The sequence below is a fragment of the Saimiri boliviensis genome, chromosome 12 (assembly GCF_048565385.1).
Source record: "Saimiri boliviensis isolate mSaiBol1 chromosome 12, mSaiBol1.pri, whole genome shotgun sequence".
NCBI lineage: Eukaryota > Metazoa > Chordata > Mammalia > Primates > Cebidae > Saimiri > Saimiri boliviensis.
The window spans coordinates 85,676,018-85,817,438 of record NC_133460.1 but is presented as its reverse complement, the minus strand read 5'-3'; the positions used below and the strand labels follow the sequence as shown (position 1 = coordinate 85,817,438).

General features: G+C 51.6%; 2 protein-coding genes and 2 long non-coding RNA genes across 5 annotated transcripts; 2 read left to right on the top strand and 2 right to left on the bottom strand.

Moving 5' to 3' along the window:
- Positions 1-8,422: 8,422 nt before the first annotated feature.
- LOC120362532 (uncharacterized) lies at positions 8,423-11,658 on the bottom strand. Its single transcript, XR_012512922.1, has 3 exons — positions 11,192-11,658; positions 10,088-10,987; positions 8,423-9,369 (listed from the first exon to the last, which is right to left on the bottom strand). It is a non-coding gene; the product is annotated as an uncharacterized LOC120362532 (long non-coding RNA).
- Positions 11,659-17,516: 5,858 nt separating this feature from the next.
- LBX1 (ladybird homeobox 1) lies at positions 17,517-20,959 on the top strand. Its single transcript, XM_003945140.4, has 2 exons — positions 17,517-18,674; positions 19,376-20,959. The coding sequence occupies exons 1-2, from the start codon at positions 18,350-18,352 to the stop codon at positions 19,894-19,896; spliced, it is 846 nt and encodes a 281-aa protein (XP_003945189.3). The 5' UTR covers positions 17,517-18,349; the 3' UTR covers positions 19,897-20,959.
- Positions 20,960-84,080: 63,121 nt separating this feature from the next.
- On the top strand, positions 84,081-138,357 carry LOC120362535 (uncharacterized). 2 transcript variants are annotated; one of them, XR_005578408.2, is made up of 4 exons: positions 84,081-84,657; positions 98,129-98,269; positions 111,104-111,520; positions 111,814-111,949. It is a non-coding gene; the product is annotated as an uncharacterized LOC120362535 (long non-coding RNA). The 2 variants fall into 2 exon arrangements; XR_012512921.1 differs by lacking the exons at positions 84,081-84,657; positions 111,104-111,520; positions 111,814-111,949 and adding exons at positions 94,113-94,501; positions 136,935-138,357.
- On the bottom strand, positions 86,799-94,147 carry TLX1 (T cell leukemia homeobox 1). The gene is made up of 3 exons (XM_039465261.2): positions 93,132-94,147; positions 90,863-91,064; positions 86,799-88,601 (listed from the first exon to the last, which is right to left on the bottom strand). The coding sequence occupies exons 1-3, from the start codon at positions 93,715-93,717 to the stop codon at positions 88,379-88,381; spliced, it is 1,011 nt and encodes a 336-aa protein (XP_039321195.1). The 5' UTR covers positions 93,718-94,147; the 3' UTR covers positions 86,799-88,378.
- Positions 138,358-141,421: the final 3,064 nt, after the last annotated feature.

Below are 141,421 nucleotides of genomic sequence, written 5' to 3'. Positions count from 1 at the left end.
AAGCTCTCTACTTCCTGGGTTTCGATGAGCTGTCTGCTTGGAAGAATCTCTAACTGACAGCTTCTGACTTCCAATCTGGAATATCCAGCTTCCTGCTGGGCATGTGTGAGTGAATGTCCCAGGAGCACCTCAGACTCACCACAAACACAATCATGATCTCTATTCCCTATCCCCAACAAGCCCCGCCTTCAGACTTCACCATTCTTTCAAACAATCAAGCCTGGCCAGCCATGGTGGCACATGCCTGTAATCCCAGCACTTTGGGAGGCCAAGGGAAGAGGATTGCTTAAGCCCAGGAGTTTGAGATCAGCCTGGGCAACATAGTAAGACCCTGTCTCTATTTAAAATAAACAAAGAACAATCAAGTTTGTTTGTCTGTGTGTTTATGAGACAGTTTCACTCTTATTGCCCAGGCTGGAGTGCAATGGCGTGATCTCAGCTCACCACAATCTCTGCCTCTTGGGTTAAAGCGGTTCTCCTGTCTCAGACTCCGGAGTAGCTGGGTTTATAGGCATGTACCACCACACCCAGATAATTTTGTATATTTTAATAGAGGTGGGGTTTCTCATGTTGGTCAGGCTGGTCTTGAACTCCCAACCTCAGGTGATCTGCCTGCCTCAGCTTCCCAAAGTACTGGGATTACAGATGTGAGCTACTGAGCCCAACCAGAATAATCAAGTTTAACACCTAGGAATCACTGGACTTCACCCTTCTCCTTCCTTATTTCCCAAGTCCATTCAACCACCAGGTCTGGCCACCTCTCCACTAGCCTCAGCTCTGGCCCACATCCCTTGGTGTTCTGTTCTCTCTGCCCACTCTGGTTCTACCTTTCCTTACCTGAACTATGGCAATATCCTCATCCATGACCGTCCTGCCTCCCATCTTGCCCGACTCACGTTATTACCATAGCAACAGTTCACAGCCCCTAAAGCTAGGGTTACCGTATACTTTAGATTCAAACCAGGAGGGTTTTATGAGTGAGAAAAGGATCTGTAAAATGATAATAATAATTTTAAAATTTAAAAAAATGTTAGAGGGCCAGGTGCAGTGGCTCACACCTGTAATCCCAGCACTTTGGGAGGCTGAGGAAGGTGGATCATGAGGTCAGGAGTTTGAGACCAGCCTGGCCAACATGGTGAAACCCCGTCTCTACTAAAAGTACAAAAAAAATTAGCTGGGCCTGGTGGCAGGCACCTGTGATCCCAGCTGCTTGGGAGGCTGAGGCAGGAGAATCGCTCAAACCTGGGAGGCAGAGACTGAAGTGAGCTGAGACCACACCGCTGCACTCCAGCCTGGGCAACAGAGCAACACTCCGTCTCAAAAAAAAAAAAAAAAAAAAAAAAAAAAAAGAAAAAAAAGTCAGAGGAACAACAGGCATAAACTGGAACTGTCTTAGGTATATAGTTATCTGAACTGAAGCACGTGCCTGATTACATCCCTCTCCCCTTCAAAGACCTTCCATGAGCCCTACTGACTTCAGTTGAGCTCCTTGTGCTGGCATTCCAGTCGTACTTCCCAGCTCTGTTCTACTGCTCTCTCCTAGTTCATATAGAACTCCTCATTGGCCCTTGAACGTGACTCATATGATCCTACTCCAGTGCCTGTGTTCATGCTGCTTCTTCCTTCAGGAACTCCTTGTCTCCAGCTCTGCCTCTCAAATCCTATTTTTATTTCCAGACCCAAACCACAAACTATCCTCCACGAAGCCTCCCGTCATCCTGTTTCTAAACCTCACATTTCTTCCTGTCACAATTCACATTTCCTCCTTCCTCTATTATTTCTGTGCTTTGCTCTCTCGAAGATGCTGATTGGTGACTGCACACAGCTCCACTCCCAGCCAGCTCTTTGGCTGGGCAGCTGTTTACAATGTGGCCTGGCGTTAAAAGATGAGCTGGGCCAATCCGATTTCTTCTCCTGGGAATTTGAACTATGAAATACTGAGAGACTAGAGCAGTTAGCAGAGGTGATGCAGAGAGAGACTCAGAGAGGCCGGCTGGTCAAATGCAAGTCACAGTTATGAGAAATTATGAGGAAACCCAGGAAGCTCTCGGTGCTGCACAGGGGTCAGAAGCAGTTATGAGCTGGAGCTTGGGAGGCTGCCCTGAGTGAGAATCCTTACTCTGCCATTTCCTGGCTTGAACCTGGAGCAGGTTGCCAAAACTCCTTGAACCTCGGATGTAAAATGGGGGTAACGATATTAACTAACTGCACAGTGTTCTGAAGACAATTAACAGAAATAAGCATGGGAACCAATAGATCTGGTTCAGAACCTGTTAACAATTATTCTTCCTCCAATTACTCTAATAATAATTATTAATGTCATTGATAATAATGAAGAAAGAGATAAAGAAGAGAGAGACCCTGTGGGGCCCACTTCCACCTTACCAGGAGAGAGAAGTCGGTCGCCAGAGCTTCCTCGGTCCCTGTGTGCTTTCTGGGCCCAGTTCCAAAGACAAGCCATGTGCTTCAGTACAAAAAAACCTTCGTTTTTTCTTGTGATTATTCAAGTGAATCTCTGTTTCTTGCAAACAGAAGGACCCCTGCCCAGACCCCTGTCTTCCTCATGTCTGGACTTGAGCTCCTCGAAGTCCAGAATAATGGTCTGTCTACCTCAGTATCCTGCCTGGGCGTTGAACACAGCTGATGCCCAATAACTGGTGATTGAGAAGGCAAGGTGGGTGGATCATTTGAGATCAGGAGTTCCAGATCAGCCTGGCCAATACGGTGAAACCCCATCTCTCCTTAAAAAAAAAAAAAAAAAGTCATGTGCGGTGGCACATGTCTGTAATCCCAGCTACTTGGGAGGCAGAGGGAGGAGAATGGCTTGAACCGAGGAGGTGGAGGTTTCAGTGAGCTGAGATCATGCCAATGCATTCCAGCCTGGGCAATAGAGTGAGACTCTGAAAAGAAAGAGAGAGAGAGAGAGAGAGAGAGAGAGAGAGAGAGAGAGAGAGAGAAAGGAAGGAAGGTTCCAAACCCTTTTGGAACCTACAGAAAGGTTGTTTTTAGGAGACTCAGAAATCCATTGGGTAGATGGTTAGGGGAGAGTTCAAAGCCCTGTCCCTCAACACAGAGCAAAAGGCAGGCCAGGACTGGAGCACTCTGGACCACTTGCCTACACGCTGCTGGGCCTTGTCTTCCCTGTGACACCAGATAGAGGGCAGAAGGTGACAGAAGGGACAACTGAGGACACCTGCCCCTTCCCCTGCCCAGCCTCATCCCCTCCACTCCTTCTCCCAACTCCCAGACCCCAGTTCTACTCACATCTTTTCAGACCCTTACCTTCACCATGTTTTCTTACCATGACTTTGCTCATGCCATCCCTTCCTGCTCCAATGCCCTCCTCCACCCTCACCTCCCACGAAAACTCCTACCTACCTTTTCAGACCCAGCTCAGAACCAGCCCCCTACTGGAATCTTCCCTGGATCTCTCAGGCAGTTAAATGCTGTTGTTCTGTGCTTCCACAGCCTTTTTTGAGATTTTATGAGCCCTGGTTCATTGCCCCAATTACCAGTGTATTTGCCTGTTTTCCCTCCAAAAAGGTCTCAAGGACAGGAATTGTGTCTTATTCATCACCATGTCCTCAGTGCTTAATAAAGGACTTAGCTCACAGTAGGCTTTCACTAAGTGTTTGTTGACTGATTATATGAATGTAAGACTAGATTAATTCACAGTCTCTCCCAGCTCTGGGATCCCTGGCTCCTGCTGTTTTCTCTTCCTCTCTGGCTGTCTTGGGCACTTCTTGAAGCCTTTCACAGTACTGTGACTATTTCTCCCAATGGCACCACTACTCACCCCGAGTCCTGAGAATGTCTGTTGTCCGTAACACAGGATGCTACAGGGCTATAGATCCAAAGCTTCCTGAAGCTAGAGATCTGGTAGTTACGTCCTGAGCAAGGACCACAGGAGAATGAGGACACAGTGGGATGGGTTGGCACCTTGATTGTCCTCACTGGCCATGTGGGCCCTGGTGAGTGGTTCCAGGCTCTCCCTCCCAGGCAGGCCTCTGACCAGGCTCCAGGCATGGCTGCCACTTGCCTGCCCTCCTACCTCCCCAGGCCTGTGGCTGAGCGGCTGGCGGAGGCTGCGCTGGGCCAGCCTGAGCAGACAGCCTTGCGCAATTGCTGGCTCCAGGCCTCCCAGCCCAGCTTGCAGCTCCCCCCAGAGTGGCGGGATTGATTGGCTGCAGCCGGAATGGGCACCAGTCTCCCTGGCTTGGACAGAAACGGGGCCATCTGTTACACCTCTAGTTAAAAGTACATAAAGTTGAGCATTTGTGCGCTGACAATACCACCCCTGACACCCTCCACGCGGCACAGCACTCCGGCTCCTTGGCAGGCTTGCGCCCCACGACGGGCCGGCACAGCAACGCCTACATGCTGGCTCATTTGGCACTGCTGCAGGCACCATGGCTCCACCCTCTAGTGGCCTGCCCCAGCTGGGTCTAGCCTAAAATCTCAGATCCCACCTGTATCAGAGAACAGAAGGGAGGCTCGAAGGGTGTGAAGGTATATATTGGTGGCGACACCTGCCCCAGCTCAGGGTGCCTGCTGGGCTGCAGATAATGCCAGACTTCAGCCTGTGATTTGGAGGGACCCAAGACAGCTGCTCATGCCAGTCCTGGGGGGCAAGTCTCAGGTAGACCCAAGTTGGTCCTGTGCTTGAGTCAGGCCTTTGGTTTCCTGGACTAAGCCAATTAGAAAAATCCACTGTTTCCCAATAAGGTCGTGCACCTTGAGTTTGGAGTCCCCAAGGCATCCTGTTACAGCAGCTAACGGGACAGCCCTAGACAAGACGGGGTCCTGAACTTTGCCCTTGCTTCCTGAGTTCTAGGCTCTGGTTTCTGGGCTCTAGGATACGGATTCTGATTTCCAAACCCTATTTTCTGTTCTCTGGCTCTGGGCCTGGACATTCAAGGCATTCTACCAATGTCTTTCCCATTTGTCTTCCTCTGGTACTCTAGCCAGGCTAGGCTGCGTTTTCCCCAAAATGATTGTGGGCATTCCTGCCTCTGTCCCTTTGCTCTTGCTCCCCATCACTCCAACCTAGAATGGTCTATTTCTTTTTTGATGGAGTCTCACTCTATCACCTAGGCTGGAGTGCAGTGACGCAGTCTCAGCTCACTGCAACCTCCGCCTCCCGGGTTCAAGTGATTCTCCTGCCTCAGCCTCCCAAGAAGTTGGGATTACAGGCATGTGCCATCACATACGGCTAATTTTTGTATTTTTAGAAGAGGCGGGGTTTCACCATGTTGGCCAGACTGGTCTCAAACTCCTGGCCTTAAGTAAATCTTGGCCTCCCAAAGTGCTAGGATTATAGGTGAGTCACCGCACCCAGCTAGGATGGTCAATTTCTTCCCTTCAGCCACTCAATTCTTCTCTCATTGCAAGGACTAGCTGTAGTCTTAGCTCTGCCAGACAGGCTTCACTGGCTGCAGGGCCCTTCCCTGCTCTGATCTCCAGAGGCTTCCCTCACCATCTGAATGGTTTCTCATGAGGTTTGTCCAGTATGAGTCTTGAGATCCTTCTGCGAAGAACCTGGACTGGCCCTCATCTTATCCACAAACTAGCAAAGGGCCAGGCACATGATGTCAGGGGAGGCTCTAGACGTGCCTACTTGAACTCAGCTCAGCCATACAAAGGGGGATGATCGCAGAGGTGGTTCTGGCTCCCCTAGTGGCTCTGTCAGTCACAGCCCGGAAAGCAAATGGCCAGGTAAGCCGATAGCTTTTAGACATTGGTTTACTCATGTGTTTGTTTGATACACATTTATTGAACACCTTCTATTCTTTGTGCCCAGGCCTCTGGTCAGCATGGAACAGGAGAGGGGAATCATTTGAAAAAATGAGATTAGGGGCCGGGCGCGGTGGCTCAAGCCTGTAATCCCAGCACTTTGGGAGGCCGAGGCGGGTGGATCACGAGGTCGAGAGATCGAGACCATCCTGGTCAACATGGTGAAACCCTGTCTCTACTAAAGGTGCAAAAAAATTAGCTGGGCATGGTGGCGCGTGCCTGTAATCCCAGCTACTCAGGAGGCTGAGGCAGGAGAATTGCCTGAGCCCAGGAGGCGGAGGTTGCGGTGAGCCGAGATCGCGCCATTGCACTCCAGCCTGGGTAACAAGAGCGAAACTCCGTCTCAAAAAAAAAAAAAAAAAAAAAAAAAAAAATGAGATTAGACACAGTCTCTGCCCTCTAGGAGCTTGTCCATTAGTATAAGACTGTAAGTCCACAAATACTAACAACAATGCATTGAACCAACCAAAATCAACAGAAGTACTCTTTGTCTTATGCAACAGTAGACACTTGGAGCTGGTAAGGACACCAACGTTCAGAGACTCTGATAGCCCATCTTCAGCAAAAATACATTTATGTACATTAAATGAAACCACATTGACTAAAGCTTTTGCTTGACACAAAGGGATGGTCAATGGTGACAGTGTTGGTGGTGACAATAATATGGTGATTATTCTTCTTCTTAGCAGGCGCTGAGCCCTGCTTGCATACTCCATGTGTTGGGGGAAGCTCATTCCATTGTTTCCATTTTGATGCTTCAGAAAGTCATTCTCAAGGATGAGCTGAAATCAGCCTCCCTGTTCCCTCTCAGCAATTCACTGGCCTTGATTCTACCTCCCAGACCACACAGCAGAGCCGGGACTAGGGTAAGGCCAGTGAGATGCCCAAGACACAAAACCTAAGAGATCACACACAGTGCTGAGAGCAGATGCCCTCCTTAAATATGGCACCTCATCTGCCTCACCCTAGTCCTAGCCCTGCCACATAGTCTGTGCCTCCTCCTCAGCCAGCCTCGGGGGGAACTGTCAGATTTCTCAAGTAACTTAAGTCTCCAAAGGAGCTCTGACCAGCAGTCTACAGGATGTAAGTTGACCTGGTGCAGCGCCCACTTCCATGGATGGAGTGATGGGGACGGGACGGGGGAAGACTGAGATTTCCGGGAGGGCATGAATTCTAGCCAGGGAGACCCACCTGCCCACTTCAAGCCTCTCCTGCACAATCCTTTCTGCCTGGCTTGGCCTGGTTACTGCCAGCTCCCTCTCTCCTATAGCACTGGTACAAGCAGCCTAAGTAAGACTGGTGTGCCCAGATCTGAGCCCTATAAGAAGCCAGGTGGTAGGCTCTGAAGGACATTGAGCAGTGGGCCTGGATATAGAAAGTCATGAGGCTGTTTCTCCTTCCCATGGTCATCTCCAGGTAGGGGTGTGTGTGTATGTGTGCGTGTGTGTGTGCACACGCGCACACAGAGGGCAGAATGTAAGGTTTACAGAAAAACTCTGGAGAATGGGGGCTGGGAGGGTCATGGAGTCTGGTGACCTGCTATACTACATCCTAGTTTGGTCATCTCAAGCCACGTGATCTTTGTGAGCCTGTTTGCTAGCTGTAAAACTGGAGTTAAAAAGACTATTTTCCGTTGGGCATGGTGGCTCACACCTGTGATTCCAGCACTTTGGGAGGCCAAGGTGGGCGGTTCACTTGTGGTCAGGAGTTCAAGACCAGCCTGACCAACATGGTGAAACTTCCATCTCTACTAAAAAATAGAAAAATTAGCCAGGCATGTGGTGTGCACCTGTAATCCCAGCTACCCAGGAGGCTGAGGCAGGAGAATCGCTGGAACCTGGGAACTCGGGAGGCAGAGGCTGCAGTGAGCCAAGATTGCAAGATCGCCCCACCGCACTCTAGTGTGGGCCACAGAGCAAGACTCTGTCTCAAAAAAACAACACAACACAAAACAAAACAAACACTATTTTCCTACCTGGAGGGAGGATTATGTGAGGACCAACAGGCCGAGATCGCTCCTGACTAGGATCAGCTGTTTTCGTGGGGGGGGGGGGGGTGGTGACGCCCAGGCATGCCGAGACCTCCTGGGCTCTGCCCACATTACAGCTGCACCCTGCCTGCTCTCCTGGGGTCCAGCTTGATCTGTGTTGCCTGAAGCCACCTCTGCAGCCTCTCTGCTTCTCTCTGGCCCTCATTGATCCTGACCTTACAAAGTCTCCATTTTTTTCTTTCCTTTTTAAAAAAATCCTGTCAACCCTCAGGGCGTCTTTGGCCTCCCGAAAGCCCTGAGAGGGAGGCAGTGATGGAATTCTTCCCATTTTCATAGATACAAACCAAGGCCCACAGTAGGTTCGAAAAGCAGCCAGGCTGGCAGGGGGGAGGAAGGGTGGTGCTTGAATTCGGCTCTTCCGAGCCCCTCCTCCCAGGCTGGAGGCCGAGGGGTCACAGACAGACGCGGTAGAATGGGCACGGGGGCTTCGACGAGCAGGCCAGAAGGCCACCGGAGCGCTGGACCTGCGCGGGCAGCTCGGCGGCCAGGGCCTGCGCTTCCCGAGACCCGCCGGCAGCAGGCGCTGTGGCAACGGCGCCCTCCGTCCAGGAGCATTAAGTTAAGAATAGCTCACGCTAATATCCCTGGCTGTGGGGAAACAGCGTTTTATTAAATGCTTCACACAGATTTGGTATAATAAAGATGAATATATTATATCCTTTGCCTCCTCCAGAGTGAGACAATAATAAGGGAGGAGGAAAAAAAAACAATAAAGTGAAACATAAATACAACTAATGGGACTTGTGGCAAGGGACCCGTGGCCTGTCTGGGCCACCACCTGCGACCCCACGGCTGGGACTGGGAACTGGGTCACTGGGAGCCGGACTCCAGCCCCTCCTTACCCAACCAGAGGGTCCCAGGCCCTGGCTTCCACTCTGCTGCCCTATAGCCAGCTCCCTACCCTCTGCAGCTAGGAGGACTCGACCTCACAGAGAGGCCCCTGGAGAGGGAGAGAGCGGGACTGGCTAGGGCTGCCGTCGGTCCTGGGTTTGGGGATGCGCCCTCCTCCCCGAGCCCCTTCTCCCGCTGGGTCCAAGATTGCGGCTGGGGACTGGGCCCCGGGCCCCACAGGACAGACTCTTGAGGAAAAATAGATCCGAGATCGATGGCTGCTCCCTTGGCCGGGGGAAGGCTGCCCGCGCCTCCTCGCCCCAGGGGGTCTCCCGTAGCATGCAGGAAGTTCCTCCTTGGGTCTTACTTCTATCCTTCTCCGGGCACTGCCAAAATCGTTTACCTAAAAATAAGAATTCCAAAGCTTTCTTAGGGCAGAAAGAAAGGAACACCTGGAGATTCAGCCCAACTCCTTTCGCCTTAGGTCACTCCAGGCCCTGCGAGGGCTCAATTCACCCGTCCAATGTCATACTATGTGGCTTAAACACTAGAGCCGCTCCAAACGCGATCTGTGTTCAAATCCCACCTTTGGTGCTGGCCAGGGCATCGCGACCTTAACCTCAGTTTCTTCTTTGGCAAAATGGAGACATGGTGAGGATTGGAGGGAAGGGTTCTAACGCCCGGCACCCCATCGGCTATAAAAAAGAAAAATAAAAAGCAGCTATCAGCTGCTCCCAAAATATTCGTTAAAACAAATGGCTATTTCAGATCTAGAATTCTCGAGAAACTCACTTCCTCCTTAGGCCGCAACACAGGCGACTCCCTTTCTCAAACGAATGAAAAGGTTTAGTCTCCCAACACCTTCTCTAAATCTCCTGCCTTTTACCACCGTCAAGGCTTAGAGAGGTGGAAAGACTTACCCAGGACCACACAGCCAGCCGGTGGCAGAGCCATCTGAGGCCGGGGAATCGCCAGCCCCCCTCACCCGTCTCTGTAGAAGACACCCGAGCTGCCCTGGCTGCCGCCTTCCAGAAACCCCTCGAGACTCAGTCCGGGCTAAGGCCACGAGGGTGGCAGAGTTAGTCCAGGCCTCCCTAGGGGACAGGGCTGCGGTGGGTGGCACCTCACCAAACTTTGAAAAGAAACGAATGAGAAAGAAATACATAGAGGCGGAGGGAAGCGGAAAGGAGAAAGAGGAGGAGGAGGAAGATGGGTGGGGGGAGGGCTGGTGGCCTAATTAATGGAAGTGAAAGGGGCTGGGGTGAAACTGGAGGGATTGAGCGTTGGTGGGTGTGGGACGCGATGAATGCAATTCCTCAGGATCGGGAAGCCAGGGATCGTGGGAATTAGGAAGAGACAAAGGGGCTGGGTTCCGCCCAAACGAAATTAGGCTTCAGGTGCTACGGACTGTACCTAGAGGGCTCCAGGAGACAGGGGAGTCTGGTGCGGCGAGAATTGCATCCACAGGCCCAAGAAAGACGGGGAGAGGCTCAAGTACGTGGGAGCTCAGAGAGGGCGGAGGGTCCTGCAACTTCCCTGGAGCCTCACTTCAGGGCAAGGAAAATCCCGGCCATGACGAGGCACCTCCGAGGGATCCCGGCTCTGATCTCAGATCCGAGCCTGAGCCTGGCGTCTTCACTGTGCTTGGAGCCACGCTGCCCACGTTCCCTGAGCGGCTGGGCACTGCAGATGCTGAGTTTTCCGCAGGTCAGACATCCGCATTCTTTATTCTGACTCCGTCTCACCGCCTGTCTTCTCTTGCCCGAGATCTTGGGACACAGGAGCGGCTTAGTTAGGGTAGACTGCCCAGCAGGCGGCCCCCTGATCCACTGAGGCCGAGGGAGTTGGGAACGGGGAGGCTCTCCCATTCGACCTGGGTAGAATCCAGGATACTGTTGGGCAGGGGATCTTCTACACGACTCCCTCTTCAAGGGCCTTGAGGAGTGGCCTGCTCCCCTCCGCGGGGTCTGGGACGCCACGCAGCGGCGGCGCTAATGCAACGGGCCCCCGCGCGACTGCTGAATTATTCACGTGCAGTTCATTTATTAGGAGAAGCCTGACTCAGGCCTTTCCTATGTCCGTTTACCGGGTGGGCGGCTCCTTGGTCTCCTCGTCTGTCCCAACTCGGCCTTCCGCCTTTCCACCTGGCCTAGCCCAGGCCCCATGCCTGGCCTGAGCCCAGCGCCCCGCCACAGCAGTGAGACAGACCTCTGTGAAAGGGAGGGAGCTGACCACCATTCATGGTTTTTGCTCGGACTGCGACGTTTCTGGGCCGTCTGGGTTAGTAACATAGAGGGTCAGCTCTTGGAGTTTCTGGGGATGAAAAGGAGAAGGAAACCCCAATTGTAGGCTCAGGAAAGCAGCCTCTCTCATCCCATTCCCACCCCTCACTCCACCCCACCCCACCCCACCCCACCCCATAAATAAATAAATAGCCATCCCTGGAGCCCGGCAGCCCCGGGTTCCAGGCTGCAGACCTGCTGGGGGAAAACAAGGGACTAAGGGTTTCACCCTTACCCAGCAGCGCACCGCCAGGACAACAGAGGGAGGAGATACGGGGGACTCTGGATCCTCTCTTAGGGTGGCATCTTTGGCTTTGTGCTTGGTAGTTCCCTTTGCCTCCAGGATGGTCCCTCCTTCTGCACCTATTCACATGCTCCTGGGTTTACAAAGTTCAACTCAAATGCCACCTCCATTGGGAACAGAACCAGATTCTTCCCCACCCCACCCCCACACACTTACTTAGGTTCCTTAATCCTCTTCATAGACCTCTGGACTACTGGGGTGGTGGGTGGGTGTCTGTTTCCTGCCATCCTGCCTGCCCGTCACCTCCCATCTTCTGTCCATTCTTCCTCTCTGCTTCTGGATGCAATGAATGATGGGGGTTCAATCCTATTTTCTTTTTTCTTTCTTTCTTTCTCTCTCTCTTTCTTTCTTTCTCTCTTTCTTTATTTTTATTTTTTTATTTTTAGACAGAATCTCACTCTGTCACCCAGGCTAGAGTATAGTAGTGCGATCTCGACTTACTGCAACCTCAAACTCCCGGGTTCAAGTGATTCTCCTGCCTCAACCTCTGAGTAGCTGGGACTACAGGTGCACACCATAACACCCAACTAATTTTTGTATTTTTAGTGGAGATGGTGTTTCGCCATGTTAGGAAGGCTATTCTCGAGCTGCCGACCTCAAGTGATCCATTCGCCTTGGCCTCCCAAACTGCTGGGATTACAGGCTTAGCCACTGTGCCTGGCCTCAATCCTATTTAAAAAAAAAAAAAAATCCAGCCTGGGCAACATTGCAAAACCCCATCTCTACAAAAAATACAAAAAGTAGCCACTCATGGTGGCCCACGCCTGTAGTCTCAGCTACTTGGGAGGCTAAAGTGGGAGGATCACTTGAGCCCAGGAGGCCGAGGTTGCAGTAAGCCCAGATTGTGCCACTGCACGCTCCATCCTGGGTGACATAGTAAGACTCATCTCAAACACACAAAAAGTGAATGAAGTTCATTATTAAGTCAGACCATGCCACTGCAGCTGAGTCCACAACTCAGGAAACTCACTCCGTAGCCAAAAAGCATTAGAGGATGTCTCTGGGCCCCTCTGTGTGTATTGGTGTGAGCAGCAGGAGTGCCGCACACATCTGCAGGCAGCTGGCCAAACCAACGCACCTATCCTTCCCCTGTACCCCTTGTCCTCTCTCTGAGGCACAGGCTAACTTCCATGTCTGGCTCTCTTTTTGTCCCTTGATTATTTATTTAGCTGCTCAACAAATGCTTGGAGACCTTGGTGTAGGCTGGGCTGGCATGGGGGCATGGAGAGGTGATTCAGGTTCTTCCTTCCCAAGTTCACAACAGACAGAGAGAGGCAGGACAAACAAAGCAGCACATTCCTGGCAATGTGACACTGACACCCAGGGGAATGTGCTAAGGAGCACAGAGGAGCTGAACCGGGCAGAGGAGGTTTCCCCCTGGAGACGAGTTGGGCATTACAGACAAACTAGGAGGGGCCAGGAAAGGAAGGGACACAACGCATCCCAACCCCTGGATGAGGGGAGCAAAAGCTTCGAACCAAAAAAGAAGGCTGTTCCAGAGGCTGCAGAGTATGGGCTTGAGCTTCGTTGGGAACTTGTCTCTTCTCCCTGCTGGTCTCTGTCACTCAGTGGTCTGTCTATGCCCCCCAACATTTCCAGAGGAGAAGCACTCTCCTCTGCTTCCATGCAGGACTGCCATGCCTGGAGGAGGCTGGCCCCTGTGGTATGGCCACCACATCACAGTGCCCTGAAGGAATTCAGCTCACAAAAGAAGTAAGGGGAGAATCAGGGAGGGGACCAAAGGAGTGTCCTGCCCTCAGACCTTGCCTCCACCTCTTCCTGCTAACTGAGGTCCTCAGAGCTGGGTGTGGCCAGAGAAAGCAGGGCAGGTCCAAGAGCAGGCTTGGAGCCCAGCCTGAATTTTGAAGCAGCTGCCTCCCTGCTCCCCACGCCTGGGAGAAGGCCACTTCCCTCCCCCTTCCCCAGTGGCCTGATTCCAGCCTTTACCTTTTCTGGATCCCCACCCGCTTTGAGAGTCCTGGGTGTTATGTAATATTGCTCCCAGAAAAATGTGACCCTCTGGGTACACACACAATTTCTGGGGTTTACAGAGCCCCTGAAGCCCATTCAAAGAGCCCTTGGGGGAACTCTGGTTAAGAAACCCCTGGTTCAGGGATTTAGGGAACAGACTGAAATCAGGAAAAGAAACAGTGTTCCAATCTTGATTACTCCAAAACAGGCTGTGCGACTCTGGATGGGTTACTTAACTTCTCTGGGCCTCATTTTCCTATTACGTAAAATTGGGGTAAGAGCGGTAGCTACCTAGAAGGATTGTGAGTAATAAATGAAATGAATAAACTCTTAGCCTGGAGCCAGGCACAAGGTAAGGGCTTATGGTATTTATTGTCATGGTTATTGTTGCTGTTACTGCAGACAGTGGCCCAGGGCAAAATGTAAAAACCAAGTGGGCAGTCCTGGCTCAGCCTGGGTGGCAGGAGGCCGTCTATCATAGTCCACTTCTATAGCAGAAGAAACACTCTGAATTCAGCGTAGCAGGTCACCATGGGACAAAAACAACAATAACAACAACAACAGTAAAGGATCTGCACTGCTGGTCAAGTTAACTTGTTTCAAGCGCTGTCAGACGCTTTTCTCTAAAGGAACTCTGGCCTGAGAGGCAACGCTGGTGCTTACACAAATAATCTGGAAATGAATGGGGCTACCAAAACAATCCAGATTGAATCCAATGGAGCCTTTGGGGGTTTAAGTGAATTATTCTCCTGTGTTAAGGATTAACTTGTTTTGTTGGGGTCTGCAGGGTCCCCTTATTGTGGCAATTCATGAAATGCTCTTTCCCTCCTCTTTGTCTGGAATATTCCCTAAACTGAGGGCAAGCAGATTTTTGGCAGAATCATCTCTTCCGTATCCACTGAGATAGAATAAACCTGGACCCTGACTGTTTAAACAGCAAACAGGAATTCAGGATCCGGGTGGCGTGCAGATTAGGCTCTGAAGACAGGTATTTCCTCTGTGGAGGAAAATATCAGCTACTTTCAGCTCCAAGTGAGAGGATGCTGGCCCAGCTGACTGGAGGTGGGGAGACCCCCAGAGTGTCTGCCTTGCCCCGGCACAGGGCCTCAGGGGGAGATCGAGTGGAAAGATTGGAGCCTGATCTGTCAGCGCAGACTCTCCCCCACCGACCCTGTGCTCCTCATTTCTGGAATCCTTTTAATTTCTAAACTCCTCTGAGGGGCCCAAACTATCCCCCTCCACATTGCACAATCATGTATAGCCCATTTGCTCTATGGGAAGTCATTCAACCAATATTCAGTGAAAGCCCCCGGTGTCTCCCAGGACTTCAAAGGTCCGAGATGAATCGGAGTACCCAGGTGAAGGTTCCTGCCCTCAGGTCTGGCAGGGGAGGCAGGTAGGGGTCAGTACACAAACCTGAAATATACTTCATTGCTCTGCAAGATGGATACAAGAGGCAAGGAAGTTTGGGCTCCCAGGAGTTCAGAAGATTCCAGCCCCACCCCTATGGGGTTTTCCAGCAGTGGAGGCAGGGGTGGGACCACTGGGCTGGGAAAAGGTTGGCGGGGCAGTTGGGCTGGTTTCCAAAGGTGGCCTGGATAAGGGGATCTGGGTGAATCGAACTAAAACAACAAAAGGCAGGGTGGTCCCACAGGCTTCCCCACACCCTGCACCTCATACTACACCCCACGCCCCCAGCCATATGGTGTGCCCAAGTGTGTTTAGCCAAGAGGCCAATCGATTAGGCCAAAAGAGCCAAGCCATAGGAATGGGCAGCAGGTACAGGCCAGCCAGGGAAGATCTGGTGACAGTGGTGGAAGTAATTTAGCAGATGATTGCAAAATGTCCTGTTCCTTTTGACATGGTGTGGCTGAAGACTAAAGGTCTCAATACCAGCAGGATAAGACACAAAGAACAAGCCAAGTAGAGGGACCCCTCTTCTCCCCAGTTCACATTCCTCCCCTTCCTGTCAGCTTCTCAGTAACCCAGAACTCTGCTGCTCTTGAGAGTCTGGGAGATGGGCAACAGCAGGGGCTTGGCTTGTCCTTAAAGTCTTATCCTGTGGGCTCTAGTACCAGATGCAATGCAGAGACTGAAGAGGACAGAAAGAGTGTGGAAATATGGGAGGAACTCTCTCCCTCCTCTCTCTCTCTCTCTCTCTCTCTCTCCCTCCTCTCTCTCTCTCTCTCTCTCTCTCTCTCTCTCTCTCTCTTTCTCTCTCTCTCTCTCTCTCTTTCTCTCTCTCTCTCTCTTTCACTGGATTGGGATCCAAAGGTCCTGGCTCCTGGATCTAAAGGGGTCTCCCTGCCTCCCTGCTAGCACTGGGGGTGTCACTTGCCTGAAGCTCTGGGTCAGGGGTTTGGGGTAATGGCAGGAAAAGGCCGAGGTGGGATCCTGAGGGTAGGAAGTGAGAGGAGACAGACCCCTCTTGGCCCCAGAGCTTCCAAGCCACCCAGGTTCAGCTCCTTGGTGCCCTCTCCCTCTGGTCCTTCTCTGACTGCCAGTCTCCAGGCTCTGACTCCACGTTTGCTAGGTCAGCATCACCTAGTGGCTCCCAGGGCAGCAGGGAAGCAGTAGAGACAGGTCTGCCCTGGGGTGGGTCTGCAGCTCTGAGGAACTGTGATTCCCATTCTCACCAGTCCTGCCTCTGAGGACTCGTCATCTCCCCACTCGCTTACCCTTCGCCCTGAAAAATACAGGACAAAGATGGATTCCAGGGTAGGGAGTTCTTCTCAACACTCACGGCACTAGGGCACCACACAGGAACCCTTTCTCCCGACACTGTCCCTTTTACTCCAAAGAGCTGCCAGCCATGATTCCGAACAAACAAGTGAATGCCAGATCATGAAACCTATCTCTGCTCTGCAGAGGCATCCAGAGAGAAAACCTGCTTCCTGCCCCACAGCCCTGCTTGGCTCACTCCCTCTCTGGGGTTAGAGATGAAGGGTGACGGGCAAGAAATTCTAGTCTTGCCATCCCAACCCCTGTCCCAACGTGAGGGTCACAAGTCCTCACACTGGCCTCTCTGGGCTCTTTTCTAGTCCAAGCGGTGCTTCCCAACCCACAGCCCACCCACCCAGGAGTTTACAAACAAAGCCAGGGCCGGGGCTGTGTGGGGGGCTGTGCGTGTGGGAGGGAACAGCTTTTCCTCCCTGGACCCCAACCCCCTCTAGGTCCTCCCCTCCTTTCTCCAAGGGCAGAAACGGAAAATTCGTAAGGGGGCCAGTGGCCCCACAGAAACCGAATGGGGTAGCAAGAGAGGAGGGCCTGAGGGCACAGCCCTGCTGGAGTGCCTCAGGGAAATGAAAGAAATAGCTGAGTTCAAACCACCTATATACCCGCGGGTTCACATGCATTTACACAAATATACCACCCACAAACACATTCAAAAATACAAACACCATCAAGTAACAATGCACACAACAGGCTCTCGATATTCACAGATCCCAGGCCCAAAGGTCCCTAGTCCCAGCCTAACTAGAAGCCCGGCCTCCCTGCGAGTTCCTGAGAGCAAAGCCCCAACCACGGCCTGGCCCCCGCCCCGCATCCGGAACAGCTGGAGTCGGCCTGGCCGTACACTCTAGCCGGGCACTGAGCTAGGCGGGGCCGGCAGCAGGGCCCCGGTCGGGGCCCGGGCGGAGCGCAGCGGGGAGGAACCGAGCCGGCCCCGTTAGCTCCGGCACCTGGCCCGGCTACCCGTCAGACGCCCATCATCAGGCCAACGGTGGCCCCAGCCAGCCTGGGGAGCGGATGCTGGTGGAAAGAGTGCAAGATTGCCAGAGGAGGTAGGGCAGCCGCTTCGGGAATCAGGACGGGGGAGAGGCTCCCAGAGCCACCAACAATTCTCTCCTCTGCCTCTCCGCGTGGAGAAGGCTGAGCTGCCCAACTAGCCCCCTCCCCCAACCCCTGGGGTCCTCCACCCCCTTCCCGCGTCGCACATCCAGGGCTGCCGAGCCGACTCTGACCTCCTGAGGGCCAGCCCAGGAGGGCTTCAGATTCCCTCTCCCCAGGCGTGTCGCCCAGGCAGTGGGGTGAGGGGCAAGAGGGTCACGGGCAGAGGCGCTGGGCTCTTGATGTCAGCTCTGCAAAGTCCACTCTAGGCGGCATCGGGGCCCACCCCAGTTCCTGCTCTTACCTGGCCCGCGCGGCTGCCGTGTACCTCCCAGGCTGGGGTTCCCGCCACCCTTTCGGGCTCCATATCCCGGGTCGGAGAGATCGAGACCTCCGGGCAGGTGCTGTTTTTGCAGCCAGGCCGGCGGGAGGCGGGTGCGCCAGGAGCGCGGCTCGCAGTTTGGGGTGGGGGCGGTGGCTTTTCCGTTGCCCGAGGTTCGGGTGCAATAAAGGGGCTGCTAATGTAATTTACAAACAGCTCGGGCCGAGCGCTGCGCGGCGCCGGGACTGACAGGCGCATTAGGCAGGCTAATTCCAGCCGGCTCCTCCTACCCCCGGCCCGCTAATTAATGAGCTTCCCAACTTAGAGCCGCCTGCATTGGACAGACAGAGAGTGAAAGAGAGGGCGAGGGAGAGGGAGAGAAGGAGAGAGACGGGGGGAGCAGAGAAGAGAGAGGGAGGGAGGGAGAGAGAACAGGAGAGAACAGAGAGAAAGAAGAGAGGAGAAAGGGAGAAAGGAGAAAGAGAGAGTAGTGCCGCTGGAGATAATTGATTACACCTCGATCAAGGCTAACTTGTTAGCAATAGTCAATTGCCCAGTCTCTCCGCCTCCCTCGCAGTCCGGGATCGGCGCCCTCGCCTCGGCTCTTCCAACTGCGGCCGCCAGGACCCGGGGCCAGGAGCCACTGCCGAGCCACCTGACACCTTTAAATAGCACCGGGGCTGGCGAAACTGGAGCCCCGCGCAGCGCGCCCCGGCTCCGGCCCCGGATTGCTGGAAGCCCGGGCAGCGGCGGCGCCCGCGTCAGCACCCTCCTCCCGGGGCCCTGCGCTGTTCTGCCCGCCTCAGCTGCCGCGCTAATCTGCCCCGCGCCCGGCCCGCGTCCTGCCCAGTGCGGCCTCCTTCCCACCAGCCGCCTCCCGCCCGCGCCGTCCGGCGCCCGAGCTGCCCGAGGGCTGGGTCCCCTCGGCCCGAGCCGCCCAGACCGGGCCCCCGAACAAGGCCGAGATGACTTCCAAGGAAGACGGCAAGGCGGCGCCGGGGGAGGAGCGGCGGCGAAGCCCGCTGGACCACCTGCCTCCGCCCGCCAACTCCAACAAGCCACTGACGCCGTTCAGCATCGAGGACATCCTCAACAAGCCGTCTGTGCGGAGAAGTTACTCGCTGTGCGGGGCGGCGCACCTGCTGGCCGCCGCGGACAAGCACGCGCCGGGCGGCTTGCCCCTGGCGGGCCGCGCGCTGCTCTCGCAGACCTCGCCGCTGTGCGCGCTGGAGGAGCTCGCCAGCAAGACGTTTAAGGGGCTGGAGGTCAGCGTTCTGCAGGCAGCCGAAGGTAGGCGCAGCTGCTGGGTTCCCCTGCACCCAGCGCCTGGCGCCCTGTGCCCTGAGCGCTTCGTGCCCTATGCCTCTGCTCGCCTCTGCCCGCTCCGGCCACCAGGGCCTTCTAGCCTGAGCAGCTGCTTATGGGAGTGAAGATAGGTGGGACGGAACCCAGTTCTTAATTCCTAGGGGCCTCTGGGTAGGCCAGAGTTGGGGGGTGGCCGGAGAGGGGTGGTGGGAACCCAACCTCTCTCCACAGTCTGCGTGCTTTGCCGGGCTCCCTTGCATTCCCTGTGTCCTGGGAGCTCTTAGCCCAGTTACTCGGCGTGGGGAATCGAGTCTTTTGCTGGGACCTTCTGGGTAGGGCAGGTTTAAATGATTGGGAAGGGATGGAGAACCAACATTCACATCGCAATTAAGGTGTCCCTGTCTGGCTTTCTCATACTCTCAGAGACTTTAGGTCTTTCCGACCAACTCTTAGGTAGTGGACAGAGACCAAAACAATTTTTCCTAGGGACTTCTGGGAGACCAAAGACAGAAGGTTTGCCGTAGCCAAGGCTTGCCCTGGTCCTGGAGGCCGAATTAAATCTGAGAAGGGAACATTGGTAGACTGCAGGCCAGACAGGCCTGGGTGGGGTACGGAGTTATGGGGGGAAGAGCCAGGGTGGGGCTTCCTCTCTCCCGACGCGAGCCTACACTGTCCTTTCCTCCCAGGCCGCGACGGGATGACCATCTTTGGGCAGCGGCAGACCCCTAAGAAGCGGCGAAAGTCGCGCACGGCCTTCACCAATCACCAGATCTATGAATTGGAAAAACGCTTTCTGTACCAGAAATACCTGTCCCCCGCCGATCGCGACCAAATCGCGCAACAGCTGGGCCTCACCAATGCGCAAGTTATCACCTGGTTCCAGAATCGGCGCGCTAAGCTCAAGCGGGACCTGGAGGAGATGAAGGCCGACGTAGAGTCCGCCAAGAAACTGGGCCCCAGCGGGCAGATGGACATCGTGGCGCTGGCCGAACTCGAGCAGAACTCGGAGGCCACAGCCGGCGGTGGCGGCGGCTGCGGCAGGGCCAAATCGAGGCCGGGCTCTCCGGTCCTCCCCCCAGGCGCCCCGCAGGCCCCGGGCGCTGGCCCCCTGCAGCTCTCGCCTGCCTCTCCGCTCACGGACCAGCCGGCCAGCAGCCAGGACTGCTCGGAGGACGAGGAAGACGAAGAGATCGACGTGGACGATTGAGCGGCACTCCAGGTCTTCCGCTGCCCTGGGTTCCTAGCGCCCGAAAGCCCACCACCTCCCGGACCGGACCGCCAAGGGGAGCTGGGACCTCCTCTGCCAACTCCCGCCTCCTCCCCTGTCCCCGGCCCCGGACTCAGTTCCTGGCAGCCGCCTCTGCCCTCACGAAGCAATAAACCTGGGCTGGCCGGCCGGGCCGGCTGCAGCCAGCGGCCTTCGCCGCCCCGGAAGCCCTCGCCGTGCAATTCTGTATGGCTTCTGTATAAATATTTAAACCTATATAGCGGGTTCTTCCCACCGCAGCCTGATTTTTTTTCTTTTATTTTTATTTTTTAAATCTCGGAGATTTCGATGTTTTCAAAGCTCTCGGGCTGCCGGGATTGCTGAAGGCGAGGCAGAACCCAGGGCTGCGAACACTGACCCTGCAGTCTAGAGGACGGGCAGCTCCGGCTGTTTCGATTTTTCTCTGCATGTGGCGAATGCACCGGCCCACTCTCTCCTCGCCTCCCTCGGCCTATTGCAGTTGACTTCTGTTTCCTCCTGCCTTTTTTCCTTGAGTGGGAAGGGGATGAGGGGGGCAGCCGGGTCCTGACTTGCAAGTTTCAAAATCGATCTTTCCTCCCCACCCTCTGAGAGAGAAGTCTGTTTTCAATGCCATTTCTGCCTCCTAATGCCCACTAATTCTATTTTTAAGATTCTTCCCTCCCTCTGCATTTCCTCGGACTGACTGTTGGAGTCCGGCTCTTAGGGACAATGCAGGGGGAAATCCAACCAACCAACCACCGAAAACAGAACCCAAAGCCCTATAATTATTTTGTACTCTTTATAGAATTTTTTTGCATGTGACAGAGACAGAGAGGGAGGCCGACCCAAGCCCTCACCCCATCTCCTCCGCAGCTCTGGGTGTCTCTTGACACCTTGAACACCCCACTCCTAGCTCGACTTGGCCCGAGGAGGGTGGCCAGATGAGGGTGGGTTTCGAGCGCCCCTTCCCTGTTCCTTCCTTGCCCTCTCCTCCCCAGACTGTACCCAAGGCCTCTTTCTCCAATAAATAAAGTCTTTGCCATTTTACTAGAACCGGCGGCGACCGTGTTTGAGTGAGCGGCCCTTTTCCGAGGAGCAGCGGCAGGCTGGGCTTCTTGCCGCTGCTTCTCGCCGGTCGCCCCAGCCTTGGAGGTTTGGGGGGATTTTCAGGGCAGGCTTTAGAGTGAGGGGAGGGGGGAGCAGCAGGAGGAGGCGCTTCTGCCCTTAAACCCGAGGCAGCTACTAAATCGGGAGAGATGCGGGCTTCGCCAGGTCGGGGTAAAAAGCGAGCCGTGAAATGCTGGGAGAAAATGCCTGTGTGTGGGAAGGCACACCATAGTACAACGTTAATTTGCGTTGAACAAAGGGTGAGAGGGGTGAACTTGCCCTACAGTTCTTGCATCCCACCCCAGACGCACAGGCATTTTCCCTGCGCTCCCTGATAAACAGGCTGAGCCGCGGGAGCACTGCAGGTATCACTCAGTTAGACAAGGGGTGGAGCCTTCGGGCTCCCAAGTTTCGGTTCCAGCCCCGAGGGCCTCCTCCTTGGGGAGTAGGGGGCGAGAGGCCAAAGGCATCAAGGCCAAGCTGAATTGCGAATGTGGGCACCTGGAAATGTAAGCCCAAGCGTCTGGGAGCTGGGGTGAATTTCTGGCAACATTAACAAATTCTGCTCCCACCCCCCCCCCCCCCCCCCGCATTCTGCTGGGGGCAGAGGATTGGATCTTGCAAGCACTCTCTCGGGTCTGCGGCGCCCCAAGGCCGCTTTCACTTTCCCGGACAGAGCAGGATTCTCTCCGGGCTTTTGTTGTCGCTGGGTTGGCGAGTGGCCGCTGTCACCGGAGTGGGGTCCCGCCTCCGGGCCGCTGGGCTCTCTTTCTCCGCAAAATTGATGTGAGAAATGCGCATCTGGTCTCGGGCGGGCAATGGGGCCCCCAGGCCCGAGCCAGGAACGTGCGTGTCCAGGAGGAAACGAAGAGACAGAGAGAAACAGAAAAAAAAAAAAAAAAATAGGAGCGCAGAAAGACACTCCAAAAGCAGAGAGAGAAAGCGAAGAGCCACAGAGTCAGGACAGAGAGAAAGAAACAGAGAAACGGAGAAAGGGAGACAGTGACAGAGGGAGAAAAAATAATGGGAAGAGAGGAGAAGAGAGAGAAGGAGCAGAAAAGGAAGGAGGCGGCAGGGCAGCGGGGCGGGCGTGCGGCCGGTTCCTCCCGGGCGACAAAAATCGCCCTCTCTTAGGATGGATGGGTCTGTAATTCGCAGCGCGGACCATGAAGGCCGGGACGAATGGGCCCGGGCGGCCGCTGACAGGCGACAATAGCCGGGCCCAGCCCCCCGCGGCTCCCGGTGCGGGCACGGCCGCGGCCCTCCGCAGCCCAGAGCGCGCCGGCGCTGGCGACCATATGGTTTTTGAATTTTCTTCACAATTTGTAGACAATTTGATGGATTAGGTCCCCGCGCGCGCCTCCTCGGCACAAAGGCGGCGCAGGGACCGCGGCGGGGCGGTCACCCGGGCATCTGCGCCCGCCGTGCGCCCCCCCCCCACCCGGCCCCCGCCCAGCGCCCGGAGCCCGGGGCCGCCCGCCCAACACGCTCATGAATCCCAATGAAGCGGCCCTGGCACCTCCGGCCGCTCCCTGCTTCGCGGCCCTGGGCCGGGCCCCACTGGGTCCCTTCGGGCTGGGGAGGGGGGCGGCCCCAGGGCTGAGCCCACCCGAACTGCGGCGCCCGCGGGGCGCGCAGCTAAGCAGGCGCAACGGGGCTGAGGAGAAACGGGGCCATTTATCCGCCCGTCTAGTTAAAGCGGGTTATTTGTTTGCTTCTCTGGCCTCCCCCCTCTCCTCCCCTCCCCCTCTTTCCTCCCCCGCCCTTCCCCTTCTGCCTTTTATTCTTTTGTCTCTAAATGGATTTAATGAGCCTGAAAAACATGACAATTGAATATAACCAAGAAATAAAAAATAACGAGGGAGGAAGGAAGGAGGAAAAGAAAGAATGAAAGAAGGAAGGGGAAGGATTAATAAAATAAGGAGAAAACGCAATTCAGTTCAGCAAATGTTTATTGCGAGTGTTTTCTGCGCCAGGCCGCGCAGGGGGCTGGGAAAATTGAAACAAATCAGATCCGCTTCCTGCCCTCAAGGAGCTCCTAGTCTAGTGGGCAAGACCCGAAGCACCCCCAGCGCTAGCAGGAGAAGCGGACCGAGGGATAACGCCGTGCCAGTTGCAAAACACTGAGAGGTGGCTACCAGGGTGTTGGGGGCTTCACGGAGGAGGTGGCTTGGGACCCGGGCCTCGAAAGGCTAGATGTAATTCGTTGTTTCCATAGGCCAGAAAAGAGGGCCAGCGGAAGGAAGGACCAGAGCTGCGGCGGAGGGAAGGGGGAACGAAGTGTACGTGGGAGCCTCGGCTGAACCCGAGCTAAAGAGGCCACGCGAGAGCGCCCTGCGGGCTCCGTCCCGCACGATGTGGGAAGTGGATTTGAGCCACTCCGCAGTGTTCTCTGTTCTGAGGGATTCGCTGCCTCCATCAGGTTCCCGGTGGGCTTCCGCTCTGTTAAGGCCCGACTCTGCCTGGAATAGCACCTGGGCTTGGGACTTATCTCTGGGCCCTATTGCGCAGAGAGGCTGCGAGGAAGACAGCAGCCCTAGGGAATGGCGGAGGGGCTTGGCTGTAGGCGGAGGCGAGGGTCTGGAATCCAAGGAGGCCAGGGCTCTAAGCCCACTCTCTACTTAGCTCCCCCAGTTCTGAAGAAGTCTGCTACCTGCGCGTCCTCGGACGGCCTTGGCTGTGCCTCCGGCGCTGCCGCTGGGACCCGCGATGCCAGAGGGTCTCAAAACCCACGTGCGAGCCCAAGGACTCTTAGCCCGCCCCTGTCAGGCCTGTCTCGGAATACGGCTGTTGGTGGTGTGTTCGCCCACGTGTGAGCTCCAAAGGAGCCGGGTTTGTGCATTGCGTGTCTGTTTCTTCTCTTGATCTGAGTGTGCGAGTGAGCGTGGCGTGGGTTGTGTGAGGGGCTGTGGGCCCTACGCCCAGTCTATGGGCATAGCTCGTTAAGGCTTGGGATCCTCTAGGCGCCTGCTCTTTGGGCCCGAGTTCCATCACCGCCTAGAGCCATTTGCCGATCTGTTCCCCCAAAACTCTGGGATCTCTGCGGACCCACTGTTGGTTCCCGGCTGACCAGGAGAGGCGGCTTGACTTTGTCTCTCTTTTCCCGGTTGTGTCCCGGGGCTAGGCGGGGCTTGCCAAGTCCCGGGACTCGGGCGGTTTCTGCTCTCCAGTCTGGGGACCCCTCGGCGCGCGCGGACTGCCGATCCCGCTAGTTCGGCTTCCCCTCGCTCCTCCTTTCCCGGCTCGGTGGCCTAGCGGGCGGCGCGGGGTGAGGCCGGGAGGCGCAGTTCCTTATTTTACGAGGTGTCGGACCGGTGTCAGACGCAGCTCTGATAAGTAATACTCCAGTCTGAGGGACCAGAACGTGGTAATTAATCCCAAAGACTTAAGTGTATTTTAGATCAGGAGAAAAAAAATCACTAATTCAATCGTCCGGAAAATTGAAGTTTGATGCATGAGTCCCCCCTGAAAGGGACGGGCTGGGGCCGCGCGCCTCCCCTCCGCCCCTGCCCGTCGCCGCGGGGACCCTCCTCCCCATCCCTCTGAGCCGCCAAGTCCAGGGAAGTCCACTCACCCCACCCTGGCTTTTCCAGTCACCTGAACCCAGAGGCACCTAAGCTTGGCTTCCCATCCGCAACAGCTAGCCCCTCTTGGAGCCCAGAAAGTGATTTGTGGGGCCAATACATATGCTCCCCAAACGCATTCATCTGAGAGGGCGCCATAGAAAGCCTGGGAGACATAGAGAGGGCAGCCAGATAAGGGGGCAAGGTAGGTAAGGTCAGGGGTTACAAGACATGTGGAAGGAACAGAGAACCTGAATAGGCTGGGGTCAGGAAGGTTAGCTAGCAGGAGGCTGCTGATGTGAAATGAAGTACATGTGGCTTTGAGGTGGGTGGGAATGAAGGAGAGTAGAACTGGGTGTACTGGGTAGTGGTGGGTAGGTTGTAGGTATGTGAAGAGGTGTATGGGAAATGGCTGCATCACTGTACTGGACTGCGTGGAGTGGAGGTCCCTGGCAGACACTGACAGGTCTTGAGGAGCTTGGAATCTGACCCCTGGGTGTGTCCACAGGCTGAATCCCCTAGAGGACAGGCTCAGGGACTGGAGCAAAGGAAGGTGGGAGTTCCTGGGGGCCAGCACCCCGGAGGGAGGAGAATTCCCACCTTGAGTTTTCCTGGGGCACCACATCTGCACTTCCAAGTCCAGGGCTGCTGTCTGCAAATCACCCTGTCTTCTCTTAACAGCTGCCAGTTCTGGGATTTGGGGCTGCGGGTGTGTGTGTGGTAGGCTGCATGGAGACTAGCAAGGGCACGTTCCTGAGTGTGGCATCGAGTATGTGCAACTGAGAAACTGAGCATGTGCAGCTGATTGATGGAAACAGAGCGTGGGACTGGGTGTGTGCCGCTGCATTCCTGCAACCGATTGTTGCAAACTAGCGTGTGCAGCTAGGTGTGACTAAATTTGTACAATGGAGAGGAAAAGAGTAAAGCTGTCACTGAGTGGGTGTGACCAGCAGGTAAATGATGCCCATAGTGGGTGAGGTGTGCAGGGAGCTGGTGTGAGCAGATAGCCGGGAGAATGAATATTCATGTGGAATTGAAGCTACAGACAGACAACCAGAATCCTAGCTCCAAACATTTTGACCAAGCTGGCTACTGAAATTTACATTTATAATGCTGGGGGCAGGGAGCACATGGCCTGACAGGGAAGAGGACTCAGGAGAGAACTAAGCAGAAGATGGGATGGAGAACTTTCAGCCTGGGTTGAAGTGTATTCTGAGGGCAGCTGAGGCTAGTGAGTAAGCACCATAGAGGCATGGACTCTGCTTCTTTGAAAACAGGTTGTGGGGGTGGGGGACATCCTCTGCTGTGTAGTTGGGTAATGGCCAGGCTGCCCTGCCTGCCTGGTCCCATTCAAGCTGGTCACCGGGCTGAACCTTTGTCTTTGGAGTTACCTGCAGATCTGCCCGTGGCTGTACCAGTCCCGGGTAGCGCTGGAAGGCCTCGCTTCGCCCAGCTCACTCAAAGGAAGTTCCTCCTCTCTGTGGGGACTCAGCCCTGCCCAAACTGGGGAGGGTACAAATGGCAATATGTACATGGCTGCAAGCAGAGTTGGGAGTGAATGAGTCCTGCCCACTTTGGAATCTGGTTTGTACGTGTGCAAGTGTGTTCAGGGACTGCTGTGCATTGGTGTGTGCCTGCGGGCCTGTGCAGGCTTCCCCATGGAGAGCTGGATGTGGCTATTTGTCTGTTAAAGGGGACAGATACAGTGGGGAAGGGAGATTGGTTACCTGAAGGTATCCCGGTAACCAGTGGATCTGAGTGTAGAGGCAACATCTGAACACATGGGAAGGAGGGATCCCCAAGTGTCTGCACCCCAACCCTTCCCAAATTCAGGGGCCCAAGACTCTTAAGAAAGGGAGATCCAGGTTGGGAGCCTCCTCCGACAAGAAAAGTGAGCCTTCTTCTCCCCTTTCTCACATACCTCTGCCAACCCAAAGGCTGGGAGAGGCACCAAGGTAGGAAAGAGGTAATATCTTCCCCTTCCGTCTCCCAGAGGCTCTTCAAGGTGAAGTGTCTGGGTCTTCATAGGGACTGTCTCCTCTCTCCTGATGTCTATGATGGGGCCGATTGATCCATCTGCCTGTGGTCTCCTGGGACCGCAGGTCCACATGCAGACGAAGGGTAAGCCCAGACAGGCCCACAGGCTCACAGCCAACAGAGGCACACCCCAGAAACAATGTAATCACACACAAGGCAGGCACCCAGTTAGATAGACAAACACTGCAGAAACCCAGTACACACCCACAGTGACCCACAGACACACAGGATGCCTGGAAACATAGCACAGTCACATATGACACAGCAAACTTGCCCAAATATGGGCAGCTAGCAGCACACGTAAGAATTAACAGATAAACCTTTGCCGTTAAACATACACACCATCCCCACTTTAGACATACAATACAAGCAAGTGACAGAGACTCAGCTCACAGTTGCCACAAACACACAAGGCACCAGCTTCCTGGCAGTTTATGCAAACATGGGAGTGGGGCAGGGGCTAGCTGGTTTAGGTGACTTCGGTGGAAAGGCTGCTGGTGTTCTGATGTTCTGGGAAGAATCCATTTGCAGAGAAGGCAGCCAGCAGCAGACAAGAGTTGGTGGGGCAGGGAGGCTTCGACTGCCCGGGGAAGCTCCAAACCTGTGGCCCAGTGAAAAACCAAGTCCCCAACCACCCCGAAATGTAATCAAAGCCGCTGCCGCCCACTCGCCCTGCACAATGGCTCTGGCTGGAGTCGTTATCATTTTTGTTAACTTTTTATCGACTGTTTGCTAGATGGCGTGTCAGTAAAGTGTATGATTTGAGATGAAAAATTAGGCAGATTAACCTGAGGGGAGAGCCTGATTGATTACTAAATAGGATCAATTTGAAAGTTTTAGTCCTGGCGTTTCTGCAGAGCCTCTTAATACTTCAAACTTCAATTTTACGGGCGATTGAACTAAGCATGTTTCTGACAAAATTGATATATGTATTAATTTGCTTTAACTGGTGATTAATTACTCTCCACTGAAAGAATTATATGGAGCTGTTTGCCTGCGATTTGCATATTAATCAAATTCTAGTTGATAATTCCACCGGTGGGGGGGACCAGGGGCGGGGCGTGGGGCCCAAGGGTGTGAAGGGGTGTTTGCGCCTGTGCCGGTGTGTGCGCCCGCCCGTGTATGGGGGGCTCCCCGCCCCCCACTTTGCTCGCTCCCTGCTTAGCTGCCAGTTTAGTGCATTAAAACCAAAGATGCAGAACGAGTTTGCCCGGCTATTTGGCGGGAGCAGAAATTGCCTGTCCGGTTTTATGATCTGCTCAGCCTGAGCAGCCGGGTCCTTAATGTCCCCTGTCAAAGTGTCCGCGATTTAAAGGGAAAACGGCCCCCGCTTTAGCGCCGCACAGGGCCTGACAAGGGACCAGGCAGGGACAAGCACCCCCCTCAAATAACTCTCTCCCCTCCAGGACCATGGTTTACCCCGTGGCCTCTTAGCTCTGGGGACCCTCGAAACCGAGCCATGTCCTTGGAGCAGTCCAGCCCCTGGGATGCCTCAGTTATGGACCCTCACCCTGCCCCGCAACATTAAACTACACAGGGATATAGGCACACACAGCAGAGACCCAGAGATGAGGTCAGACACTGTCACTTGAACTGACAGGCAGGAAGCCACCGACTTAGACACCGCAGACACAGTTACCCAGTCACGTTACTGTTCACCTAGACCCCTGCTCAGAATTGTCTGTAGACACACTCAGCTACCCATGTGTACACCCAGACACACAGCTACACGCAGGCGGGGAGCACACATAGACACCCAGGTCACGTCCACATGTCCTCTCAGCTGCACGTGGTCACACACACTCAGACACACTTAGGTCCATGCACACACACCCAGGCATGGCGACACGTTGCAAAGGGATTCTTGGCCGGATATACCCCAGACGCCTGCCCATACCCTCCTGGGCGCAAGCAGTCCCCAAGCAGCCCCTTCCCGTCCCCTAGCCCCGCCGAACCGTTAAGCTAAAGGGGGCGGCGCCAACAAATCAACTTTTCCTATCTCTGAATTCAAAGGGTAGGAGTGTAATTAAAACCAGATAATTAATGAGACAATATTCCTCCAGCTACATCTTTAATGAACAAACCCCTTTAGGGCAGCCTCTTCTTCTAGGCTCATTAAAGAGAAGAAAGTTGGGCGGCTCGCGGACTTCCCAGCGCGTTAATAACCAACCCGTGGTGGGTGCCTCGGCCCGAAGAGCAGGAGCCACAACGGCCCTCCCTGGCCCTGGCTCGTCCGCCACCACGTTGTCCCTTTGTCCGCCCCCACCACCACTCCTCACCCCCACAGCCCTTCAGCCGCTTGTCCTCCTCGTCTCCGGCCGCGCCGCAGCGGCCCTGAAAGTCTATTCGGTGACCCCCGGCTCCGCCTGCGCTTTCTCTGGCGGCCTCTCGCCCGTACCAGGCCAGCCGTGCGCTTGGCTGCGGCCGGGCGTTGGGCCTCCCAGTTCCCCCGGCTGGGCGCTGAGTGCTCCAGGCCGTCTGGCTGGATGGAACTGGCTCTGTAGAAGGGAATTCGAGGCAAGGTAGGGGCCCGAGTCTCCCTCGGAAACTCAGTGACCTGGCTGGGTGGCCTAGGACTGACATTTGAGCGTCGTCCTGGGAACCGGTGGGCTGCAGGGAAGGGGAGGATGGAGATCTGCTCGTTTTCCACGCGCGCCCTCGCTCTCAGGAACGCGCACTAGCAACCATATTCATGTGCACTCGCGCGCACGTGAGCGTGCACACACAGAAGCGCTCACTCGGTGGTGCACACACGTGAGTGGTCGCGATGCCTGGGGTCCAGACGGCGCGGCCCCAGCCTGGAGAGCCTGGTCTGGGCCTTCCCCAGCCGCCCGAGGTCGCTCTGGCGTCATTCGTCTCCAGGTCTCCAGGATGGAAGCCTTTTCGTTCCGTGTACAGCCTCTGGGGCCTGGAGAGGACAACTCGGGCCTTGGAGACTGGGAGCCGGCAGCGTAGCAGGGGAGCCGGGCCCGGGCGGGTAGCGGCGGTAGCTGTGGCGTTGGCTCCGGCGGCGGCGGCGGAGCCGCCTGCATTCGCCTGCGCCGGCTTTTAGGAATGAGTTATGTGGCAATGAGCGAAGTAAATCTGCATGCGCAAAAGATGCTAATTACTCTTAATAGCCTACCCAGACGCCCCGAGACTGGAAACCCAGAAACGTAAATCTGCTCCCGATAAATATTTTTAATTGTGAAATTTCCTGGAAAGAAGGCTTTTGGTTCGCGGGCCCAAGGCATCTGGATTTGGAGGGAGGAAATCGGCTCCTACCCGGGAAGCAAGGTCCGGAGTCAGGGGCAGGAGGGTGCCCGGCGCTGGCCCAGCGACCTGAGCCGGGCCGGCCTGCACTGGGTAAAGTTAGTGATGTATCGCATTAATTACCAGTGTGAGCTGCAAATGGTTCGAGGCCCAAAGAAAATTAATGGGAATCCAAATTCTAATTATGTAGCTGTTGTTAAAGAGTTTAACTAGATAGTCACGGAGAAAATTGGATTATGCATAGAAATATGAAGCCAGCGCACGCGGGCCGGGCGGGCAGTCAGGGGACTCGCAGCCAGGCCGCCTCTTGTCTTAGAGGACGCTCCTCCTCTGCGAGGAAAGAAAAGACCCACCCCCCACCCCGGCGCATAAAAATCCCGCGTGTCGGGATGGCAGCGGCAGGGCGGGTCTCTGGCTGGCAGGAGAGGCCGAAGGTTGCAGAGGTGTGCGCTTGGATGCCGGGCTGGTGTGGAAGTCCGGGGCTTCCGGGTCGCTGGTCTGGGTAAGCGTTTGTGCCCATTTCTCAGACTGTAGGTCGTTGCCCTGCTAATCCATCCTGCACTCTTTTTGATAATCATACAATTACATCTGAGCGCCGTGAGTTTACATTTTTTTTTTCCCCACTGTCAGTTTAAGGAAATAGCCACCAAACGGAAGCCCAATTACACCGAAGCCTCGTCATTCACTTTATTAAGGACCCTGGATATGTTTCCATTTTCGCAGGAAATGAGGTCTGATGAAGCAGCACTAATACCTCCGGCCTCGGGGAGGGGGCGGGGACTCTCAGGGGCCGGCTGCATTCCGCGCTAGGCCTGGCCGCCTGCAGAGCCAAAAGCTCGAAGCGGGTGGCCCACCCTGGGGCGGCAGATACCCAACCCTTCACGTCTCCCAGTTCCTCCCAGGACCTCGGAATCGTTCTGTCGGGGCCACCCACTCGGCAAACCCACACTTTCCCACATCTCAGCGTGCTTGCTAGGCTCGGGGCTACCCTACGCTGGCACGTGTGGGGGGTCGGTGGGAGGGCCAGGAGAGTTGAGGGGACTTTGCAGTCCCAAAGAGAGACCCAGAGTCCTTTCAAGCTCCACCTACCCCGCTCCCAGGTGCTTGGCAACCACCGAGGATGCTGCTAAGACCTCCGGAGCTGGGCAAGCAGGCCTGAAACGTCAGGGAGACATCTTCCGGGGTCCCATGCCCCGCAGTCTCTGACTCCAGTTTTCCATCGCTCCTGCAATGGGAACGCAGTCTTTCCCGGCTGCCACCCTCTGCTTTTGAGAGAGAAGCCTATGGGTCCAGGTCTCACCGACGAGCTCGGGTCCACCAGGCCTGACCCCGGCGCTGGCGGCTTTGGCCCCTCCTCAGATCTCCAGTTCCTAGACGGCGGCCAGGCAGGATCCATGCCTGCGCGGTGGCAGTGAGGCCACTCAGTCCCTCCAGGTCTTCCTTTCCCTCCACGCAGGCCCCCGACTAAATTCGGAGGGTGAAGAGGAGTCGGGGGGATAGGGCCTTCAGGCCAAGCCTCGGGAGAGGGGGATGGGCTGGAGGCAGGACCCCACCAGTTTGAGGCATCAGAGTCTCTAATTTGCAGGCGCCGTCGAAGCCAGGCTGGGTCCTAGGGATCCGTCCGGAGAGGCCCCCGGCAGAGAATGGCCTGCGGCGTGGGGGTGTCTGCGAGAAACTAATTCTGATCTGGGGAACGGGACTGGGTTAGAAACGTTTAGAGCCCTATTCCCCTTTCCTCCTGGGCGCTGGCGCGGGGTGGGGGGGTGGGGGGGCGGTGGTCGCAGTTCCTCGAAGCTTGGAGGCAGATTCTCCAGCATCAGGAGAAGCTGCTGTGGGTGTCCGAAGGAAGATCGAGGAAAGGAGCCCGAAGGCCTGGGGGCCCACACCCTCTGCCCTCCCAGGCACAAGCCCAGAGCAGCTGCTCACACACTGACCCGCAGATCCTGGGAGAAAAACAGACGGGCGTGCCCTTGTATGTTTGACTCCAGGGCCAAATCTGGCCTCTACGACCCCGAATTCTTCTCCTAGAAGCCTTAGAACGGAATCCATAAATCCAGAGACGCACGTGTGCGGACTACAGGCTCCCACCCCTCCAAGGTCCTAGGGAAGGCTGAGGGATGCCTCCTCTCTCCCTCTCAGCGGCTGCCACGCTTTTGTCCTCCTCTTCACCTCGCCCCCTTTTAAGCCTCCGGGGAACGTTGGCTGCCGCCATGGCCCCGTGTATCCGGGCCATCCCGCTGTTTCGGGGAGGATCCTAGGGTCCGGGCTCTTTTCTTCCTGCAGCCCTCTCGGGTCACCAAGCCGGTCCCCTCTAGTGCACGGGTCTTCGAAAGGCCGCGCCACTCCGTGACGCGGGCTTCGAGCGCCACCTAGCGGCACTTACGGAGACGCTCAGCAGAAGCGCACGCCCTTCAGCCACCCCTTTCCCCACCCACCGGGAGCCCGGCTATCCACATGGACGCCGTCCCACTCCCAAATCACACGCTCATGCGTGAGCACGCTTCACCTCATTTTATTATTATTATTATTATTATTATTATTATTATTATTATTATTTATTACTCTATCGCCCAGGCTGGAATGGGCAGTGGCGCTATTTTGGGTCACTGCAGTCTCCACTTCCCGGGCTCAAGCGATCCTCCCACGTCAATCTCCTGTGTAGCTGGGACTACAGACGCGCGCCACTACGCTTGGCTTATTTTTTTAAATTATTATATATTTATTTAGACAGGGTCTTACTTTGTCACCCAGGCTAGAGTACAGTGACACGATCTTGGCTCACTGCAGCCTCCGCTATTTTTTTTTTTTTTTTTAACTTTTAGTAGAGACGAAGTCTCAACTGTATTGCCCAGGCGGTCTTGAAATTCTGGGCTCAAGAGATCCTCCCTCTTCCGCCTTCCAAAATGCTGGGATTACGAGCATGAGCCACAGTGCCCGGACTTCTTTTTAAAAATAGACACCATGGTCTCTGTCACTCTGACAGGCTGGAGTCCAGTGATATGATCATAACTCACGGCCACCCAAGGCTTCGGGATTACCGGCGTGAACCATCGCGCCCGGCCTCTCACCTTCACTTCTTGGAACGCAGCCTTTAGTAGAGGTCCGCAAGGAATTGCAGGGGTGTGGCTGGGGGACTCTCACCTGGACCCGGCAGACGTGCGGGACGGCTTCAGGGATTGGGTTTGGGGTGGGATTGAGGAAGGGACCACCCCATGTCTCTGCTGGTGGGGAGCTTGAAAAAAAAAAAAAAAAAGGTTATCCTTGGGTCCAGTTGTGAGCCCCTCTCACCCCTATTCCTACCCGAGCCCGGCCCCCAGCTCGGTTCCTGGTACCCTGCGGGCAAAGATCAGAACTCTCCCGGCTCGCAAAGTTCCGGTCCTCGCACCCTGCTCTGCCTGGGAAAGGTTAGGCAGGAGCGCCCTCTGCTGTCTATTGTTGGGCACTGCGGCAGGCTGCCGAGGGGGAAGCTGAGAAATTCCTCTAGTTAGTTCACAGTCTTCTCAGCTATCCTGCTGCCTTCAGGGAGGAGGTCCCTTTCCCAAAGGCGCACGAGGGCTCCTCCGATCTTCATGGGTTTGCACAGGGAAGGGATGACTCAGTGTTTCTGAATTCCACCTGCACTGCTAGTTCTGCACTAATCTTATCTCTTTCCCTTCTGCGGTGGGGTCAGCTGCCTCTCAGCTGATAGGATACCTGGGAGGGTAGAAATTTCTTGCCCTGCACCAGAGTATATACATCATAGTGCACAGCCTAAATATATACAATGTTTACTTGTCAATTAAAAGTAACAATGCATAAATTGCTGGGCACAGTGGCTCACACTTGTAATCCCAGCACAAGGAGGGCAGATCACCTGAGGTCAGGAGTTTGAGACCAGCCTGGCCAACATGGTGAAACCTCGTCTCTACTAAAAATACAAAAATTAGGTGGATGTGGAGGTGGGCGCCTGTAATCCCAGCTACTCAGGAGGCTTGAACCAGGAAGGCAGAGGTTGCAGCGAGCTGAGATAGCGCCATTGCACTCCAGCCCGGGTGACAAGTGCGAAACTCCATCTCAAATTAATTAATTAATTAAAATAAAAGTAACAATGCATACATAAAAAGAAATTTCTTTGCCTAGTGTGATCATCAGGCCTGACTTGGACGGACCACGTTTCCCAGCTAGCACACTACAGAGGGAAAGGTCAGGGGAAGAGTGAGTGCCAACCCAGGCTCAGTCCAGGGGTCTTGGGCAAGTTGTTCAGAGTAGATACAAAGTGGTGAGAGGTGGTGACAGCTCTTCCTGGCACTTCTAGAACAGCCCTATATCCCTGAGCTTCTGGTGACATCCTGGCAGAAAACTTAATAGGTAGGGAGTGCAGCAGGAAGTTTTGTGCCCCATGACGCCCTCATGGAGCCCTCACATGCCTGACACACACAAGCAATGACACCCCAGGGCACCGAACACTCCCTCACACCAGCCCAGGCTGCCACCATCTCTTGACACTGAACCCCTGACCCTGCAGAGCCACACCCACCCAAGACCCACTCCTGAGACCTGTTCCCACCCCACTGCAGGAACTTCTCCAACCCTGAACATTTAGGAGAAGCAAGGATCAGGGTGGGCAGGTGTGGGAGGACGCAGTCTGTTAAGGTCACTCCAGGTCTTTGTCTTCAATTTTGAGACTGTCCTTAGAGAAGGGGGAGCAGTGTGTCTGAATGTGTGACAGGAGGGATACTGGGCTTCAAAAGTCCCTTGTGACCTGAGATCTGGTGACAGCATTTCATTTGAGGTGATGCTCTGTGATTGTTTATAAGTCCCCCAGAACTCTGTCCCAGATCCCCTCTTGCCCACCTGCCATGTCCAGAGAGCAGAACTCCCCCCAGACAGTGATCAGACTGGCCCCAAGTATTGGGAATTTCTACTTACTCTAAGTAGCCAGAGAAAATGAGTCCTGAACCCCCCGTCTTAGATGGGAAAGAGGTGAGGGGGACCCTCTGTCTTCCTTCCATCCATTTCCATTCTTTTTCTCTTGGGGTCTTAAGTAGCTTTCCCTGGCAAGGTGTCCTCCCAGAGTGGACATCTTGGGGTCCCTGGAGTCACTGCACTACAGCCAGGATACCTTGTATCCTTCCCTTCCCCCAGGATGGGAGGGCAGCATGGGAGAGCTGCTGATGGGCCTGGCTGTGTGCTAGTCTGAGCTTAAAAACATGCAGATTTCAGGGCTCCACTTTAGAGCCACTGAAATAGAATCAGGGAGGGGGGGCTGAGAATTTTCCCTTTCATGAAGCAGCCTGCTCCTTCTTTGTCCTTCTTTCCCTTTCTCAGATTCTTCTGGGAAAACTGCAGAATCTCTCGCCTTCCCATCTGCTCCTCCCCAGCATGACTTCGAAATGTGGAAATCCACCCGCCATTTAGGATCAGACATCCTGGGTTTAAGTCTGTAACTTTCTAACTGTGGGACTCTGGCAAGTCACTTCATCTCTCTAAGCCTCAATTCCATCATCTGTGAGCTGGGCATAATAATCCCTGCCTCAGATGAGCTGATGTCTCCACAGGGAGCGTTGCAAAAGGCACATTGCAGTCCAAATGCTGGTGGTTATTCAGGAACTTCAGTGCTGGATGTAGAGGTGTCGGTAAGCCCAGGAAAACCTTCTCCTGGCCTGGCCAGTGAGCTCTGGAGACAGGAGGAGGATGATCCCAAGATTAGAGTCCATTCAGGGCAGCCCCCTCTTTCAGAGAGCTCCATCCTTGTGGGCATGTGAGGGTCTCTTATTTGCGGCTCCCCAGGGGATCCACACTGTGTGGCCTTTTCTTCCCAGCCCACCTTTCCCACCAAAGATATATAGCTGGTCTCTGAGGGGGGAAGAAAGAAGGAAAATATCCATGGCAATTACCTTCTTCAAAAAGAAATTGGGGCTGGGCAAGGTGGCTCATGCCTGTAATCCCAGCACTTTGGGGGGCCAAGGTGGGTGGATCACCTGAGGTCAGGAGATCTAGACCAGCCTGACGAACACGATAAAACCTCATCTCTACTAAAAAGACAAACAGGGTGGGTGTGGTAGCAGGTGCCTGTAATCCCAGCTACTCGGGAGGCTGAGAATCACTTGACTCTGAGAGTGGAGGGCAAAGTGAGCTGAGATTGTGTCACTGCACTCTAGCCTGAGTGACAAGAGTGAAACTTCATCTCAAAAAAAAAAAAAAAAGAAAGAAAGAAATTGGACTTACTTAATGTTGGTTTCAGACACTGAGAAACTGCACACCAAGTTCTGGGGAAGCTGTTAGAAACATACAGGCTGAGCTGTGGTACATTTCTGTCACAGTCTCCAGCTATTGGGACTCCTTTGTCCCTGCGGGGGAGACTCACTGCCTTGGAATACCTAGTGTTACGAATCATAAGCAGCCAGTGAGGTCTCCCAGAAAAGTCCTCCTAGAGACCACCCAGCTCCACATCTCTGGTTTTCTTCCAAAGATGGGGCAGGGAGCAGGGAGCTGGGCAGACTATGGGGACAATAAGCTAGAGTGACATGGACTTGGAATGACAGGATAGGTCTAGGAGCTTGAGGCTGCAGTGAGCTATGGTTGTGTCACTGCACTCCAGCCTGGGTGACAGAGTGAGACCCTGTTTCTTAAAAATAAATAAACAATAATTTAAAAAGCAAAATACAATCCTTGCAAAGCATTTGAAACTATTTAGGGAGGCGCCTTGGTAATTTCAACAGGCAGCTGTACTGTGGGCAGAACCCCTTGCTTCCGATTCCCTCCTTCAGTCCCCGGGGAACCTGGAGATGTAGGTACTGGGAGTTCCGATGCCCATTGTACAGACGGAGGCAAGAGACTGGGGTGTGGGGTCAGGTGGCTGCCTGAGTGCAGGTCTGTGGACCTCTGTGCAGAGACGAAATGAGCGCTGTGTTTTTTGTCCTGGTCTGACTGAGCCCAAGAGGAGGAAGACTGAGAGTAACCCTATAGGGCCCTTGGGGAGCCCCAGGCAGTGAGTGTGGACCAAGGCTTGGAGTAGATCAGGGTACCTGAGGCTGACCCCAGATGGCTGTTGTCAGTGGCTGTTCTCTGAGGCTGTGGAGCCCACGCTCTGCTCTCCTCCTGGCTGCGAGCCAGGAGTCAGGCAAGGTAGGGAATGTGTGACCTCAGGGTGGCAGCCTTTCCTTTCAGCATCTCTTCCCTTCCGCAGGGGAGTGGAGATCTAACTCTCCAGATTCTTCCACTCAGAGTGTGGTCCTGGGACTGGCAGTATCAGCAGCACCTGGGAGCCGGTTAAAAATGTGGAATTGCTGGGCCCACCCAGGCCTGCTGAATCAGAATCTGGATGTTAATGAGATTTCCCTGAGAGCTGCTTTCCTACGTTGAAGTCGGAGAAGTTCAGCACTAGACCTCTCTTCTCCATCCACAGGTATGAGCCTCATTCACAGCAAGAGGCTTCCTCAGAAATGCAGGGAGGTGGGGGGCGGTGCGGCGCAGGATGCCTGTTTTGTTTAAGAACTGCAGCCTTGAGCAGGGCTCAGTGGTTCCCCGAGCCTGTAATCCCAGATACTTGGGAGGCTGAAGCAGGAGGATCACTTTAGCCAGTCGTTGGAAACCAGCCTGAGCAACATAGCAAGACCCCATCTCTAAAAAAAGAAAAAGACAGTGGGTGCAGTGGCTTCAGCCTTTGGGAGGCCAGTGCAGGTTGATCACCTAAGGTCAGGAGTTTGAGACCAGCCTGCCCAACATGGTGAAACCCCCTCTCTACTAAAATTACAAAAAATTAGCTGGGCATAACGGTGGGTGTCTGTAATCCCAGCTACTCAGGAAACTGAGGGAGGGGAATTGCTTGAACCCAGGAGGTGAAGGTTGCAGGGAGCTGAGGTTGAGCCATTGCACTCCAGCCTGGGCAACAAGAGCGAGACTCAAAAAAGAAAAAGCCTGCAGTCTGTCTGCTCCTAGTGCAGATTTCCCAGGGCTTCTGCCTTCCAAACTTTCCTTCCCCTTCCACCCTAAAGCCAGATCCTCCTGCCTTCCCCCATGCACCTGCCTTACCTTTTTTATTTTTTATCTTTTTATTTTATTTTATTTTGAGACACGGTCTTGCTCTGTCGCCCAGGCTGGAGTGCAGTGACACAATCTCATGGCAACCTCTGCCTCCTGGGTTCAAGTGATTCTCCTGCCTCAGCCTCTCAAGTAACTGGGACTACAGGCACCCACCACCATGCCCGGCTAATTTTTGTATTTTTGGTAGAGACAGGGGTTTGCCATGTTGGCCAGGCTGGTTTCGAACTCCTGAGCTCAAGTGATCTGCCTACCTCGGCTTCCCAAAGTGCTGGGATTACAGGTGTGAGCCACTGCATCTGGCCTACCTTTTTATTTTAAATAACCCTTTTCTGTTAGAATAGTTTAAAGCTTATAGAAAAGTTACACGTAGTACAGAGAGCACTCATGTGCCCTCACCCAGGGGCCTCTGTTGTTAACATCTACGTCTCCTCACCATGGTACATTTGTCACAACAAACAAACAACATCAGTACATTGCTACTAACTGAACTCGCCACTTTAGTTAACCAGATTTCACTAACATCCCTTTTCTGTTTCTGGATTCTATCCAGGATTTCATGTTACATTTGGTCATCACGTCTCAGTCTCTGCGACAGTTCCTCAGGCTTTCCCTGTTTTTTTTTTTATTCTCTTCACAGTTTAGAGTACAGGTCAGGGATTCTGTAGAATGTCTCCCAATCTGAATTTTTCTGGTGGTTTTCTCATGACCCCAAGAGAGGGTTCTTGTATCTTGCACAAGAAAGAATTAGAGGTGAACCCATAAAGTGAAAGCAAGTTTATTAGGAAAATAAAGGAATAAGAGAATGGTTATTCCCTAAGGGCTTCTGTTTTTTATGGTTATTTCTCAATTATATGCTAAACAAGGGGTGGATTATTCAGGAGTCTTCCTGGAAAGGGGTGGGCAATTCCTGGAACTGAGAGTTACTTCCCTTTTTAGACCACACAGGCTAACTTCCAGACATTGCCATGGCATTTGTAAACTGTCATGGTGGTGGTGGGAGTGTCTTTTAGCATGCTGATGTATTATAATTAGCATGTAATGAGCCGTGAGGACGACCAGAGGTCACTCAGGATGATTCAGGAAATTGTGTTTTACTCAAGTTGAAGGAGAACATTAGTGTTAGATAGAGAGTGATGGGGAGCCAGGTGTGATAGCTCACACCTGCAATCACAGCACTTTGTGAGGCAGAGGTGGGAAGATGGTTTGAGTCCAAGAGTTGGCGACCAGACTGGGCAACATGGTGAGACCTCTTCCTATAAAAAATAAAAAAATTAGCTTGTCACGATGGCACACACCTGTAGTCCCAGCTACCTGGGAGGCTGAGGTGGGAGGATCATTTGAGCCCAGGAAGTCGAGGCTGCAATGAGCTGTGATGGTGCCACTGCACTCCAGCCTGGGTAACAAAGTGAGATTCTGTCTCAGAACAACAACAACAGAAAGTGTCCCGGCGAGGTGGCTCACGCCTGTAATCCCAGCACTTTAGGAGGCTGAGGTGGGTGGATCACAATGTCAAGAGATCAAGACCATCATGGCCAACATGGTGAAACCCCATCTCCACTAAAAATACAAAAATTAGCCCAGTGTGGTGACGTGTGCCTGTAGTCCCAGCTACTTGGGAGGCTAAGACAGGAGAATTGCTTGAATCCAGGAGGCAGAGGTTGTAGTGAGTCGAGATCACACCACTGCACTCCAGCCTGGGCAACAAGAGCGAAACTCTGTCTTAAAAAAAAAAAAAAAAATTAGCTGGGCATGGTGATGTGTGCCTGTAGTCCCAGCTACTTGGGAGGCTGAGGCATGAGAATCACTTGAACCTGGGAGGTGGAGGTTGCAGTGAGCTGAGATCGCACCATTGTACTCCAGCCTGGCGACAGAGTGAGACTCCATCTCAAAAAAAAAAAAAAAAAAAGTGATAGGAACTAGACTGTGCTAAATGTGTGAGGGAGATACTCAGGTATGAAGAATCCTTATTGTTTGTATTTTTTTGGTGTTTATTTTAAATTCTGAATTATCCCTTTGTGTTAGTTCGTTCATGCATTGATATGAAGAAATACCTTAGGCTGGGTAATTGATAAAGAAAGAGGTTTAATTGGCTTATGATTCTGGAGGCTGTGCAAGAAGCATGTCACCAGCATCTGCTCAGCTTCTGGTGAGGCCTCAGAAAGCTTCTAATCATGGCTGAAGGAGAAGGGGAGCGTGGCTTATCACATCGTGAGAAAGTGAGGCGGGGACAGAGAGGGTGCCATACACTCCCTGTTTTTTTTTTTTTTTTTTTTTTTTTTTTTTTTTTCTGAGACAGGGCTGCCACCCAGGCTGGAGTACAATGGCACAATCATACCTCACTACAGCCTTCACCTTCCAGATTCAAGTGATCCTCCCCCCTCAGCCTCCTGAGTAGCTGGGACCACGGGCTAACACCACCATGACTGGTAATTTTTTTTCATTTTTTGTTGAAACCAAGTCTTGCCATGTTGCCCAGGCTGTCTCAAACTCCTAGGTTCAAGTGATCCTCCTGCCTTGGCCTCCCAAAGTGCTGGGATTACAAATGTGAGCCACCGGTGGTGCCTGGCCACCATACCCTTTTCAACAACCAGATCTCATGTGAACTCAGAGTGAAAACTCACTCATTACTGTGAGGACAGCACCAAGCTATTCATGAAGGATCCTCCCCCATGACCCAAGTGTGGGACACCTCTCACCAGGCCCCACCTCCAACACTGGGAGTTACATTTACTTATTTACTTTTATTTATTTATTTTTTGAGACTGAGTCTAGCTCTGTCACCCAGGCTGGAGTGCAGTGGCGCAATCTCGGCTCACTCCAACCTCCGCCTCCTGGGTTCAAGCAATTCTCCTCCCTCAGCCTCCCAAGTAACTGGGACTACAGGCGTGTGCCACCACGCCCAGCTAATTTTTGTATTTTTAGTAAAAATGGGGGAGTTTCACCATGTTGGCCAGACTGGTCTTGGACTCCTGAGCTCAAGTGATCTGCCTGCCTCGGCCTCCCAAAGTGCTGGGATTACAGGCATGAGCCACCATGCCCGGCCTGGGGATTACACTGAAACATGAGATTTGAAGGGGACAAACACCCAAACTCTATCACGTTTTCAATACCAGCTGTGTATATTCGTGCCTCTGCTTTAACACAAGCCAGATATCCTTTCATTTTATCGTAGCAACATTGAATGAGAAACATCCCGTATTTCTCACTTCGAGCCTTCAAGCTGCTTATGCTCTGTGAGGAAGCCCCTGTCCCACCCCAGATCTGGGGTTGCCTGTTGCCAAGTCATTGTGGAAGAATGAGAAGTTAGAGAGATTCCACAGGGGCTCTGCCAAGCAGACGAGATGCTCAAGAAAGAAAACTCTGGCCTCTGGGTGACCTCGATGTCTTTTGAGTCCTAAGTGCAGAAGCTGAAGAGGTACCTGGGACTCTCACCGGCCCGCCCACCTCTGCAGCACAGCCTCCCAGTCCTGGTGAAATCTGCAGCATGATGTTCAACTTCCAGAAGTCTGCCCTCAGTGTCAGGCGTGTAGGGTTCCAGGATTGCCCAGACCTGGTGAAATCTTGGTATTTGTCCTTCCTGAAAGGGTAAGTTATGCTCAACAGTCATACACGTGTCAGATAGGAGTCGGCCCTTGGAACGTTCCATAGGATTCCTTTCGACTCTCTACAGGATGCGTGATGGGTCAGATACTATGTCACTGGCCAATTCTCTCTCAGGAATGGTGGCGGGAGGTGGGTGAAAAGAGGAACAGTCGGCCAGCATCATGGTGAATTCTAGTTGTTTGCAGGAGATACATTGTGGAAGAATGCTCTCAGCCTCTGGGAAGAACTGGCCTTTCTGTCCATACTCCAAGAGTATTGGACATACTCGAGGCACACACTTCAAACAGAGAGGGGGTAACAGGTACCCCAAAGCTATTGGCAATTGCTTTAGTCAGCTCTGTTCAGTGGCAGGAAATGGGATCCTACCCAAAGTAGCTTGATATAACAGCTGCAGAGGATTCCTTATTTTAGAAAAACATTTTTATTTTCAATTTTTGTGGGTGCATAGTAGGTGTATATATTTACGGGGAACATGAGGTATTTTGATACAGGCATACAATGGGTAATAATCACATTAGGGTAAATGGGATATCCATCACATCAAACATTTATCCTTTCTTTGTCTTATAAATAATCCACTTATATTCTTTTAGTTATTTTTAAGTGTACCACAAATTATTGTTGACTGTGGTCACGTGGTTGTGCATCAAATACTAGGTCTTATCATTCCATTATAACGAATATGTTTTGTACCCATTAATCAACACCTCCCACCACCACTACTCTTCTCATTGTTCTACTGTTTCTTTCCATCAGTTCAGTTGTTTTAATTTTTAATTCCCACAAATAAGTGAGAATATGAGAAGTGAGAAGTTTTGTTTTTGTTTTTTTTTTTTTTTTTTGAGACAGAGTCTTGCTCTGTTGCCTAGGCTGGAGTGGAGTGGCGCGATCTCAGCTCTCTGTAACCTCTGCCTCCCAGGTTCAAGTGATTTTCCTGCCTCTGCCTCCCAAGTAGCTGGGACTACAGGCACACACCACCACGCCTGGCTAATTTTTTGTATTTTTAATAGAGATGTATTTTGTATTTTTAATAGAGATTTTGTATTTTTAATAGGTTTCACCCTGTTGGCCAGGCTGGTCTCGAACTTTTGACCTAAAATGATCTGCTGCCTTGGCCTTCTGAAGTGCTGGGATTACAGGCGTGAGCCACCATGCCTGGCCAGAAGTTCATCAAGTTTGTCTTTCTGTGCCTGGCTTATTTCACCTAACATAATGATCACGAGTTTCATCCATGTCATGCTGTTGCAAATGACAGGATCTTTTATTTATTTATTTATTGAGATGGAGTGTTGCTCCATTGCCAGGCTGAATTGCAGTGGCGTGATCTCAGCTCACTGCAACCTCTGCCTCCCAGGTTCAAGTGATTCTCCTGCCTCAGCCTCCCAAGTAGCTGGGATCACAAGCACATACCACCCTCCATGGCTAATTTTTGTATTTGTAGTAGAGACAGGGTTTCACCATATTGACCAGGCTGGCCTCTGACTTCTGAGCTCAGGTGATCTGGCCGCTTTGGCCTCCCAAAGTGCTGGGATTACAGGCGTGAGCCACCACGCCCGGCCAGTACCACGTTTTCTTTATCCATTTGTCTGTTGATGGACACTTCGGTTGTTTCCAGATCCTGGCTATTGTGAATAGTGCTGCAATAGACATGACAGTGCAGATACCTCTTTGATAAGCTGCTTTCCTTTCTTTTGGGTATATACCCAGCAGGGGGATTGCTGGATCATATGGTAGCTCTATTTTTAGTTTTTTGAGGAACTTCCAAACTGTTCTCCATAGCGGTTGTACTAATTTACATTCTGACCAACAGCGTACAAGGGTTCCCTTTTCTCTACATCCTCGTCAGCATTCGTTATTGCCTGTCTTTTGGATAAAAGCCATTTTAACTGGGGTGAGATGATATCTTGTAGTTTTGATTTGTGTTTCTCTGATGCTCAGTGACTGAGGACCTTTTCATATGCCTGTTTGCCATGTGTATGTCTTCCTTTAGGATTCCTCCTTGACCCTTCCCTGAGGTGGGCTGTAGCAGACAGTGGGACCCCCACTTCACCAGACGTGGCTGGCTGGAGCAAGTAGGTACAGACCCAGACCGGGCCTGCTAGAGCCTTTCTCCTGGGCATCTGGACAAGGGCCAGAGAGAGAGCAGGACATCTCTGTGGCCACTTGAACGTGTATAGTCTGAGGCTATTGACAGCCATGTTTAGCCTCATGAACGTGGAGAATTGAAGGAAATTGGTCTCAAATAAGATGCTTGAGACCACAGGCCCATTTAGAAAAGGGCTGCCTGGCCTTTAGGTCATCCTGAGGCCCAGGTGTGCCACCTGTCCCAGGGTTCCAGGAGACACCTGCGATCCTTGTAATGACTACCCTTTCAAAGCCGGGCAGGGTGGCTCACGCCAGTAATCCCAGCACTTTGAGAGGCTGAGGCAGGCGGCTCGCCTAAGGTCAGGAGTACAAGATCAGCCTAGACAACATGGTGAAACCCCAGCTCTACTAAAAATACAAAAACTAGCCAGGTGTGGCGGGAGGTACTTGTAATCCCAGCTACTCAGGAAGGTGAGGCAGGAGAATCTCTTGAACTTGCAGAGCTTGCAGTGAGCTGAGATCGTGCCACTGTACCCCAGCCTGGATAACAAGAGCAAAATTCTGTCTAAAAAAAAAAAAAAAAAAAAAAAAACTACCCTTTTTTTAAGTTAGCCTGGGTAGGTTTCTGTCAGTTAAACCTCCAGAAAAGCCTAAGCCAGGGTATATTGTATGGGTTCAGAGGATGACACAGAAAGAAGGGCAGGAAGCACACTGGGGCTCAGGAATTGGGAAAATTCTGTCTCTCTCTCTCTCTCTCAATTTGCTCATATGATTCTCTTCTCTCCTATCTATCTCAGCAGGCTAGCTTTCTTCTCTTTTCCATCAGTGAGCCCCCAATCAAATTGTTGTCCTGGTCCTGAGTCTATACAACCTTCAGCCAGTCATCAGACTGTAATCTCTACTTCTCAGTTTAAATATGAGGGGGAGGCTGGGTGTGGTGGCTCATACATGTAATCCTAGCACTTTGGGAGGCTGAGGTGGGTGGATCACCTGAGGTCAGGAGTTCGAGAGCAGCCTGGCCAACATGGCGAAACCCCATCTCTACTAAAAATACAAAAAGTAGCATGCGCGGTGGTGGGCACCTGTAATCCCAGCTACTTGGGAGGCTGAGGCAGGAAAACCACTTGAACCCAGGAGGTGGAGTTTGCAGTGAGCCAAGATCGCACCACTGTACTCCAGCCTGGGTGATAGAACAAGACTCTGTCTCAAAAAAATAATAAAAATAAACATGAAGGGAAGAGGGAGGGAGAGAGGTTGTTTCTGCTGGACCCAGTCTAGCCTATGTCTTGGTTTCCTTCAGGTCAAGTATGCACTCCTGCTCACACCAGCTGTGACTGGAGGAAGAGGAGGCTCACACGGCACATTAATCAGTGCCCTCCCCCTGCCTTTAAAGAAGCAGCAGAGCCGGGTGTGGTGGCCTATGCCTGTAATCCCAGCACTTTGGGAGGCTGAGGTGGGTGGATCATGAGGTCAGAAGATCGAGACCATCCTGGCTATGGTGAAACCCTGTCTCTACTAAAATACAAAAAATTAGCTGGGCATGGTGGCTCACACCTGTAGTCCCAGCTGCTTAGGAGGCTGATGCAGGGGAATCACTTGAATCCAGGAGATGGAGGTTGCAGTGAGCTAAGATCATGCCACTGCACTCCAGCCTGGCGAAAGAACGAGACTCCATCTCAAAAATAAATAAATAAATAAATAAATAAATAAATAAATAAAGTTTAACTCAAAGTAGCCCAAGGGGAATGGCAGAAATGGCTTAGCTCCTATCAGTGATACAAACAGACCAGGGAGGGCTTCTGGAACAACTGGGTCCAGAAACACCAACAATATCGCTGAAGCTCAGCTCCTTTCTCTGTGCGGGCCTCACTTCCTCATGTTGGACCTTCATGTGGGACATGGGAAGACTGACAACTCTAGAATTCTGTCACCTCAACTGTTAACCTCAGGGTCAAGAAAGACCCTCCATCTCCTATGGCCTATACGTTAAATCCCAGTTAAGGAGCTGGTGTGTGTCGAGTGCCCTTCCCTGGGCCAGGGGTGCAAGGATATGGTGACCAGCAGCCCCTCCACGCCCACGTTGTGTTTGGGGGACTTTCTCAAAGAACAGAGCTGGTTGGGCAGGTCCTGGCCTCTGCGCTCGGTCTGTAGGGTGACACCCCCGTCAGGGGCTATGGCTGTGGCAGAGAAACTAGCAGGGAAGCCAGGGGAGGAAGGTGGCGGTTAATGGCTCTGGACACTCCTCTTCTGTGGTCCTGAGCAGCTCTTACTCCCAGGCCTGGCTGTGCAGACTCAAATCATTCTTCTGACAGGCTTTTGGCTTCCTTTATGTTCTTGTTGTCCCTGGAAGTTTATTGTCCTGCCAGGACTCATTCTGCCTGGCCTCAGCCAATGGGTTCTGGAGCTTGCTTCCACTCTGCGGGAGGATTCCCGAAGCAGGTCTCTGAGCCAGAGCTGGCCATTCCCCCGGCCATTCCCCAGGTGGCACTGCCCACTGGGACTGGAGGCCTTGGCTTCCAGGGGAGCCAGCAGAGGTCAGTGTATGGAGTTGGAATGGTGTGCACCTGGCGTGGCATTCCCAGCCCAGGCATTTGGCCTGGAGGATCCCAAACAGAACTGGCTTCTGTCCCATGGAGGGAGGGTCTTAAGAGTAGCCCTTCTCAGTGATGAGCTCCTTTCTGTGTTGACTTCTGTCATCCCCACGTCTTAAGCAAAGTTTTGTCAATTGCTAACAAAAATAGAAGGACGTTAGAGGTCAGAGGCCTGCAGGCAAAGCCTGCCTTCAAAATCGAGACATGGGGAGACGCCGGGATTACTTCACAACTCCAGCTGTCTCTCAAACAAGTCTGTTCAGACATCTTCAAATAAGCATCTAGCACTTCTCTCTGCCAGACTGTTGACACTCGGGCTGGCTTTCCCAGGGCTGAGTGATGCCTTCATGGCACTCGGAAGAACACCCTCCTGGGCTCGGAGGCACAGCCATCACCAAGAGGCAGGAGAATGAAACGGGCATTCCTCTTTCTCAATCAGTACCTCTTCTGTCCACAGAATCCCTCAGCACAAACCCGCTGATACATTGGACAAGTCTGTCTGGCCTCTTCAACGATCTCATTCTTGGGAGTGAGGAAAGAGGAAGGGCGTTTTCCCTTCCCCCACCATCTCTTCCTATTCCCCACCTCTCAGCTCTGGCCACGAGACTCCAAGAGTGGCTACAAGGGAGGCTGAAGCTTGGAGATCTCAGTAGAGGCTGAGGATGGGGAAGAACCTTGATCCCTGTCTCACGGGGCAGCCTGGGGTGTACTGCCCTCGGGACTTACGGTCCTGCCGAGGCAGGAACTGGCCTCAGCTAAGGTCTGATGAGCGCCAGGATGGATGTACCACTTGTGTGAATTCAGAAACTCCCTTTCAACAACCTTCTTATTTTGAAAAAATTTTAACCCACTGAAAAGCTAAAAGAATAGTATAAAAAACTCTCAAATACCTTTTCACTGATGAGGAATATTTTACTACATTTTATTCTCTCTTTTTTTTTATAAAAACTCATGCATGTTCATGCATTGATGTAATTATTTTAGTTTTTTTTGTTGTGTGTGATCCATCATTTGAATGTAGGTTTCAGACATCATAACCCTTTATCTGTAATATCTGTAAATACTTTTTTTGCATATATTTGTGGGGTTTTGTTTGTTTGTTTTTTTAAGACAGGGTCTTGCTCTGGAATGCAGTGGTGCAATCATGGCTCACTGCAGCCTTGACTTCCTGGGCTCAAGCGATCCTCCTATCCTTAGCCTGCTGTGTAGCTGAGACCACAGGCACATGCTACCACACCTAGCTAATTTTTTATTTTTTATGTTGCAGATACGGGGTCTTACTTTGTTGCCCAGGCTAGTCTCCAACTCCTGAGCCTTAACTTCCTGGGCTCAGGCAATCCTCCCACCTCAACTTCCCTAAATGTTGGGATTACAGGCATGAGCCACCTTGCCTGGCCGGCACATATCTCTTTTTTATTTTTTATTTATTTATTTTATAAAGACAGGATTTCACCATGTTGGTCAGGCTGGTCTTGAACTCCCGACCTCAGGTGGTCTGCCTGCCTTGGCCTCCAAAGTGCTTGGATTACAGGCGTGAGCCACTATGCCTGGCCCACATATCTCTTAAGAATAAATATATTCTCTTATATATCCTCAGGATAATTACCAAGTCAAGGACATATCAATGATACAACACACTATTCATCTATTACATGGTCCATATTCAAATTTTACCCTTTGTCCCAATACTGTCTTTTAAAGCATTTTCTTTTGAGCAGATACACGGTCTGGTCCAGGATTCTGTGTTGCAGGCAGTTGTCATATCTTTCATTTTCTTTCTTATATATTTTTTTGAGGTGGAGTCTTGCTCTGTCGCCAGGCTGGAGTGCAGTGGCACGATCTTGGCTCACTGAAACCTCCGACTTTCTGATTCAAGCTATTCTCCTGCCTTAGCCTCCCGAGTAGCTGGGATTACAGGCACCTGCCACTGCGTCCAGCCCATTTTCTTTAACCTGGTAAAGTTCTCGATCTTTGCTGCCTTGCATTATATTGATATTTCTGAAGAGTTTGGCTGTCTGGCAGTTTCCTCATGATTGGATTCTGTTTACGCGTTTTTGACAGGGATGCCTCATGAGCAATGCTGCCGTGTCCTCCTTGGTGCATCAGAGAGGAAGCACAGGATGTCGGTTTGCCCCATGATCGGTGACGCTACCTTTGATCATTTGGTTAACATGGTTCCTGCCAGATCTATCCATTGTAAAGGTTCCTATTTTCTCCTTTTGAAATTAGTCAGTACTCTGTGGAAAAAATACTTTGAGACAATCTCTTTCTCCAGCAAATTTTTGCCCAATAGTTTTAGCATCCATTGATGATTTTTTTCAGAATCAATCACTGCTGTAGTGGTTGCAAAATGGAGTTGACTCAACATCTAGAATTAGCTGCTGTTTATTATCTCATTTTCTACCTTAAGTCACCGAGGCTCAGAAAGGTCAAGAACTTGCCCAAGGCCACAAAGCAGTGAAATTCAGACCCAGGCCTATCTGACTCCAGAGCCTGCGGCCACATTGACTCTCCAGCTATGGGGCCTAGGATGTGATGAGCTGTTCACCTACGAACATCTCCCCTACTACACACCCCACCGACTTGGGCACCTCCCTAAATGTGAGGCTGAGGCTCTGGTCACAGTGGATGGAGACAAATGGGCTGCAGAGTCAGCTTTGCAACTGCCCATCCTCCAGCCTTCCCTCTAGTTCCTGGATGAATCTTCCAAAAACTGATATGCAGAGCAGAGGTCTCACCAAGAAGTCACCTTGATTATCTTGCCCCCTCCGCCAACACACACACACACACACACACACACACACGCACACACACACAGAGCTGGGAGGCTCTCTCTTCTCCTGACCTTGGAGAAGGAGTATAGGGAGAATGTGTGCTTGTTATGGGTTGAGCTTTGACAAGCAAGTAAGATGTGTATATGATTGGAGCAGTCAGGAGGCAACTGCACTTGGAAGAGATGCTGAGGATGCGGTTTGCACAGGTTTGTGTGTGTGTGTGTGTGTGTGTGTGTGTGTGCGTGTGTGTGTACAGTTGAGAAATCTAGAAGGGAAAAAGAGGAGAGAGGGAGGGCATATAGATAGTGCTTAAAAGTATGGACTTTTGGCTGGGCACGGTGGCTCATGCCTGTAATTCCAGCACTTTGGGAGGCTGAGGCAGGCGGATCACAAGGTTAGGAGTTCAAGACCAGCCTGGCTAACATGGTGAAACCCCGTCTCTACTAAAAATTCAAAAAATTAGCCGGGCGTGGCGGCACGCGCCTGTAATCCCAGCTACTCTGGGGGCTGAGGTGGGAGAATTGCTTGAATGCAGGAGGCAGAGGTTGTGGTGAGCAGAGATTATGCTATTGCACTCCAGCCTGGGCAACAGAGTAAGACTGTCTCAAAAAAAAAAAAAAAAAAAAAGGTACGGACTTTTGCAGGGCGCGGTGGCTCATGCCTGTAAATCCCAACACTTTGGGAGGCCGAGGTGGGCGGATCACGAGGTCAAGAGATAGAGACCATTCTGGCCAACATGGTGAAACCCCCTCTCTACAAAAATACAAAAACTAGCTGGGTGTGGTGGTGGGTGCCTGTAGTCCCAGCTACTTGGGAGGCTGAGGCAGGAGAATGGCTTGAACCCAGGAGGCAGAGGTTGCCGTGAGCTGAGATCGCACAACTGCACTCCAGCCTGGTGACAGAGCAAGACTCTGTCTAAAAAAAAAAAAGGTGCAGACTTTTACCAGGTACCGTGGTTTACACCTGTAATCCCAGCGCTTTGGGAGGCTGATGTGGGCCGATCACCTGAGGACAGGAGTTTGAGACCAGCCTGGCCACGAGTTTAAGACCAGCCTGGCCAACATGGTGAAACCCTGTCTCTACTAAAAATCAAAAATTAGCCGAGTGTCGTTGCACACTCCTGCACTCCCAGCTACTCGGCCAGCCAAGACAGGAGAATATCTTGAACCCAGGAGGTGGAGGTTGCAGTCAGCAGAGATTGTGCCACCGCATGCCAGCCTGGGTGACAGAGCAAGACTCTGTCTCAAAAAAAAAAAAAAAAAAGACTGGGCATGGTGGCTCATGCCTGTAATCCCAGCACTTTGGGAGGTTGAGGCCAATATTGTGAAATCCTGTCTCTACTAAAAATACAAAAATTAGTCAGTCGTGGTGTTAGACGCCTGTATCCCAGCTACTCAGAGGGCTGAGGCAGGAGAATTGCTTGAACCTGGGAGGTGGAGGTTGTGGTGAGCCAAGATGGTGCCACTGCACTCCAGCCTGGTGACAGAGACTGTTTCAAAGAAAAAAGAAAAAATGTACGGAATCTTGGCCAGGCGAGGTGGCTCACACCTGAAATCACAGCACCTTGCAAGGTCAAGGAAGGCAGATCACTTGAGCCCAGGTCGCTAAGACCTTCCTGGGTAACATAGTGAGACCACATCTCTGAATGATAAAAGTAAGTACAAATATTTTTAAAAAGCACTGACCCAGGGTGGAAGCAGGGGCTCATGCCTTGTAATCCCAGCATTTTGGGAAGCCAAGGTGGGAGAATTGCTTGAGCCCAGGAGGTCAAGGCTGCAGTGAGCCATGATTGGACCACTGCATCCAGCCTGGGCAACAGAGCAAGACCCTGTCTCAAGAAGAGAAAAGAAAAAAGGAAAGGAAAGGGAAGGGGAAGAGGAGGGGAGGGGAGGGGAGGGGAGGGGAGGGGAAGGCAAGAGAGGGAGAGGGCAGGGGAGGGAAGGGAAGAGAAGGGGAGAGAACTGATTCTGGAGTCAGACTGCTGGAATTTGTTTTGTGGATTTTTGTTGTTTTTTTGAGACGGAGTCTTGCTCTGCCGCCCAGGCTGGAGTGCAGTGGCATGATCTCAGCTTACTACAACCTCCGCCTTCTGGGTTCAAGCAATTCTCCTGTTTCAGCCTCCTGAGTAGCAGGGAACACAGATGCCTGCCACCATGGCCGGCTAATTTTTGTATTTTTAGTAGAGACAGGGTTTTGCCATATTGGTCAGGCTGGTCTCGAACTCCTGGTCTCAGATAATCCACCCATCTCAGCCTCCCAAAGTGCTGGTATTACAGGCATGAGCCACCGCGCCCAGTCTGACTGTTGGAATTTGAACGTTGGGCCCACCACTAACCTGTGTAACCATAGGCAGGCAAGTTACTTCACCTCTCTAGGCCTTGCTTTTGTCACCTGTAAAATGGACATAATAGTACCTACGTCATCAGGTTGTGAGGAGTAAATGAATGAATCTGTGTCAAGTGCTTTGCTCAGGTCAGTTACCGCTTAGACAATGCTGGGGGTGTGCTGAAGAGGAAGATGAGGTAGGTGATGATGGGGGTGGAGGAGCCCCGGAAGGCCTCGGCTCCAGGACAATCCCCAAATTAGGAGAGAACCCAGGTTGGTTATTGCAGAGACTGAGAGAGAGGCAGGATGGATGACAGGAATATCCGGGCAGGGAGGGCCGGATGACTCACTCATTCACTTGTTTACACTTTATCTCTCACCTGCTTCCAGGAAGGCTTTGAAGTGGTTCGTAATTAAAATGAAAGCCTCAGGTGCTTCAGCCTGCTGAGTCTGGAAAAAACCATGTCCCAGCGGGAGGGTGACTTGGGCAAGGCTGGCACAGTGTGGCAGGTCCTGGGCTCACCCGGAGGGATCAGGGAGTGCGGAGTGACTTGCGGAAGATGTCAGGGAAGAGGCTGGGAAAAGAATGCAGACTAAAGCCCCCACTCTGTGACCACCTGGCCCTGGGCCCGGCATGGTAGCTCATGTCGGTAAGCCCAGCACTTTAGGAGGCCAAGGCAGGTAGATCACCTGAGGTCAGGAGTTCGAGACCAGCGTGGCCAACCTGGTCAAACCCGGTCTCTACTAAAAATACAAAAATCAGCTGGGTGTGGTGGCATGCGCCTGTAATCCCAGCTATTTGGGAGGCTGAGGCAGGAGAATCACTTGAACCCGGGAGGTGGAGGTTACATTGAGCCGAGATCGAATCATTGCACTCCAGCCTGGGCAACAGACTGAGACTTAGTCTGAAAAAAAAAGAAAAGAAAAGAAAGATTGGGCATCTGTAGATCAAACCAGGGCATGTGGGAGAAGGGGCCAGGAAAGGTCTATGGACTCCGGCGGGCCATTGCCAGTATTCACTCCATTGGCTACCTTTGGGCACAGTGGATGCTGTTGAATACCGTCGGTGGCCAGGCCTGGGCCGTCCAGCTGCCAAGGCGCTGGTTTTCTCCTCCAGGAACCAACTTCTGTCCTCCGAGGGAGAGCCTTTCCTCCCAGGTCCCGGCGCCTCTGGCCTTAGGCTGACACACTTGTTGGAGGAAATCCTGCCCAACCTCCTCCTCGAATCCACCTTCTACCCCGACTCCTGTTGCAACAAGAGCTGGACCCGACCTGCCCCACCCTAATGCAGTCTGGGCATCCTGGTGGCCCATCTGCCTTTGTCTGGCAGCACAACAACGAGGAAGTCCCAGGCCCCCACCCACCGGGAGCCCTTCTTCTCAGGCTACCCCGGGGGGGGTGGGGGGGGGTCCAGTGCCTTGCCCGCCCCTCCCCCACACCACTTCCTGCCTCTTACCTTGAACATCCTGCCAGCTCCAGCCTGGGCTCAGCTCAGGTTTCCAGGAGCACATTGACAGAGTCCCCACATCATACCAAGTTTTGGCAAGTCCAGCCCCACTCTGACAGACTTTCTGTCACACTTCCTTACAGCTACTTAAACTTCACTTTAGCATGTAATGGAATACCTTCCATTTAGGGAGGTGGAGGGGTCTCCCTCAGGCAGGATTAAACATGATGACAGTTCCTAAAAGGAGGGGCTGGGATTTAGGCTAAAAACGTAAGGCAGCCAGACCGGAGGAAGACGATCCGGAGCTGCAGAGCCAGCCTCTGCCAGCCTCGGGGGTGGGGCCGCCCAGGCAGGAGAGGAGGAATTCGAGGCTTCTCTGCTGGGAGGACCCCTGCCTCCATCCCTGCTCTGCAGAAGGGAAACCCCACCTGAGGTCAAGGAAGACGAGGTGGGAGGTAGCTGGACCAGAAGAGAAGGGAGGATCAGGGGGCTAGGAAGGCACTGGCCTGGGAGTCTAAGCCCGGAGGTGTCAGGCTCGGGGTGGAGGGGGAAGGGGAAAGGCAGGAGGTGCCTGGACAGATAACCATTGGGCCACAGGCTGGAAAAAGACATTCTTGCAGTTTGAGATGCATCTGTGTGGGTTCAAGGTTCCCTGTTATAAGGAGGAATCATGGGCTGCAAGGAACAAAAACAGACTTGCTTAACCGAAAGCGGTGTGCTTTCTGGAAAGAAACAGGGTCTTGTCACAAACTTGAAGTTGCAGAGTTAGTAGTGGACCTTTACCAGGCGTTGTGGCTCATGCCTGTAATCCCAGCACTCTGGGAGGCTGAGGCAGGCAGATCATGAGGTCAGGAGATCAGGACCATCCTGGCCAACGTGGTGAAACTCCATCTACTAAAATGTAAAAAAATCAGCTGGGTGTGGTGGTGCGCACCTGTAGCCTCAGCTACTCAGGAGGCTGAGGCAGGGGAATGGTTTGAACTCAGGAGGCGCAGGTTACAGTGAGCCAAAATCGCGCTACTGCACTCTAGCCTGGTGACAGAGCGAGACTCCATCTCAAAAAAAAAAAAAGAAGTGGACCTTCTAAGGGCCTAGATCCAGGAGTGTGACAGTGATAAACTGGAGTTCCTCTCCTCAACTCTCTTTCAAGCTTTCCCAGCTGTCTGCCATTCTCCTATCTACCCTACTCCTCCATACTCCTGACTGGCTTCATTTGCTTCTGTCTGCATTATATAGTAGATATTTGTCATTTTGAAGTGACTCAGCATCTATATCCCTTCTAACCAACACCCAGTTTCCCATGGAAGATTGTTTTTTGTTTTTGTTTTTTTCTTTTGAGACGGAGTTTCGCTCTTGTTACCCAGGCTGGAGTGCAATGGTGCGATCTTGGCTCACCGCAACCTCTGCCTCCTGGGTTCAGGCAATTCTCCTCCCTCAGCCTCCTGAGTAGCTGGGATTACAGGCACGCGCCACCACGCCCAGCTAATGTTTTGTATTTTTAGTAGAGACGGGGTTTCACCATGTTGACCAGGATGGTCTTGATCTCTTGACCTCGTGATCCACCTGCCTCGGCCTCCCAAAGTGCTGGGATTACAGGCTTGAGCCACTGCGCCCGGCCGGAAGACTATTTTTACCTATACCCGGGATTCCGTTTTTATTCAGGTATAGTGAGGCTAACAGATCAGGAGAAGACTGCTATTGAAAAGATAATTTGTTAGGCACAGTTCCCAAGAGGAGGGTTACACTGTGCCATGCAGGGCCCTGTGGGGAAGCACACGGGTCAGTCTGGAGGCAGGAGGCAGGGCAAAGAACAGGCCAGAGTCTTTTTGGTGATTTCCACAGGAAAGCCAAGGAAAGTCAGTGTTGCAAGGTTCTTTGAACTGACTGCACCATGGACTACACCATAGTCAAGCCATGGTGACTGCTGTGACCCACATGTACGCCTCCAGATGGCCTCCTGGAGCCAGAAAGTCTGAGATAACAAGAAAACCACAAAAGGAGAAGAATAGCTAGCTCCTGCAGCGCCTGATTAACTGACCTTGCGACATTCCACCATTGTTCTGCCTCAACTAATAAGTCGACCTTGTGACCCTAGACCCTATGGCCTGATTAACCAAACTTGTGACATTCCACCATTGTTCCTACTTCAACTGATAAGTCAATCTTGTGACATTGGACCCTGTGCACCCCCCCTGCCCCCACGGCTTGCAAAAATCTGCCCTAAACTGTAAGTTTCCGTGACCTACCCCCAACCTATAAAACCAGCTCCTATCCCACCATCCTCTGCTGACTCTCTTTTTGGACTCAACCCACTCAAACCTGGGTAAATAAACAGCCTTGTTGCTCATACAAAGCCTATTTAGGTGGTCTCTTCATTCAGACTGCACTTAACAAGGGTGAGCACATTTAGATTCAGCACTGGCTAGTTTGAATAATTCTGGTGGGTTCTGGGCTACAGAGGATGTCTTTAGTTGCATTACGGGAAAGGAGTCCCCATCTAGACCCCAAGAGAGGGTTCTTGGATCTCGAGCAAGAAAGAATTCAGGGCAAGTCCATAAAATAAAGTGAAAACAAGTTTATTAAGAAAGTAACCTTTACTTGGCTGGGCATGGTAGCTCATGCCTGTAATCCCAGCACTTTTGGAGGCCAAAGTGGGTGGATCACTTGAGGCCAGGAATTCAAGACCAATCTGGCTAACATAGTGAGACCCTGTCTCTACTAAAAAAATACAAAATGAGCCAGGCGTGGTGGCACATGCCTGTAATCCCAGCCACTCAGGAGGCTGAGGCAGGAGAATCACATGAACCTGGGAGGTGGAGGTTGAAATGAGCTAATATTGCACTACTGCAGTCTAGCCTGGGTGACAGAGTGAGACTCCGTCTCAAAAAAAAAAAAATAATAATAACCTTTACTTAAATGAAAGAATGGCCACCCCTTAGGCAGAACAGCAGCATGGGATGCTCATTGGCTATTTTTCTGGTTATTTCTTGATTATATGCTAAACAAGGGGTGGATTATTCATGAATTTTCTGGGAAAGGGGTAGGCAATTTCCAGAAATGAGGTTTCTTCTCCCCTTTAGACCATATAGGGTAACTTCATATGGTGCCACGGCGTTTGTAAACTGTCATGGTGCTGATGGAAATGTCTTTTAGCATGCTAATGCATTATAATTCGTGTATAATGAGCAGTGAGGATGACCAGAGGTCACTTTCATGGCCATTTTGGTTTTGGTGGGATGTGGCCAGCTTCTTTATCACATGCTGTTTTATCAGCAAGGTCTTTGTGATATGCACCTTGTGCTGACCTCGTGTCTCATCCTGTGACTCAGAATCCTACTGAGAATGCAGCCCAATAGGTCTCAGCCTTATTTTACCCAGCCCCTATTCAAGATGGAGTTTCTCCGGTTCAAATGCCTCTGACAGTTATCTGGTACCTGGCCTTGGGATGATAAAGGGAGAGGAATATCGCCTGATAGATTCTAAGAGTCAGACAGAGGAGGTGGTGAACAGTATGGGCTCTGGACTGGTTCATTTGCGTATGAAAGGCACACACCCCAGTGAGGTGAGTCCCTAACTAGCTCTCAGAATCAGCTAGGCTAGGAGGGGCAGTCCATCTCCAGTCAGCTAGGCCTCAGATGCCAGAGTATCAAGAATACAGAAAGGAAGACAGTATATTAATATGAGGAGACTTGACTCTCTCAAACTAGGTGTGACTTTAGTGAGATAGTAAATCCAGGCATTTTCCTCCCTCTACAGAACCAGAGGAATGGGAGCATAGCTGAAGCTGTGGATGCTCTTTCCATGATGTTTTAGATTTGATCTTTTTTTTTTTCCTTTTTTTGACAGGGTTTTGCTCTGTCACCCAGGCTGGATTGCAGGGGTGCAATCATGGCTCACTACAGCCTTGACCTCCTGGGCTCAGGTGATCCTCCCACCTCAGCCTCCTGAATAACTGGAACTACAGGTGTGCTACTGATACAGAACAGCTGGGCTCCCACCTAAACCCCAGACTCAAGCCTGGAACCTCTGTCCTAAGTGAAGACAGCTGACCCTGCCTTTTCACCCAAATGATTGCCTTTTTGGCCTCCCACACCGCTATCCTGTGCCCATAAAGACCAGACCGACTGGCAGAAGAAAAGAGCAATGCAAGTGGCTGATACAAGATGTTGGGGACATAAGCAGCTGAGTGGCAAGCGGAGGAGTAAGCAACTTAGCGTCGGAGACTGTGGACAGACCGGCTCGCTTCAGACAGTGCAGCCTCAAGGAAAGACCACCTTCTTTTCCAGCTCCTCTTCCCTCAGGAGCTACTTCCACTGCTCAGTAAAGCCTGCATTCATCACCTTTCAAACAGTTTGTGTGACCTGATTCTTTCTGGACACTGAGCAAGAACTTGGCTGTCAAAAAGGGCAGGTGCAGGAGGCTGTCACCCTGACCCCTCACTGAGCTGTTAACACTTAGCCATCCACGGACTGCAGGCTAAGTGAAATGAGCCACACCAGTTCCTGCCCATGAAGGGGATCAAGGTCAAGGGAACTAATCCCATCTCACTACCATGCCCGGCTAATTTTTGTATTTTTTGTAGAGCTGGCGTGTCACCATGTTACCCAGGCTCATCTCGAACTCCTGGGCTCAAGTGATCTGCCAACCTCCCTAATCAGATTCGTTCTTAAGGAAATGAAAATTGAATTTTTCAAAATGTGAAAAAGACCATCTTGTACCCTAACCACCACACCCCGCCACGGGCAGCTTCTGCAGCACAAATGCCCAGCACACCACTGTTTGTGGGATGCACTCCACACAGGCAACTTACCTACAGCTACAGGCCAGGAGAGAACTCCTGTACCAACAGCCTGGATCATGGCATTCTCTGGTATTACTATTCCAAAACACTCAAAGATAAGCCACTCTTACCCTACATGAGGTATAGCAGAAATGTCTGGGCAGGGGTCACGGCTTACAATACTGACCTGAAATTGATGGAAATTGGCAAGATTATTGGTGGGATGTGGGGAGATGTCACTGATGAAGAAAAACAAAAATATTTAAATGAATATGAGGCAACAAAGATAGAGTAGAATGATTCTTTGAAGGTCTATCATAATTTCCCCATACACTTTGCTTACATAAATGCAAAAAATTAATGCAGAAGATGCTTTATTTTTTTAGACAGTCTCATTCTGTCATTTCAGGCTGGAGTCCAGTGTGGGGATCACGGCTCACTGCAACCTCTGCCTCCTGAATTCAAGCTATTCTCCTGCCTCAGCCTCCTGAGTAGCTGGGATTACAGGCATGCACCACCATGCCCAGATAATCTTTTGCATTTTTAGTAGAGACTGGGTTTTGTCATGTTGGCCAGACTGGTCTTGAACTCCTGGCCTCAAGTGATCCACCCACCCTGGCCTTCCAAAGCACTGGGATAATAGGTCTGAGCCACTGTGTCCAGGCATAGAAGCTGCTTTAGAGGAAAGAATTTGACAGAAGTCATCTCACATAGAGAAAGGAGAACCTCTCTCTTTTATTGATAATGCCAAATGCTGGCGAGGATATGGAGCAACAGGAACTCTCAGTCATTGCTAGGGGGAATGCAAAATGGTTCAGCTACTTTGGAAGGCAGTTTGACAGCTTCTTGCAAAATTAAGCATACTCTTACCATGGAATGCAGCAATTGTACTCCTTGGTGTTTTTTTTTTTTTTTTTTTTTTTGGGTAGAGCACTCAGCCTGCTGAAGATCCAGATGTTTATGACGATGGGTTATTTATTTATTTAACAGACTTTAAATGGTAGATTTAGGTCTTCAGCAAAATTGAGCAGAAAGTACAGAGTTCCCTCACATTCCTGTCCCCTCCAGCATTCCCACTATCAACATCCTGCACCATGGTGGTAACATTTTTTACAATCAATGAATCTCCATTAACACACCATTATCACCTAAAGTCTAGAATTTTTATCAAAGTCACTCTTGGTATTGTACATTCCATGGATTTGGACAAATGTGTAATGATGCCAGGCATGGTGGCGCGTTCCTGTATTCCCAGCTACTTGGGAGGCTGAGGTGGGAGGATCACTTGAGCCCAGGAGTTCTGGGCTATAGTGCACTATGCCAATCGGGTGTCCTCACTAAGTTCAGCATCTATATGGTGACCTTGCAGGAGCAGGGACCACCAGGTTGCATAAGGAGGGGTGAACCACCCCAGGTCAGAAACAGAGCAGGTCAAAACTCCCATGCTGATCAGTAGTGGGATCGTGCCTGTGAATAGCCACTGCACTCCAACCTGGGCAACATAGTGAAACCCAGTCTCAAAAAAAAAAAAAAATTGTGTAATGACAGGTTTCCATTATAGTATCATGCAGAGTATTTTCACTGCCTTAAACATCCTCTGTGCTCTGTCTGCTCATCCCTTCTTCCCTAATCCCTGGTGACCGCTGATCTTTTTACTCTCTTCATGGTCATGCCTTTTCTAAAATGTCATATGGTTGAAATCATATAGTATGCAGTCCTTTCAGAGAGCTTCTCTCATTTAGTGACATGCATTTAAGGTTCCTTCATGTTGTTTCATGCTTAGTGTGTTTCTTTATAATGCCAAATAACAGTCCATTGTCTGGATATTTATTTATCCACTCACCTACTGAAAAACATCTTCATTACTTCCAAGTTTTGGCAATTATGAATAAAGCTGCTATAAACATCCATGTGTAGATTTTTGTATGAATATAAATTTTCAACTCATTTGGGTAAATACCAAGGAGTACAATTGCTGTGTTGTATGGTAAGAGTATGTTTAATTTGGAAGAAACTGCCAAATTGTCTTCCAAAGTAGCTGAACAATTTTGCATTCCCATTAGCAATGAATGAGAGTCCCTGTGGCTCCATATCCTTGCCAACATTTGGCATTATCAGATTGGGTCTGGCCATTCTAATAGATGTATAGTGGTATCTCATTGTTTTAATTTGCAATTCCCTACAGACATATATGTTGAGCATCTTTTCCTTTCTGGAAAAAAAAAAAAAAAAGAGAGACAAGATCTTGCTCTATTGCCCAGGCTGGAGTGCAGTGACATGATCATAGCTCATGAGACTGCAGTCTCAACCTCCTGAGATCGAGTTATCCTCCTGTCTCAGTTTCTTGAGTAACTGGGACTACAGATGTGCACCACCACGCCCAGCAGCTTTTCTTTTTTCTTTTTCTTTCTTTCTTTCTTTTTTTTTTTTTTTTTTTTTTTGTAGAGACAGGGTTTCACTTTATTGTGCAGGCTGGTCTTGAATTCCTGACCTCAAGCCGTCCTCCCACGTCAGCCTCCCAGTGTTGGGATTACAGGTATGAGCCACTGTGGCTGGCTTGAGCATCTTTTCATATGTTTAATTGCCGTCTATATATCTTCTTTGGTAAAGTGTCTGTTCAAGTCTTCTGTCCATTTTTAAATCAAGTTGTTGGTTTTTTAAATTGAGTTTAAAGGTTCTTTGTAAATTTTGTGTAAGTCCTTTATCAGATATGTCTTTTGCAAATTTTTTTTTCTAGTCTGTGTCTGTGACTTGTCTTCCTATGAAGAATTATTTTTTTCATGGATCATGCTTTTGGTATTGTATCTAAAAAGTGCTCACCATACCGCAGCTCAGCTGGATTTGCTCCTGTCTTTTTTTTTTTTTTTTTAACTCTGTCACCCAGGATAGAGTGCAATGGCACAATCTTAGCTCACTGCAACCTCCACTTTCCAGGTTCAAGTGATTCTCCTGCCTCAGCCTCCTGAGTAGCTGGGATTACAGGTGCCTGCCACTATGCCTGGCTACTTTTTTAAATTGTATTTTTAGTAAAGAGGGGGTTTCACCATGTTGGCCAGGCTTGTCTTAAACTCCTGACCTCAAATGATCTGCCCACCTTGGCCTCCCAAAGTGCCAGGATTACAGGTGTGAGCCACTGCGCCCGGCCCTATGTTATCTTTTAATGATGGCTTTTCAGTGAACCATAGAGACAGTATACATTTCTGGAGAAACTACCACTTCACTGGTGAATTTCTTAATAAAAGTGCATTGCCAGACAATCATCAGTTGTCACAACAGCTAGATGGAAGTTCTCGAACAACAAGATCCAGTCCTTAATGATCCATCAGCAAAAACTAAAGGCCAATTTTTTTCAAATAGAAGAGGAACATCAAGAAAAGAAAAAGAAATTCCTGGAAAGCACAGATTTATCTAAGAATAAACTTTAAAAGTTTATCAAAGGTTGCGTGGATTGAAGGTTCAAGTGAGTATGGAGAAAATTGCAGTTGACGAGGCAGAGGAACAAACCCACAAAAGGCAGAAAAAGGGAGCAAGAGGTGGCAGAGAAAGCTGAGTGCATCAGAGCAGAACTTTCTGAGGAAGAGCAAGCGGTTGACAAAACCAAATAAAAGAAGATGCCGGGCGCGGTGGCTCAAGCCTGTAATCCCAGCACTTTGGGAGACCGAGGCGGGTGGATCACAAGGTCAAGAGATCGAGACCATCCTGGTCAACATGGTGAAACCCCGTCTCTAATAAAAATACAAAAAAAATTAGCTGGGCATGGTGGCGCGTGCCTGTAATCCCAGCTACTCAGGAGGCTGAGGCAGGAGAACTGCCTGAACCCAGGAGGCGGAGGTTGTGGTGAGGCGAGATGGCGCCATTGCACTCCAGCCTGGGTAACGAGAGCGAAACTCCATCTCAAAAAAAAAATAATAATAAAATAAAATAAATAAATAAATAAATAAAAGAAGATAGCAAGAGTGTTCCAATGGTGACCACCTTGAAGAAATGACAGAATGCCAATAGAATGGTGCATAAGGCATATCTGCTGAGGATAAGGTGAGTGGACAGGAGGGACTCGGTCGTGCAGCAGAAGAAGGAACCAGTGGGAGTAACATTGGCTCGGAGGGCAACAGTGCCACAGGGAGGAAGTCACCGACAGATCCCTTACCAGAAGAGGAGAAAAAAGAATAAAGATTGTCTAGTTTCCATTTTGATGTTGTTGTTTTGAGATGGAGTCTCACTCTGTCACCCAGGCTGGAGTGCAGTGGCACTATCTTGGCTTGCTGCAAACTCCACCTCCCAGGTTCAAGCAATTCTCCTGCCTCAGTCTCCTGAGTGGCTGGGATTACAGGTGCCGGCCACCACATCTGGCTAATTTTTGTATTTTTAGTAGAGACAGGGTTTCACCATGTTGGCCAGGCTGGTCTCGAACTCCTGACTTAGGTGACCCTCCTGCCTTGGCCTCCCAAAGTGCTGGTATTACAGACATAAGTCACTGCACTCAGCCAAAATTGTCTAGTTTTATGTATTCTAAATAATTTTTTTTTTTTTTTTTTTAAGACGAAGTTTCGCTCTTGTTACCCAGGCTGGAGTGCAATGGCGCGATCTCGGCTCACCGCAACCTCCGCCTCCTGGGTTCAGGCAATTCTCCTGCCTCAGCCTCCTGAGTAGCTGGGATTACAGGCACACGCCACCACGCCCAGCTAATTTTTTGTATTTTTAGTAGAGACGGGGTTTCACCATGTTGACCAGGATGGTCTCGATCTCTCGACCTCGTGATCCACCCGCCTCGGCCTCCCAAAGTGCTGGGATTACAGGCTCGAGCCACCGCGCCCAGCCGTGTATTCTAAATAATTTTATAAGTGGAAAAAAGTTAATGGAGAAAAATTCGGGAGGACTCCTTTCACCATCACCATATATCCAGGTTGGGGCACCTGAGTGAAGTTTGACTGGTCAGATGCTCTTGCCCAAGACTATGAGTCCTACAGGAAAGACACAGGAGAGGAGGAAATGGAGGGAGCTCATTCACCCGGCAGTGGGAGCCTGACCAGACTGTTTTGGTGTGAGGCTGTTCTATTGCTCCTCCTCCTTTCTGGCCCCCTGGTTCTCTAGCTTTCAGGGACTCCTTCCAATACATTGCATTTTGCTTAAGTTATCCATTTAAGTTAAAATTGGTTTTTGTTGCTTGCAATCAGGAAACCTAACTGAAACGTGCCAACGTTTTCTCCCAGTGCAATGATGATAAACTAGAGCTGCTTATCCCAACTTCAAATTCCTGGGAGAACCAATCTGACTGGCCAGCTTGATCTGCATCTCCACTGCTGGTCCAAATCACTCTGGCTTCTGAGGAAGGCAGGCAAGATCACATGATGCTAATAAGGCTAATGGAAGGCTGGCAGGGCAGTATCCACATTTATTTATGTAGGCTGTGTAGTGGATAGCTCCAAAGGTCTCATTCGCATGACAGACACTGCAAATACCTGTATTCATAATGAAACCATTTTAGCAGATGGCAATAAAGTACGCTGAGAAAGGGTCACTTTTTCCTAATGCTCATATAGGTGTTCCATGGGATAGTGATGACTCCAGGCTGGGCTCACTCCTCAGCAGGAAAGCGTTTGGTAGGCAGCTCTCAGAGAAGATAGCACATGTTGGGTATGTCCCAATGCTGGGTTCTACATGTCACACATAGTGGAGTGGGTCTTGTGGCTTTGATATCTGGAGCACACATACCATATCCTCTTAATATGCAGTAACTGGCTATGAGGCACTCGGTGTTTAGAAAGTCAAGGCTTTAGAATGAAAGAGGATGAGATGCAGAGAAGCCAGGCCCTACTCTGGGAATTCAGAGCTGCTGTGCAGACCAATCTCAGCCAAACCCACCGAAAAGTTTATTTACTCTGCAGCTACCTTAAAGAAGATTCATTCATTCAATTAATGGCTGTGTGTCAGTTCTGTTACGGGCTGGGAGCAGAACAGGAATAAGAGTCAGGGTCGAAGGGCGTGGTGATTCACGCCTGTAATCCCAGCACTTTGGGAGGCCAAGGCCGGTGGATCACCTGAGGTCAGGAGTTCAAGAACAGCCTGGCCCACGTAGCAAAACCTCATCTGTACTACAAAACTTAGTTGGGTGTGGTGTGGCGTGCGTGTAATCCCAGCTACTTGGGAGGCTGAGGCATGAGAATCGCTTGAACCTGAGAGGCAAAGGTTGCAGTGAGCCAAGATTGCACCACTGCACTCCAGCTTGGGTGACAGAGTGAAACTATCTCCAAAAAAACCAAAAACAACAATGTGGGAAGTAGAAAAGTTCCTTTTTAAAGTGTGCTAACAAGTTTGTTAAGCCCTGGCCTATGTAGCTGTTAGACATGCCATGCTTACAGGCACGTAGTACACTGTATGTCCTTGTCCTTTAACCAAGACATCTGTGCTGGATGTGCTCACAGGCATGTCCCAGCTCTCCATTGCTTTTACCTGTTTAGAAAAGTTTTAAGTTGTTAGCCAATCGGGTTTTAGTTTAGATTGTGAGGTCTGGCTCCAACCAACAGAGATGAGAGACAGCATTAAGGACAACCCCAAATGCATAAGGGATAAATTTGTGTGTGTGTTCCATTATTCATTGTACTCTCATGGCACAATGGCTACTGGGAGAGCCCTTCCTGCAGTCCAGGAAGTAAAAATTTTTTGTGTTACTGAAAGATCCTTTGTCCTATTACTAATTTTTCTTTGCAACACCAAGCATCTATTTCCAACAAGGAAAAAAGAGTCAGGGGAGACAGTCATGGAGCAAATATTTACTAAGTGATGGGTGTTCTGGGAAGGGAGCTACCCAGGGTATTGGGAGAATTCTGGCACAATAAGAGGATCAGACTTATCTAGAAGTCAGGAAAAACCAAAGGGTGAGCAAAGTACAGCCTAGTGAAAAGCAATGTAGGGTAGATGAGGTGGGATTTATTTAAGCTATAAGGCAAGTTTCTGTTAGAAACTAAAAATTGCAATGTGCCAGATAAGGTAGACGTTCTGCTCTCACCCATAATGGTCTGCAGGAGGATAGGGGTTCAAGACCAGTGGCAGCTTGGCTCCAGGAAGGCAGATCAAAATAACAGTGGATTACCCGAGGGAGAAATGTACCTCTCTTTCTCATGTAGAGGTCCAGAGCTAGAGAGGGAAGGTTTGGTGCAGAAACTGCTCCATGAAATTCTCAGAAACTGTATCTACTGGGGCTCAACCAGGGAAGCAGAACCACTGCAAATATCACGGAATTAATGATTATTATAGGAATGAGATTTTGCACAACTGTTGGAGGAGATGGAGAAGTATAGGTCACAAAGGGAGTTGTAGGATAGCGGGAAAATCACTTCTCAGCCCTTGGAAAGCACTGGTTGGGGGCAGCAGGGGTGGGGGAGATGAACTGGAGCTTGCTGGAAAATGAGGAAGCAAAGTTTTATCTTGCTTCCTGGAGTGGAAGAGAGAAAGGGAGCTGCTATAAAAAATCAACAGAAGGGCCGGGCGCGGTGGCTCACGCCTGTAATCCCAGCACTTGGGAGGCCGAGGTGGGTGGATCACGAGGTCAAGAGATCAAGACCATCCTGGTCAACATGGTGAAACCCCATCTCTACTAAAAATACTAAAAATTAGCTGGGCATGGTGGTGTGTGCCTGTAATCCCAGCTACTCAGGAGGCTGAGGCAGGAAAATTGCCTGAAACCAGGAGGCGGAGGTTGCAGTGAGCTGAGATCGCGCCATTGCACTCCAGCCTGGGTAACAAGAGCGAAACTCTATCTCAAAAAAAAAAAAAAAAAAATCAACAGAAGATTGTTGCTTCTTCATAGATACTACTTCTGTGAATTCTCACCTGGTGTCTAGCAGTGGGCCTCTGCTGGTGATGAGGGATGTCAGTGAGGAAAAAGCTGATCACAGAGTCAGGAAGAAGAGTAAGAATGAAGTGGAGGCCAGACGTGGAGGCTCATGCCTGTAACCCAGCACTCTGAAAGGCCGAGATGGGAGGACTCCTTGAGCCCAGAAGTTCAAGAACATCATGAGCAACAAAGTGAGACCTTGTTTCTACCACAATACAAATTTTAAAACTAGCCAGGCATTTTTGTGCACGCCTGTGGTCCCAGTTAAACAAAAGGCTGAGGCAGGAGGACTCCTTGAGCCCAGAAGGTCAAGGGTGCAGTGAGCCATGTTCATGCCCCTGCACCCCAGCCTGGGCAACAGAGTAAAACTCTGTCTCAAAACAAACAAACAAACGAAACCACTGGAACTCTGGAAAGGTTGCATCTCTTTCTCACTGCCTATCGCCATGACAACCTTCAGAAGCATAAAACCTTGGGACATGCTTTACTTCCAACTTACAGATCTTGAGTAAATTTCCTCAGGCCAACTCTAACCCAGAATCATACAGGGAAGGGTATTCTGGGACCATGCCGTTTTTGGAACATGGGACCCATGAAGCTCAATTGCGCATGCACCTGCTTCTCCTTTCTTAAATATTCATGACTCCTCCCAGAGCTTATTGAATATGTATATTTGGCCACCTTGCTCAGCATAAATTCTTGTCTTGTTCTTCCCATCCTTGACCCTTTAAGTGCCTGTTTCTGGCTTCCGGCTAGAGGCTACACTTCCCAGCCTGTCAGAACGACCTGCAGGCTGCAACCCTCTATGAGAAATAAAACTCTTCTTTCCAAATGTCTTAACCTCTTCATTCTTCAGTTGACATACACATATATCAAAACTTCAAGTTGTACCCCTTAAACATATATAATTTTTATTTGTCAATTATTCCTCGGTAAAGCTAGGAGAAAAAAAAGCCTCATATGGTAAGCTTATGTGATGTCTAATTTACCATAATAAAAAAAATCAAGAACACCCACCCCACAATGTCAAAGGAAAGGAGCAAGTTATAAAAGAATATATGTAGTATAATTCCTCTTACAGGAATTTTAAAAACATATAAACACACTATATTCAAAAAGAATGCATCCACAAAGAGTAAAACTACAAAGAAAAACAAGGAAAACTTCACCGTAAGTGAAGATCATAATCGTATGTAGGGAGAAAGGAGGGGCTGATGGGGAAGGGAGATACAGGGAGATCCTGGGGTGCAGATAATGTTTTCTCTTCCTTTCTTCCTCCCTCCCTTTCTCTCTTCCTTCCTTCCTTCTTTCTTTCCTTCCTTTCTTTCTTCCTCCCTCCCTCCCTTCCTTCCTTTCTCCTCTCCTTTTCTCATTCTTTCCTTTCTCTCTCTCTCTCTCTCTCTCTCTCTCTCTCTCTCTTTCTCTCGACAGGATCTTATTCTGTCACCCAGGCTACAGTGTAGTAATGTGATCATAGCTCACTATAACTTTGATATTCTGTTTCTTGACCTGTCTGATAAAGCATTCATTTAAAAATATTTTTAATTTTTTTTTTTCTTTTTGAGAAGGGATCTCACCATGTTGGCCATGCGGAACTTGAACTTCTGTGCTAAAGTTCTGTGCTAAAGTGATGGTCCCGCCTCAGCCACCCCAGTAGCTGAGACTACAGGTGTATGCAACCATGCACGGCTTGCAACCCAGTGAAATAATTTTCACTGATGAGCAAACTGCAGTTTATATAGGGCCCCTTTGGGATGGGCTCTGTCCCCTTCCAAAGGTGGAAAAATCATCAGTTGGTTGTAACGTGTTCCTGATGGAACCCAGGCCAAGAGGATGAAGGCCCTGGTCACTCTTGGCCCAGGAGGCTGCCCTCTATGTGCCAGGTACTGAGCTGGGCACAGGTGAGGTCTTGATCCTGCTTCCTGGAGGGGGCAGATGGTGACCTAGTAACTGACTGGAGAAGCCCTCCAACATCTGTGATTCCTCCACTGGAAATCCTTCCCCTGTCCCTTTTCTGATCTTGTCAGGTCCTGTACCTGTCAGAGCTCAACCTCAGCCAAACTCTTCTAGGGACAGAGTCAGAAAGGGAGTGCCTGACTTCCTGCCAGCCCTGCCTGAACCCAGGTTTATCTCTTTGGCTTGAAGTCATCTGTCAGGAAAAAGCTCCCTCTCTTTTTTTGGAGTTACCTGTATGTCAGCCTCATTATGCACTTAAAGATCTTCTATGGGTGAGGAGAGAAAAGGAATAAGGTGGTTTATGAATATTCTTTTTTTCCCCCTGGGACACCTGGTCCTTTCAACCATCCCATCAGGTAAGATGGTAGGCCTTCTTTTAATCTTTATTTCATGGATGAGTCATGGAGGTTACGTGGCTTACCCAAGGTCAACAAGAGAGTGAGGACAGGACAGCAGGTCTGTTTCCCTCCAAAGCATGTGGCCATCAAATCCTTTCTGGAAGCCACTGGGGCAGTGATCATGGGGTTCAAAATGACAAGAGTACATCCCTAACTCGGGAAGCATATCTGGGGGAGAGTGCCCTTTCATCCCATCTTGGAAGGGACTGGGGGTTTGGCTGGGGTTTAGCAAGTGCAGAGAAAGGAGCCCTTCTGGCCTGGAGGGTCCAGATGTGTCAGTAGCCAGTGCTTCATCCCCACTGGTGCTGCTCTAGGGGATGGGCCCTGTGGATGCCCAGAAAGAATGGGAAGAATGAGGAAGGATCTAAAGGACGTGATTGGTGGCTACTTGGGGGGAAATGACTCTGTTTCGAGCATTTAGAGGAAAGAATCCTGGGCTTTACCAGAAAACATTAGGACCAAGTTATCAGAGCCACTTAGGCTCTGGCACACACTACGCTTAGCAGGGGCTGCAAATGTCTGGGAGATGCTTCCTAACAACTTTGTAAGGTGCAAGTAACCAATCTCTAGTGGAGAGAACTGGTACCTTGAGACAGGCGGCACAGGCACAGGCCCTGGAACACACAATTACAGGGCACGAGCTCCCCCTTGTGGCCATTCAGGGTGGTAGCAGCCCTGAGCTCAGGCATCTGGGGAATTTCTTCCTCTGAATACTGGGAACCGATGGAGCACACACAACGTTTTTGTTGTGCCCTAGCTGGGCCACTTATCTCCCATTTTCACAGCGGCTCCTTTTCACCGGCGCTTGCCTTCCACCTGCCACCCTCAGGTGCTAGCTGAAGCTACTTCCTCCCAGACATGCCCCTGACCCCAGCTCCTGGGCCGGGTGCTTTGTACTTTTACAAAGGCTGGCTGTCTCTCCAGCACGTGTTGTACTTTACTCCAGAGTTTACCTAATTGTCTTCACCTATGGACCCTCGCCTCTTCAGGCAGCTCGGCTCTCCTTAACATACCTAGCAGAGAAAAGGGGCCGAATGACTGTTTGTCAAACGAATAAATGAATGACAGAGCATTCCCGCAGGCCGAGCTTGGTTACAGGGGGCACCTAAATGAATTAACCCGGAGCCTGCGATGCCCAAGGCGATATTCACTTTAGAGAGAATGTCTGCAAAGACCATTAGCCTCACAATCACGAGCACTTCCCCCTGGAAAATCCCAAATGACTATCTATTATATTCCTTCATATTTCTGCCTTTCCCTTACTGGTAAGATACAGGGAGACTGGAAACATGGGGGAATTTTGTGCCCTAACTTTGCGGTGAATTTTATGACTTAACTGTCTGGAGTCACTGCAGGTCTTGGGTGTGGTCGATAAAGTCGGGAAAGAGGGTCCATTGGATAACATCACCCGGCAGGTCAACCCTGAGAGGGTGTGTAAACTGGCTGGCTGACTTGGGGCCAACGTCAGCAGGGTCAGGGGATCACACCATCTATCTCCCAGGGTATTACCTTCTGTGAGGTTTTAATGAGTGACCTTGGCCTCTCCCAGCCAGAAGTTTCTCCCCTTTCATCATCTGGTGGAGATGGCAGCAGTGCCAGCAAAACTCCAGCTCCCCAAGTGCCACAGAAGCACCTTCTGCATACTCTCAGGGCACTGGGAAGACTTCAGTAGTCATCGTTACAGAGGAAGATGGCCATGCTACAACTGGGGCTGCAGTCCAAGTCTGTGGTTCCAAATGTGTGCTCTTAGGCTCTTTTGAATAAATAATATATTCATACAATTCAAAATTCAAACCATTCAAAACAGCAACGAGTAAGCCTTCCTTCCATCCTAACTCTTAGGGACCTTGTTGTCCTCCCTGGAGAACTAATGCTGCCACTTTCTTGGGGGTTGATCCAGAGATTTTCTGTACAAACAGACATATTCTCCCCACCAACATACCACACCCTGTTCTGCATCTCACTCTTTTTTTGTGTGTGTGTGAGAGAGTCTCACTCTGTTGCCCAGGTAGGAGTGGAGGGGCACAATCAGAGCTCACTTCAGCCTCGACAACCCCCAGACTCAGGTAATCCTCCTACCTTGGCCTCCCAAGTAGCTGGGACTACAGGTGTGTGCCACCATGTCTGCCTAATTTTTGCATTTTTTTTTGTAGAGACAGGGGTATACCAAGTTGCCCAGATTGGTCTCAAACTCCTGGGCTCAAGCGATCCTTCTGCCTTGGCCTCCCAAAGTGTTGGGAGCATCAACATAGACATGAGCCACATTGCCAGCACATCAACAATATCTCTTAGAGTTTGTTCATAATCAGTGTGGGCTGTCATGTCTGCACATGATTATACCAATGGATTTATCATAATTAATTTTCCTAGTCCTCTACTGATAGACATTTAAGTTGTTTTGAATCTGCAAGTATCTTTACAAATATTGTTTCTAATCTTTACAACTAATGCTCCAAATGAATATGTTTGTACACAGGTCATTTCACACACATGTATGTGTATCTGGACTAAAGCCTTGGCTGCGCTAAATTGTTTATTTGCTCATTTATTTGCCCATTCGTAGATGCAGGCTCTGAGGAGACAGAGATGAATAGCACAGTCCCTCCCTGGAGGAGTGTGTGCTGTGTCTAACCCACAGACTCTGGCCAAGTGATGGATGACAGAAATACATGGACACAGGTATTTTTCCTGTGAAAGTGTGGCTAGAGGACCCCACGGCTCAAAGACCCCGAAGAGAGAATATGGCCATGGAGCTCCCATATGCTGGAGAGGCTTATATTTATTTTAGAACAGATTTAATGACAAAGGTCTCGAGCAAACACCATTTGTGAGTAATTAACATTGTTGACCCTCCAAGTAGAGAACAGTCATGTGTGCGGATGATCAAAGGTCGGTTTTAGGACAACAAGAGTAAACAAGCTATTTAGATAAACTCCTCTACATTCCCTTGTTACCTGCTCTTTGCTATTAGCTCAAGGTAAGAGGATTAGGCTGCCTTCAACCATAACCCTTTACTGAGCTCTGGAGCTCTGGCAAAATCTTCCAGCCTGCCAAGAAGGTTTGTGTTTTTCCTATAATTTTCCCCAACATTCTGACCAATCTCCTACAAGTGTGCCCTTGGCAGAGATGGAGAGTGAGCCCACGAAAGAGCTCTGAGCTTCTCCAAGCTCCCAGATGGGTGCTGGGACTCATGTAGACCACACTCTTCTTAATGCCACCCTGTACCCTCCCCAACCCTTTCTCTCTGTGACCGTCTTCTGCCCTATCGGTGTCATCTTGGGTAGCTTCTGGAAGGCCCATTCAGAGATACTAGGAACAGGTACAGCATGGGTGAAGGGTGCATTCTGTGGATCTCTGTGGGTACAGCATAGGAGGACCCAGGTTGCCTGCCTCTCATGGCCTCAAGATGTCTCCTTACTTAGATCTTAAAAGCAGAGGTAAAAAGTCTGCCCAAATCCCACCACCCCTGACCGGGTATCCTGTGCCCTTGGCTTTAGAGTGCAAAATCAAGAGGAGTCAGAGAAATGAGATTCTCAAATGAGAATCTGAGAAACAAAAACAAAAATGAAGGGAGGCATAGAGATGGAGAAATGGGCCCACCAAAATGTGATGAGGCCACCTTTAGAGAAAATTACCAAGACCATTCTCGCAGTATTCTCCAGCTCCATGGGCCTCTGGGAGTTCCCAGACACCCCTCTCTTTGCAACTAAGACAGTGATGCTTATACCAGCACCAAGGCAAGGGGGGCTTAAACCTAGACCAGTGAGGCATGGCCAGTCCTTCAGGAAGGCCAACCCTGCAGTTCCTGTCCATTTGGGAAAGACTGTGAGTTGGGTTTATGGCCTGTCGGGCCTTGTGCTACTGACCAGCCCTAGTGATGCAAGGCAGGTGAATCCCAAAATTGGGGCTTAGCCTGGGAGGGTTCTTGGCTCTGCAGAGGAAAGAATTCAAGTGTGATCTGGTAGTGTTAGGCAGCATCAGACAGCAACTGTTATTGAGGTGGCAGTGTACAGCAGCAGAAAAGGTACTGCTCCTTACAGACCATGGCTTCCCCATAGGCAGTGTGCCCAGAGTGGCAGCTCAGAGGCAGCTCTGCAGTCGTATTTGTCCCCACTTTTACCCATATGCAAATTAAGGGGTGAGTTCTGCAGAAATTTCCAAAAAAACGGTGGTAACTTCCGGGTCACTGGGTCATTGCTATGGAAAGGTAGCAACTTCCGAGTGTTGCCATGGCAATGATAAACTGACATGGCACACTGGTGGGTGTGTCTTATGGAAAGCTGCTTCTGCTCTGACCCTGTTTTAGCTAGTCCTCAATTTGGTCCAGGGTCTAAGCCCCACCTCCAGAGTCAAATCCTGCTTCCTTCCTCACTAGGACAGACAATGCCCCCAGGCTCCAGTCTGGCCCCTGGTTTTCCTCCATACCTAACATGTCTATTAGCCAAGGACAATGGCCAGACCCAGTACATCTATGAATTCCATAAGCTGGGGCTCCTGAGTGCTGGGTCACTGTCCTCTGAGCCTAACGTGCTTCTGAGGCTGTCCTGGATCCTCACTTGGAAAAGGCAGCCAGGCTGTGACCTGCATGGGGAGAGTCCTAAGGGAGAACATGGGGGTGGAGATGGGGAGAGGAAGGAGTTGGCCCTGCTGCTGGGGGCTCTCATAGGTGCGGGGTGTGGTATGCAATCTCTGAGATGACCCCTTGTGACCCCTGCTTGCTGTGGAATCCCCAACCCCTTGTGAAATCTGCTCCACTTGAGCGTGGGCTGCAAAACTTCCTGAGAATGAATGGCAGAAGTGATAAGATGTGACTTTGGAGATTAGGTGACTTAAAGATGGGACTTCTATCTTGCTTGTTCTCTCAGACTCTCTTGAGTACATGCTCTGAAGCACTTGCCATGTTGTGAGCAGATCTGTGGGGAGACTCAGGTGGCAAGGAACTGAGTGAGGCTGCCAGCTCACGGCCAGTGAGAAACTGAGGAACGAATTCTGCTAGCAACTGCATAAATCAGGCGTCCCCAAACTTTTTACACAGGGGGCCAGTTCACTGTCCCTCAGACCATTGGAGGGCCGCCACACACTGTGCTCCTCTCACTGACCACCAATGAAAGAGGTGCCCCTTCCTGAAGTGTGGTGGGGGGCCGGATAAATGGCCTCAGGGGGCCGCATGCGGCCTGCGGGCCGTAGTTTGGGGACGCCTGGCATAAATGAACTTGGAAGTGGATGCTTCCTTAGTCAAGCCTTAGATGAAACTGCAGCCCCAGTTGAAACCTTGTTCATATCCTTTAGAGATCTGGAGGCAGAGACACGCAGCTAGTCAGCCCCAAGATTCCTGACTTACAGACATGGGAGAAGATAAATATTAGCTTTTAGTTTTTGTTTTTGTTGAGACAGAGTCTTGCTCTGTAGCCAGGCTGAAGTGCAGTGGCGTGGTCTTGGCTCATTGCAACCTCCACCTCCCAGATTCAAGCGATTCCCCTGCCTCAGCCTCCAGAGTAGCTGGGAATACAGGTGCGTGCCACCACGCCCAGCTAACTTTTTGTATTTTTTTTTTTTTTTTTTTTTGAAATGGAGTTTCGCTCTTGTTACCCAGACGGGAGTGCAATGGCACGATCTCGGCTCACCGCAACCTCCGCCTCCTGGGTTCAGGCAATTCTCCTGCCTCAGCCTCCTGAGTAGCTGGGATTACAGGCACGCACCACCATGCCCAGCTAATTTTTTGTATTTTTAGTAGAGACGGGGTTTCACCATGTTGACCAGGATGGTCTCGATCTCTTGACCTCGTGATCCACCCGCCTCGGCCTCCCAAAGTGCTGGGATTACAGGCTTCAGCCACCGTGCCTGGCCACTTTTTGTATTTTTTTTAGTAGAGATGGGGTTTCACCATGTTGGCCAGGATGGTCTCGATCTTCTGACCTCGTGATCTGCCCGCTTTGCTGGGATTACAGGTGTGAGCCTCTGCGCCTGGCCCAAATGTTAGTTGTTTTAAGCTGCTAACTTTTAGAGTGATTTGCTATGCAGTGGTAGATAATGTAAGAGCATTCCTTCCCTAAATTCTTGGAAGACCAAACCTTATTCATCACTAGTGGCCTTCCCCAGTTGTTTAGGAGAATCCTAATCCTGATGACACTCTGGGCAATATAGCAAGACCCCATCTCTACAAAACCCTGGAGCTCCACACATAGAAGTACCCTTGAAAAGCTGCTAGACAGCAAATCAGCACCTGCGAAACAGAACAGCTTCCCTTACAGCTTTTGGTCTGGGGTTTGCACTGGAAGCCACTGCCGCGTTCTCTATCTACTGCACCTCTGCAGGTGAGATACAACATGCCCCATGGGTGGACACACAGACCTGTTGTATGTCAGTCAGGGTCACTCTGGAGAATGACTTCCTGTCTCTTTAAAGTATCTCCCCAGGGATCCCCCCAAATGAGTTTCATTAGTGTCACATAACCTGTTTTTGGTTATGCCATTTACTCTCCAAATCCATGTAACCCTTCCAGCATCTCCATGTAACATGGTGGCTGGCAGGTGGACAAAAGCTTGATTTTATTAACTTGAATTGCATCCTTGGTCCTCAGTACCATGCCTGGCATGTAGTGGGCATTGAAGAAGTATTTGTCAAAGCATCAGTTTGCTTAAGATGTTCCAGACAAGGAAAACCTGAGCATGTAGAAATGAGGGAGAAAGGAGGATAACTCACTCCTGGGAGGCCTGGGATCCTCTCATTGCACCGCAAGAACAGAAACTGGGGAAAGTCCTGATCAATTTCCTCACCAGACGCCTCAAAGCCTGTGGTCACCCTGGTAGCAAGAACCTACATACAATACCAACTTTTACAATGAGCTGCACTGTTTTATTATCATTACATATTTATATAATTCTGTCATTATATTAGTATTGTTTATGATCACTATTTTACTGATGAGGAAACCGAGGCACAGAAAGGTAAGTCACTTGTCCAAGGCCAGACAATCACTAGGTAGAAGAGTTAGGAGTAGACCCAGGCCAGCTGAGTGAAGTCGGCCTGACTTCCGCCCACCATACTGACTCTCAGAACTTAGCAAAAATAGGACCAGGTGTGGTGACTCAGGCCTGTAATCCCATCACATTGGGAGGTCAAGGTGAGAGGACCCCTTGAGGCCAGGAATTTAAGAGCAGACTAGGCAACATAGCAAGACCCCATCTCTACCAAAAAAAAAAAAAACTTAGCAAAATTATAGTACTTCTATCACAACTCCCCAAGTGGACCCAGACCTGCAAGGATAGGGCATGTCCCTCAGTCAAGGAAGCCTCAGTGGCGAGATGTCCACGGCTTGGATGGAACATGGCAGGAATGAAGGTGAACACATGTGGGAGCCATGAGGGTGGCTGAGCCAGACAAAAACCAAACTGGGCGCAGTGGCTCAGGCTTGTAATCCTAGCATTTTGGGAGGGTAGGCAGATCGCTTGAGGCCAAGAGTTGAGGCAACATGGCAAAATTTTTTCCCTACCAAAAAAAAAAAAAAAAAAAAAAAAAAAGGCAGGTGTGGTAGTGTGCAACTGTAGTCCCAGCTACTTGGGAGGCTGAGGTGGGAGGATTGCTTGAGCCCAGGAGGTTGAGGCTGCAGTGAGCCATGATCGTACCACTGCACTCTAGCCTAGGTGACAGAGTGAGACCTCATTTCAAAAATAAATAAATGGTTTTTTTCAAAATTAAGTGGTCAAGATAATCCACTCTAGATCTCAGCCAGTCTTCTTCCCAGGCTTGCTAGTCCTTCTGAATGTGCTTCTAAACAAATGGCCCAAGATCAAGGTGGAAGAAAGCTATGCATAAATTCAACATCTCTCCAAGTCTAACTTTAGTGCAAAATTAACCAATTTGCCAGTGGCTGGGATCAACTTCAAGGCTCCTGCCATATAGAAACTAACCTGGTGCCTCTATACCATAACTCCAGGGGCACCAGTGAGGTATCTGGTGGTAGGTTTCTATATGCTTTTTCTGAGCGTCAAGCTTCTGTTAATACATTCATCCGTGGCCTTATAATTGTCTAGTTTTCCACACAACATTGCTGCTGACAAGAATTCATTTTGCAGTTTAAACAGGCTAATATTCACTAGATTCGCCCAGAGCCTGCATTTCCCAGCCTCCCCTGTTGCTAGCTCTTCTCAAGGTAATCTAAATGAAATATGCACAACTTTGCCATCATCTTCTTAAAGAGCGTGCCTTTGAGCTGCTGCCCCCTTTCCTTCCTGCTGTCAAGGATTGACACAAGTTTGGAACGTGGCTGCAAAGAATGGCAAAGCTTCCCCTAGCCTGGGCCTCCCATTGCGTTCACAGAGCAGAGCTATCTGTCTTTCCTGGATGCAAGAGAAAAAATAATTTCTATCTTGTTTGAGCCTTTGTATTTCTGGACACTGTGTTATTAGAACAGCCTGGTTTGTACTTTATGGTAGTGTGACGCAGCACTTCAGGATGAAACATACGCTATGAGCTAGTACTTAATATTTGCTGCTGCTGGGTGTGGTGGCTTACATCTGTAATCCCAGCACTTTGGGAGGCTGAGGCAGGTGGATCATGAGGTCAGGAGATCGAGATCAGCCTGGCCAATATGGTGAAACGCCATCTCTACTAAAAATACAAAAATTAGCCAGGCATGGTGGCGGGCACCTGTAATCCCAGTTACTCGGGAGGCTGACGCAGGAGAATTGGTTGAACCCAGGAGGTGGAGGTTGCAGTGAGCTGAGATGGCACGATTGCACTCCAGCCTGGGCAACAAAACAAAACTCCAACTCAAAACAAAACAAAACAAAAAAATTTTTGCTGCTATTTCCCCCATAGCCTGATTGTATACCCCAGAAAGAAAGGGCAATACCCCCTACAAGTCCCCAGTGACCCCTCACTTTCTGTGATTCTTGTTTCTGCTATATTAGAGTTAGAGTCCCCAAGGGAAGAAAGTTCCCACCAAGAGAAACAATATTTTCATGGAAATGGGAGTGGAAATTCTCACCTGGTCACTTCTGGTTGCTGCTGTCAATGGATGAGCAAGGTTAAAAGGGAGACTATGGGATTGGCTAGAGTGATGGCAAGTTCAAGTAGATTTTTTCCCCACACAATGGGGCAAAAAGTAGTATTCATGGAATAACGGGGCTCCCTTGGGGTCCCTCGTAGTGTTGTTATGTCCAGGGGTAAAAGTTAGTGGAAGGCCAGACAACCCCTTCTAGGCAGGGCCATCAAGAGCTCAAATCCTTCAGGCACAAAGGCTAGGCTCTCTCCACCATAAAGAACCGAAACCAGCCCAGGTGCTCGCTGAAGGGAAAAGAAACAGAATGGAAAAGGGAGGAGGGATGTCATGAATACCAAATAGGGCCTCATATTGCAAAAAAAGACAATGGTTTTTATGTCCTGACCTGTTGTCATATTAGACATTCTATATTTTAACTTCATGCATTTTCTTCCAGTTCTTATTCCCTTGCTATTGTATTATTATGTGTGATGATTATTAGCTTTACAATTTAGCCTAATCCACAAATTGCAGAATATTGAGACCAGATTCCAACAGAACTAGAGAAGAAAGAGAACAAAGGTAGTGGACTTGGAGCTATGAGGCTTTGGATTGTCTCTCCTCGAGGTGAGTTAAATAAATTTTCTGCCATGAATTACAGTAGCATAATGTTAGGTGGGAGCATTTTGTGGAAGAAAAGGATGTAAATTTAGGAAGAAAGGCATATGTGGATATCAGGCAGCTGAAGGGGTGGGTACCACCTGGGGGTTCCCCTGACCCTTTTTTTTTTTTTTTTTTTTTTTTTTTTTTGAGATGGAATCTTGCTCTGTCACCCAGGCTGGAGTGCAATGGCTGATCTTGGCTCACTGTAACCTCCACACCTCCCAGGTTCAAGCAATTCTCTCGCATCAGCCTCCTGAGTAGCTGGGGTTACAGACATGTGCTACCATGCCCAGCTATTTTCTTTCTTTCTTTCGTCTCTCTTTCTCTCTTTCTTTCTTTCTTTCTTTCTTTCGTATTTTTAGTACAGACAGGGTTTCATCATGTTGGTCAGGCTGGTCTTGAACTCCTGACCTCGTGATCCACCCACCTCAGCCTCCCAAATTGCTGGGATTACAAGCATGAGCCACCACGCGCGGTCCCCCCAACGCTTTTTAGCATAGACTCCAAACGCTTCCTAATGGGGAGACTGTCCTCAAATGGTAAATACTGGTGGAACAGTTTTAGCTTTTAGGATAGACGTCTAAGGGACTATGCTCTTCCCTCTGTAGTTCAGGGTGGAGAAGCACTCTCAAACCTTGTACGAGGAGAGGGGCTTCTGTGTCCGTGTTAGTTGGAGGGGACACTGTTTCCTACAGGTCCATTTTATGGACTCTGATCACTAAGAAGACCCGTTTGTCAGGACAACTGGGGTGGTTATTGATATGCCAGGCCTGTCGCCGAGAAATCCAGCGGAATCAGTCCCCTGAACCCCTACCCTGCCTCCAAGGACCCTGAAGTCAGAGATGTGAAGTTTCGGCTCCCTGGGAGGAGGAGCCAGGGCTGAGTTAGCTTCCTATAACGCCCCCCACTTCCTGGAGGTTCCAAAGATGTGGCGAGGGAGTGGCAGGGCCGGCAGACTGTGATGAAGCTCACAGCATTGCCACAGGGAGTTTCCAAGTGACCGGGAGCCCAGAGTGCTTTCTCCTCAACAGAAACTAACAGCTCCTGAGCTCTCATGGCCTTGCCCTTCGCCCAATCCTTCAGGGAGGCTGCGGGCTGGGCGAGAGAACTCAAGGGGGATTGCAGGGGGAGTGTGTGTTTCTCCTTCCAGGTTCTCGCCTTCGGAAGTCCTCACCTTGGAACCCTGCGCCCCAACCTCGGGTTGCAGAGTAAATCCTGACCCAAAGAACCCGCCCTTTCACGGTTTCCTAGCGCCTGCCCTTCTGCTGCTGGGGGCCCCGATCCGGCGCCGCGCGGTGCTGGGTCGGCTCCAGCTGAGCGCTGTTAGCCAGTCTCTGCTGCGCAAGCGGCCGGCGCGAATTCACTGCTGCGGCGGGCCCGGGTTGAGCGGAGAAGGGCCTGGTGCCCAGTGCGGTGCCCTCGGAGCCCTGGGGTGGCCTCCGCACAGTCACGAGGTCCCCCACTATTTCTAGAAATCAGACTCCGGGCGCTTGCCTGGAAAAACAACGGGTGCGAGGCCCAGGTGTCCCGAAGCCCTGGCCCAGGCCTAGGGTCCCAGGAGGGGATGGTCCACAAGCGAACCCAAGGGCAGACATCATCGAGGCTCAACCGTCCTGGGACATGTGGCCCCGAAGCTCAGGAATGGACAGGCAGCACTTCTCTGCAGGGGACGGGGGCGCCACCTCTCAGGCTGCCTCCGCAGCCCAGGAGAGCGCGGCAGGGCGGGTCTCTCGCTCCTGGAGAAAGAGTCAGATTTGGCGGAATTCTCCAGCTGGCTTTGGCGCCTGGAGAATTCAGCTCTGGAGTCCGAGTGAGTGGAGGCTCCAGTTTGGGGACTGATTAGAGCCAAGCAGATGGCTATGGACTGCGCGTTTTTTTCCTGCACCCCCGCCGCGCTCTTCCACACTCTAGAGGGCCAGACTTGAAGAGCGGAGGTGCAAGATGTCCTTAACCTCCGCAAGACGTTTATATTCGGTCTCCCAGATGCCGGCGGGTACGGGCTTCAAAATGAGAGCAGGTTTCTCGCGTTTTCACAAATCTGGTGAACTGCATCTTGGTATCTAGCCCGGCCCGGACGAGTCCCTAGGTTGGGGTGTGGGGTGGGGCACTTCGGGGTCGTTTACTGACAAGCCCGCCTCCCAACCCCCCGGCTTGCAGCGGAGCTCACAGGGTGGCCTGGGCACCGTGAGGCTGAAGGGAAGCAAGTTTTTCTCACGCCCGGGCTGTCTCCAGCGCTGGGCCTGGCACCTCCATGCAGGTGTGCGTTTGCAACTCAGGAGCTCAGTGGAGCCCTGTGAATGTCTGCGCTCGGCTCCTTCTGGAGGTAACACCTCAAGACAAGCCAGGGCATTGGGCTGCTGGGAGGAGGGGACAGTAGAACCCAACCCAGGGCAGAAGACTCAAGGATGCCCAGGGGCGCCTCCCTGGAACTGGAGGTTCTGCTCATTTAGTGCAACCAAAGACTCCAGGCCTTCCGAAGATCTTCAACTGACCTCCTACCCAGACACTCCCACCCTCTGCTCCACTTTATGCCGAGGGAGAGAAGCCATTCCTGCAGTCCAGACTGAAGGAAGTCCCACGGGACACTGGAAACCTTGGGGCCTCTGTGGGGTTAATAAATCGGTCCCTCCGTATTCTTTTGCCCACTCCTCTGCAGAATTCGCCCCAGGGTAAGCATCACAATAACCATACCACCCCTGCGCTGACCAGGAAGCGCCCAATTTCTGGCCTGAGATGGGAAAGGGAGGGAAGTCAAAGCCTGTGGATGTGAAGCTGCCAATTCCTAAAACGAGTATAAGAATACAACCGTGTGTCTGTGAGCTTTCATGGCTGGGCTTGTGAACAGGTGTGCCAATGCACAGGGGCTGCTTTTCTCTGACAGCAAGTGAATGGTGAGGGACCGTGAGGCCCCTATACATCTTCTTATGAACCTGTGGGACTGGCCTCCCCAGTCTGTGCAATCAGGTGTGGCCACCTGGGAACAGGGTGATTGCCTGCGATCCTGAGATTCCCTGGGCCAAATGTAACAGAAAGCTGCCCCTCAACTTTGCCCCAGAAATTGAGGGTCTGGGAATGAGGTGTGGAGGGTGAAGCCCCTGAGGTAGGACCCACCCTGAGGGCCCCAGCAAGTCCTGAGAGTGGGAAACCCAGGTCCACCACCTGGGGGTGCTCTGTGCCATTCCTGGAGCACCTGCGAAGAGCCAAGTGTTTGACCTGAGTTATCTCCTTAATCCCCTTAACTCAGGTTAATTACAGGTTGGCCCTGTAATATGGGTAAGGAAATTGCAAGACCCTAAAGCTTAATGAATTTACTCAAGGCTGGACAGCAGAGAAGCCAGGCTTAACACTGATGCTGATCTTCAAAGACACTTCAACAGCTGCCTGGGACTGAAAGACTGGTTTTGGAAGAGGGCAGATGCAGAAGGAGAGGGCACCTGGAATCAGAGGAGCAGTGCCAGTAACAGAGAAAATAGCAGGACATAAAACAATGGAATTGGTGAGGCCCGTAACATGGGGGCAGTGCATTCCAAAACATCTTGTCATTGCTCTGGGAAAAAGGAAAGCCAAAACAGCCTCTCAGAAAGGGGGTATTATTTGTGTCCCTATTTTTCATTTCTTTAAATAAAATGGAAAAATACTCTTAAGCAAATGAAACAAAACTACAACAAGTCATATTTGGCAGGCAACTTTGAAACCCTAGGATTAGATCTTAGACTTGGGGAAGTAGTTTAAGACCTTGATGCCTCAAGCAGTGTCAACATTACCAAAGATTATTCTAAACGTGCAGTCTCATCAACATTCATCTCATCAGGCCCCATCAGGATCTAATGAATGAGAATCCACATTTTAACAAAATCCTTGGGTGATTTTTGCACAAACAAAAGTTTAAGACATTAGCAGGGGCTATCTGGGTATAAATGAATACAAATTATATAGCATACAAAAGAGTCTTCCAGGGACACTTCCCCTACCCCCACCTCCTGTATCTTCGTGGAGAAGGTGAGGGAAGGAGGCAAAGCCAAACTCACTTTCTTTCTTTCTTTCTTTTTTCTCTTTCTCTTTCTTTCTTTCTGTCTCTCTGTCACCCAGGCTGGAGTGTACTGAGTGGCATTATAACAGTTCATTGCAGCCTTGACCCCCCACCTTGGAAGGTACTTGGAAGGCTGAGATGGGAGGATTGCCAGGCTCAGGTGATCCTTCCACCTCAGCCTTCCGAGTAGCTGAGACTACAGGCATGTGCCACCATGCCCGGCGTAATTATATATATATATATATATATATAATATTTATGTTACATATATTATATATTAGAGATGGGGGTCTCATCATGTTGGGCAGGCTGGTCTTGAACTCCTGGGCTCAAGTGATCCTCCCACCTCGGCTTCCCAAAGTGCTGGGATTCTAAGGCCTCACCACTCCTGGCCTGCCATGCTCTTTCTTTTTATAATTTGATTGAATCTTACTAAGAGGTCACCATGAAAATCTCTGCTAACTTCCTGACCTTTAAGCCTCACCCTCCTACCCACCTCAGCTCACTCCCTCATCCTCCAATCCAAAGAGCAGATTCATAAGGAGAGGAAGGATTTTCCTTTCTGCCTCTCCATTCCTTTGTCTAAAAGTATGATTCATTGACTTCTATTTTTAACTTTCTGCTGGTTTGAGTTCTCCCATCTTCTTGACCCAGAGGAGGAAAGGGAAGAGGTGAAAGTGTTTAGAACGCTCTTTCAATCCCACAAGGCTCCAAGCCCTGCTGGGAAGACCCAGAGTGTAGGGGCGGAGGGGTTGGCCTCGGAGGCCTGACAGATTAGGGCGTGGAAGCCAGGCGGTCAGGGGGAGGCAGCTTCCGGTAGACTGGATGGGACTGAGGCAATTTTCCCGAGCTCTAGAGGGCAAACACCAAGTCCACCTCTGGACTAAGAGCTCCCTCCACAAAGCCAAGTCTGACAGGAGTCTGGTAGGGTCTCATCTCCAGTTTTCACCAAATCCACCACACCCCAGGACTCGGCCATCGCTCCCAAAGACCCTGGCTCTGGAGTTAGACCTCATGGTTGGAATGCTGGCTTCACAGTTTACCAGCCACCGGCTCTCAGGCAAGCTGCTTAACCTCCACCTCACAGGTTCAAGCGATTCTCCTACCTCAGCCTGCCGAGTACCTGGAATTACAGGCGCCTGCCACCGAGCCTGGCTAATTTTTGTGTTTTTAGTAGAGACGGGGACTTCAACATGTTGGCCAGGCTGATCACGAACCCTTGGCCTCAAGTGATCCACCCGCCTCGACCTCCCAAACCGCTGGGATTACAGGCGTGAACCGCGGCGCCCAGCCCCCGCTTAACCTCTTTAAACTTCAATTTTCCTTGTGTGTTAAGTAGGCATAAAAATACCACTACCTCATAAGGTGGTTTCTAGGAATGAATTAGTGCTCTGAAAGCATAGAGCAGTGGCTGGCACACAGCATACGCTCCATGTTATTGTTTACTAGCATGATTATCATTCGTATTTTCCAACCCAGCCGGTAAGAGCCGCCCCTACAATTCGGAGGGTACCAGGGAGAATACGAGCTCCCAGAGCCTCGGCTCGAAGCGCCTTGCCACGTGCGGCCCCTAGAGGGCGCCCGGAACTCACTCGTTCTGGGTTTCTGTGCCCAAGTCCTAGGTCTGGCTCCCACTTCTGCGTGGCTGCTGAATCGCTGCGACGGCCTCCAGCTTTTGGGTCTTTTGGCTCCTCCCGCAGAAACCAAAGAAATGTGGGCAGAAAATGGGAGAGGCAGGAGCAGCTCCCACCATAGCCTTTTCCTAAGGAAGCACACAGTGGCAGAGGGCCTTGCACCCCTTACAAACTTCTTAAACACAAGAAGGCCAGATTTCCCAGGCTTTGGGGAGGCAGCGGCGGCCGCTGGACCTTCTGGGCCTTGCTAGGGTCCTCAGTCATTATCTAGGGTGGCCGCCGCTATCCCCAAGCTCAGCCTCAGGCACATGGGGTTCTCCCGCCACTGGAGCTGCCGGGATGGAAGCTGAAGCCGGCTCCTAAAGCAACCCCCATCCACAGGCCAGCTGGAAATGGAGTTAAATCCTCCTCTGTAGCGGCTGGGGGAGGAGGGAAAGAGAGTAGGGGTGTGGGGATAACCACCTACAGGAGCTGGCCTGGGGGGGTGTGAGCTTGTGTCAGCACTAAAGGTGTGTGCCTGGCACTGCACACTTGTTGCTCTTCTTGTGTAACACTGCACACCCTGATTGTTGCATAGTTGGAGGAGGTGTGTGAGGTTGTACCTGGCAACGCAGGCCGTGAGTGGGGCATGTGAATTGTACTCACCCCTCAACAATACAATGTGGGCACCCCATCACTCCCTGGAACTCACCCAGCTCTCCCTCCTCCCCACCTCCCACCCCTCATTCCCAGGATGCACACCTACCTGTCTTTGGAGTCTTCTCTGAGCTCCTTGGAAAACCCGACCTGACTCCAGCCTCTGCTCAGCCTGTTCCTCTCAGATTCTCCAGCATAAGAAATCCAGGTGAGCGTTCCCCAGTGGGAGGGACTTCCCTGGGCCAATTAGGCCAGGGCTGAATGGGGGCAGGAGGCAATGGATGGGCCCTTTTGAGCCTCGTGGGGAACTTGGTGGCAGCTCTTGCCAGTTGCTTGGCAACAGCCTGGCTGGGGGACTTCAAACTCTGAGCTGATCTGGAGGGCGTGGGGGCCCTGGGAGGGACCACGACTGGGGGGCTGTTGAGAGTGACACACACCTGTGAAAGTGGGCAGGGGGGCAGCGGGAGGGGCAAATCATGAGGGAGGAGGTCTCCTCAGGCACCTGAACTGAGGGACCCTCAGGGCAGTCCCAGGAAGCCTCCCGGCTGCCCTGCAGCATAGCTGCTGAGTCCCAGCTGCTCCAGCTGGCTGGAGGGCCTTGCTTAGTTGCCTGAAGCACCTGAAACCTATCTTGCCCACCTGCAAGTTACTTGCCCCACACGCAGGGCACCCATCTGAGTCCTGTGCCCAGGGCAAACCCTACAGTTGCCTGGTAGTGGAGCCACGACAGGGCAGTCAGTGCTCAGGAGATGCCACACAGCCCCCAAGTACAGACGCGGCCACACAAAGCCGCTATTATAGTTAACAGGTTGAACCAGATTATCTGCGTGCCACCCACCGCACTGCACAGGGCCTCCAGGACCCCAGCTCTGCCTGGGTTCCTGAGGCCTCTCAGGCCGCCACCCACTCAGTCACAGGGCCAGGTCTGAGCGGCAGGGCTCACAGGCCGCAGGAATTTGGTGATTGCCGTCGGTTCTCTCAAGCCGAGAAAGGAAGTGGGCCCTTCTGCCTGGGCAGGTTAGTTAATTCCCCTTCTCTCCCGGCACCTCTATACACAATGATTCCGATCGTTTCTTTTCTATTTTTGAACAGAGACCGGTCATTTCGGGAAGGGGAGGTGGGAGGGAGAGTTTCCAGCTTTCAGACGTGAGTAGTTGGCCGGACTGTGACCCTCGCCGCACTCCCCCGCCCCCACCCTCCACCCCACCTGGGACGGAGATTGCCAGTCTAGCCGCCACCCTGGCCTTTCTCCCCGGCTGCGGCGCTCGGCGGACGGCGGACGCGGGATCCGCCGAGATTCGGTCTAAACGAATTCCGGGCGGAGAGGCAGGGGTCCTGCGTGTCCCGCTGCGCCACGGGTCCCAGCGTCCCCGGGAGTTTGGCACCCCCGGGAGGCCTAGCCCAAAGCCGGGAGCGTCAGCGGGATCCCGCTGAGAGCGCGCGATCTGGGGCCCAGGTGGCCGAGCAGCGCCGGGAGCAGGCTAGCGGCATCCGGGAAGCACAAACGCCGCCCGGGGCCCAGCGCTGGGATTGTCCCGACCTGTGGAATGTCCGTTTCGGCGCGTGTCCCGGACGAGCTGGGCAGGGTCGGAGAGCTGCGGGACTGAGGGCTCCGTCCTGCACGTGCTCCCCGCGGTTACTGTGAGCCTAAGACAGTCCTGAAGATAGGGGGAGGTAGGAGGTGTTTCGGGGGACAGGAGTGTTGGGCCTAACTTTGCTCAAGACGGGGTGGGAGAGGAGGCGGAGAGCCGAGGTTGCGGAGCCAGCTAGGGGCTGCGGTGTTTGGACCGGCCAGCCGCTCTCTACCCAACCCCAGTTCCTCTGTTGGGCAATCTGTGTCCAGAAAATGCTCGGGGGTCTTCGGACACAGCAGCCTCTTGAGGTGGTCTTGGGGAATTGGGAGGCGGGAAGAAGGCTACAGTCTCCCCTGGGGTCTTTAGGCTGTGAAATCGCGCCGCCCGGAAACTTTGACCTTGAGTCCCAAAGAGGAGAGAAACCGCACCCCGCGAAGCAGCGAAGAAGGCGCGGGCTCGGTGGCTCCAGTCCTGCGGGAGCTGAGGGTCAGCAAACCTGACCAGGTAGAGGGAAACGACTTCTGAAGTTCTGGAGGCCATTTCTGGATTTTGCACGGCCTGGCGCTGGGTGCCAGGGCTGGTGAATGCCGGAGGCCTGCAGCAGACCCGGCGCTGTCGCCAGAACCTTCTCACTAGGCCCCACACAGCTGGTCAGGGACCGACCTGAGCACTCGCGGGGCCTGTGGGGATGGGGCGGAAAAGCTGGCCGCTGTCTTCGGACCCTGACCCCTCCTCTCTTTTTCTTGTTCTTTTCCTTCACCTCTACACAAAGTGACAGAAGCCTCCTCTCTTGCGGGTGTCCCAGGGGACCACAGATGAGGGGGTGGATGACCAAGCCCACCCTCCACTCAGCCGAACTTCCCCATGGGCTGGCTTGAGTGGGAGGTTGCTGTGCTCACGAACTGAGTCACAGCCCACGGCTGCTGGGCAGGGACAGGGATGAGAGACGGTGGCTCTGACGGTGAAGGCGGCTCCCCACCCTCAGCCCCTGCACACAGCTACGCAGAGCTTCCAATGCCCCCCTCCCCTGCCCCACGAACTGGTTTCCATCGGAAAAGTTCTCTCACTCTCCCAATCCAGAGAAAAAGCTCTTAACCCTCCATTTCAACTCACCCCTAGGGTGATGAGTTCTCTAGACCCTCCACCATCCAGCTTCTTCCAGAAAAGTGGACCCAAGTCAGTCTTGTCTAGGATAGTTCGAATAGGCTGGGACTAGATGTTATGGCTGTGTGCCTGTGTACTGTGGCCGCTGGTCTGACAAGGGTGGTCTGGGGGCTCCCTGGACGTCCCTAGAAAGTCACTTCTTTAGATCCCTCCTAGGCCAGGCTAGTGCTAGGAGCTGGTAGGTTCCACTTAGATCACCAGAGAGGATCCTGACCCTAATTCCTGATTCAATGTGCCCCAGTCTCTGCAGCTTGCTGGGTAAGCGTCTAGAGGCCCAGAACTTCAGCAGATGTTGGTCTCAGCACAATGTATCTGCATATTACACATCAGACTCCCACCAACACATACACCATTAGCGCACAATTACACACACTCATACACAACCACACCCACCCACCTGCAATGACTGTCTCCCCCAATGATCCACACTTCCCACTACATTTCCTCCCCCAATTATATTCTGTCACACACAAGTAAATGCAGGGAAAATGCATAGCTCACACATGATTACATCTCACACAAAATTACACCCATACAATTAAAGATGATCCACTTCACAAGCAATCACATTTAACAAAAATAGATTTACAAAGAGAAACTAATATTCTCCCAAACATTTAACACCATTCATACATCGTCACCAAAATGGTTGATTAGACAATTACCCAAAAAGAAACTCACATTGAGCACATGGTTACACACACACATCATTACAAGCCTGTGCATACAATGATAGTTTCGATTTGCAACTTAAGCAGAAACAAGCATTTACATCAAAGAATTGCAAACACAATTATACACTTGGATACCATTATAAATATTCACTATTGGTAACATCCTGATTGCTCACATTATCACACACACACACACACACACACACACACACGCACACACGCACGACTCTCACACCCAAAGAAATTACATCCTCTCAGGCACTGGCAATCCCAGGAGAGCCTGGCTCTCCCTGCTCTCCTCAACTCTGCTTTCTCTCCATCTGTCATTCTCCTTTCTTCTCTCCAGAGCCTTAGGGTCCTGTCCCACAACTGTCTCTCAAATTCAGGTACCAAGGGCTGCCCCGGAACCATCAGCTCTCACCAAACCCAAGTGGCTGAAAGACGCTGGGGTCTGCAAGGAGCAGGCAGCCCTTACTCCGGATACGGAGGCTTTTATTTATTTTTCCACATAAATTACACAAGCACTTTATAAAATGGTTACACAGAAAACACCTTATAAGTGCATAACTTAACACTCCACCCCAAACGGGATCCGGAGAAACGGGCTGCATTTATGTGAAAACCTGTCTGTGTGTACCTGGGTTGGGCTGGGATGTGTGGTGGGGGCTTGGCAGACCAAGTGAGGCTGTTGTGGCTGTTGTGTATGGGGTAGTGTGTCACATTGCGGCCAAGGCCTTGTGTTTGTGATGGAGGGAGTGCTATGCTGTTCAGGATGAGTCTGCGTCACCCCTGGCCTGTGCCTGATAGTGAGGTCCAGGGTGTAAACACTGTGACCCTGTGTACGTATGACACTCTGCCATAGATGCCCAAGTGTGGCTCTGGGGTGACACCATGAGGGACAGTGATATCACCTGTGTGGGCCTATGGGTTTCGTGTGTGATGAGAAGTGGGTCACAGAGAAGGAGTTTCCCAGGACAAATTCAGATGACAGCCTGGGACCCCAGAAGCTCTACCTCCCTTGCCTCTCTCTCTGGATCCCATATTAAAAATTAAAATAAAATGAAATAAAGAAAAGCAGAGATTTCTTAACAGTTCAGATGGGTGTGGGACGCGTCTGGGAGTGGGGTGCGTGTCCTTGTCCCTTGAGCTCTTCCACCGAAGAGAAAACGGTGTCAGCACAAATGCGGGGGCCCTTCGGGGCCTTGCAAGGGCACTGCTCCCCTCTGGGTGCAGTCTGAGGCAGAAAGGGGTGGGGAGGAGTCCTGGCTCTCAGGCCTCAGTGACCCCTGAGTGGGCCTAAAGTCCCACAGGGCAGAATGGACAGGCTCACTCGCAGGCCGACGCCACCGACGTGACGCTGGTGATTTTGGTCGAGTCATCAGACCATGGCTGCAGATTCTGCAGGGCGAACAGCGACGAGTTGTGCACGCACAGAGGGTCGGCGGGCAGCGGCTGTGCCAGGCTCTTCTGGAAGGCCTCCTGCTGCAACTGCAGGAGGATGCGGTTCGCTTGCTGCCTCTCTGCCTCCCGCTCCTCCGCAGTCTGCCGTCTGCACCAGGAACAAGCCGTTACTTGCCAGGAGCACCGACCCGGCTCCCGAGCGTGCCCAGATCCCGGTGCGTTCCCAGGAGATAAACTGAACGAGCACTGCTCGCCTTTGCAGTCCCCAGATCCAGCTTGGGCCCCTATAATGCATTCCCTTCTTTTGAGAGTCCTGACTCCGGCAAAGACTGGAAACCCCCAAAGTGGATGGAGCCAAGGCATCCCGAAGGAGCAGTGGGAAAGTCTGCAAGGCCCAAACAGCGGGGACTCCCCATCCATGCACAGTGCCCACACCCCGAAGACTTCACGAGGGGCAGCCAGGGGCAAGATGGCATCTTGTCTCCACCCAGCCCTCAGGGAGACCAGGTGCCATTCCAAGCCCGTGGGCTCTCACCCTACCCGAAAGTCCAGGGCAGAAAGGCCAGGGCCAGCGGCTCTGATCTGCTCGTCTCTTGCCTCCCTCTGTCTGCCAAAGTCTTGTAGGCCTTGCGCCTTCTGTGCGGAGCCCTGTGCCCTGCGGGGGCTCCTGCTGGACCCACTGGCTTCCTCTGAGGCAGTTCAGGGAGGCGATGACTCACTTATTCCATTTAATGCCGCCCCTCCACCCTGTCAACTGAGATCAAACGTCTGTCTCTAAGGTGGACAGACCTAATGGGAGTCTCCAGGGCCTTCAGAAGCAATTTGTAGGCGATCAATGAAGCCGTGCGAAGCCTGCAAGGGCCTCTTCCAGCAGCGGCTGCTGACCTGCTCTGGGCCGCCTTTTCTTGACTCTGTGACGCTTTCTGTCTCTCCTCTTTCCCTTCCCTCCTGCATTTCAAACGGCCTGAATATTTCTCTTTTATGCTTTGTGCCTTCTCTCTCTCGTTTTCTCTCCTCCCCACCCACTTCGTTCTCTCTGAATTAAAGGAATTTGTTTGAAACGAAAATGGTGGTTTCGGTCATCCATTGCTTTTCTTTATTATACATAAATAAGACTTGCGCAGGCTGCCTGTTTTTCTCCTTTTTCTCCTTGAGTGGTGTCCCTGTCCCTCCCTACCTCCGAAACTGGTTGTGTTGCTGTTACTCCCTTTGCCTGCCTCTGTCTTCCTTTCTCTGTGGCCCTCTCTCCGAGAGGCCTGCCAGGCTGCCTCCCCTCCCCTGGGCCCGCAGCCCTCAACAGGCTTTGGAAACCTGAGTCCCCCTAACCCCCAGCTAGCCCCGGCTCCCTCTATAGCGTCCCAAGGTCTGAGGCCGCATCCCCCACTCTTCCCCAGCGGCAGAAATGCTGGGGGGGGGTGCGGTAGACTCGCGGGGCCAGGGCTGCCTTTGTAGCCCGGAAGGCGGAATCCCAGGCAGATTCCTCGCCTTGGTTCAGAAAAAGAGGAAACTCCAATTCCTTCCTCCTGCCCCAAGGCCCGCCCGTCTCGGCGCCGCCGACTTCGCCCAGACTCTCCCGCGCTGCCCTACCGGGCCTGAGCCAGGGGAGAAACTCCGGCGGACAAGAGCCAAATGTGCAGGAGGGTGCAGGGTGCCAGAGTGTGGAACCGGAGAAAGCGACAGTGCGCGCGGAGAGGGAAGCTGCTTGGGAATGCGGGGGGCGCTTCAAGGCCTTGAGCGTAAATGTGAAAAACAAACAAAAAACCCAATGCGTAGTAACTGAAGTTGTGGCTATGGGATAAGGGAAAATTCTCTTTCTCACACACACCCATCTGCTCCTAATTGATTCCTCTTTCAGTGGGACCCGCGAAACCCCGCCGCAGCCGGCGCGGATTGATTTTCTCCTTACAGGGTAGGGACCGGCTGCGCAAAGGCCGGGCGTCTGGGGAGGAGGCCGTCAGGAGGGCCACGGTCCGGGGCCCCAGACGCTCTGCCGGGAGCCGGGTTGGAGCGCTGCAACAAGGTGCGGGCCGTTCTGCCTCCAGTCTCCGGAACAGAGCAGAATTCCATAAGCAAGAGTTGGCGCAAATACAAAGCTCCCCAGGACTCACAAAGCCCAGGAGCCCGGACTGCGTGGAGTGTACTAACCGGCCGGCCCGTTTGCCCTAGCGGCGGCGGAGACCTGCCGCGTCTACGCGGGCAAAGTGTGCCAGCCAAAGTGTGAAGCCTCTTTTAAAACAGAGCCAGGGCTCTTCAGCCCCATCCCGGCTACCGCCTCCATTGCTTCCATTTCCCCGCAAACCTAGCGGGAATCCGCTCCTCCAAAAGGATCGGAAACCGCGAGCGGAAACGAACCGAGAGCTGCCTGAGACCGCGCGGCTCGCGGGCGGTCGGCCCGCCCCGTTTGCTCACCTCCACTTTGTTCGCCGGTTCTGGAACCAGGTTTTGACCTGCGCGTCGGTCATTTTGAGCGCCTTGGCCAGGGCGGCGCGCTCGGCCGAGGCCAGGTACTTCTGGCGGTGGAAGCGCTTCTCCAGCTCGCAGATCTGCAGGCGTGTGAAGGACGTGCGCGGCTTCTTCTTCTTGGGGGGCGTCCGGTTCTGATAGGGGTGACCTATACGGCGTGTTACAGTGAAGGGTGAGAGGGCCACTGGAGCGGGAGACAGACAGACGGCAGAGGCAAGCGGCAGAGCGTCAGGAAGCGTCCCAGGCCCAACACCCCGCGAGTCAGCGAGCGCAGCAGTTGAACCCCAACGAGCAGGGCCGGGATCCTCCCGTTAGCCCTCACCGCCAAACCCACGGTGGGAAACGGCCCCCTCCTGCCCGCCAGTCCGACGCCGCCTCGCCACTACCACGGATGCCTCCCTAGCCCCGGGCTCCCACGAGCCCAGCCACCTCCCTGCTGCCCCTCCTCCAGGGGCAGTCAAAGGCAAGCTAATGGTCGCCCTCTCCTCCCTTCAGTCAGCCCAGGCCTTCAGGCTCAGAGTAAGAGGCTCGAGCCCTTTTAAGGCCCTTGACTCTGGAACCCGACCTGAGCCTCCATCCACAGCAGCACGCACCAACACAACATGCGATGGGGCCGAACCCACACCTCTATACACCCGAACAGGACCAGACAAGCACAGGCACGGGACAAGCACACAGGACACAGAGCAACACAAGGCCACAGCCATACACTCGCTCAAACCTCCTTCATGCCTGACACAGTATTAGGGTCCCAAGGTAGACCCTAAGCAAGTACCTTTCACCAGAGGCCCAGGACTAGTGGAGTCCGAGCTTCCGATTCCAGCAGAGCCCTTCAGCACTGGCCTGGCCTGGGTGGGGAGTGGGATGGGCACCAGGCCCTGCTGCCTCAGGCCAGAGGAAACTTGGGTTGGGACACTGGGGCCCCTGGAGTGAGGGCCCTTCCTGACCCGAGACCCAAGCAAAGGTTATTCCTCTGAATCCCAGCTCCCACCTCACTTCTGCCGTGGCCCGAGTCTGGTCAGAAGCTGCCGGAGCAGTTTCTCTGGCCATGCTGCGGCCTGGAAGAGAAGCAGGGAGCCAGGGGTGCCTTGGGGTCTCCTGGCCCACTGTCTAGCTCTCAGCAGCTTCTCCCAAGTAGTTGTGTACACACCCCACCACTGTTGGGCCCTTGAGCCTGGGGACCACCCCCCCAGGAGTTCCTGTCTCTGCCAGCAGCGGCTGGTGTCTCCTGCCTCTCCTCTCTAAGGCCCAGCTGGCTAACCGGGGCTCAGTTTGTGGTTGCTTCCCAGCCCCGGATGGCAGGATCCGAGGATCATGGTCTAGGATCCAGGGAACACCAAGGGGAGCAGGAAGTGAGAATAGGGGAAGGGACCGACGCTAGAGGGAATGCTGAGTGCCCAGAGCGGAAACAGGAGCCAGGACCAGCGGAGGAAGGCAGGAGCAGGCAGCAGAGAAAGTGGCAGCGGCCACCACCTGGTACCTAATGTCCTGGGAGTAGCCCTGCTGCCAGCGATCACCGGCCTGCTGGTGCATTATTGCCGCCCAAGATAACAGGGCTGGGCCCCGGGGTAGGACACCCAGCTGGGGCAGAACGAAAATGAATAGCTAGCTATCCCGGGGCGGCTATGCCCCAGTTCCACCCACCCAGACGAAGCCTGCTATCCGGAAAAAAAGGGCCTCTGGCTCTGCTGATTTTCTGGGGCCTCCACTGGGCCTGCAACACCACAGGCACCGGAGCTAGGAACGCGAAGTGCATGTGTGTAGGGGGCTAGAGGTGGGGGAACCTGTTATTTTCTTGTGTCTGATCCTGGGGCTCGCTTCTTGGGTCCTAGAACAGCAGCCAGGACAGAAGAAACTGTTCTCATTGCACCCTTTTCTCGGAGATTCCCAGGCCTGGAATAGCTGGAGAAGGTGGTCCCGAATCTATGGCCTCCTTCTCTCTGCCTGACTGGGCCCATGGATCCTGAGAGGGAACCAGAGAGCTTCTCTGAGCAGGAGTCCGTCGGGGGACAGAGAGGGGTCCAGACTGGGAGAACTCTTCAAGCATGGCGATTCCGCGATGTAGAATCGGGCGGGCGGCTCATCTTGGGGAAAAGCGCGAAGAAGAGCTGGGCGACCTGGCACGCAGAACCAGCTTTGAGGAGACACCCGGCGGGAAAGGGGTAACACGGAGCCCGGGCCACGGCCAGGCGGGGCGAGCGCGGGCCGGACTCACCTGTGAACCTGTCCTTTGTGTATCTGCGGTTACTCTCCATCCAGGGGAAGGTGAGGCCAGTGAGGTTGTTGACGCCCGGTACGGCAGGCACAGAGGGCACGGTGGGCAAGCCGGTGGCCAGGGGCTGGGGGTGGGCCACGGCTCCGGCAAGCGGCCTGTGTGCGGGCACCCGGATCACTCCCGCAGCGCTGAGTGCTCCCGCACCGCCGCTGCTGCCGCCGCCGCCACCAGGACCCGGGCCGCCCGCCAAGGCCATGTTCACGTTGTAGGAGCCGGCCAGCGGACCCATGCTGCAGGCGCCGCCGCCGCCTGCCGGGCCTCCGGGGCCGCCGGGGCCTCCGGGGCCTCCCGGACCTCCAGTGCCATAGGCTCCTGCGCCCCCAGCCCCCGCCCCAGCCGCGGAGCCCCCTCCGCCGTAAGTGTAGGCGCCTCCGACCAAGCAGCCAAGGCCATATTCTCCGTCCTGGAGGCGCGAGGCGGGCCCCATGCAGCCACCCTGGTCCGGGCTGTTGAGGATCTGGTCGATGCCGAAGCTGATCGGCTCTGCATGGCCCGGGTGGAGGTGGTGCGGACCCAGGTGCTCCATGCTGGCCCCGGCCCCACTGGGGGGCCCGGGCGGCGGCGCTCGCTGCGCTCGGCTCCGGGGGTAGCTAGCAGGGGCGCGGAGGCAACAGCGGCTTCTAGCTGCGCCGAGACTTGGAAGCGAAGTGCGCAGAAGGGCTAAAGTAGGAGGGGGAGGGGAGGGAGAGAGGGGGCGCCGTATTTTTCCCCTCTCCGGCTTCTCCTTCCCTGCTCCAGTTGCTCGCTCGCTGTTGACTCTGGGACATCAATCACCAGGCGAAAAAGCCCAGTGCGAGCGAGCTTCGCGGTTTCGGCCGGGTCTCTCCATTGGCTGTGAGCGGAGAGGAGCAGGGTGAATGACAGCGCGGGGGAGGGGAAGGGAGGGGGAGAAGAAGGCCAGGAGCCCAGGCATATACAGGAGCCAAAGATAGAGGGACGGAGACCAAGACTCGGAGTAGTTCTTGAAGAGAGAGAAGACGGGAACAAGGAGAGGCTTAAAAGGAAAAGGAAAAACAGGAAGCGACTATTCCCAGAGACGGACAGACAGGCATATCTAAAGAGGGTGAAGTCAGCTGTCTTCCCGGCCTGTTGGGAGCCATCCCCCACTTTCAACTGGGCCAAAGGAGTCCAGCCCACCAGGTTTCTGAGGAAGGGATGTCCCTGCCCAACTGGAGAATCTCCCCAAGGGCTCAGCTGGGAAACACCTGTCACTCAACCAGGAGATTTACTCCAAACTTCAAGTCCAGCTTGTTAGAAAGTAGAAGATTGTCTACTCCCCAGGTATGGAGCCCAGGCCCTGAGGCAGGACGGTGAGTTCAGGCTTGTCCTTCTTTAAAACACAAGCCTATGAACAACTGACTATATGTTATAAAAATCAGCAACCACCCCCCAACTCAGCATTCTTAGAGAAATTCAGGAAGGGAGCATTTCCTGAAAGGCAGGCACAAGTCAAGAGGGTTGGTTTGGAGCCTGCTTCCAGGGTGCCCATGCCTCAGCATACCCCCTTCCTTTTAAATAAACAGTTGCCTCAAGAAGCAAAATCCTACCGGCTTTGAAAGAGGCAATTCCTACAATGTTTAAATGAATTCAACCAGATTGCTTTCCACCTAACAATTAGCCCAGGGTTGGCTATTCCAGGCAAGAAGCCTGTCTTGGTGTGTGTTATTTTCTTCCTTTTGGAATCTTGGGAGGGAACCGTAGGGGCTTAAGGCCTTGGGGGCTAGGACTGGTGGGACTAGGATCAGGGAAGTGCATCCAGGACAAATTTAGGCCTTTTCAACATTTTGCCAGTGGCTGTCTGGCTGAGAGCCCGAGAGAAAAGGAGGAAACTCCCTTTTTCTTCTTCCTCTGTTTCCCTTCTCCAGTAGAAAATGTTTGCTACCTTTTAGGAGCCAGCTCTGGGAAAGGCACAGGTTCTATTGCTTGGGATCTATTTCTGGTCCATTTCACTTCAGTTTCAGATTAGGTCTTTGGGTAGGTCCTGTTTCTATCTGGAAAGATGCTAGAATGTGAAGGCTCACATTCTCTCCTCATCAAGTCTCATTGAAATCTGTTTGCTTTGGCCATGTCTGTCACCTCCACTTGAAGAGATCTTCTTGGAGGCAGAGAGTGGCTTATTCATTTCTGTTCTCTCCTGAAGAATACAGCCCCAAACAACAAAACGTGTTCATTTTGGGTGAATAACAAATGAATATATCTCTTTATCAATAATATTTATTGAGTACTTTACTCACTACGTGTCAGGCACTGTTCTAGGCATGGGGGACATAGCAGTGAACAAAACAAAGGTCCTGACCTCATGAAGCTTACATTCTGTAGAGGGCGTCAGACAGTAAGCAAGGAAGCAAATACAACAAGCCAGATGTTAGTAAGTATTATGGAGAGCAATATGAACTCTACACCAATCCTTTGAGATGAGTATTCTCCCTATTTTACAAATGTGAGGAAAGCACATTTCTGAATGGCCACGATTGCTGGGAATTAATATGGAGGAGCTAGATTCAACTGGCTTTGGTTGGTTAGCCTAGAAACCCAGGTGCTGGTTGGAAGTTCTGTGGGGAAAACCTTGTCTAAGCTCCAGCCAGGTGTACAAAGACCCACTCAAGACAAAGCCAAATGTGAAGTTGGTAGTTGTTTGCAAACGCTAAGCAGAAACATGAGAGGGCTCCGCTCCCTCGCCAGTTCTCTTCTTCCCACTTACCGAATCCTGGTACTACACCCCTACCTAGAGAGTTCCATAACTTACTTTGGAAGCTGTCTGAACCTGAATGGATCTCTTCCTGCCTCTTATCTTGAGGGAATTAAATTGTTTTACAGAAATAAATTATTTACTGAAAAACAGCTTTGTGCCAGGTACCACACCATACATATCTCATTTAAGACTCATAACAATCCTGTGAAGGCAATAGAAATGTCCCAGTTTTTTGTAATTGAGTGAATTGAATGAATGTTAATGGCAGTATTATTCATAATAGCCCCAAAGGGGAAACAACTCAGATGTCCCTCAACTGATGCATAGATAAACAAAATGTGGTATATCCCCACATGGAATATTATTTAGCCATAAAAAGGAAAAGAAGGGAAATGCCGGTTCATGCTATAACATGGATGAACCTAGGAGACTATTCTGCTAAATGAAAGAAGCCAAGCACAAAGGCCACCTATTGTATGATTCCATTTGTATGAAATGTCCAAAATAGGCAAATCCACAGAGGCAGAGACTAGATTAGTCCAAGGGACAGCAGGGAATGGAAATTCACTGCTAATGGATACAGAATTCCCTTTGGAGTAATGAAAATATTCTGGAATTAGATAGTGGTGATGGTTACATAACTGTAAAAATATTAAAACCCATCGAACTGTACATTTTAAAGGGGCTGAATATTGTAGCATATGAATTATATATCATTTTTAAAAAGAAAAAATGGCTGGGTGCAGTGGCCTGTGCCTGTAGTCCCAGCTGCTCTGAAGTCTGAGGCTAGAGGATCACTTGTGGCCAGGAGTTCGAGGCTACAATGTGCTATAATTGCACCTCTAGCCTGGGCATCAGAGCAATGCCCCATCGCTAATCAGAAAATGAAAACTGAGGCTCAGTGAAGTGAACAAACTTGCTCCAAGTCCTATAGACAGAGAGGATTGATCTGGAATCTCAAAACCTGAGCGATTCTCCTTGTTTGAGGCTGAAAACTATAGGGAGGGGTGCTGCAGATTCCTTTTAGGCTGGGCCCCAGTGGCCTCGCTCTTTTTAGTCTCACCACAGTTCTGCCTCCTGCAGTTAAAACCCCATTTTGGTGTGAGTTGGTTGAAGGTAAAATTTACAAGACAAAAAAAAAAAAGAACACCTATCATTTCCAGCTCAGATGGCCTTCCAACCCTGCCTGTTCCAACCCTTCTGGCACCTGCCTGATCCACCCCTTGAACTCAGATCTGGCACCAGTTGTCCAGAATACCTGGGAGGAGACTTTGCCCTTGCTGGCCCAGCTTAAGGTTGGCAGAAGTCACCACTACCTTGTACATGGCCCACTAAGACTGTCATGATCTTCTTTTTTTTTTTTTTTTTTTGAGACGGAGTTTCGCTCTTGTTACCCAGGCTGGAGTGCAATGGCACGATCTCGGCTCACCGCAACCTCCGCCTCCTGGGTTCAGGCAATTCTCCTGCCTCAGCCTCCTGAGTAGCTGGGATTACAGGCACTTGCCACCATGCCCAGCTAATTTTTTTGTATTTTTAGTAGAGACAGGGTTTCACCATGTTGACCAGGATGGTCTCGATCCCTTGACCTCGTGATCCACCCGCCTCAGCCTCCCAAAGTGCTGGTATTACAGGCTTGAGCCACCGCGCCTGGCCGATCTTCTTATTAAAATTCAGCAACCCAGAGATATACTGACTTTCCCCTGCTATCACAGCCACTTCCTTGACTGATTTCTTCCTTCCCCCGCCCCCACCTTTTCTGTTTACCACAGTCAACTTTTATCCCAATTGGGGATATCCCCAACTTTTACCCTCAGTGAGGTGCTGGGGTTCTGTGAGTCGGCTTAATCCCACCCTTTGTTTTCCAATAAGGTATTTGCTGGGGGCCAAGACTACCCTCTCTGTTTCTTCCTCACCTAGAAAGACAAGAGGGTCAGGATTTGCTGGGCTCTGGCCCCCACCCTTCTCCCGTGAGCAGTGTTACCCGAGCACCATGTTGCAAGGTTGGGAAGTTTTCTGAAACAGGAGAGGAGACTCACTCAAGCTTATGTTCGCTGCAGCTTCTGTGTTTCCACCATGCTTTTGCATGCCTTGCAAAACAGCCCCGCTAAGAACGAGGAGGGAGGGGAAGAAAACGGGACTCAACGGAGCACCTGCCACGTGCAAGGCGCCTTCAATCGCAAGAATGATCTCTCTGCTCGTCTTTAACTAATCCTGTGAGGTGGTCTTTGTTATCTCCATTTTACAGATGAGAAAACCGAGGCACTGAAAGCTGGAAAGGGGCAGAGACCAGACTCAAACACTACTTTCCTGACTCTGCTCATTACAAGCTGCTTCCTTAAGCCTAAACTTGGCTCTTGCCTCACAGGACTATCTTACAGGAACCTAGGTGAGTTGCAGATCCTTCTCTCCGGTTCTGAGGCCACCTGGTAATGCCCTTCCCCCAAGCACCGGCTCCCCCTGGCCTGCAGAATAAAAAAGTGCCTCCAATTAAAAGAAGAACAGCTGGGGCTGGGGCTGGGGCTGGGGCTGGGGCTGGGGCTGGGGCCAGGACTCGGGGAGGAGGAAAGGACGGACTCAGCCCAGGGGGAAGCCCCTGTGGATCCCACACGGTCTCCTCCTCCCTGCTCTGAAAGAGACCCCCGGGCCAGGGGTTGTCCTTTAGCTTACGGGTATGTGTGGAAACTTAATTACTTTGTGTTTGTGGGACCGTGCATCCATGAGGGGAAAGCTGGATGGGAAAGCGTGTGTGACAGTCAGGGTTGAGAGGGCTGTGCAGATGTCCCAGGCATGTCTTTAAGATATAATTTTAACAGTTTATTCAATGAATAATTATAGAGTGTCTAGTATGTATCAGGCACTGTGTTAGGCTTTTGGGATACAAGTGGAAGCAAAATGCATGTCAGTAAGAGTGCTGGAGGAGAAGAGGGGAGTCTGGGTATTTTGTACAACTGCATTTTGTCGTGTGAGGATGTGTGTGTCAGTGAGAATGCAAGTGAATGTGTTTTCTGTAGTAGGATGACTATGTGCTTACAACTGTTCCTTTGTAGAGAGTGCTTGTGATGGGGTGAGGGCATCCCTCTGCTATGACTGTGTGCTGCACATGGTGTGTACCGCAGGAGCGATGTCTTTTAATCCAATGGAATTGTCAGGGAAGTGGCCGTGTGTGGGCCTGTGGCTAGGGGGAGGGAAACACAGGCATATCCAATGGATATATAGTAGGGAAAGGGGGCTGAGAAATATGTAAAGGGATATGTAACATGAAGTGGTCCATGGTGGAGTCAATGACGTCCTAGTACCAAAGGTGTTCCCTCTGCCTTCACACCTGTCTCAGAAAAGAGGCAGAAAACTTTCCCCACTGTGGGAGAGGCAGGATCACCTGGTGACTTAGGGACTTAGAGATGCAATAAAGGGCACTCTAACTCCAGGAGCCCTGGGTTGGGGAGGATGGTCTCTAGGAGCCTAGACTGGGGAGGGGGAGAGTGAGTAGGTCAAGTGATTCAACTCAATGAGTCCTCAGGGTTGGGGGTATTCCAGGGCAAGCCCCTGTACCCCCACCCAATTCTTACATGAGATATGGAGGACCTCTCCTGGGACACACATGCATTTTCCCATCAGTGGAGGGACCCTGAATGGATAGAGGACAGACGGACAGGAGACAGACATGTCCCTGCTGTGGGCCACACTTTAGATGCCATCCTGTGTAGCAGTAGGCAATTTCCTTCTCTTCCCCTGTCTACTCCCCTCAATGAGAGCCCAGCAGGTGGATGCCTCAGAGATAGGGTGCTTCTGTAGGGATCCCTTCCCTCCACTGCCTCCCCTCCCTGCTTGGCTTCTGACCCTAAAGGAAGCTGTTGGCCTCATTACCCCTGGGCATTGAGCTAAGGCCTCAAGTCTCTGACTACGTCATTTCCAAGGGAGGCCCAGAGACCCTCAGGTTCCACAATCCATCCAGCACCATCTTGACCATGGTGCCCTTGATTAAGGAATCTCCCATCCTGAGCCACCTCCAAGTATGCCAGAAGCCTGGAAAGGGGCAGGCAGGGAGTGGGCTAAGAGAAGCCTTAGGGCAGGACACACCTCCATGACCCTGCTCTCCCCAGACAGCTCTCAAAGGGCTCCCTGGGCACAGAGTTCAGAGTCCCATCAGTGGGTCCCAGTAGGGCAGCTGAGCCTAGGACCCAGGGCCGTGGGCTGGCCTCAACCTCTCTCATCCTTGGTGTCTACCTTGGCTGCACTCTGCTGGCCAGGTGGGTCCGTCCTGGGTCCGGAAGCCAAGCCATGCGCCGAGGTGTAGGGGAGGAAGAGGAAGCCAAGCTCGATAACACAAAATGAAACAAAACAAAACAACAAAACATAAAAACAAAAACACCCCCTCCCCCTCACACATACTCTGACGATGGCCACAGGGAGCTTAAAAGCAACCACACAGTTTCCCAACTTTCCTGGGGAGACGAGGGTCGCCTTCCCTCGCAGAGAAGGAGGCGGGGCAGGGCAAGCCGCAGGTGCCAGAAGTGGGTGTGGGTAGGGAGAGCGTTAAAGGGGGAGGAACCGCATCCATATGCATGGTCTCTGCGCACAAAGAGCAGCTGCCCAGAGCGGGAGCCCCGGCGGGCCCGGAGTCGCACGAAGGCGGCGGCGGCCCAGCTAATTGAATTAGGTCGGCCAGGCCCTGCCACCCGCGCGCCACCCGCGTCCGCTTTGCCACCCGTTCTCGGCCGCCGCAGGCGCTCCTTGGGTGCCGAGGGACGGATTGAGGGAAGGAAGCGTCTCCGCCTGAGCCCCGGCCCGAGGCGGCCTCTCCCCGCGGAAATAATCCCATTGTCCCGAGGGCTGCGGGCGGCACTGGGCGCCCGGGATCCCCAACTGGACTGCGGCACTGTGATTAATGGGACGGCGACGAGGGAGCTGACACCGGGCGGGGCCGCGGCTCTCCTCCGCCCCGGCCTTCTCAGCTGCCCTAGTTCTGGCGCCCCTTCCCCACCAAAGTCGAGAAGCTAGAGCCAGGAGGGGAGGGGGCGGGTGTGAGGAAGGCCGCTGCTGGGAATTAGACCAGTTAGGGGCCTTCCTGAGTGTGGTGTGAGCGAAGTGGGTCTGGGTGTGCGGCCATGTGCCCGAGTGTGCAAGAGCATCCAGAGCTGTCAGCCCTGCGAGTGGAGTGGGATGCTGCGGGGTGCGGATATGGTCAAGTGCACAGGTGCGCAGGGCGGGAATTATTAAAGCTGTGTGTAGTGAGGCATGGATGGGATTTGTAAGGAGACCAAGTTCCCATCCCTGGGGCCACAGTAGCCCCAAGATCAGGGACTCGGGCCTGAATCCCAGCACTACCCTGGGTACCACATAAAGTCACTGCTTGGCACCTCCGGTCCTGTGGGCCGAGATTTCTGCGGCCACCTCACCCTAGATCTGACTACCAGCAATGTACAGTGGAGCTCCTGGCGCCTCGCCTTTCCCATTCTCCCCTACCTGCCATGGGCTTCCCCTTCCTGGGATGCAGCACCAGCAGTTTCTGTTCAGCCCTTCCACGCTTGACATCCTTGGTATCTGGACTGTTTCAGTACTTGTAGCCCTTTTGAGGTTAGACTCACAGATCCCCTCCCCCCCCCATACACAGCACACACAAGAAGCCTCCGATAAGTGGCTGGGAAATAACTCCTCTGACCTAGGTGACCTGCGACTCCTAGAGCAGAGATTATGTCTGTGTGTCTGTCCCTGAACTGCAAATGCCTAGGGGCAGACCAGAGTCTCAGCTTGCAACCAGCAGACACCCACCCATAGGTGCTCTGAACACCAGTGAGACTTCCCTGGCTGTTGAGCTCAACCCAAAATTGGTGCAGACCAGGGTGTTCAGGCAGGGTGGGCACGGGGCATGCTCCTGAGTCTCACCGGGCAACTTTGCCTTCTCCTCTTCGAAGCCAGAGACCTGGTTCTGTACTGAGTGTACATGTGAGATGCCCTAGGGATCCAGGCTCAGGGTTCCCAGGGCGGTGGAAGTGGTAAACCTCCCTAGGAATCCCAGGCTTCAGTGGGTTTCAGGATCATTCCAGTGGCCAGCACAGCTGCAGCCAGGACCCCTGGTGGGGTGCCTCTCACCTGCTGCCACCCTTCTCTGCCCCCCGCCCCTACTTGACCAAATCACTCACTTCCCCACCTCCACTGCCACCCCAACCCCACTCCATTCAGCTCTGGAGTAGGTTTGGCCCCTGGCAAAAGAGAATTCCAACGAAGGGTGGGAGCTAGCTAAAGACCGAGCCTCCCACCCACCAGAAAGACTCAATGCATCTGAGGTCTTTATGCCCCATTCGCCAGGGACCACCACCTGGGAGGGGTAACACCAGGGGGAGATGTAGCTGCTGCCCCTGCTGGCACATCCTCCACTCCTGCCCAGGACTCAGTGAGGTAGGTTGAGGAAGGAGCTGTGGGCTGGGGGCGGCCAGGGGGACATCCAGGGGAGATGCGGCACCAATGCTGGATATTCTCGAAGGCCTACCGCTGGGCCTGGGCGGCCAGTACTGTATTTCTGGGGACTTTTACTGCAGCACCGAGATGAACAGTGACATTCCCCTCTCCCCTTTCATAAATATTGCATCTTCCCAATGCAATTACAGGAGACGGAACGGCATGAGCGTTTACTAAATAAGATTATGGGGTAATGCTAATGCAGTTTATGTCTGCGCTCTGACACCAGACAAACTCCCTATTAATAACCTCTCAATGAGGCGCGAGGCTCAGAACGCGCAGCTTCTGGGCCGCGCGCTCCGCTCGGTAAGAACGGCGAAGCGAAGCGTGGCCGCCTCACGCTGGGGCCGCGGCCTGGGGCCCGCGCGCTCTCTCAGGGGTGCGGGGTTTCCAGCCTTTCCGGGCCTTTTGGCCAGGAGTTCCTTCTGCGCACCTTCTCCGGAGGCAGCCTCAGCTCCTCCATTTATCTTCTATTTCTGCGGTAGTTTAGTCCCGGCTGGCGCTAAGCGTCTCCCTTCGGACTCCGCACTGCTGGGAGGGGCCCAAGTTTTCTTCCCTAAAGGACGTACAGGGCTCGTTCTTCCCAACTCAGAAGCTGCTCAAGGCCCCCCGCATTGCCTGGGCTTCGGGATCCAAATCCCTTCCCCCTCCATTCAAGGCGCCTTACTGTCCTTTCATCTGTAGTACCTTGCCCCAATCGCTGGCTGCCCTTAGTCTTCTTGTACAAACTGACAGAAACTCTCACACCTTTCCCAGTCATTCCTTGGGTGCAAAGCCCTGACAACCCCTATCCCTACGCTCAGCCCTCCAAAAAGAAAAGAAAATTTCTACTCTTACTTCAAAAATGAAGTCAAAGTTCTGCCTTCCTGCACATTTTCAGAGCACAATTCATGAGTCCCTCCTCAAGTCGCCAAGAGCACACAAATTTTCCAAACTACCGTTTTTGACCAGGCGCAGTGGTTCGCATCTGTAATCTCAACACTTTGGGAGGCCAAGGTAGGAGATTCGCTTGAGCCTAGGAATTTGAGACTAGCCTGGGCAACATAGCAAGACTCCATCTCTACAAAAAATAAAAAAATTAGTTGGCCATGGTGGCACATGCCTGTAGTCCCAGCTACTCCAGAGGTTGAGGTGGGAGGACCATTGAGCCGGGGAGCTCTAGGCTGAAGTAAGCCATGATTGTGCCACTGCACTGCAGCCTGGGTGACCCATCGAGACTCTGTCTCAAAAAACACAACACAACAAAACAATCCTTTTTTTGGTCATAGATATGGAGTCACAGAGACATGGGTCTAGTCACAGGACACAGAGTTATAGTCACACTGCTTTGATAGTGTGTTTGTAAACAGATCAATTAACTTCTCTGACTCTTGCATTTCTTGCTTATGATTCTGTCTTCTGATTCATCATGCCATTGTCAGTATCAACACAAAGATGAAACAGTGTAAACGTTTCCTAATTTATTGGGATAGCTCTCTTTTTCTTTCTTGTAAGTGCACTGACCTTTATGTATCAATCAGTATCAACATAAAGATGAAACAGTGTAAACATTTCCTAATTTATTGGGGTATCTCTGTTCTTCTGTCTTTCTTGTAATTGCACTGACCTTTATGTATCAATCAGTATCAACATAAAGATGAAACAGTGTAAACGTTTCCTAATTTATTGAGGTATCTCTGTTTTCCTATCTTTCTTGTAATTGCACTAACCTTCATGTAAGATGTTTATCATCCCTATTGGTCCAGCCCTGCTCAGTTTTCCAGACTCAGTTGATGAGTTCCTCAGACATACTGTGTGCCTTTCTTGCCTCCCTAACTCCTCCTTGAGTCTTCTTTAGGGTCCCATTGAGAGGGCAGGGCTAAGGCCATAGAGACAAGATGTGGGAAAATAGGAGATCTGCACAGCAGAAAAGTGCAGACAGGATTTCAAAGTCAAGAGAGCCAGCCCCCTGCCTAGTTCTTGCCCTGCTGCCTGCTGGTCATTAACACAACCCCTGGTTTTTCTCTGCCTTCAAATAAAAAGCCTATTTATGTCCAAGAACTCCGTAATGAGGAACCAGGGAGGGGCTGGGGAGCCTGCAGTCTCAGCAAAAGTTTCCCCACCTCAGAGGCCTCCCTTCCTCTTCTTCCCTCCTTCTCTTTGCTTCTGAAATCAGCGAAAACTTGGAGCAGCTTCTGGAAGAAGGAGGCCTCTCTGCCTTTGGAGCAGGCAGAAGGGTAGGGGGCACTAGCAATGCCTCTCTGTAGGCCTCCTGGAGCCCCTCTCCAGCAGCCACCACCTTTCCATCAAGACCAAATTGTGCCGGTCTTTGAAAGACCATAGGGGACAGGATGGGGCCCAGAGCCTATTGGATGAGGGGGACAGTAAGTGCTTTACCATATTCTTCTATCCCTTGCTCCTTAAAACTGGGGCTAGACCTAATCTGGCCAGCACATACTTACCCCCAACTTCTACCCACCATTCTTGCCGTGGGCTACAAGTGTCTTTGCTGAATGCTGCAAACCTACCTGAATCTGCCTGGGGACATTTCTGACTGACCACAACATCCCTCTGCTTATTTATGAAGGATTAGACCTTTCTCTCTACCCCACCTCTTCTGGACAGTATCCCTCCCAAGTCTTTTCTAAGTGGTCTGGGTATGGGAAACCTTCCTAACCAGGCCTTTCACATGACTTGTACGTGGTGTGTAGACACACACACACACACACACACACCACGTACATACAGACTCCTCACTCTCAAGAATATGTATGCAAACTCCTGAGCATAAGACATTGTCTATCATTGAAGTCATGGGTCCAGCTATGCAGACATGCATCTGTACTGTCCCCCACTGAAAAGCGTACACTTAGAGATGCATACAGTCACACAAGTGTGCATATCCACACAAAAGAACACACACACACAAATGCACAACCGATCAACATGCCAAGCATAGTTTCCAAAGATGATGCTGCCACAAACTATCCCAGAGTTTGCCAGGGTTGAATAAAGTGGCTTCTCTTACCTTTGATGGGAATTCTGTGTACATGTCATAATGTGTTAAACATATTTGGGCCTTGTGCAAGTGTATAACAGTATTGGTAAAAACCACACCCCAGAAGGTACCTGGGCTATGAGTCATCCCGGTGGACCTAGAGAAGTAGGAAGAGCAAAAATCTGAGCTGAGGGGTGTGGCCTATTCATTGGCATCAGAACCTGCCCATCATCTGCACTCTGTAAGCCAACTGAAGAGCTTAAAACAGGAAGTAGGAACCTAGTGGGCAGGTTCCAACAGGGTATGAACTTTGAAAACAGAAAGGAAGAAGCTATTTGGGCCTTTCTCAGGGAGTGGCTCTAAGTTCCAAAAGAGAGAAGGTGTGGCTACTTTGGGCCTGCTAAAGCCAGGCCTCACAGTGTCTGGGAAGAACAGCTGAGCTACACCAAATGGGTTTGTTTCCACCTCTGTGTACTTCAAGAAAACCAATCAGGGCAAAGAGAAATGGACCAGAGTAAAGGGTGGGGCTTCAGGGAGCCAGAGTGGAGCCAGATTGGAGCCAAGTATAATGGAAAGACCAAAGGCATTGATATTTGGCCAAGTGGGTTCAAATTCTTCCTCTGCAACTTCACTAGCTCTGTGATTCTGGGCAATACACTTAACCTCTCTGATCTGCTGTTTCCTCTTCTATGAAATGGAGATATGCTACCTATCCCATATGTTGTGGTGAAAGTTAAAATAAATCAAGAGATGTAAAAGTGCTTAGCCCAGTGTCTGGCACTTGGTGGGATCCCACAAATGGTGGCTGAATAAGAGAAGTAACTAAAAGTCCAGTGTAAGAAGGTCTGAAACCCAGGACAGAAAGACTGAGGGTCCTCCTTAGGATAAAGGGACAAAGGAAGGACCCAGAAAAATAAGGACAACTATAAGCTAAAGTGCCTGTTCCTAGTCAAGGGAGTGGAACACAGGGTTAACAATTTCATGTCAGACTGCCCCAGCTTGAATCCTGCTAGCTATGTGACCCACAGAAAATTTCACTGCCAGGTGTAGTGGTTCACTCCTGTAATCCCAGCACCTTGGGAAGCCAAGGCAGGCAGATCACCTGAGGTCAGGAGTTTGAGACCAGCCTGGCCAACAAAGTGAAACCCCGTCTCTACTAAAAATACAAAAATTAGCTGGATGTGGTGGCATGTGCCTGTAGCCCCAGCTACTTGGGAGGTTGAGGCAGGACAATTGCTTGAACCTTTGAGGCGGAGGCTGCAGTGAGCTGAGATCGCACCACTGAACTCCAGCCTGGAAGACAGAGCAAGACTACATGTCAAAAAAAAAAAAAAAAAAAAAAAGAATGAAAGAAAAGAAAATTATCTGACTCAGTTTTCTCATCAGTAAAATGGAATAATAATAATAATGATCTACCTCATGAGCTTATTTTGAGAAGTCAGTGAGTTAGTATTTGTAAAGTGCTTTGACTAGTACCCATCACATAATATACTACTGTTAAAATGTATGTTAAATAAATTAAGAATAAACCAGGTTCCCATGCTGACAGGGAACTGGGCTCTGAGAAGGTCTGGGGCAGCAGGGCTGCCACAGGTGGGGAGAGTGGCGGGCAGCCTATCTCTGGTTTTGATATCCGTGCTCCTTGAAATCCTGTGCTCTTGGCTGGGCGCCATGGCTCACGCCTGTAATCCTAGCACTTTGGGAGGCCGAGGCCAGAGGATCACTTGAGGCCAGCAGTTCAAGACCAGCCTGGCCAATATGGCGAATCCCATCTCTACTAAAAATACAAAAATTAGCTGGGCGTGGTGGTGGGTGGCTGTACTCCCAGCTATGGGGAAGGCTGAGGCACGAGAATCCTTTCAACCTGGGATGTGGAGGTCGCAGTGAGCCAAGATCATGCTACTACACTCCAGCCTGGGTAACAGAGAGACCCAAGCGGCCCGGGGGTTGGGGGGGGCAGGAAGAAAAGAACCCTGTGCTCTCAAACTCCCCCTTTTGTCCTCAGGTAGCTGTGGCTTGTTTATCTTAGGAACAAGTTACCCTTTTTTTTTTTTTTTTGAGACGGAATTTCGCTCTTGTTACCCAGGCTGGAGTGCAATGGCGCGATCTCGGCTCACTGCAACCTACGCCTCCTGGGTTCAGGCAATTCTCCTGCCTCAGCCTCCTGAGTAGCTGGGATTCACAGGCACGAGCCACCATGCCCAGCTAATTTTTTGTATTTTTAGTAGAGACGGGGTTTCACCATGCTGACCAGGATGGTCTCGATCTCTCGACCTCGTGATCCACCCGCCTCGGCCTCCCAAAGTGCTGGGATTACAGGCTTGAGCCACCGCGCCCGGCCACAAGTTACCCTTTTAAGTCTTCATGCTGCTTAAGGGTTTGTAAGGGAAAAGTAGCTATTTCTTCATATGTTGCTGGTGGTGCTGCAAATTGGTTCCGTCCTCCCTGGGTTATGTAACAAAAAGGGAATGGTCATAGCCTTTGATCAGACTATCCCACTTTTGAGACCATATCCCACAGAAATGAAAAGGCAATTTGTACAGATGTTTATAGCAGCACTATTCATAATAGTTCAACCTTGGAAGCAATCCAAATACCCAACCCTAGGGAAATGGTTAAGTCAGTTAGGGAGCGTCAGCACAAAGGAATAGCACACAGCCCATCAAACTGCTAAACCTGACACAGGAAAATGGTGCGATGTGCCACATTCTAGGTGAAGATGCCATGCCTTATAAAAATATCAGTATTCCCCAAGGCAATTCATAGCCTTAATGCCCTACTAAACAAAAACTCATACTAGACATTTTCTTGAAACCCAGAGAAATAAAAAGATTCTACATTTCACATGAAAGAGTAAATAGGTGAACATGTCAAACAATTTTCTAAAGAGCAAGTTTGACCACATGTTAAAACATTTTGTTATAGGGTAATTGGATGGAAGCAACGTAGTGTAAGCATCAAAACTGACATTTAAATCAATGGGACAGAATAGAGCCTAGAAATAGACATAATCACACCTAGGAATTTAATATAGGCATTAGAAAATGGGAGAAGAACATTACCAATAAATTATGTTGAGAAAAGCTTTACCATTTAAAAATAAATTTAAGTTATTTTATATCATATAAAAATAAAAATAGGCTAGGCAGAGAATTGGGGAATTCTCATACCTGTAATCCCAGTACTTTGAGAGGCCAAGGTGGGCAGATCGCTTGAACCCAGGAGTTCGAGACCAGCCTGAGCAACATGGTGAAACCATACCTACAGAAACAAAACAAAACAAAACAAAACAAAAAGAGGCGTGGTGTCACATGCCTGTAGTCCCAGCTACTTAGGGAGCTAAGGTGGAAGGATTGCGTGAGCCCAGGAGGTTGAGGCTACAGTGAGTTGTGATTGTGCCACTGCACTCCAGACTGGGTAACAGAGCGAGAGACCTTGTCTCTATTTTTAAAAAATTTTAAAAATCAACAGTGCGGGCCGGGCGCGGTGGCTCAAGCCTGTAATCCCAGCACTTTGGGAGGCCGAGGCGGGTGGATCACGAGGTCGAGAGATCAAGACCATCCTGGTCAACATGGTGAAACCCCGTCTCTGCTAAAAATACAAAAAATTAGCTGGGCATGGTGGCGCGTGCCTGTAATCCCAGCTACTCAGGAGGCTAAGGCAGGAGAATTGCCTGAACCCAGGAGGCGGAGTTTGCGGTGAGCCGAGATCGTGCCATTGCACTCCAACCTGGGTAACAAGAGCGAAACTCCGTCTCAAAAAAAAAAAAAAAAAAAAAAAAAAAAAATCAACAGTGCATGCTGGGTTCAGTGGCTCATGCCTGTAATCCCAGCACTTTGGGAGGCTGAGGTGGGCAAATTGCTTGGGCTCATGAGTTTGAGACCAGCCTGGGCAACATGGCGAAATTCTTATCTCTACAAAAAATACAAAAATTAGCTGGGGATGGTGGTGCCATGCCTGTAGTCTCAGTTACTTAGGAGACTGAGGTGGAAGGATGGCTTGAGCCTGGGAGGCCCAAGTTGCCATGAGCCAAGGTGGCACCACTGCCTTCTAGCCTGGGTGATAGAGCCAGACCTTATCTCAAAACAAAATGAAAACAGAACAACAAGCAGTGCAATGTTAAATTTAAAAAATTTGAAGAAGATGGCATATTTTTACTGATTAAACTCAGAAAAAGCACAGGTTTTAGCTTTTGTGTGTGTGTCTCACTCTCGCTCAGGCTGATCTCAGCTGGTCTTAGGCTGGAGGGCAGTAATGTGATCGCAGCTCACTTCAGCCTCAAACTCCCAGGCTCAGGCAATTCTCCCACCTCAGCCTCTCGAGCAACTGGGACTACAGGTGTACACCACTACGCCTGGTTGATTTTTGTATTTTTTGTAGAGGGGGGTTTCACCGTATTGCACAGGCTGGTCTCAAACTCCTGAGCTCAAGCAATCTACCTGCCTCAGCCTCCCCAAGTGCTCGGATTACAATTGTGAGCCACTGCTGGGTTTAACCTTAATAAAGATCAAGGGGTGAAGCATTATGATTGATGTAAACAGCTGATGTTTAATGTTGATGGAGTTTTTTGTTGCTGAGAAGATAAGAGTTCAGCAAAATGGGGGAGGGAGAGGGATGTGAGTGTTTACACTTTTCTGTCAGCCACAGGAGACCTTGGTGCTGCTTGTAGAAGGTGCTGCTTGTGAAAGGCCATGCCTCTACCTGCTGCGGGTCAGATGGGGGTCCTGGCAGCAGAGCTCCCAGGCAGCTAGCTGGAGATACTCACTCATCCTCCAATCTGACCCCAAGCCTGTGCTTTCCTGTCCCCAAACCAGACTCAGATACCTGCCAGCCACCTAGAAGCCAGACAGCCTGGGTGTCAAGTCCAATCTTCCACTTAAAAACTGGACAAGGTCTGGCATGGTAGCTCACGCCTGTAATCCCAGCACTTTGGGGGGCTGAGGCAGGCAGATCACCTGAGGTCAGGAGTTCAAGACCAGCCTGGCCAACACATCTCTACTAAAAATACAAAAATTAGCCAGGTGTGTTGGTGTGTGCCTGTAATCTCAGCTACTCCGGAGGCTGAGGCAGGAGAATCACTTGAACCCAGGAGGCAGAGGTTGCAGTGAGCCAAGATTGTGCCACTGCACTCCAGCCTGGGCGACAGAGTAAGACTACATCTCAAAAATAAATAAATAAATAAATAAGAAGAAGAAAATAAAAACTGGGTGACCTTGGACCAGTAATTTGACCCTTCCAGATCTCAGTTTTCTTTTCTATTTTTTATTTTATTTTTTTAGAGACGTGGCCTCGCTATATTGCCCAGGCTGGAGTGTAGTGGCTAGTCACAGGCGTGATCGGCATGGGAGTGTTGACCTGCTCCATTTCCGACCTAGGCCAGTTCACCTCTCCTTAGGCAACCTGGTGATCCCCTACTCCTAGGAGGTCACCATATTGAGGCCAAACTTAGTGCAGACACCCGATCGGCATAGTGCACTACAGCCCAGAACTCCTGGGCTGAAGTGATCCTCCCACCTCAGCCTCCCAAGTAGCTGGGACTACAGGCAGGCGCCACCACGCCCAGCACCTCAGTTTTCTCATCTGGGATTGGGGACAATGAACAGCACCCCTTCATAGAGCTCTTGTGAGGATTACATTCATGAATTCATGTGAAACCTACAGAATATTATCTGTCCCAGGGTAACTTAGGAAAAGGTGGTAATGATTCAGGCTGGAGTTGAGTTGAGGGAACTTGAACAGGGGAGGCAGAAAATGGTGATTGACTTCCGTGACACCTATGTCTCCTAGGCCTTTGGCTGCATTTTGAAGCTGAACCCACCTAGTTTTCTCCTTCATCTGATGTGGCAAGAGAAATTTGGCCAGGAGGGGGCCACTGGTGCAGACCAGGCATCCAGTGGGAACACACAGGGGTCAGCGACCTTGGATTCCTTCTCCCCACTTGGGGGTTCAGCTTCCCTATTCTAACCCCCCTGCCCCAACCCCCGCCAGGGACAAAGACCCAGCTGGGTCACTCTCGGGGATTTAGGGAAAATAGGCTTTGTGTCTGGAGCATAAAGAAGGGCCAGATGCTGGACATGAGGCTGCAGGCCATGTCTTACTGGACAGAGACAGCCTCCCAGCCAAGGACTGGCCTCCTGCTAACTCTGTTCTGCCTGAAGTGTGCTTGCGCTGGGCTTCCTCCAGCAACCTCACCCTTACAGAAAAGTAGGGATCCTTTTTTTGAGATGGAGTCTAGTTCTCTGTCACCCACGCTGGAGCAGTGGCACGATCTGGGCTCACTGCAACCTCTACCTCCTGGGTTCAAGCAATTCTCCTGCCTCAGCCTCCCAAGTAGCTGGGATTACAGGCACCTGCCACTACGCCCAGCTAATTATTGTATTTTCAGTAGAGACGGGTTTCACTGTGTTGGCCAGGCTGGTCTCAAACTCCTGACCTCGTAACCTGCCTGCTTGGCCTCCTGAAGTGTTGGCATAACAAGCGTGAGCCACCGTGCTCAGCCAGGGATGCTTTTCTTGAACTTCCTCTTTCTAAGTCAGGGACAGATGGGGTGGCAGGGGCGGGAAGCATAGTGGTCTGTTTCTTGTCATTGTTGCCTCTATGTCCTGCATATAACAACCTGGGAGTCTCCTTGTCTTTTGGGGAAAACTTTGTTTATTGCTACATTTTATTATTAGATCACTCATTAAAATCAGCCAAAACAGGACTTTTCAGGACCTACTTAGTGGCCACATAGCAGCCTCTGGGAGGAGCAAAGGAAGCAGCTGCTGGGTCCACAGAGATTGAAGAGACACGAAGGGCAGAAGTGTTTCAGAGCTACGTTGCAAAGTGCTTTCTTCTCCTGAGATTGGACCAGGTGAACCTGTAAGAGCTAAGGTGGCTACAGAAGAAAGTGGATGTCAGCCCTGGGGAGAGGGGGGCCCAGAGGTCAGCTGCAGAGAAAGGGAAGAGGATCCTGCATGGCCCCACAGAGAGGCCAGCCCCACATATGTGCTTGAAGTTTGAACCCAGACAGAGTCGGGGTTGATGACCAAGACCCTTCTTTAATTCATCCACCCATGCATTTATCTATGTACCCACTTATTTATCTATGCAGCCAACTTTATTGAGCTTTGCTCCAAGGCTGGCACTGCCCAGAGCTGAGCTGGACAGATCAGTAGGAAAGGAGTTTGGGACAGACCCATCGGGTGTGGGTTCAGCAATTCTTTTCTTTTCTTTTCTTTCTTTCTTTCTTCCTTCCTTCCTTCATTCCTTCCTTCCTTTCTTTCTTTTCTTTTTCTTCTTTCTTTTTTCTCTCTTTCACTCGACTTCCTTACCTCCCTCCCTCTCTTTCTTTCTTTTCCTTCCTTCCTTTCTTTCTCTCTCTCTTTCACTCTCCTTCCTCCCTTCCCTCCCTCCCTTTCTTTCCTTTCCTTTCTCCTTCCTTCCTCGTCTCTTTCCTTTTTTTCTTTCTTCTTTCTCTCTCTCTCACTCTCCTTCCTTCCTTCTCTCCCTCCTTCCCTTTATTTACTTTTCTTTTCCCTCCCTCCCTCCCTTTCCTCCTTTCCCTCCCTTCCTTTCCTTCCCTTCCTCCCTCCCTCTCTCTCCTTCTTTTCTTTTTTCCGTTACCATGTTGCCCGGGCTGGACTCGAACTCCTGAGCTCAAGCAATCCAACTGCACTGGCCTCTCAAAATGCTGGATTATAGGCGTTAGCTACCATGCCTGGCCAACACTTTTATTTCTGAATCAAAGCCAGAATCAACCACTTCTCAACCTTTCTGGGATTCCTGGTGACTTTGTAGTTTGCCCCGTGTTTGTTATTTTTGCTAACCCCTGTTTGCCTGTAGTTCCTGATGATTAGAAAAATAAGCAAACTGAGCCTTAAGCAGGAGAAAGGGGAGATGTGCTTGTTTCAGAGCCCAAGAGCGGAAGAGATCTGGAGAGGCTGAAGAGAGAGGAGTCCAGGGAGGGGGAGCCAGAAGTCAGAGCTCTCCTGCCTGTCCTCCCCCTTCCCCCATGACCATCACCCTCTCCCTAAAGTCCCCAACACCCTCTCACATACCCTGTTCCTTTCTCCACCCCCTACTGCCTCTACAGGACCCCCAGCCTCACACAGGGGTTTTCATATCCCCTCTCCTCTGGGGAGTCTGGCCTTGGGCCTTGGGTGCTAGAGAACTTGCGCTGGGTCTGAGTACCCCCTCCCTAATGAGCATTCATTCTGGGATGAGCTCTGGCCTCCTGGGGTCAAAGGTGGCAGCTTTATTTACTCACAGCCATGCTCTCACTGCCCGGCTCCTTTCATCATTTTTTTTTTATAATGGAAACAGCCCAGTGGTCACAGGCGCCCTGGGAGACCACCCCACCACCTCCCCTCTCCCCAGCCCCCAGACACAGACACTTGTATTCCTCCAATAAGGGCTCAGATTTCTCAACAAAGTACAGCTTTTGCTCTCAGGACAGTTTTCAGCTGTTGATTTTATCACATTCTTCTGTCTGCTCAGAGCGTGAGCCAGAGAAGCTGGGAGCCGGCCAGCATGTGAAAGTGAGCACATGGGTGTGAGAAGTGGGTTGGCGTGGGAGCTGAGGGTGCAGGGCGAGAGTGGGCACCTGTGGGTGAAATCCCAGGTCCATATGGTGTGTCTGCTTTGAGAAGGTTTGTATGTGTGTGAGAATCTGCGTGCGCATAAGCATGAATATCTGGGGGCAAGTATTATAAATATCCATTTTCTCCCAAAATAGAATAGGAAGACTGTCACCTGCTCCTTCCCCTACATGTGCCCATATGGCTCATCTCGCCAACTTACCCTGAACTCTTCCTCCTCTCTGTTCCTCACACCCCTCCAGGGGAGGTGTCTGTGTACAGGAGGCACGTGGCTCAGAGGGGCCAGCCTCAGTGTGAGACGCCTGCCCAAACCCAGGCGCTCCTCATGGCCACAGCCCTCCTGCCCACCTCCCCCTCAGCTTTCTTGGCCTCTCCACTGGAACTCACCGACCTCCTTCTAAAGAAATGATGCTGGGGGAAGAACCCTGATGGGAAGGAGTTGGCCCTCTGTGAGCCCCCAAGCTGGAGTCCTGGAAGGGTCAAGCCTCAGGTGTGCACACAAATGTGGCAGTACTGGAAGGCCAGCTACTCCACAGAGGGACAAAAGACCTATGGAGGCAGGGTGTGGCTGTGGGGCATTAGGCAAGAGGAGCTTCTGGCTAACGTTTGCTCTCTAATTTAAAAAAAAAAAAAAAAAAAAAAGTAGCTTCTTAGGAGAGAAAAGCCTAAAGAGGGCCTCTTTTTGGGGAACCCCCAAAAGTGGCCCTTGGTCACACTATTTAAACTCCCAGGATCTGATTTCTGAACGTGGAAAGTGACAGAGAGCACTCTGGGCTCCAGCACTGTCCCTGTGTGGTGTCTGTGCCTGGGGGTATCCATGTGTTCACGATTGCGTACACGTGCCTGCGGGTGATGTGTGTGATAGTGTGTGCTTGTGTGTGTGTGTGATGAACACACATGGGCCGACGTGTGTGATTTCCCAGGTGCTGGTAGCCATGTCCCAGGGAGTGGGTAGAGTGGTAGGTCCCATTTAAAATTACTTTGTCCCATGGTTCTCGCAAGCCCTTTCCTGATCCCATGTCCCAGTTTTGTGTTCAGAGTCTCTGACTTCTGCAGGTCTCTGGGACACAGGGCCTGCACTGGGAACGGGGCTGTGCAGCCCAGGGGTGGAGGTCAGCCTGTCTGAGCTCCACCGTCTCCCTCCAGGCTGCGCTCTGGCTCTGAGCACATTTGCACCCCTCCTCAGGCTGCTGCCTGCCTGGGCGCCTGAGGAAGCCAGCTCCATCCCAGGCCCAGGTCCCTCCCCCAAGTCAGGGCCCCTCCTACCTTCTCCCAAACCTGCCCAACCTGCCTGGCAGCCTAGCATCTCCCAGAGGTGCCTCCCAGAGGTGGGATGCCCAGGAACAGCCCTCTCAGCAGCATCAGAAGCAGCAAGAGCTGGGAGTTGGGTAGGTGGGAGGGCAGGCTAACCCCTGCCGAAGAGGATGGGGAATTAGGCTTGCCACTGCTGCTGGAATGACACCTCTCTCTGACATGAGCTTGCAGAGCCTCCCTTACAAACCGCCCCCACCCCTGCCTTGCCCCTCCCTGTCCTGGATGGACTCAGAGTGACCTACTTCTCTCCACCCCCACCCTCAATGGCTCCCTCCTGGCTCAGCTGATGTTTTATCTGAGTGACCCAGGGACACAGTTGGTGCATTGCCACCCCGAGGAGTATCCTGGAAGCATGGAGGGATGCAAGCTAGATGAGGGTCACTCCTCTCCTCCCAGGGCTCCCCATGAGGATGGGACCCTGGCTCTGAGCAAGCTTAGCTTCCTCAAGCGCTCTAGATGCTCGCAGTTACCGAAGTTAAGTGTCTACAAACAGACGGAAAGGATATACAGCCCCACGCAGCCTCCCTAATGGGAGAAGGGTCAGACAGTGTTTCTCCTTTTATTATCTTTTCTTTTTTTTTTTTTTACTTTTTAACTTTTTTGTAGAGACAGGGGTCTCAATATGTTGCCCAAGCTGATCTTGAACTCCTGGCCTCAAGTAATCCTCCCTACTTGGCTTCCCAAAGTACTGGGATTCCAGGCGTAAGCCACTGTGCGTGGCCACCTGTTACTCCTGTTAAAGGAATGAGAGACACCAACATGCTCACATAGATACACAAAATAAAAACGTTTGCTGAACACTTACTATGTGCTGGAGATGTTCTACGAGTTTTACATGACTTAGTTCACTTTAACCTTCACATCAATCTTATGGAGTAGGTGTTATCCCAATTTTCTTCTTAATTTTTAATTTTTTTATTTTAGAGAGAGGGGTCTTGCTCTGTCACCCAGGCTGGAGTACAGCAGTGCTCCGCTATGCCTGGCTAGTTATCCCCATTGCTTTTATGTATGTATGTATGTATGTGTGTATTTTTGTTCTGTAGAGATGGGGGCCTCAGTATTTTGCCCAGGCTGGTCTCAAACTTCTGGGCTCAAGCTATCCTCCTGCCTCAGTCTCCCAAAGTGCTGTGGTTACAGGTGTGAGGCACTGTGACTGGCCTAATCGTCCCCACATTAAAGATAGAACGACTGAGACACAGAGAGGCTAAGTCATTTGCCCAACATCATGTCTCCAGTAGATGCTGAGTTCAGGATTCAAACCCAGGCAGCGCAGCTGAGACTGCCTTACAACATTTGCAATAATTACCCTGAAGGGTAGACACACCCACTCATATTTAGGACAAGCTGCCTCACATACAGAATTGTGCATAGAGATACATCATTACCTAGTGGTTTATCATAAGTAACATTTATAGAGCAATTTATTTACAAATCACTTTCACACCCAGATACAATGCCCAGTGAAGGATGGGTTGTTAACTATTTAACAGATAACAATTAAGACTACCATCTACTGACTCAACTGGGGCTCAGCTATTTGGCTGGGAGCAGTTCATCTTCTCTTTCCCTTCCTTTCTTTAAATAAAAATAAAGCATGCTTCATAGTAAAATTAAAACAGGACAAAAGGGAATAAAGTGAAAGTAAAAGGCTCCCTCCTTCCTCCTGTTATTCCCATTTCTGGAGGTATGTCCTTCCAAAAATTGTCAGTGCACACCTAAGTAAACAGTATTAGACATACATGACTTCTCATCCTTGCAAGGAAGTCTTTTTGGAGAAGCTCTTGTTCTCCTCATTTTACACATTAAGAAATCTCTTAGAAGTGGGGTACTGCAGCCAGGCACGGTGGCTCATGCCTGTACTCCCAGCACTTTGGGAGGCCGAGGCAGGTGGATCACGAGGTCAGGAGTTCAAGACCAGCCTGGCCAAAATAGTGAAACCCTGTCTCTGCTAAAAATACAAAAATTAGCCAGGCATGGTGGCAGGTGCCTGTAGTCCTAGCTACTCAGGAGGCTGAGGCAGGAGAATTGCTTGAACCTGGGAGGCGGAGGTTGCAATGAGCCGAGATCGCACCACCGCACTCCAGCCTGGGCAACAGAGCAAGACTCCATCGCAAAAAAAAAAAAAGTGGTGTACTGCGTTTTGTTTTTATTTTATTTATTTATTTTGATATGGAGTCTCACTCCATCCGCAGGCTGGAGTGCAGTGTCATGATCTCAGCTCATTGCAACCTCTGCTTCCAGGGTTCCAGTAATTCTTCTGCCTCAGCCTCCCAAGAAGGTGGGATTACAGGTGTGCACTACCACACCCAGCTAATTTTTGTATTTTTAGTAGAAATGGTGTTTCGCCGTGTTGGCCAGGCTGGTCTTGAACTCCTGACCTCAGATGACCCACCCACCTCGGCCTCCCAAAGTGCTGGGATTACAGGTATGAGCCACTGCGCCAGCCCAGTACTGTGTTTTAACAAACTCTCTGAGAAAAAAGGTGGGATAGCGCTGCAAGGCCACTCAGGTACTAAGTGGGGAAGTTAGCTTTTCAACTCAAGTCTTCCCAACCTGGAGCCTTCATCCCCCACTGCCCCTGCCCCAGGTCCCATTGCCTCCTCCAGTCCCTGCTGGCACCTGATGGCTCAGCACCCCCAGAGCCAACACTCCGCTGCTCTGAGCCTTTCAGGGTAGGGCGAGGGCTGTGCTGGAAAAGGACATTCCCTTTGGAAACTTAATCCAGGGGAGGACTTGCTGGGTTGAGCCCTGCTGAGGGGGAGGCCAGGCAGCAGGCCTGGGAACTTGTCTGAGACCCAGATCAGCCAAGCAATGAGCTCCCAGAAGGTCCCCTCGAGCCCCCAGCAGGCTTCGCTGCGGCCTTGAGGTCTACAGAGAGTGGCAGGTGAACAGCCTCGCTCTCCACGGTACCTCCCAGCCAGGGACTCAGGATGGGGAGAGGAGGTGGGGTCTGGGGCTCCCAGGGAGAAGAGGGGCCTGTAGACAAGAATTGCAACCCTCCCAAAACACCTCCCCCTGGGAGAAGGGTTGAGCAGGAGGAAGGACAGTACCATTTCCAGCATCTGGGGTGAAAGGAGGCTCTGAAAGCCCGCGCCCCTGCTGTGACCCTTCCTGGGTAAGTTTCCCCGAGGGTGCCCCAGACCCATCCTCAACTCTTTCACATGGGGCCTGGGTCCCTGGCAGGGCTGGGACCTTAGGACACATAAATTGCTAAGATTCAGTCATAACCCCAGTGGCTGAGGATGTATGCATATTTGTTAGAAGTGTCTACGCTGGCCGCAGTGGCGCTGCAGCATTCTGAACCGGCTGGTCTAGGCTGGTCATGCGGGACCTGCTGGGTCCTGCGTGCCTTAGGCCTGGACCCAGCCTCAAACCTCCCATCCTAGTGCAGAATCCGGAGAACAGGCCAGGACCAGGGCCAGGATGGAACCTCTCGTCCCCCAGAGGACACTCTTCGGAGGTACTCAGTGAGGTGTCCGCTTCCTATCTGGCCAGGAGGGAGCTTGCCGGGGCTCAGGGATTCCTAAGGTTAGTACTCGGTTGAGGGAGAGACAGCCATGGTGAGGCTGGCAGAAGCCAGAGGACTGAGGTTGGACCCCTCTCTCCGCAGTTTCCAGGCCAGGCTAACCCAGGGGATGAGACAGGCCTCCCTGAAAGCCCACCCTCTCCCTCCTTGGTGCACAGCAGAGCCTCCCCAGTCCCCATCACCTTCAGGATCATGCCACACACCTTAGCCTAGACGTGCTACCTTCGAAGCCCCATAGCGCCGTCACAGTCAGGATGGGCCAGCATGGGACACCCCGTTTCTCAGCTAGAGTAGCACTGCACTGGGCATTAGAGGGCATACGCCTGTGCCCAGCTTGGCTTCTAACTGACTGAAGGATTCTGGACAAGTCACCTGTCAACTCTGAGCTTCAATTTGCCTGCCTGTAAAGCATGCGAGTTGAACTCCATTTGGAATCATGGGAATCTGGGTTTGAGCTGGGGAGTGTGGGGTTGGCCTTGGGTGTTCTTCTTGGTGAGCAGTGCAGGACCTCTCTCTAGGAGTCTGGCGTAGGGACCTCTAGGGGATATTACTGGTCAAGAAGACAGGATTTGTGTGTATTTGCTATGAGTGTGTTTATCATTGTATATAGTATGTGACATGTACAAATATACGTGCAAGCATAAATACACATGTAAGGGTGTGTGTGTTTGTATGTGTGTGTGGGTGTGTTTACGGCAGCAGCTAATTGATCCCTCCCTCCCATTTGGGTTGGGGGAAGGGGCCAAGAAGGCAGTCACTCATTAGGAGGCAGCTAATGGGCCCAAATGGCCTTGTCAGCAAAGTCTGAGCTCAGATGAGCTTCCTCCCGAAGGAGGGAAGGAAAGAGATGTGAAATAGAAAAAGGTGGGGAGAAGAGAGCAAAGAAGTGGGGGAGAGGCCTCAGAAAGAATGAGATTTTCCTTGGAGAAACTACAAGGACTGTAGTGTCCTCACTTTGTCCCCATTAATAAATACCCCTCCTGCCAGGAGAAAAAGTTCCCACTTCTTCTGACCCAAGGAAGTAGAGGGCAGAAAACTGGCAAGGGAAGAAAGGCAGACATATGTGTATTCCCACGCCCACAGGCACAGGTGTGCTAGCTGCTTGCACGTGGCCACACAAGCACATGGGCTGTGTGGATGTGGACCCTCAACACGTGTCATGCACATGCTCACCCAGAGGCACCGCACACACACCAGCCTGCGCACATGAAAGTGTGGGCACGTGCCCTGCACAGAAGGTGTATACACATTCACCCAGGGGTGCTGGCTCTGTGTGGGTTCGGAGGAGGACACAGTACCTGCCCTCTGCTCCCGGGCCGCCAGCTGACATTTTAGTTGGAAGGAGGTTGCTAAGGAAACAGACCATTCATGTGATATGACACTCGGTGTACTGGAAAGATGTGTTGTACACCAGGGGCACGTGTGGATGGCTCCCCAGGATCCCTGGGGGTCACCTGCCATTCTCTTTGCGGGGAGCCATTTTCCTATCTCCAGTCAGTTGAGCCCTGTGAGCGGTCCCCTCCCATCACTCCCACTCCTCCGCACCCTTCCTTCACCTCACCCGATGCCCACTGTTGCTTCGCATCCTCTTGCTTCTAAATTATGAAGACACTGATGGTGTGCTTTGATATTAGTAAATCAGACTCATAGTCCAGATACCCACGGTGGCAGGGAGGCCCTCCAAACTTCACGAAAGGGTTATTTCTATCTCACACTATTCACAACATAGATTCCAGTGGAAATTAAGAGTTGACTCTAAAAATGTTAAGAGAAAATGTGAGTTAAAATTAAATACTTTCAGACTAGAGAAGATCACTTAAAATAAGACAGTAACTACAAAGTCCATAAAGGAAAATATTGACAAAATAATTATATCTCAATTTAAAACTGCTATATAATAGAAGATAGTAAAGGCATTGAAAGACAAGCAACTAAATTACAAGTAAGCCAGGCATTGTGGTGTGTCTGTAGTCCCAGCTGCTCGGGAGGGTGAACTGGGAGGATTGCTTGAGCCCAGGAGGTCAAGGCTGCAGTGAACCATGATCATGCCACTGCACTCCAGCCTGGGCAAGAGGGGAAGACACCATCTCTAAAGAAAAATAAAATAAAATAAAATAAAATAAAATTCTGTGTGTGTGTGTGTGTGTGTGTGTGTGTGTGTGTGTGTGTGTGTCTGTGTGTGTTTTGGTCTGTCACCCAGGCTGGAGGGTAGTGGCATGATCATAGCTCACTGAAGCCTCAAACTCCTGGGCTTGAGCCCAGGAGTTGTATCCTCCCACCTCCGCCTCCTGAGTAGCTGTGACTACAGGCACACATGCCACCATGCCCAGCTAAATATTTTATTTTATGTTTTGTAGAGATGGGAGTCTTGCATGTCGCCCAGGCTGGTCTCAAACTCCTGGCCTCTAGCAATCCTCCCACCTTGGCCTCCCAAAGTGCCAGGATTACAAGCATAAGCCAGCGCACTCAGTCAAAATACAACACATATTTATATCTAGAATTAAAAATTTCAACACACTAATAAGAAAAAGATTTTTTAAAACCAAACCTTTAAAATAGGCAGCCAGGCACAGTGGCTCACCCCTGTAATCCCAGCATTTTGAGAGGCTGAGGCAGGTGGATCACCTGAGGTCAGGAGTTCAAGACCAGCCTGGCCAATATGGCAAAACCCTGTTTCTACTAAAAATACAAAAGTTAACTGGGTGTGGTGGCGGGCGCCTATAACTCAAGCTACTCCGGAGGCTGAGGTGAGAGAATCTCTTGAACTTAGGAGGCAGAGGTTGCAGTGAGCTCAGATTGCCCACTGCATTCCAGCATGTGTGACAGAGCAAGACTTTGTCTCCAAAAATAAAAATAAAAATAAAATGAGCAAAGTATATGAACAAATGACTTACAGATATAAAAATACAAAATGTCCAATAAACTTAGGAAAATATACTCAACATAAGACAAATGCAATCATAATTTGAGAACTACAAATGAAAATAAATGTAAGATTTCTTTTAGCTTCATCCATGAGATTAGCAAAAATTCAGCCTACTGACAGTATCCAGCCTGGGAGAGAGTGTACATAAGTTGGTCTTCTCATCCTCTCTTGGAAGTGCTCTAAATTGGTTCAGTCTTCTTGGTAGGTATTTTGGCAGTTTCCATTAAAACTAACAATACCTGGCCAGGCACGGTGGCTCATGCTTGTAATCCCAGCACTTTGGGATTTGCTGAGGCAGGCAGACCACCTGAGGTCGGGAGTTTGAGACCAGCTTGATCAACATAGAGAAACCCCATCTCTACTAAAAATACAAAATTAGCTGGACGTGGTGGCACATGCTTGCAATCCTAGCTACTCAGGAGGCTGAGGCAGGAGAATCACTTGAACCTAGGAGATGGAGGTTGCAGTGAGCCAAGATCACACCATTACACTCCAGCCTGGGCAACAAGAGCAAAACTCAAAAATTCACTGAGCAATATTTACAACAATGAAAAATCAGAAGCAAACGGTCCACTGGTGGGAATAGATGAGTAAACAATGGCAGCCCATTTAAGGAATACTCAATATGAAGCAATTCCAGATACTGAGTTAGACCTCCATGTTCCGATGTAGGAAAATGTGCATGCCATATTTTCATTTCAAGCCATATATGTGTATTTTTTTCGTTTATTTTTTTCTCTATATATATGAGAAGGAATCAAACCATATTTTTAATTGGAAAAACAAATTGCAGAAAAACAAAAATACTCAGGTACAAAGGTAAAAACCCACCAAAAAATTGTATGTTTCTTTTTGTATAAAATATACATGTAGGTAAATGCATAGGAAATGATGTAGAAGAATACACAGTGAATTGACCACAGCAGTGACCTCTGCAGATGATTCTGGAACTGGAAGGAGTAATTCATCTGTATTTCTTACAACAAGAATGCATTTTTAGCTTACTTTTGAAATTTAAAATAAATTTAAATAAATGTGGTTCATTTGAATACATGAATTAACAAAAGGTTCAGCAGTGAGACTTGACGTACACAAACACGAGGCGCTAGAATTTTTATTCATTGCGTGAAGAGAGAGGCGCCTTTTTGGCAGCAATTCTGCTTTAGCGAATGTCACAAGGACCTGCCTTCCATTCCACCTGGAATGTTAAAATTGGGGGCTGTCTAGACGGTTAGAAGGCTAGAGTCCTTCAGTTTACAGAGGTAAGGAAAGATGGCCAGGGCCCGTCATAGCTTCAGAAAGGTCACAAAAGGCCCATGGAAGGCAGAGAGTGGCACAGTGACTGTATTCTCGTTCGAATTGCAGTTTGTCATCTTAGGGACAAGTCCAGGCCCAGGGGCTCCTGGCTGTCCTCACAGCACCTGGATCCGGTCCTAGTAATTAATGATAAATATTGAGTGACTTCTGGCACTAATAGTCATTTACATCAGGCAGCTCTTTGCAGTTGATACAATCCTGCCTTGCACATTGCCTCATTTGTTCCTCATAACCTCTGAGAGGTAGCTTCTGCTGCCATCTCCATGTCACAGATGAGGAAAACTGAAGTTCAGAGAGGTCAGACTTGGCCAAGTTCACTCCAGTAACAAGAGGCAGAGCAAGACTCAGCTGCAGTCCTTTTGACCTCTGATCCCTAATTCCATTGTGGCAAAATCCCCCTGGGGTTACCATCTGCTCCCTGCCTCAGCTTTTCTGGGTATGAGCCTTAGCCCTGGCCTGACATTTTCTCTGGGAAGAATCCAGTGAGGCTGATCCTAGGCAGAGGACTTACCTGAGCCTTGGTTGGTGATGAGGACTATGAGAGGCAGTGTGGTTCAGTGGTGAAGGGCATGCAATCTGGTGTCAGATGCACCAAGCTCCAGTCCCAATTCCTAGTCCAGTGACCTTGGGTGAGGTATTTAATGTCTTTGCCTATTTCTTCATCTGTAAAATAAGAATAATAGGAGAATCTGGCCAGGCACGGTGGCTCACGCCTGTAATCCCAAAACTTTGGGAGGCCAGGGCAGGTGGATCATTTGAGGTCAAGAGATCAAGACCATCCTGGCCAACTTAACAAAACCCTATCTCTACTAAAAATGAAAAAAAGCAAATAGCTGGGCAGTAGTGGTACATGCCTGTAATCCCAGCTACTTGGGAGGCTGAGCAGAAGAATGGCTTGAGCCTGGGAGACAGAGGTTACCAGTGAGCTGAGATCATGCCACTGTACTCCAGCCTGGGCAACAGAGTGAGACCCTGTCTCAAAAAAGGAGGATGGGGAGCAAATTATAGGAGAATCCATCTCTTGGAGATGTGGTGAACATACGCTGAGATAATACTTACAAAGTCCTTAGTTTGGTGCCCAGCATACCATTAGCTCTCACTAGATGCTGAAGATGATGGTAATTGTTGACTGACTGGCCCTCCCAGCCTGGTGAGTGTGACTTGAATCTTAGTTTTACTGCACACTTCCACCAGAGAAAGAGCTATACCAGAGAGAGATGTGACAGAGCAGCCCGGGAACTGCAAAGTAGTTACTGGGTTAGGGGATGCTGAGCCAACATTTAGATCCCCAAACAGGAGAACAGGCCAAGTGTCTTTGGAGTAGTAGACAGAGCTCAATGTGGAGGTGGGGCTGTGATCAAGGGCGGGATGGGGATAGTGTGCCAAGCAAAGATATCAGGAGGAATGGCCTGGGGGAGGTTTCTTGGGGGGGCACTTAGGGTTCACAAGGAGAGTCACCAGATGGGATCCAAGAGCAAGGGTGCCACTGGGATGCGGATTTTTCTTCATCTGGGCTTCCTTCTCTGGAAGGGATCCAGAGAGGAACAAAATGGACAGCTAAGGTATTCAGAAGACCGAATCCCCAAAGCAGCCTCCAAGCCTTGGCAACTACTGACAGGGAGCCTCCAGAGTCACTCAAAGTCAAGGAGGGGGCTCTCCAAGGCACCAGTTTCATAACGCATACCAGGCGGCTTCCTGTAGCCTCTCTCCCACCCTGATCCCACAAGAAGCTAAGCCAAACAATGATCTGATCACAGAGTCAGTAAATGTGGAAGGAAGCTTCAGAGCCAACTAAGGTGGGGGGCATCCCTCTTCACCAGTTGCCAAGTCAGTAGCCAGCTCAGGGGTCACTCTGGAGCTGCCCTGATTCTCCTCCTCAGCCTCCACCCAACTGATTACAGAATCTTCCACAAGACTACTAACTTCTGTCTCCCTGCTCCCCCCTCATTAGCCCAGGCCACCACCTTTCACCTGGAATGTGGAAACAGCCTCCTGGCTGATGTCCGATCCTCTGATCCATGATCTGTCATCTCTCACATGGCCACAAGAATACATCTTTCTAAAATATGTATCTGAACAAGCTTTCCCTCTGTTTAAAACCCTCCAGTGGCTCCTCATTGCCATGGGATCAAGTTCAAGCTCCTTGTCACAGTTTATAAGGTTCCTGCTTTCCTCTCTGGTCTCATCTCATCAGTCACCATTTCTTAATTTATGCTCCGGTTGGCCAGAGCTTCTATAGCTCCTCAGGCTCTCACCCCAGAACTATTGAACCGGAATCTGCATTTTAACAAGCTTCCCTGGTGATTTGGATGTGCATTAAAGTTTGAGAAACACAGCTCTAGGCTAGTAGCTCCAAAATTTCCTAATAATTAGAATCATCTGTGGTATTTATTAAAAATGCAAATTACGGGGCCCCATTCTGGACTCACCAAATGAGAATTTCCAGGGGAGGGAGCCTGGGAAACTGTATATTTAACAAGCATCCCAAATGATTCTTCTCGGCAAGCATGCTTGGGAAGCATCAACAGTGGTTCTCAAGCTTGGCAGTATATCAGAATCACATGGGAGAGCTTTAAACCTATATTTATTTTATTTTGTTACTTTATTTTTCTTTTTAGAGACAGTCTGGAGTGCAGTGCTGTGATTATAGCTCACTGTAGCCTCGAACTCTTGGACTCAAGCAATCTCCTGCCTCAGCCTCTCAAGTAGCTAGGATTGCTGGCGTGTACCACCATGCCCAACTAATTTTTTCTTTTGGTGGAGGGTAGAGAGGAGGTCTTGCATGTTGCCCAGGCTGGTTTCGAACTCCTTGCCTCAAGCAATCCTCTTGCTTTAGCCTCCCAAAGTGTTGGTATTACAGGCGTGACCCATCATGTCTCACCTAAACCTATATCAGTGCCTGAGTACCAACCCAGAGATTCTGGTCTGGGGTGCAGCCTCAGCATCAGGATCTTTCAAATATTCCCCGGGTGATTCCTGTCTGATGTGCAGCCAGGGTTGAGAACTAGTGTGCTAAGTAGATGATTTCCAAATGCAGGTGCATCGACTAGGAGCCCCAGAATCATTTGAGAAGCTCAGGGGAAGCTGGGAATGGAAGCGAAACCAGGCTGAAGACCCTGCGATCTTAGTGCAGAATGGCCTTCAGGAGGTCAGAAGGGTAACCTGGAGTGAAAGCCTCCAACGCGGGGGAGCCTTCACCTCCCCCTGGGAGGATGCGGGGAGGCAGCAGAAGCCACAGCGTACTGGGCTGGGGTGACACAGAGGAGAATGCCCTCAGATCCAGAGCAGAGTAATAAGTACAGATGGGCTGGTGCCAGTGGGGCGGGGCAGCCTTGGGTCAAACAGGCGGAGCTGGAGTAGACAGGTGTGGCACCACACCTTTCCACTCTCTCCATCCCTAACCATCCTCCTGAGCCTGGACCTCTGGCCGTGTAGACTGCGGCTCTGGGACACCACCCACCCCAGCTTGGCACTTGGAACTTGGTCCTGAGCATGTTGTGGGATTCGAGTGGGAGAGAAGCAGAGGATGGAGATTGCTTATTGACCTTCCCAGGAACCTACACTTGACAGATGTCAAAGCACTCCACCCACGCGTGCACTTGGTCCTCATGATTACCCTGTGAGGCAGTTTCCTCCCCATTTGCAGGTAGCGACATGTAGACTCAGAGAAGTAATGTGCTCAAAGCCACAGAGCTGGTCAGCAGCAGAGCAGATGTTGGCCGCTGGAGTACTGGGATTTTTCCTCTAAGATACACAGACGGCACTCATGTTTGTGCACTTACACAATCATACACTTGTAAGCACTCACACCCCATGTGGTCACATTAGTGCATTGGTCTGTCATACTCATTCTTTCAAAGAGCCACATGTTCACACTCTCATACTGGTACTCACACTCAGCCCAGCCCCCACCTGGCGGGCACACACCTACACACAGCCACAGACAAGCACACTTCCAGTCTCCAGCGTGCACACTCACAAAAGCACAAATGTGCCCCTACCCTCCCTACTGAGCCCCTGGTGGCCCTCCCTCCTTCCAGAGCTCACATGCCCTTCCTCACTGTGTGTGTTCCTGTTCGTGGCAGGGATGGGAAGCAGATGTCTGGCTCCACTTCCCATCCTTCCACCTGCCACATTGTGGCTCCAGCCCCAGGGCAGAGGCTGCTTGTATCTGGGCAGCAGCCAGGGTTGAATGAGCAAGAGGAACCAGAACAGAGATCAGAATAGAAACCCCACCCTCATCCAGACCCTCTTCCAGGGCTCAGAGAACCAGAGCCTGCCTCTCACAGTCTCACACCCTGCAGCAGAGCCAGAGCTGAGCTCTAAGAAAGTTTGCCCTTGGCCATGTGGACAGGAAGCTGACACATGTCCAGGTTCATTTAGGACTGAGACAGCTTCCCTGGGTCTCCAGCGGGACTCTGGGGCCTCCCGAGTGGCCTAAGGATCTCTTCAACCCTGTGTTGTCAGATAGACAGAGAGCCCCCTCCAGAAGCCATGACTGTGAGCTTTCAAGGGACTGATACAGTCAACACAAAGTAAATCCCACTGTCTCCAGCGCATCCGAAGTCTGGAGCAAAAACCATGGGCTCAGAAGTCAGAACTAATTGGGTTCAAATCCAGTTCTGCTGCTTGCTAGTGGTGGAGCTTTGGAAAATTTACTTAACCTCTCTGCTCCCTCATCTATAAAGCGGGGCTGTTATATCTGTCTGCCTTAAAGGACAGATAGAAAGATCAAATTGCAAAAGCATCTGGCACAACACATGGGAAGTGTTCAATAAATGGAGCTGTTTTTTATTTTATTTGCTATTATCATTATATATATAATTAGAGAGAAGGTTCCATTCTGATGTCCAGGCTGGAGTGCTGTGGTGTGATCATTGCTCACTGCAGCTTCAATCTCCCGGGCTCAAGTGATCCTCCCACCTCAGCTTCCTGAAGTGCTGGGATTACAGGCCTGAATCATCACTCCTAGCCCTACTGCTATTATTTTTATTTTATTTTATTTTTTGAGATGGAGTCTTGCTCTTGCTCTGTCACCCAGACTGGAATGCAGTGGCACCATTTCAGCTCACTGCAATCTCCGCTGCCTGGGTTCAAGCAATTCTCCTGCTTCAGCCTCCCAAGTAGCTGGGATTATAGGTATGTGCTACCATGCCCAGCTAATTTTTGTATTTTTAGTAGAGATGGAGTTTCACCATGTTGGCCAGGCTGGTCTCGAACTCCTGGATTCAAGTGATCCACTCACCTCGGCCTCCCAAAATGCTGGGTTTATAGGTTGAGCCATCCTGCCTGGCCCTGTTATTATTATTAAAGATGTTCCCAGATGTGACCATTGCAGAGATCAGCCAATGGGCAGATGAGCTGAGGTAGCCATTTGGGAAAAGCAGAAGGCAAGGGTAGGGGCAAAAACAGGTATTGGGTGAGAATTCAGAGAGGGCACAGTGAGTGAGAGGGCTCCTTCCCACTAAGGAGAAGCGCAGCTGGAGGGATTGCTGAGCATGGCCTCTATGGGGTCTCCTGGCTCCTGCTGCAGAGGCCGATGGGGCCCCTTCTTTAGTCATGGATGCCTGGCATTCCATCCTCTGAAGCTCCAGACAGAAATCAGGGCCCACTCATTAGCAGGCACCATGTCCTGCTTCCCATTGTTCCCTGAGACACCTCATTGCTTTCTCCAGGGACCACAGGGAGGCTGAAAGATTTGAATTTTTCTCCCTTGTGGGCAATCAGACTAGGAAGCGTTTTCTGCTAATTGACCTTGAGAGGGGAAAAACCAAGGCACAGTGTGTACAAAAACCACACCCCAAGTCACAACGGACCAACAGAGCTGGGTCCGGGATCCCTGACATCTACTTCCATCCTCAGACACTGGCCACAAGGTCTGAGAGGGGATTTAAAAAGATCTCAATGGGTCAGTTGAAGAGTAAGATCTTTGTTCTGGAGGTGAGGCCAGACTTAGCCAGCAGCTGGGGAGAAGGAAGGCTTTTCCAAGGCATGACCCCACTTAAAAAAAAAAAAAAAAAAAAGGCTTCTGTTAGATGAGACCACAAGGAAGCTGGGAGATGGAAGGAGAGGTACTGAGACAAAGATAGTGTCCCCTCTGTAGCCTAGACCTACCTGAGGAGGCCAATTACCCAAGCGCCCATGCTCCCCAGGGCCCTATCACTAGGAGCAGCTCTCATCACCTCCAAGCCCAAGCAGGCCCCCCTTTATCGGGCCCCCTGGCACCAGCCTGTCTGAGCCTCCACCACATCTGACGCCCAGGACGTTTGTTTTGGTATCTGTGGTGGCTGTGGTCAGAGCATAATTGAAGTTGAAACACCCATTTGGACCCCCTGAAGGATAAACAAGCAGGGCTGGGGCAGCCTTAGAACAGATGTGAAGACAGACGTGAAGACAGCAGGTCCAGGAAGACAAGCAAGCTGGCTGGGAAGGGCCAGAGGGCTGGCGGGAAGGGAAGGGAACCAGGCAGAAGGACAGTGAGGAGGCCAACGGTGTGCCCACTTTCAGGGCGGTGGTGGCAGGGAGGTCAATACTTGGAGGCCCACTAGTAAAACCCCACCACTCACCCATCCTTGTCTGGGGCTGCCCTCAGGAAGCTTCAGATTTAATGAAGGCATGAGCCTGGCTCTAAGGAAGTCTATCGTACAGAGGTTCTCAGGCTTTAGGAAGCTTGGTAACAATTCAGTTATCTGGACCCCTTTCCCAATTTCCAGCTCAGTAGGTCTGAAGTAGGTGCAGGAATTGCACTTGGAGAAACACTGGTCTTCATTGATGGGAATGTCTTGACCTTGCCTTCAGGAGATAGGGTCCTGCCTGGGACTGGGAGTTCCCATCAGAACACAGAGGACCTGTTGGGGTCCAGGAAGGGCACTCCAGAATCCCAGTGGATATCTCCAGAGAGCTTCGGGGAGAGATTTACAGCAAGGACACCTGGGCAAGAACCGCCAAGGAGACATGGAGTTCCCAATGATTTCCTAGGACTCAACTCTGGGCAGCTGGGGCAAAAGGAGGCCTGGCTGCCCTTCAGAGCCTTATTCTGCCAGCTTCACCCTCAAGGTATTTAAAGGACCAGAGCCCCACATCTTTTGTTTTCTTTTCTTTTCTTTCTTTCTTTCTTTCTTTTTTTTTTTTTTTTTTTGTAAGACAGAGTCTTGCTGTGTTGCCAGGCTGGAGTGCAGTGGTGAGATCTTGGCTCACTGCAACCTCCGCCTCCCGGGTTCAAGCCATTCTCCTGCCTCAGCCTCCCGAGTAGCTGGGGCTACAGGCGCATGCCACCACTTCTAGCTAATTTTTGTATTTTTTTTTAGTAGAGATGGGGTTTTACCATGTTGACCAGGATGGTCTTGATCTCTTGACCTCGTGATCTGCCCACCTCGGCCTCTCAAAGTGCTGGGATTACTGGCGCCGTGAGCCACTGTGCCCAGCCCAGAGCCCCGCATCTTTGGAGGGAGCAGCTTGCTGGCTGGATGACAAGGCAGTCCTCTGCGTCCTCCACACCATCCCAGTGCAGGTCCCGCCCTGCCTCAGCGGGATGTGTGTGTGGGGGGGGGGCGGCATGAGGGAGGTTGGAGGCTTGGAGATGCTGGGCTGGAGGGGCCCTCTGGCAAACCCAGTGTTGCAGCCACAGGTCTCCTGAATGCTAGGACCCATTTGTGTCTCTGAGCGGCTCTCCACGCTACATAGGGTAGTGGGAGCAGAGAGTGGGTTTGTGGGGGGACAGGTGTTTTTGATTGGCTGGGTCTAAGCAACTCACAGTGCTACAGGCTTGCAGTGAGACAGATCCTGAGGGCGGGGCTTGCTGACCCCCAGCTGCCCACAGTACACAGTAGCTCCTGTCTTGGCTGCCTCTGAGAGTGTCCCAGCCAAGAGAGAGGGATTGGGATGCAATGGATAGAAGCCAGAAAGGCAGGCTGCAGGGAGAGTTGGGCCAGGGCTGGGGAAGTCCATCTGGCCACACCCACACCCTCTGGGGTCCCACTTGCCCACACACTTCTGGGCCCCAGTTTCCTCCCCTGAGACCATCCCATTTGAGGATGTCACCATGCAAGGTTTGATGTGTGAAATGGGTCCTGTACTCTGGTCCCCCTGAGGCTAAGGGCACTCCCTGTCAGCAAGCCCCTCTCCACCCACTCCCCATCACCCTCCCCTGGCAGATCCCACCTTTCCAAAGGCATTTCCTCACCCAATTGCAGCCTCCCGCCTCCCTGAGCTACTGTTCTGGGTATCAGGGCTGCCATCTGGTGGCCATTGCCATAACTACTGTCACCACCTTTTGCTCCACATCTCGAAGGTGTGGCCAGAGAGCAGCACAGACCCCAGGGTAGGACAGGGAGCTGGGGGAGGCGGGTCTTCTACCCCCTTGGACACGCCCACATCCTGCTTCCGGTGATGGGGAACTCCCAAGAGCTGGGCTTGATTGGCGGGAGAGTCTCTGTGTTGTGAGCAGGAACTTCCAGGTAATGCTGGAAGGTTCTACTCTCCCAGAGCCTTAGGAAACCCAGGGGCCACCCAACAGCCTCTCCCCGCCCCATTCTGCCCTGTCTCTCCCTGTCCAGAGCTGGAAGAGGTGAGGGCGCAGCCCTGTTTCCCAGAGCTGAAGAGCTCCTATATGTACTCCTAGGGGCACAGATAATCTTCGTGGAGGTCCCAAGTCCCTACTATCCCCTCAATCCAGGCCTGTGGCTCCATGCCTTGGCCCACCAGTGACCACAGCTGAGGATCCACCTCGGAGGTCTAAGGATCCACCTCGGAGATGGGAGGATGGAAGCCCTCATTACATGATTCCTTCGAAGCCCAGCCGTAGTGAATAATTTATGTACAAGGCGGAGAAGACAATAAATCAGCCGCAGTGATTAACATGAGCTATTCTACGTGTGGAAAAGATCTATGGCAGGACGCTGCCAGGTTGCTGGTGATTAATGCCGCTGTTTGCACTAGCTTCTGGGCCTTTATATTCAATTATGGGCCTGGAGTGTGGGGGGGGTCCTGGGATGGCATGGGGGACACTGGGAGCCCAGGAAGGGAAGACTTGATGCCTAGGACCAAGAGTGAGGTGATCACAGGTGACAGCCTGGCCTCTGTGCACCTTTACTGAAGAGCAGGTGAAGTTAGTGGGATGGAGCAGTGGCTGTTTCTGTGATGGGAGTCATTTTGTCCCTGGGGTCACTTCTTTTTTTTTTTTTTTTTTTTTTTTTTCGTGACAGAGTTTCAATCTCGTTGCCCAGGCTGGAGAGCAATGGCACCATCCTGGCTCCACTGCAACCTCCACCTCCTGGGTTCAAACGATTCTCCAGCCTCAGCCTCTGGAGTAGCTGGGATTACAGGTCCCCACCACCACGCCTAGCTATTTTTTGTATTTTTAGTAGAGACAGGGTTTCACCATGTTGATCAGGCTGGTCTCGAACTCCTGACTTCAGGTGATCCACCCGCCCCGGCCTCCCAAAGTGCTGGGATTACAGGTGTGAGCCACTGAGACTGGACCTTATCTCTGGGTCACTTCTAAATACTAGTCCTGGAGGTGTCTTGGGAAGTGGGCACAGGTGGAAGGAGGCATCTTTGGGAAAACCTGACTCTTCCAGAGTCAAGTGCTGGGTTTCTGAATCCCCTGCCTGCCTTGTGATGCCATGGCCATGCTGCTAGGAGTGCAGGAGCATCGGCCAGCCAGCCAGGGTGGAGCGGGGGTGAGGTCAATGCTGGAAAATTCCCCCATCAGCAACCGAGCCAGGGAGCCGGGGCCTGTCTTCAATCTCCAGGGAGGGATGGTGTCAGGAGGGCCGGCTGGGTCTCTCCTCCCAGCTGACCCAGGAAGCCCGGGGAGGCCTCCTCCCTGGATTCCCACACTTGGGCCCCTTGTCCTCAGCCAGCTCCAGCTGGCCCCCATCAATGCAGGGGCTCCAAAGACTAGTGGTGGCTTTGGGGTTAAGCGATTTCCCCCTGCCCAGCCCCTCCCCAACCCTGGCTCCTGTCAGCTCCTTCCTCGTCTTCTTCCTCCTCCTCCTTCTCTTTCATGACCTCTGTGCAGTGTGGCTCTGCCTCCCCACAGCACCCCAGGCTTGTCATGAGGCACAGGGTTGGTATGGGGGAGGTGAGCTGATAGCTGGGCTCAGGGACCCTTTAGAACAGGCTGGACTGAGGGGTGTGGAGGAACCAGTCCCACCTCTCTGCATCCTGGCTTCAAGCCGGCTCTCAGTCGTTCTACCCACAGACCAGTGCTTCAGAATTCCAGTCCACGGTGGGAGGAGGAGGTACTGAAGGAAAGGGAGAAGGGAAGCTCATCGCCCTGGCCAGGGTGGGAGAGGGCACAGGAAGGGGCTGGCAGGGGCAGGCCAGAGTCTCTGGCTAGAGAGGGAAGTCTCTGGTTCATCTCCGCCACCCCCTTGTACACCCCAAGGCTTCTCGGGGAGCAGTTCTAAGTCCAGTGGTGTGTGTCTCTGTGTGTGAGCTGTGTATGAGAGTCCATATGTGTCTCTGGTGGGTGTTTGGCCCGTGGCTGTGTGTGTCTGCGTGTCTGAGCACTGCTGGGTCTCGTGAGTGCCTGTGTGGGTGGGTGAACACACATGCTTGAAGCTGACCCTCTCACCGGGGGCCAGCTCACAGCCCTGTCTAGCCAGCCTTCCCCGACAGCAGTCTTCCTCTGCCTCTAATCCCCTGTTTGCTTGGCTCATCCCTGGACTCTTTGGGACTCCATTAATGAGACCCGGCCACCCCAAGACAAGCCCCGAATTAACTCCACTGCTGACCCTGACAAGGACACCTGTAATTAGGCCAGCAGCGGCTGAGGCAGAGAAGCCCCTGGGGCTCTGTGGGGTGAGGGCAAGGCTAGGCTGGGACAGGGGGCCTAATGCCCAGGAATGCTCTAAAAGCTGGGCTTGGCTCCAGGACCCGCCAACCTCACTTCTAATACCGCCCAAAGCCTCCCATTCAGGGCTCCAGGGGGATTACCTGTGGAGGGGCCCTGGAGGTAGGGAGGGCCTCCTGTGCCAGCCCTGGGCTGCAGCAGCCTTCAGAAGGAGAATGCTGGCCCCCTTGGCCTTAGAGCCCAGCAGCCGGGCCACCAGGTCCTCAGCAGCCCAGAACCTGTGCCCATGATGGCAGCTGCCCAGGGAAGAGCCAAGTGCAGGCTGACTGGCCCATCTCCCTCTCTGTGGCCAGAGGGCTGGCCCCTCCCCTCTCCCAGCTTGTTTTGTTTGCACAGTGTGTTTCAGTAGCTCCATTGCATTAACCCCTGACCCTGACTGAAACTCTCCCTCCCCTTTGACAACAGGAGTTTACTCAGTGGCTTTCTCAGGCTTAGAGGCATGGCTGGCTCCTGTCTCTCCTGTCCCGCCTCTCCCAGGGGAAGATGTACTCCCTGTCCTGTGCACTCCCCCATCCCCGGAGCTGCCCAGAGTGTATCTGAATGCAACTGAGCTGGCTGAGCAGAGCGCCTGGGAGGCAGCCCCTCTGCCGGTTTGATATTGGGGTACGATCATCTTCATGTGCAGTCTGGAAATATTTATCAAAAATGTCCAATGAACATGTCATTTGACCCAACAATACCACTTGGAGGAATTTGTCTATGTATGTCCTGCACTTGTGCTCAGAGAAATACATCAAGGGTATTTTTGCAGTACTGTAAGAGCAAACGGCTAGAAACAAGCTAGAGAACAAGCAACATGATTAAAACACAGCCATATGATGGAATACATGAGGCCACTCAAGAAGACAATGTGGGCGGGGCGCAGTGGCTCACACCTGTCATCTCAGTACTGGGCGCAGTGGCTCACACGTGTAATCCCAGCACTTTGGGAGGCTGAGGCAGAAGGATTGCTCGAGCCCGGGAGTTTGACACCATCCTGGGCAACATAGGGAGACCCCCAACTCTACAAAAAACTTTAAAGTTAGCTGGGTTTGGTGGCACATGCTTGTGGTCCCATCCACTCAGAAGATTAAGGTGGGAGGATTGCCTGAGCCCAGGAGTTGAGACTGCTGTAAGCCATGATCATGCCACTGCACTCCAGTCTGGGTGACAGAGTGATATCCTGACTTAAAAAAAAAAAAAAAAAGAAAGAAAGAAGAAGGGCCGGTCTCGGTGGCTCACACCTATAATCCCACACTTTGGGAGGCCGAGGCAGGCAAATTACCTGAGGTCGGGAGTTCAAGACCAGCCTGACCAACATGGAGAAACCCTGACTCTACTAAAAATACAAAATTAGCCAGGCATGGTGGCAAATTTTGCCTGTAATCCCAGCTACTCGGGAGGCCGAAGCAGGAAAATCTCTTGAACCCAGGAGGTGGAGGTTGCAGTGAGCTGAGATCACACCATCGCACTTCAGCCTGGGCAAAAATAGCAAAACTGTCTCAAAAAAAAAAAAAGAGAAAGAAAGAAAAAAGAAAGCAAACTATATGTTTCTGCATGCACACATATATTATATACACATATCCTCAAAACTCTGGAAGAATAACTACCACATTGATGACAGAGGGAAAAGTGGGATGAGAGGGTCACTCTGTATGCTTCTGTATATAGGAGACAGCTTCATCAAGTATTCTTGTATAATTACAAAATAAAATAAACAAGAGTTCATAAAAAGAATAACAGCACCACAGTCACTCACCTAGCTGCCTCCCACCATATAGCTCTGGAGCCCTCCTAACCATGCTGTTTTTATCCTCATGTTACAGAAGGGAAAACTGAGGCTGAGAGGTTAGGCAACTTCCCCAGTCATCCAGCACACACAAGCCATGCCCTAAAGCCCATAGCTTGTCTGCGCCAACTCTACTTGAAGATGACATTTCTTCCATGTTCTGAGGCTCTTCAAGGGTGTGGGCATTGGGGCTGAGGTTAATGATTTTTCCCCCTGGACTCCTATGAACAGCACAGAGTAAACCCTTTCCCTTCCTGTCCACCTCACCCCCCTCCAATCCCCAGGGGAGCTGCTCGGGAGCCCAGCCAGCGGTGGGCTCCAGAAGCCAGTGCAGCTCCTGGCCTTGGCATGGCTGCCAGCTTCCCCATCACCTGCTCCTGCCAGCAACAGCCCACTACCCATTCCCTGCCGACACCCCCCTCCTTGCCAGAGAGCACCCCCTTAATTACACTTAATGGCAAAGACCATAAGAGCTTTATTAACTTTATTATGGACCCAATTAGCAGTTAATGCCCCATGACTACTGTCCCCTCCCAAGTATCGCATTAAACAAAATGAAGCAGCCTTCCCTGCTTCCCTGCTGGGTGGGAGCTGAGAGGACAGGGAAATCCATCTTCCTGGGCCTGATTCTGCCCCCTCAGGCCCATTGGAAACCAGCTCAGGCCCCAGAGCTTCCCGGGGACCAGGGCTGGGTGCTTGGAAGACAAAGATTAATCAGCAAGTATTTTGGTGCCAGCCATTGAGCCCACTCACTCGCGCACACACATGCATACACATGCACGCATGCGCGCGCGCGCGCACACACACACACACACACACACACACACACACACATTCGTATATACACAAAGCCTGGCTGATGTCCAAATAGCCCCTGTCTCAAATCAAGGATATGGAGACACACACATCCCTTGAATGCAACCCTATCCATCAGTATTCTCCAGCCTTATCCAAGCGCTCTTCAGAGCTGGGGTGCTCATGTTGAGGGCCTCCGCCTGGGCTTGTCACGGTGAGGGATCAGAGAGCTGGGAGGTGAGAAGACTGAGGGCAAGGAAGGAGAGTCTCTCCCCTGAAGCCCACACCCTTGGCACACCCCGGCACTTCCCCACTCTGGCTGATTGCTTCAAATATGTATCCAGCACCAAAGTGTGCCAGACACAGAGCTAGGCCCCCTCTGCCATCTCACTTGGACATCACCACCAACCCAAGGAAGTAAGTGTTATTTCTCCCAATTTACAGATGAAGAAACAGAGACATGGAAGGATGACCAGGTTTAAAACAGGTGTTCTATGTGATTTGCCTAAAAAGATCTCTCCTCTTTTTTCCCCAGCAACCCACCTTGCCCCCATCCTAAGGCAGAGGACGTGGCGATCTCAGAGAGCATTCTCTCCATTACGTACAGATGGAGAATTAAGGTGCAGAGAAGGCGGGAAGGACAATCGTGGTGATCACAACAAGACAGCCCTTGGGGATCTGATTCCACATCCACCTTGATGGATGGAGGGGACTAGAAACCAGAGAACACCCCCATCTCTAATGCCACAAGAGGCCCCTGATGTAGGATCTTGCAGGAATGAGAAGGCTCCATGAGATGGGACAAGGTGGGAGCAGGGAGCAGCCATGATAGGTGAAATCTCTCAGCCATCCCACTGATCAAAACCTGAAGACTTGAGGATTCTGGTTCCTGACGGTCCGTGCTAGCAGTCTCCATCTATCCCCACTCAAGCACAAGAACCACCTCAAGATGGGACAGGATGGGTACACACCAGACCGCCAGGGACTTGGGTCCCTCCACCAGCCTTGGTCCCAGATGAGGAAGAAACACCAAGCCTGACAGGGCAGAAGCAGTGGCTGCCCTGAGCAAGGGGGTGGGAGCCCAGGAAAAGAGACCCTTGAAACTTTGCTTGGAAACAGCCTCCTTGTTCCTGCTCCCCCTCCCTCGGGCTGCGCCAGCCTGGAAGCAGCCACTTGAAATGGGTCCTAGGGAGCCTGGGAGAGAGGCTGGCCTAGCTCCAGCCTTCAGCTCCTGGCGCCTCAGCCAGGCCCATGTCCCCAGTCCCCCTCCAGCCTAGCCCCAGCTAGGGTCAGGAGGTGACAGGGAGAGCTTTTCCTCCAGGCCCTCCTAAGTCAGGATCCACTCCCACCCCAACACACACCCAGCATGGCATCCCTCCAATTGCTCCATCCCTGGGGAAGGTGGAGGGGGTTGGGGGGTGGTGAGCAAGTCAGCAGTCTCTTTTCCCAAGAGGCCCTGGGGCCTGGGGAGCGGGCAGAGACTACTCCCTGGGGTTACTTGAGGGCAGAGCACTGGGGAGCCTCCCCAAGGGGGGCCTCCACTCTTCCCTTTGCCCTGGATGAGTGTTCTCTGACACCAGGCCCCCGCCCTGCCTCTGAACAAACAGGAGCATCGCTCTCCCCACCCTTCTCAAACCCAGAGGGATCTGGCACCCGGGTTAGCTTGACTGGAGAAATCCAGAATCCACCCACAGAGAACACAGAGGAACCTTGGTGGAGACAGGGTCAGAGTGGGGACAGTGAGATTTGGGGGCCTTGGGGAAAAGTTAGCCCATGCTGAGCTGAGGCTCTGGCTAGGAGCCCAGTATTGGCTTTGCTGTTTCCTGGCTGTGAGAGCTTGAGAGAGTCTCCCAACCTCTTTGAACCTCAGGTTTCATTTGTAAAATCGGGCTGGACATAGAACTTGCTTCATACGGCTCTTTGTCAACATTAAAGTAGTAATGTACAGACCACCTTTAGCCAGTCTCTGGCACTTAGAACACCGTGAACAAGTTACTGTTACAGCGTTGCTGTCTGTATCGAGGGTAGTCCCTGATTGGCAATAATGACAATGATAAGAAGTAACATTGTGAGAGCATCGCAGGAGCCATCGCACTTCCACGAACCCTGTGCCCGGTTCTCACTGAGCAAGGGAGAAAGAACTCATGTTCCTCACCTCCACCCTCCAAGGCCCCCACTACCAGCAGTGTGCCCTGGCATAACGATTTCAGGACTGCCGAGGCCCTGGCTCACTCCCAGCAGACGCTAAAGGTGCCTCAGCTCATCTTCTTACCTATTTACCCCTCTCTCCCTCTCTTGTCCTCCCCCTTCCTTTCCCCGGAGCAAGGAGGGAGAAAGAGATATCACAATTTGAAGGATGTGAAAATTAGCCAGAGCTGAGAGAGGTGTCAACTTCAAGGCGGAGCCCCCATCCCCACCCGTTCTCTACTCAAAGGGTGGTGTTTCCACAAGTCTCTGCAGGGAGACCCCCGCCCCACTAGGTGTGGACTGACACTGTCAGGGTCTGGAAGAGAGAGAAGGAGGAGAGAAGGCTGGCCAGGAAGAACAGCAGCCCCAGCCCAGGGGCCTGTGCCCAGGATGGGACCTCCACACAAGCCACACAGAGCTCAGGTTTGTGGCCGAGACGGAATAGCCCGGAGGAGGGGTCCATTTCACCTTCCTGAGCCCAGTTTCCCTGGCCACAGCTGAGCGTGTCGGGGCCAGTCTGGCTAACTGGGGGGACAGTTCTATTCCCGAGAGGTGAGAGGGATCTAGGACACTGTCCTTTATCCCAAAATACCGTTCCAGCCCCACCTCTGGCCTGTTTGAAGGTCTTTTTGGAATTTCTGCCTCAGTTTCCCCACCTCTCAAAGAGTGCCATGAGCTGGTCCTTGCTCTACCTTCTGGGAGTGGTCAGACGGAGTGGTCAGATGGAGCAGTGGGTGAGAGCTAGGGAGAGGAAGTGTGGCCACAGGAGCCCATCCCCTCATCCTGTCTCTGTCATCGTTAACAGCCACAATTATTATTACTTGGAGAGACAGACCAGAAGTGGTCAGGGATGTGGTTGGGGTGAATGAAATGAAAAAGTCCCGGGTACGTGCCGTCTCGCCAGGTTAATACTCCTGCCTGTCGGCCTGACAGCTGCAAGATTGATTACCCAGGCCTCCCGCTCTTTATAACTCGATCAGTTGAATTAATCTCTGGCTGTCGGCCCATCTGATGTCTGAATCACAAATTTAATTTGGAGGTGCACAGCTCCTCCCCCATCCCATCTCCCCCTTCCTCCTAGCTTCCCCCCTCCCATCCCCGTCTTCTTCCTTCCTTTTCCTCTCCCGTTTCCTCCTCTTTCCTGCTCCACAGTTTCCTATTCCTCCTGCTCTTCCTCTTCTCTACAGCCTTTCAAGCCCCTCTAGGGGACAGTGGGTGGAGGGGAAGGAGGGAGACAGGGAGTGGGTTGCCCTGAGTCAGCAGCCCCCTGCCCGGGCCAGGAGAGGGGTCATGCGCCCCCACCCACTGGGCAAGATGCCCACCCCAGCATGATCCACCCCAATAGAGAAAGAGGCTTGGCTGACACTAAGTAAGACATATTAATGTACTAAAGACTTAATGAAGTTGGGGGGGTGAGGGGTGGAAAGTGCTTGCTTTATTAGTTTATGGCCGATTAATGGGGGCGCCATTACTGTGATGGAGATGGATTGCTGCTGTCAGCAGCCTGGGCAGGGCCGGCCACAGCTCCTTTCCTCGGGTGGTGGGTGTCCCGAAAAGAGTCAGAGAGAACTTCATTAGAAGCATCAATAGGATCCCACCTGGGGAGGGCCTGAGGCTAAGCTGGAGGGGTGGCGGCAGGGACTCAGCTCTAGGCTGTGGAGGGCTGCCTCAGTTGGGAAGTCACTCGGCAGTGGGACTGTGGGGTGGCCTGGCTCTGGACCTGCACATGGCAGGGGCTCCAGAGTCACTTGAGGAAAGGGAGGGAGGAAGATAACCACAGAATAACCAGTGCCCACTTGATCTATCTGAGACCCTTCTGGAGGAAGGGAGTGGAGAACAAGCGAAGCGGGCCCCATTCTTCCACCCTTCCTCATTGGGGGCAGTGCACAAAGACCTGGGCCCGCCAGCCCAGAGGAATGGGCAACCTACCAAGCAGCAAGGCTGCTTCTAACATTGGAATCCCCAGCTCCAGGGCCAGGGACTTCCGACACTCGACATTCGCTGAGCAGATGGAGGTGAAAACTACATTGCCTTAGCTACCTCCAACCACTGCCTCCCAGGCAGCCAATGGGAAACAATGACAAGGAGGAGGAGGTGTGGACTTCAGGGAGAGCGGACGTGGCAGACACCGCCCACTCTGGGCTTTCTCAAGCAGGACTGGAGGTCCCAACACTGGGCAAGCTAACCCACACACGCCCCATCCCTTCCTGCCTCCCTCCAGAAGAAGAGTAAGGGCTGGACCCAACTCAGCTCTGTTCCTAGGGGCCGCTTTCTATTTGGAAGTCTTTAGATGCCTCCAGACCTCAGGGTCTTCTATCAGCTCCTGTCTCTCAGGCATATATGACATTTTAACATGGCCATTTTGATGCAGAAACATTAAACTTTCAGGATTTTAAAAAAATCAAGTGATGTGGCCAGGCACAATGGCTCATGCCTGTAATCCCAGCACTTTGGGAGGCCAAGGTGGAAGAATCACTTGACGTCAGGAGTTCGAGACCAGCCTGGCCAACATGGTGAAACCCTGTCTCTACTAAAAATACAAAAATTAGCTGGGAGTGGTGGTGGATGACTGTAATCCTAGCTACTCAAGAGGCTGAGGCAGGAGAATTTCTTGAATCAGGGAGGTGAGGTTGCATTGAGCCAAGATCACACCATTGCACTCCAGCCTGGGCAACAAAGTGAGACTCCATCTCAAAAAAAAAAAAAAAATCAAATGATGTTTAAAATAGACAGTGCCAGGCCCTCCCAAACCCCTACTCTGTCCCAACCCAAACCTCAACCTGAGAGGCATCAGGGATGAAGATGGATTCCAGATGGGCTCAGAACCACAGCCTA

What these genes read in the sequence shown, in the direction of transcription:
- LBX1 (XM_003945140.4), top strand. Translation starts at nt 18,350, where the DNA reads ATGACTTCCAAGGAAGACGGCAAGGCGGCGCCGGGGGAGGAGCGGCGG. An exon ending in CGTTCTGCAGGCAGCCGAAG is followed by an intron (nt 18,675 to 19,375) that starts GTAGGCGCAGCT and finishes CTTTCCTCCCAG; the next exon opens with GCCGCGACGGGATGACCATC.
- TLX1 (XM_039465261.2), bottom strand. Translation starts at nt 93,717, where the DNA reads ATGGAGCACCTGGGTCCGCACCACCTCCACCCGGGCCATGCAGAGCCG. An exon ending in CACAAAGGACAGGTTCACAG is followed by an intron (nt 91,065 to 93,131) that starts GTGAGTCCGGCC and finishes CACGCCGTATAG; the next exon opens with GTCACCCCTATCAGAACCGG. An exon ending in AACCGGCGAACAAAGTGGAG is followed by an intron (nt 88,602 to 90,862) that starts GTGAGCAAACGG and finishes TTCCTGGTGCAG; the next exon opens with ACGGCAGACTGCGGAGGAGC.